This window comes from Girardinichthys multiradiatus, chromosome Y, assembly GCF_021462225.1.
Source record: "Girardinichthys multiradiatus isolate DD_20200921_A chromosome Y, DD_fGirMul_XY1, whole genome shotgun sequence".
NCBI classification, from domain to species: Eukaryota; Metazoa; Chordata; class Actinopteri; order Cyprinodontiformes; family Goodeidae; genus Girardinichthys; species Girardinichthys multiradiatus.
The window spans coordinates 21,225,312-21,369,490 of NC_061818.1; the positions used below are offsets into that span (position 1 = coordinate 21,225,312).

At 39.3% G+C, this 144,179-nt stretch overlaps 1 protein-coding gene across 1 annotated transcript; it reads left to right on the forward strand.

The window, feature by feature from the left end:
* Nucleotides 1-57,533: 57,533 nt before the first annotated feature.
* Nucleotides 57,534-109,564, forward strand: LOC124864373 (extracellular serine/threonine protein kinase FAM20C-like). The gene is made up of 10 exons (XM_047359144.1): nt 57,534-58,820; nt 59,179-59,363; nt 62,817-62,895; nt 99,843-99,935; nt 104,055-104,170; nt 106,002-106,182; nt 106,294-106,403; nt 106,514-106,595; nt 107,720-107,779; nt 108,363-109,564. Exons 1-10 carry the CDS (start codon nt 58,276-58,278, stop codon nt 108,619-108,621), a joined length of 1,710 nt encoding a protein of 569 aa, XP_047215100.1. The 5' UTR covers nt 57,534-58,275; the 3' UTR covers nt 108,622-109,564.
* Nucleotides 109,565-144,179: the final 34,615 nt, after the last annotated feature.

A 144,179-nucleotide genomic window follows, 5' to 3' on the forward strand; every position in this document is an offset into this window, starting at 1 on the left:
CAGAAAAGCCATGAATATATCAAACTGTGTGTAATGAACCTATGTACAATATAATTTCAGAGATACTTTCATATATTGAGATGCATCTGAAGGTCAGATTCCACATTGGACCATGAATGCCAGAGTGATGAAGGCCTACCTAAAAGGTTTAGAGAAATGTATGTGGACCTGTAAGACGAGATTGTGTGAAGGCCCAAATCTGTCCAAGGTTGTAAGGAAATCTCCGCTCCACTAAGACCATCCACAGCAGCTTTCATCAGTCGAAAATGAGGGAAAGTTAGACCACCAACAGATATCCCACATCTGTCCAACCAGAGGGGTTGGGAACAAAGGGGCTTGGTCATACAGGTAACCAAAAACCCAATGATCAGGATGAATGAGATCCAGTGTTCCTTTGTAGAGAAGCGATAACTTCACAGAAGGGCAACCATCAGCCCAGCTGTCAGATCAATTCAAAAGCCCCCAGAAAACGTCATTCCACACTAAAGAAAGAATGCATGGCAAGCTAGTCATTATGTGGGGATATTTGTAGTGAGCACTTGACAAGCATGCACTATAAGGCTAGATTAATGAACATGTCAGGCAATTCTATGTAAAAACCAGTTAGTCTTCAGGACCCTAGACTGGGAAAAAAGTTAACTGCTCAACAGCACTACTGTTAAAAGTATACACAGTTCACTCCAGATAGAAGGTGATTCAGGAAAAGTCTGGGAAGGCCCTGGGGATGTTGACTGTGTACCTGAACTTAGTAGTAGCAGTTGCTATATAAGGACAAAATACTTATGAGACTGTTATTTTCAGAACTGAAAGTACTGAACGCCTGTAAATATGGAAGATAACTTTTTTTTTATTAAAATAAATTTACCTGTGAAAAAGTGATGACATGAAAAATTGGCCAAGAGCCATTGTTTTCTCATCCAGGTAATATCTCAGAATGTTTTTATTTATTACCAAGTTAAATCAAGGATGAGCAGAGTTTAATAACTGAAAACACATTCAAGTCAATTTAAAATTTAATAGATTTGCTCATAAAAATGAACAGAATATTTTTATAAATATGCTACTAGAGTTGTAATTTAATACTACCACCTATAGTTTATTTATTTCTTTTATTTGTGTCTGAGCACAGGTCATATGTCCTGCATGGGAACTTGTCCCCTCACCATTTCATACTTTCCAGTTTTGGTCATTTTGCAGGAACTGGATCTATCTGCCATGGGACATACCATACTAATAATAATTAAATTCATGTTTTATTTCTGCTCTCACTAGAGACAATGCTTGGAGGTATTTTGGTTTAATTAGTGTACAGAATTTTATGAGTCTACTGGCCCAAACAAGAAACAGAATGACTGACCTAAATTGAAATAAGCTGTAATACAGTTTTTCTGTAAATGGCATACACTTAAAATAAATTATACAATAAATGTAAGCATTTTTATCAATATTTATCTGCATAATTCATTGAAATACTTGATGAACAAGCTAAATAAACTGATATGTAGCAGTTTTAGAACATGATTTAAAAGGGTTTGTTTATTTATTAAAGTGGATTTAGCCGGGAATGAAATGGCAATGCATAGGTGGGAAATGTGGGTATGAACTGGCAAGGTGCATAACTTACCAAGAGCATTAATTCCCATTGTAGCTTTTTGAAAGTAAATCAAAGCAAATAAATGACAGTTTTCCATATGTGTTTGTAAGCTAAACAAATTAAAGTCAACCCCCTACTATCAATAAGTCTTCATTGAAATGCTTTATACTGTACATGACATTAAGATCATAGAAGTATGAGAAATATCCCACACTTCAAGAGACAATTATTAGGGAATACATTGTTGGCACATTAGTTAATTCTAAAACATGCTGCCCTTGGCACTGTAGTGGCTGTAGTGGGGGATGGTCTTATCTGCAAGTGGTCTCCCTTAAGTTAGAAACAGTTAAGTTAGAAACAAAAGAGATCATTTTTGCACTCATGTGAAGTACCACTGAATAATATTATTTCAGTAAGCAAGCATTCAAACAGCAGCCAAAAAAAACAACAAATCTATCATTTTAAATTTTAAAAATGCTCTCTTTTTGTATTTTTTGTAAAAGATTCTCAGATGCCGTAAAAGAGAAAAGTGGGAACAGATGTGGATGTGTTGTGCTGAGCCCTACCCAGAGCCGGCTCTAGGCATTTTAATGCCCTAGGTGGCGGTATGGTTTGAAACCCACAACATTAATGAAAAACAGCTGTTTGCATTAAAACTTCAATTAGGTGAATAAGCTTTTCCAGCTTTAAAGTGTCATATAGAATATTTGAATAAATCTTTTTACCATGACAATAAGCATGTAAGACAGCTCTTAATAATAGATACTGTTATGTTCTTACATAAGGTTCCTTTTAAAAATTCTGAAATGCAACAAAACTGTATTTAAATGAAAATTGGAATGTGTCAAAGTTTTTTTTTTTATTTTTTGAAGCCTTTAACACTGCTGTTAAATAAACAAAATGGCTTTTTTCAGAAGCTGCAAATCTTTTAACATCAGTTTGTAATGTGAACAGAATCCACCCGAAAATATTGTTTAGCTAAACTCCCCTGCAGCAGTTGGTTTCTTGCCACGGTGGTTTATGCCAAGCGGTTCCAGCTCTTTATAAAACATTCCAGTCTCCAATGTTTTCCTATGCAACATCTCTGGTCAACCAGTCAACTAACTGGTTACAGCAAACCGTATTGCCTTTCAATTTTGCTTGTTCCCAGTCTCACCATAGCCAAAGCTGTGTCTTCGTAGGCAGTATAAAATAAATAATATCAACACAAGTCTTGCTCCTAGGAAGATAACTGCTGATCCAAACAGGCTTCCTATAAGAGAGCCTTGCTTCAGTGGTGGGACAGAAAAACTTGTTTTTCTGGTAAAATATTCTATATCATTCAGGGACTCCGATTACTATAACTTCAAATAAAACTTGTCCTGAATAGCAGTCTGGGAATCTGCTCCAAAATTTGGCCATATATAATTTATGAATAACCACAACATTAATCTCATGGCCCAGCTAAAACTGCAATGAGCCCAAAGCAAAATATTTGAAGCTCAGTCTGCCGTGCTGACAAGTGACTTGCTCCACTTCAAGGCAATGGATCACTCAAGAGCCCACTTTTGCATTCAGTAAGAGGAGTCACTGTTCCCTTAATTGTAAATCCTTCTTGCAAGGCTCTTAGTGCTGTATATCTGTGTGTGCATGTACTTCTATGTGTGTGTGTGTGTGTGTGTTGTTGTGTGTGCGCAGCTGGCAGGGCTTTTATTTTATCGTCCAGTGGAGCAGAAATATGGCAGCAGTTGGAGAGCAAAGCTGCTTGGAGACATTCGGGGTGTAGTGCAGGTTCCTCCTGGGGATAATAGGTACTGGGAAGCAGGTGATTGCCTGTATAGCCCTGAACTATTCTTTGTTTGTGCCCTAATGGCGCTTTCTACCTCACTGGCGGTACTTAAGCTAATTCTGGGTTATGTGGTCTTCCTATCGGCGAAAAAAGTACCCCCAAAAACATGTTTTTCTTTTTTCCTTCTTGCTGATGTTTCAAACATCTATTAAAGTGAAGATGGCAATATTTTCTGTCTGGTCCATGTGTTAGGATTTGGCCTTGGCTGGAAGCTTGTCCAGTGGCTGTGAGGGTGAGCAGCTGTGCTATTTTTTCATTCATCTGAAAAGGGACTTTGACAGTTCTTTTTTTAAGACATTGTTTCGTCTGTCAGTGTTAATACATACGTGGCTGACAGCTAAAGGGATGGCTGTCAGAATGATCGAGTGGATTATCACATCATAGGCAGGTGGCTTTGATTGAATTACTCAAAAATAAAATAAAACCTGTGATTTCAATATGTTTCAAAACGGGTTATTATATTCTGTTTGATGTCTAAGCATAGGTATTTTGTAAACATATTTGATATACTGAAAATATTTGTAAACAATAGCAAAAATATTTTAAAATTTTAAGAGAAATTCTATAAAATCAACCCTTTCTACTTTGTTTGTTTTTAGAATTACGTTACAAATTAAAAACTGCTTGCAGACAAGTTTCTTCTACATGATAAATTACCACAGCAATCACCACAACCCCTGGTTAAGATGTGTAAAAATCCTTACCCTAATAGATTTAACTTTGATTGCAGTTGCATATTTTCATGCTTACCAAAAAACAATTACTAAAAGTTTAAATCAAGTGGAAGTTTGACAGAAAAATTCAGATGCAGACCCTAAAAATGTTGCCAACTTTGTAACTACATTTAGCAAGTGTTCACACACGCCTCCCCCTATGATCACTTTTTTTTTTAAAGTGACTAGCGACAATTTTAGTGACTTTTTCTTTTGTCGCAGGAGAAATTTGGAGACTCCAATGTGAAAGCAAACATTGTTCATGGTCTTCTCATTGTGTAGCAGGTGCTACGCTGGGCCCATGCACCATGTCTCAAATCACTTGCAGGCAGGCCAGTTCTCACGCAGCGGCCTTTTCCAGCTGCAGTCAGAGCAGGAAATCTCTAGACTGCAAATAAACAGTGCTCGTGCAAAGCCACCGCTAGCTGTTCCCACCCAGGCTTACAGTCTCGTAAAATGTTCTTCCTTTACTTAGACTTTATTGACTGTCTTCAGTGAACCACTGAGTTAAGAAATAAAAACCAACAGAAGATAGTTCTGTTGCTGTTCTTAGCATATTAATGATTTGTTTTTACTCAATTTGTTTTTTCCATGACATTATTCTTCTCTTCTAAAGATTTCATTACAATCACATGCATGTTGCACTTTATGTAAATTAGAGGAGGATGTGGTGCACATAGGCCGGTTGCTGGGACACCGAGAGAAGATTTAACTTTTTCAGGCTACGGATAAAATGTTAAATTTAGGTGTGACGCTGTCAAAGAGCAGCCCTAGAATTGTATTTAGCAATGAGGAAAGTTATAAAGCAAGCAAAAGCAAGACCAGCAGCTCATATGGTTTCTGACAGAATCTATCAATATTTACATTATTACTTCAGGTTTCAAAGCCCTGTGTGATCCATGAGTGTAGATATGGCGAAGAAAATCCTGCCCGATGAGTGCCAAGAGTGAAGTAGAATCATAATGACCTTCATACTAAAATGAGGTTTACCATGTTTGCACCAGTCCAATGACATTTGTAATCCTATGGAGCTCTTGGAACCAGTAAACTGGTGTGAAGAGACCTAACGAGAGGGTGTCTGTTCTTTTATAGGCATTTTACTTTACTTCATTAAAATTCTGTTTCAGAAAATGCCAAGAATGATTCAGTATGAATAAGGAAAGAAAATACTTTTAAATCTCACAAAAAAAATCTTAGAGACGCAAGGTGGCTACAGAGAATTTCAACTTTGCTTTTAGGCTTTTACAAACTCTATTTCAAAAGTTTAGCATTACATTTGCAGCTACTACAGTGTGAACCCGCTTTAAGGCATTGACCACTCATATGATTGAACTAAGACTAAAACAAAACCAGTTGAGATTAACAGTATCTGGAAGAATGAAGTTTTATTTTCGGTTGAAAGCATAGTTGTTTCTTTTTAACGTGTCACAAGCCAATTCTCATTTTCTCTTCCTGAAAGCATTGGACAAAATTACATATTCAGCTGACCACAGCTGATCTGAATCCAACACAAATAGTGAACATATCAAAAGCACGCTGACATATCATGGCTTATTTAAGACAGCAATTTTATACTCCATTTTCGATAGACCAACACTTTGCCTTTTTACTGCTGTAATGGTGAGGGAACAAGATGTTTCTTTGGCAGTCAAATATTGAATCCTTCCAGTTTCCCCACATTTGTATCGTGGCAACATTTTTCTTATTGTTTGGAGTTTTACCTTTCAATTGAACTCCTCCCCCTTACTTTTTATGTAAAGAGACCCACACATGTCACACCGACACCCTGCTGGAAAGGTCCAAATCAAACATTATTTCAATAGTTTGAGAAGTGCTGTATAAAGAATATTAGAACATGCTTTATTTAGAATTGTCCTAACTTCAAACCTATCTGCGCCTTACGTCCATAACCTGTTCAGTCTTGGGTAACTTCAGCACAGCTTGTCCATTGTGTGTTATTGTTGCCAATTAAAAGGAGTCCTGGCATGCTTCAATGTTATTACAAGTAGATACCTTTAGCCTGTAGTAGAGCAGCCACCTGTTTCTCTGTGGAGCAAACATCTAGCTTGTTGAGGTCCTCTCCACCTCCAGCCGTTAGTGCTCAAAGGTATGACCAAAGATTCCTTGTCAAGCTCAAAACTGATCACGTTCTTCTTGCCAGTGCATTGTTCTAGTTCTGTGACACTGCTCCAAAATTACTTAATGAGATTTTCCTTCTCTGGGTTTTTAATTCAAAGCAACTTCACCAACTCCACAATGTCTATGATACTTTTATTCTGCAGTCTGACAGCAACAATGTCCTTAGTAAGTAAGTCAAGTATTTATGGTTAGTACTTATGGGTTGAGGCAGTGACTGAAGCAGCCTCAACCCATACCAGCTGTCAACTTCTTAGAGCTGACCTGAAAGAAACAACTACACCACCGCTTCCTCCTTTTAATGTTCAACCCTTGAATAAAAGAAGGAATAATTTACAACTTCAGCTACACTCGCAGCATGTTACCTGTAAGTGACTGCCATTTTTTCCATTTGTTCCATAGCAACCTCTGTGAATCCCGCTGGATGTGCTGGATATGGCAGCTAACTTTACTCTGTCCTCACAGACACAGACTATGATGTAAGGTATTTAGATGCTGATTCGAAACTCAATGGAGTACTAAAAGTAGTGGAAACTACCATCACCAGCACAACATCTGGTTACTGTGGAGACCCGATGCAGTCTTTTTGAGTAAGATTGCTGGCCAATGACTCCATTGATTTCTTAGACGAGCTTTCCCTGTGTTTCAATGTCAAAGAGTATGACAAGTGCTGCTCCCATCTCCGGTGCTGTTTGATCTTTGCCATCTAAGGAAAGAGGCTACTTACTGAAAACCTCTTCATGGGAGAAATGCAATTTCTTTTCATTATTTTTTTTAAACATATATGGAAACAAATATAAAGTCAGGGCAGTGAATGCACTTACGTTTGTTCTTTTAGTTTTTTACTTACGTCTTACAATATATGCTGCATTATTGTCAGCTAGTATTAATATAAACCACACAAAGGGTTACTCATTATGGAAGCTTTGCTGCATTTCACTCAAAATACGGAAAACAAACCATGTTCCATTTAATTTTACAGCTCATTTAGTAAGCTAAACAGATGGTCCTTTATTGGCTGGTGGCTGACGGGCAGCAGGAGACAGAAGACAATCCTGCTTGGATGGTATCAGAATTAGAACAGCTAAGTGTTTTACTCTTGAAAGATCATGAGCTGCTGGCAACTGAATTTTAGGTAATTTTGTGCAAATGAAATATGTTACCACACAGAGACAGAAGAGAAAGACAAGGTAATCTGGTAAAAATTGGCTACATATATTCTACACCGACAGCTGCACAACGGCAACCATTGAAAGTTATAGTCACCTGTTGGTCATTGTATTGTCATATGATCAAAACCAACACTGACATAAACTGCAATTTTAAATTGCAGGTATCCACTGACTTAATTACACACCAAAACACACACTTTGTCCTCAACAAGATTTTAAACAAGAGATTGAGAAGGTCCCATTGTTCTGTGGTTCACAGAGGCTCTTTGTTGTAATAACAAGGGGTTTGAATGTGTTGTCTGAACTCTGTGCCAGTGCTCTCTGTGGAAACCATTAGTCACCACCGCTGCTTTTGTATTTGTCTACCAGTGTGGTGACTTTTTACTCTGCGATCCTGCTGCCTCTGTCAGTGAGTTTCACACTTTTAAGCTTGATTTTCACATTGCAGACAAATGCTAGAGGTCAGGGACCAGTGATCAAGATTTGAAGAAACCTGTTTTTTACAATCTGCAGTCACCACTGGATACCGGAGGTCTGGATACGGACCTCCGGTATCCAGAGATAAATGGACACAAAAAAGTATTTGATCACATATCAAACATGAATGATACATTTAGAGAGAGGACAGATGTGAGAGAAATACAAGCAGTGGTCAGAAAATATATACTAAAAAATTGTATTGTTCTTCTCTATCTATGCTTTACTTCAGTATATATTCTTCTGCTTCTTTCTCCTGTTCTGCTTTTTATAATGAGTTACAGTAAATATCTTTCTGTAACCCACATTGTTTTTTTGGGGCTCCAGAAACCTTCAGGCACTTATCTCAAATAGCTGTTCTTCTACTTCTCACACCTCAAGATACCATTATGATAGTGTTTTTGTCTCATTTGGTGCTGTGCAAAGCGTTTCAGATGCTCATCTTGATTTTTTCTTAGCAGCTTGACAAATAAATACGTGCAACAATCCTGACTGTAGGGATTCTACTTGCAAATAGGGATGTTCCATTGTGGATTCAGTATAGTTGGATCCAATATTAGTCATATAAAGCTAAGTGAATAGAACAGTTGGCATTGTTAGCGTCAATATATATTACTGGATTGAACATCAGGTGACCTCATGACATGCATGAGACATTGCTATGCATTTCCTCAGGCTGGCTGCAGATGTTTGACTTGAATGAAACTGAGATATAATAGACATGAAATATAATTTGCAAAACATTCCACAAAAAAGTAAGTGATGTACACAGGTATGCCAGGAAAAGTAGCACAGTGTTTAAAATACTAAAACAAAACATTTTACCTGAGGGGAATTTATGAAGGCTACATAGAATCTGAATTCCTGGAAATTTAACATTAGGCTAAAATAGACTATACTTGCATTTTCACTCTTCCCCACTAGTGTTTATGTCTTACCAACTGTCTTGTGAACAAATATTAGTTTACAGCGCTCCATTTTACATCCTATGTGTGCGAGCATGTAACCTGAATGTTCAATCCAGTAATAGATATCAATGGTTAGCATCAACAACTTTAACAGACGTGTGATTTCTAGATTGTAAGTATTCCTACCTTGTGTGAAAGTTTCTAACAGGATACTAAAATATCCAAATCCTTTATGCTTCATAGCAGAGGTTAAAAGTACAATAAAACAACTTTCTTTATTCCGGTTTGCTTTCCTGTTTTGTGCTGAGCTCCTCTGTAGAGCTCAGTTTTTTTTCTTCAGATTTCAATACTTTTGCAATTTGGGGTAAAAAAATGTTTGTGTAATCCTAATAAATTAGCATATTATTGCTGTACTGTGTGTTGATGTAAGTGCAATTACTGTTTTAGCCACAGGGTGGCAGTCTACTAAACCTCAACAGTAGTGAACGCTGTTCTTTTTGACTTCTTTTGTTGTTCTTATGCTGAACCAGCACTGACGCTGCATTCCATATACCTTGGAACTGGGAAGTCAGAGTGATGTAATCTCTGAGGTGATAGCGTTCCAGTTTCCCGCTTGTCTGAAAGTCATAAAAACATGGAAACTCGTATACTTCATTGCTCGTACATTGCGACTGTTACAACAAAAACGATGACAATAACACTGTTCTACACTGTATTTCATGCAAATTAACACAGCTGAAATATCTCATCTTATAAACGCTGAAAAGTTGTACGTGTGCAACTGACTAACTGTTCCATAAATAGTAAAGAATTGCTACTAAAAAAAAAAAAGTCAAAGTAAGTAGGTTTTACTACACTTGATGCGAGTCGCAGCCATCTTGAATGCGGAAATCGGGTATAGTCGTGTTAACCCACACTTCCAACTTGTCATTCCAACTTTCAGGGTCCTACTCAGAAGTTAGTAATTTCAATTTACGATTACAAATGGAACGCACCATGAGAAAAGAGCAAAAACAGAAAGTAAAGTTTTTATTTAAATGTGTAATGTTTTTTTGGTTGACAGTTCTATATTGATGGGTGGGTCAATGGCCTCAGCCCAATAATCACTACAAGAATGATGTCAGTATCAGGTCCAATACCTAGCCGATTGAGCCCATCTCTAATTGCAAGTACATCTGTTTATGCCTGCCATTTGAATTATTAGTTGATGTTATGTTGCTGTTTTGCACTAAAGTCAATACGTTTCTGGTTTGATGCATCGTTGGCTCCTGTTACCTTATGGGTCACCAAGAAATGATTCTAAACATGCAATCAACAGGCCATCAGATCAAAAGTTGATTTTACAAATTCCCTTTTTTGTGCAAACAAAATTCTTGGTAAAGTCATACTAATATGCTAACTTTTATATTTTTATTAGCTTTTAAATATTTTGCTTATTTTAATTATTTTATAAAGTCTGAGTTGTCGTATAGCAAGAAGAAATTACATTTACAGATTGTACACAAGTTTCAGTCATTTGTGAAATGTATTCATTTTAAAGGGGGTAAAAAAGAAACTAAACCCCATCTCTGGTGGACGGGTACCACAGTAACTCACAATACCGCACAAGAGGGAGTATTTTGTTTATCTTTCTCACCAAGATGCTAGTCTTAGTCGCTCCATAAATGTGGTTAGACACTGTTCATCCTCCACAGATGGCCAAGTGTATACCCTCAGCATGTGACTTGCAGAAATGTCCTTTAGAATCTATTGTAATTATGCTAACCTCTTCATAAAACTAAAAATTTACAATTTTTCCACCAGTGTCTTCATTGGGCTGCATCAGCAGGTTGTTTTGCCTTTTGTGAGAGACCACTGAGATTATCTGGCTGGCTGTGGTTTATTCAATATTTTAATAGGCTGACCTTTTATTCGATATCCTTCTAAGACTCTTTTTATTGTGTATTTAAAAACATTTCTATATTCCAATTCTTTTATCCTTTAGTGTCAAACCATTTAATTTACAACTGTGAAGTACTTGGAAGTTATTATTCTCTGGGAAGGCATCTGTTTAAATTAACTACGCAACTACGTTGTATAGTAGGAATAAAGGTTTTTCACTTACCTAAAAAGTCCGATAAAACTCTGATATTATAAAACTCACCTGCTCCATGTGATACACAGACGGGTCAAAGAAATGAGATGATCTTTTGTTGGGATAGGGTAAAATACCTATCAAGGCAAAACTGTTTTAAAAAGGCAATTTTTTTCTTAATAACCTAATTATTTTAGATGATTAAATTTAATCAGGGGTCCAGTTTACATACTGAATGTGTTTTGGGTTTTTTGCATTATTTTCATAAAAAAATAACAGTCGAATGTTTAATTTCATGTCACCAGAATAACATTTTGCAGTTAGTTAGAGATCTAGTTCCAGGCAATTGTTTTACATTATTTCTGACTCTTACTTCATGAAATTAGTAGCTATAAGTAGTCTAAAATTAAATATATTTTACTGTATTGTAAATATCAAGAAAGCAACACAAAATTTCTCTCATCATGGATACAACTGAAAAAACTGTTTATAATGAAATATTACTAAAATATATACGTAGTCTCTACTGTAACTCTCTGTTAGAGTAAAGTTTTTGCTCTCTGTGACTGAATTCAAGCCTGCAGCTACATGTTCATCTTCATGGGCTTCTTTACCATTTTGTGTCTAGGAGTCTGCATGCAAATATGGACCTATTACAAGGAGTGTTTGGTCTCTGAAATAAGCCACCATGCTGAGATGAAGCTTCACAAGAAGTGTCCAAATATAACCTCATCACAGTAGCTGGATTCTCTGCGGCTTCTCATTATGCTGTTTCAGACCCATTGCATTATAGCTGCTTTATGTATGAAATGCCGCTTAATTGTAAACACCTAAAAATCTTAAGTTGAAAGCTAAATGTAAAAGGAAATAGTTTTCTGCTAAAAGGAAAAATAATATTTATTTTAGTTTAATCTGATTATTTTATGGGCACCTTTTGCACTTGCGCAGGATGCAAACTGCTATTTGGCCATTGGTACTGATCTTTTAGATCACTAAACCTCACAAATTAAATTTAACAATTGAAACATATCAAGCATAACTTACAAACATTTGTCACAATTCTTCAAATACGCATAAAGGAATAGAAAGACTGTGATTTTGTCAGGTAAAACAAAGGCCAGTGAGCCACTGAAAATGGGTCCAGTGCCCACTTTTAGGTCAGGACAACATTTCTCCTGACCTTCTTCTCACTGGATTTATAACCATGTAAATTTTTATTTTATAAACTCAAACTGGAGCTTAGCTATCAATACTTTTTTTTCTTGGGTAAACATTGCGTTATGCAATAAGGTCTGAGTTTGGTGCTTCAAACATATCTTTATCAATTTTGGCAACTTTCAGCATCTCCTAGAGCTTTTTGGGTTTTTTTGTTTTTTTTTACATGTTTCTCTACTACTGACAATGTCAGTTTTGGGTTCGCTGTTTTGTTTTTATGCTCTCTTGCCCTTCTCAACTCTGTGGTGTCACCTGCTCTGTGGATGGGGCTACATCTCCCAGGTCTTGCCATGCTTGTGAGCAGTCAGTCTCATTACATACCTGTTTAAAAGGAAAAAGCAGATGCTCATCCTCAGTCTGATGGTCGACTAGAGTAGTAATTAAAGCTTCCTAGGTTTATGTCTCGCTTTGTTTCTAGCTGCTTTGCTTCGTGTCTCATTATTTTACCAGAAATCATGTCTGCGTTTTACCTCATGAAAGCTGTTAAGAGCTTCTTACCCTGCAGGGCTATCTGACACACATCATTTCCAAAACCTACCTGGAGTGTCAGAGCTCACTGAAGCACCTGCCTCTTACCTCACTACATAGAGGTCATCTTACCACCTGCCATCCACCCACATCACAGTGAGTTCCATCTACACCATGGAGCACTCAAAACTTTAACCAAGTTAAAACAAGCATTAACTATTTCTCCCATCATCATCTGATCCATACTTACCTGAGTCCCCTTTCCCTACTCTGAGTGCTGCCTACAGTAGGACCAAACAGATACAAGAAAACATAAGATTAATTACTGTAAATGAAAACTTTAATCGCTTTAGCTGCATGTGGGTCACAACATTACCTATACCTAAGAACATTTAAACTAGTAAAAAATATGATATATGCCTGTTTAATCTTGACAAACTAAAACAATTTTCTCATTAATACTATTTTAGGAGCAGAGCTTCCTTTTCATGTAGATTCAGAATTAAATGAACATACAAATTCTAGTTTGTGCATATTTAGTACACTCAAAGAGCTTTGTAAATTTTCCCCTGTATGTCTAAACAATTTGAAATACCTTCTTTAACCTTTTGGGTTGCAGTACACATCTCTAGCCGTATCCCTCCTAGTTAACTGGCTCTCTCTTCACCTGCTCAGGAAGGAGAGGTGGCAAGTGTTGATAGTCTGGCAGATTTGATTTGTCAAGTCATTGCCCCAGGTATGTATTGTGGTGGCTTTGCCAAGTTATGTTACTCAATGAAATAAATGCACATTTCCCCCTGTATAGTCTCACAACATGCTCTCACTGTTCATTGCATTCGTCAATCGTGCACATTGCAAATTACAAATTACAGTTAGTCGAAAAGGCACATGGGAAAACTCTGTTCAAAATCTAGGGTAAGTGAGGAGTCATGGTGAGTAGGCATTTCCAGGAGCACAGAACACTTCAGCTGTGATAAAAGCTTTATTGTCTTCTGTAGGGTGGAAAAAGCGTGTGCATGTGCGGAAGTGTATGGATGGATAAGCAGAAAACACAGGTTAAGTTGAGCCATAAAAAGCAACAAACCAACCCGGATTATCACATTATGCCGACTCGGAAATTATTTTGCAATGGACCACTTAAATTTAGCTAATCAGTTCTGGGCAGTTTTGAACAACTTCAACCATAAAAGAGGCTACACTGGCACACATTCAGACAGGAAACTGCTCTAAACTGAGGACTAAGGGGTCTTTTTAACATGTCAGTGGTGACAGTAGAACCACAGCTGTGGTCTATTACACATGTTGGGGAACATGAATGTTTCAAGACATGTCCGGGTTTTTCCAAAGTTCATCTGAAGGCACACACCTAAAAACTTTCCATATGTCAAAGAGAAGCAATATAGTATGTTGTTTTTGTAACATTTTGCTCACGTGCATGTGAATTCCCGGTGCATGTGTATGTTTGTGGACCCATACGTCTGCATGTTTATCCTTTTACAAGGCTAAAATGAGGGCCTTGAGTCTCTGGGGTGGTGTGGGCTGCAGGTTGATGCTGTTTTTGTTGGCCTATATGTGAATTGCAGTCATAAGTCTATGTCGACTTGTTTGAGGTCAAGCTGTGGAATCCAGACATGTGGGTGTGTGTGGTCAGCTGTGGTAAACGTGGATTTCCCCGCTACGGTTCTTGCCAACCTGAGGTGTTCAAGAGTCACTCTAACCATTCTTGGAAGCTGCTCACCGTGAGGGGAAAAAAGACAAAGAAAAGGCTCATAGAGCTCAGGTACAGGTCAGTGTTTCCTTTATTTCCCAAAAGCAGCATTAAATATGAGACACCGACAAGATTATTACATTTGAAATAAAAACAACATCTCAGTTCTATTGTTTATGTTTTTTTTTTTTTTTTTTTTAATTGTTTTTCAAAATGTTTTCTAAACCCAAACTAGGTTTTTAATAATCTAGGATCAGTTTAGAATAAGTCATTACAGGTTTGTTCTCTTGATCTAGATCACATTCACCCAATCGTACTCACAAACGCACGCACATTCATATACTGATACGCACAACGGCATGCAACTTGGGGTTAAGTGCCTTGCCTATGGACACATCATCATCTTGCAGGAGGAAGCTGTAACTGAACCAACAACTTTCTGATTGTAAGACTCTACCCACTGAGCCACAGTTGTGGTAAACACTCATATTTTCTTACAGTACTCGCATTGTGCCCAATCCCTTTTGGCTGAGTGGAAAAACTAATAAGAAGTAAAAAAAAATTTTCAGGGTGCAACTTTTTTTATCGCTTGTGCCGTCCCTGGGCACAGTGGTGCCCTAAGCAAATAGAACATAATAATATACCAAATTTGTAGTGCTTTAAAAACATTGATACATACAATTACACAGTACATGGCCATGGTATCGATGCGTTCTAACTTATTAAAATATACCCATTTGGATTTGGCACATGGCCCAGCAGGGCTTGCCTTTTCATTGCTTTTGCATTACACTACTGTGCTACAGTCGAAGAAGAGCTCTGCTTTGCACTCTGCATTCAGCTTGCTGCCAGACAACAGTGTTGACTGATAAAGGAGAAGATACTGTGCCCGGGGAGGGGGGGATACATTTTTTTGTAAACAAATTTTTTATGGTCTACATTATAGATTACAGCAAATAGATGTTGGAGCCCTAAAGGTGGTTGGTATTTATCATGATGTATGTTCACATGTATTCACTAAAAAACCACTTAGGCCTCCAGTACTCAGCTTGGTCATATCTACTGTTCTAATGATGACAACCTCCTCATTATTTATAGAACTATTAACTATTCTTCAAACTTAGCAAATTTTCAAAGACAAAATAGTTTTAAAAACAGACATCTGAAGTGGGTGTTGAACGACTCAAACTGTTTGATAACACAGAAAATTGGTTTTAAATTACAAGATTTATTTTATTCTCAGAGAGGAATAACAAAGCCCAAAGATAAGTCCCTTTATGGTTTTGTATAAGCATATAAAATCACAAAAAGAGCATTTCTAATTTTATAGGTTATTGTTGTCTCCCCCACATAAAGAGAATATAAAGGGTAAGATTCTGACGTTCAACCTGGCTGATTGCTGGCATTTCCACCCTTCTTTCAAGTCTCCCTGGTTGGCTTTCACAGCTTGCCCCGGACCTGCACAACACGGAGGCCTAAATGTCACGACGCCTATTTCTCCATGGAGGTGAGACAGCGGGGGCACCATAAGTGCCAGTGTACCCACTCAGCATCCAGCATCTAATGCTTTTAGATGAGAGAATGGGTGGTGAAATTATATGAATAAAATAATTTAAAAAATGAGACTTTGACAGTGACATGGAGTATAAAAGCATTTTACCTAAACATGATGACTCTGAGGGTCACGTCAGCCCTTCTTGTATTTGATTATTCCAACTTATGGAGCAGCAAACTTCACCAAGGTTTTTTCATCTTTTGTAGTAAACTTTGATAAAATAAGTTCTTGATAAAAAGTGAAAAAAATCTTTTAATATAATAAAAAAATTTTTAAACTATTCAAAATGTATGTATTATATATTTTCTCATGTACTCTCAGTGTATATCGCAAATTAGATCAAAGAGCTGAAAGAATCCAAGTTTGATATTTTGCGTGGAAGAGAGTAAGAGAAAACCAATGAGCAGGTTAGAAGAAATAAAAAGCGGTCCAGACAGAAGAGACAGACGAAGCAGCAGAACAGAGCAGATGTTGGGCTAATAGTCCTCTGCTCTAATTACTTTTTCTTCCCTGACAATATTGTTTATGAAATTGATATTACAGTAGATATAATAGGCTCCATCTGCAATTTTCTCCTGCATAATTTTCTAGATTTTGCTTCTTCAAAGGCCAGAGGATGTGTTCACTGGCTAGAGGACAGAGCTCATTCTCGAGTCCAGACACAAAGCACACAGTTTTCAGCTCTGGTGTAATGTATATACAATCTAGAAAGCACTGAAAACCTTCATAAGGGGTAAAAGGCTAATTATTTCCTATTTGGACACAGCTTTCCAAGCTGTCAGCTACTATAAGGCATCACTTTCTCAATATTAATACTACTAAAATTATCTATTACGTATCATTGCCTACTGACAAAAAATAATTGACTCCAATTTACACATTTATGTGGCTCAGCAAATATTTCATAAGCTACATTTTATGTGTACTATTTTAATATGACATGAGATGTATGTTTGAAATTATTTTTTATTTTCACAAGAGTAAAGCTTTTTTACAGCCATTTTACTCTTACTTTCACATTTTTCTATTTAGAAACAATTAAAAATCCCTTTATTGATAAGTTAACTTTTTTTGGCGATCTCGAACTGGATTAGCTGTATAGCAGGCTGAAGGGCAGAAAAGCACATATGTTGCAAGACAGCTTTCTCATATTGCAATGAGGCTTGCTGTAATGGAATTAAGATGGTTTTTTTGATAGATTGATATTAAATTAAATTGTTTTTGTCTACTATGACCCCTGAGGTTGTATAGGGAATGAGAGGATAACAGTTAATAATGTCCACCAAACAGAACACAATGCAAATCACTTTTATTTATAAATTATGTAATAATTGAAAGCAAAATCCTGAAAAGCAAGATAGGGTTAGTTCCCCCTTCCGGTCTGGACCCCTGAATGCAGACGAAGCATAGGTGGTGAGTAAAAGATTTAATAAATAACTCACTTCAGCAGGTGGTGGCAGAAACAGGCATGAAAAGGCAGGCAAGACAGGCTTGGCATGAACAGAGTGACAACAGAGTGAAGTGATCCGTAATGTTTCCGCAAGGAATGAACAGAATGAAGGTGTCTAAACGGAGGATGGTACAGGTGAAAAAACAAAACTGATTAACATGATGCAGGTGGACCGAATGAAGCTAATTGCAAACAGACAGGAGAGAACAAAACGTGGCTGGAGCAAAATAGAAATTCAAGATACAAACTAATCGGGAAAACATAACGTACATAACATGAACTAGAAAACAATAAGAAACTAAAGCATGGCCAGGACAATAATAAACAGAAACAAGATCCAAAATGTAAACTGGAAATAAGAATAACTAGAACCCAAACAGAAACCCAAGCACCCTTAAATCATGACACTCTTGGCTACAAGAGCTACACAACTCTGTTTGTAGTATGAGTCTATATAACAGAAAATGCTTCTCAGAGCAGGCAAGCTAAAAGACAACAAAGAATTAACCACACACCCCACATGGTTCGCTGTACATTTTATATAGTACAAAATGGTCAGATGTTGATCCAAAAGTTTCAAATCATCATTACCTTGCTTCATTTTAATTTAAATGGACTGGACTGGTACTGACCACTCAAAGTGCTTTACACTATAGCCACATTCACCAGGTCACACTTGCTCATACAGATTAGTATACACGCAGATAGGCAGGCAACTTGGAGTTAAATCCCTTGCCCAGGGGCACATTGACATATGGCAAGAGGTAGCTGCAACTGAACTTATAACCTTCCTTTTGCAAGACAACTATTCTACCTACTGAGCCACAGTCGCCCCAATACAATTTATTGTATTATATCAAACTGCATAGCTGTGAATCATATTCTATCATATGTATTGATGTATTGAACCAGAATGCTGAATCCAATTGAATCATGATAAAGTGGCGAATAAAATCATACGCTTCAAATCAACCAGTATTTGCTGCCCTATGTGCTGCGCATGTGTTTTATTGTTGGCAATGTATTAAGAGACCCATATTATTGGACACAATGCAAAGAGTATCCCACCGTGTGTCAAATTATCTATGCTAGATAAACATCAAAAGAGTAAATGCGTGTGATTTGTAAAATACAGCTTAGACTTTAACTAAAACCCTGTCTTTTCATGAGACGAATATTAAGCTTTTAAGTAACATATAAGCTGGATTTGGCTCAAAACAAAAGAATAATATCTCAAAAAGCCCCTCATACCCATTAAAAAGTATGGCAGAGGATGCTTGATATTGTGGGTCTATATTTCTGTCAGACATAACTGAAAATGCGTCATCATTAGGGTCTCTTTGTAGGATGATGAACCAAAACATGAACAATTAAACATAGAAACGGATCACGGATCCTAAACTCAACCTTCTTCCGTGTTCATCTCAGACTTCAGACCTAAATCTTGTAGAAAATCTGAAGTGAACTGAAGAAAAGAGTGCATAAGAGAAGACCCAGCAGTCTGCATAATCAAGATTAATTGTACAACAATGAATTGAATGAACTTCTAATAATGATTATATAGAAATTATTAACTTTATCCATACTCAAAGAGGTTACAATTCATTTTAAGAGTTTCTGAGAATGTATTTGATTATTTTTTATCTTTGTTTAATCTTTGATTTTACAAGAAGAAATACAGAAAGATATTTCTATCCTATCCTTTGATCATTGTTTTAATTGGATTGTGAATATCTATGAAGGATCCACAATGGGTAGCTTTCTGAGTTGTGTACATGGGAAAGACAACCAGATTTCTCCCTTAATTAGTGAATAAAAGAATATGTTTAATACACAAGTGCAGTGTGTTTTTGAGGGAGGATGATGGCTTAGTGCGCTCTTTCATCAGCAGTTTGGTGTGACCAGAACAGCGCTTCAGGCCTAATTGGAATAATTTAACTGCTTACTTTGAAGTGTAAAATACATGTGTGAGAGAGGAGGCTCCTGAAAGGTCAGTGCCAGAGGCAGTACATGAGGATGGTGGAGCTGTTGAATAGGACTGTGAGATTATATGATTATTCTCTTGTCTGTTTCATTAATAATACAGGATTGTGGCAGAATCACCACTAATATTCAGATAAACATGCGTTTGCTTGCTTTATTTGCACATAATTGGTTAGAAAATATCGACATCAAACATTTATCTGCTAATGAAATGATTTATCTTGTTTCTGTGCAAAGCCCAAGATTTGCGGAAGGAATATAACATTTCTTAATGCATTCTTACATGTGCAAATGTGTTCTCAGAAATGTAAATGTTCATACAAGGTGCCAGTCTATGTCGGTCATTGATGCCCACTTGATTGAGAAATGTGCTGTAGATAGTAGTTCAGATTTGAGTGGACATTTCTGCTATGAAATATCTTTTTACAACTCTTTAAATATGAAACCCAGAGTAAGTTTAATGAAGCACAAATGCACAAATAGTTGCACCTGAAATGCAAATACAAAAAAATCTGATGGTTTAACTTTTTGTTTTGAATTTTTGTTTTGGTTTAGAGTCTTATTTTTTTTATTAGTCTGAGTACTATATTTTGTGTTTTTTCCTTGTAACTCTTGTCATCACCTCTTAGTGTCCTTAGTTGCCCTTATTGCTTCTGTTTCACCACTTGTTGCCTATTCTTAACTAGCTAACCTGTTGCCCTTCACCAATGACAACCCAAGCAGGTGCAGGATGGATGCCAGGGCATTTGTACATTTCCTTATGACCATTTAGTGGTCATACAAACAGACTCTTCATTAAATTAACGAAGTAGTGTGGTCAGGTACCCTTGCATGTAGACCACGCTGATGTAAAGGGTTTTGAATGGTCTGACACTTGGGTGCCTCTCACCTCTCCTAAATGTGCCTGGAGTTGAGTGGCATTTATCATCCGGTTCTGCAGGTCACTGTTCACAATGAAGTGGTCATCAGTGTGGGATGTGGCCAAAGTACCTCCACTTCTATGCCTTTCTGTGACTCTTCCAGTCTCTCTGTATCTCTGTTGCAATCTGCTGATGACGGTCTGTGACACTCTAAGCTCAGTGTCCACTTCCGTCTGAGAACATCCTGATTGAAGCCTCGCAATTCTGATTCAACTAGGAAATGTATTGGTCGATTCATGGATCAAACACCTGTTGTGAATTTTGCCATTAAGTACCTTGGTCTAGAACAGCAAGTTGTGCAAAAAGTACTGAAACATTGAACAGCTAGACATGTGCATTCAGAAGTTTAAAAAAGCTCACATTAAGTTCGCCGGTCATTGTACATTTTATGTTCATCCTGAATATTTACCCAAAAGTTGAATATCCCTAACTTTCTGTAAGTAATACATCTTTGACCCTGAGTCAGACCCAGAAGCAGAAGAAGTGGAGCCTCCTGAACAACCATCAAGGATGCAGCAAGCAGTTTCTGAATCGTAACTTCATATTGTCATGAATCAAAATGTTATTTATTACCATTTCAATTAGGGTTGCCACCCTTCCTATAACATATCAAATATTCGATATACATTTCTGTCACACCCTCAAAAATAAAATGAAGCCACGAATGTGACCTCATATTATGACCCCGCAATTACACAGCTTTTAAAAGTGTGCATTTTCCACCAAAAATAAAACACTTGTAGGCAGAAAATGGCAGAATGAGTTTTTTTTTTTTTTTTTTTTGCATTTGGACTGTTTGTTGAAGCATTAGAGAGACAAATGGAAGTATAAAAATGATTAAAAAGTAAATTTTGCATAATAGGTCCCATTTAACCTAAGATGCTATGAATAGGACATGGCTTAAAGTATATTTTTGAGATCAAGATATAGAACGTGTGTGAGTTGCACATATTTACAAATAATGTTTGACTATTGCTTAAATATAACTGGAAACATTTCCGTCACATCTTTCCTCAACAACTATACTGCAATATTAACTTACAATTGTGATTTTGGAAAAGTAATTTTAGAGCATAGTAAAAATAAACTGTAATTTAATGTTTCTGTGCCACCTATTTTTTTCACCTCAACGCAAATATAAATAAGTTTGGAATAAGAAATGCAAGTCAAAAATATACATATATATATTTTTTATTTATAATTAGAGCCTGTTAGTAAAAACTTACATCACTACCATATTTTGAAAAATTATTCTGCCAAATGAGAAAAACAATTGTTCTTAATCAAGGGTATGTTTGGAGAGTCCAAGAATCCAAAATGCTTTCCCTAAACTGTTTATTTTACGTTTGGAACATGCACAGAGCATGCCTGAGAGTTCTTGATTCAATATCATGGTGGAAGAATATTAGAATCATGAGTTCCTAGGTGAATATTGTGGCAGCATATTCATTATGTGCATTTTGCATATATGGGTTTGGCTTGGACCCAGAAAATGTGAATCAGCTGTCTACAGCCTTATCATGCCCCCACCCTGCTGGCCTCGCTTTGCTCTGTAGATTACATCCAAATGGATCTCACCAAGCAGCTGCAACAAACTATCCATGCTCTCTATACCGAACAATACAGTGAGTAGATTAGGCCACTTGCATAAAGATCAGTATGAGCTGAGCTCCATAGAATAGGGCTTCCAGCTGAGGAGTAATGCACACATCTACAAATTGGGCATACTGTCTGATTTGTTAGTTGCTGAGAAGTTGAAGGAAACTGGAAGTTTCATATCCTCTATAGTACACCTTATTTGTATGCTGAAATAAGGTTTTCTAAATTTTCAATGATCTAAATATACTTCATCTTGCCTGTAAGGTGCATTACCTTATCCTACTTTAGTTTCTTCTGGACTCCGTTTAACTGTCACCTTTGCCTGTGAACAACAACAATCTCTGAGAAGAAAAGACTTTCCTTTTCAAAACATTAAGCCTAGGAAACTCAGCAGCCCAACAGTCTAACAATGATACTATTGCAAGGTGTTTTTTTTAAGCTGCCATTTTATATTTCTACAGATCAATTTAAAATGTATAAACATTTTTGTTAAACGTCTGTTTAATGTTAACATATGAGCCAAGCAGAAGTCATTCTGTTCTTTTCCAATGCATAAACCTTGCCTGTTTTGATGGGTTTTTTTGTGGCAAAGGGAAAAGTTAAATAATAACCTTATAAGTAATTTCCAAAAAAGACATAAGCAAAGTCAATTGCAAAACAGTGTTTTTAAGTATTGCAAATGAAAATATTGCAAAAACTCTAAGGCTTCTAACTGAAGTGATGAAGATATTTTGAGAAACTCTTGCTCCATCTGAAAAAGTTATCCACATCTAGGCTCAGGTGTAGATTAGTGGAATATTTCAGAGGCAAGCTGTTTTTCTAGAAGTCAAGTTTATGTTTCTAACTACATAATGTATTGTTATGGGCTTTGTACTAAAAGCAAAGAATAACGTTATGTTATACAGTACACACCAAATGTTTGGACACACCTTCTCATTCAAAGAGTTGTCTTTATTTTCATGACTATGAATATTGTAGCTTCACACTGAAGGCATCAAAACTATGAATTAACACATGTGGAATTATATACTGAACAGAAAAGTGTGAAACAAATGAAAGTATGTCTTATATTCAAGGTTCTTCAAAGTAGCCGCCTTTTGCTTTGATTACTGCTCCACACACTCTTGGCATTCTGTTGATGAGCTTCAAGAGGTAGTCACCTGAAATGGTTTTCCAACAGTCTTGAAGGAGTTCCCAGAGATGCTTAGCACTTGTTGGCCCTTTTGCCTTCACTCTGCGGTCCAGCTCACCCCAAACCATCTCAATTGGGTTCAGGTCTGGTGACTGTGGAGGCCAGGTCATCTGGCGCAGCACCCCATCACTCTCCTTCTTGGTCAAATAACCCTTACACAGCCTGGAGGTGTGTTTGGGGTCATTGTCCTGTTGAAAAATAAATGATGGTCCAACTAAACGCAAACCGGATGGAATAGCATGCCGCTGCAAGATGCTGTGGTAGCCATGCTGGTTCAGTATGCCTTCAATTTTGAATAAATCCCCAACAGTGTCACCAGCAAAGCACCCCCACACCATCACACCTCCTCCTCCATGCTTCACGGTGGGAACCATCATGTAGAGTCCATCCGTTCACCTCTTCTGCGCCGCACAAAGACACGGTGGTTGGAACTAAAGATCTCAAACTTGGACTCATCAGACCAAAGCACACATTTCCACAGGTCTAATGTCCATTCCTTGTGGTCTTTAGCCCAAACACGTCTCTTCTGCTTGTTGCCTGTCCTCAGCAGTGGTTTCCTAGCAGCTATTTTACCATGAAGGCCTGATTCACACAGTCTCCTCTTAACAGTTGTTCTAGAGATGTGTCTGCTGCTAGAACTCTGTGTGGCATTGACCTGTTCTCTAATCTGAGCTGCTGTTAACCTGCGATTTCTGAGGCTGGTGACTCGGATGAACTTATCGTCCGCAGCAGAGGTGACTCTTGGTCTTCCTTTCCTGGGCGGTCCTCATGTGAGCCAGTTTCTTTGTAGCGCTTGATGGTTTTTGCGACTGCACTTGGGGACACTTTCAAAGTTTTCCCAATTGTTCGGACTGACTGACCTTCATTTCTTAAAGTAATGATGGCCACTCGTTTTTCTTTACTTAGCTGCTTTTTTCTTGCCATAATACAAATTGTAACAGTCTATTCAGTGGGACTATCAGCTGTGTACTGTATCCACCTCCTGCACAACACAACTGATGGTCCCAACCCCATTTATAAGGTTTGAAATCCCACTTATTAAACCTGACAGGGCACACCTGTGAAGTGAAAACCATTTCAGGTGACTACCTCTTGAAGCTCATCAACAGAATGCCAAGAGTATGCGGAGCAATAATCAAAGCAAAAGGTGGCTACTTTGAAGAACCTAGAATATAAGACATATTTTCAGTTGTTTCACACTTTTTTGTTCAGTATATAATTCCACATGTGTTAATTCATAGTTTTGATGCCTTCAGTGTGAAGCTACAATATTCATAGTCATGAAAATAAAGACAACTCTTTGAATGAGAAGGTGTGTCCAAACATTTGGTGTGTACTGTATATTGTAATGTTTCAATAAAATAGCATTTTAAATATGAATGACCAACAGTCACACAGTCACATTTTGTAGCACTGTTACCTTGCAGCAAGAAGGTTCGACTCCCAGCCTGGGGTCTTTTTGCATGGAGTTTGCATGTACTCTGGCTTCCTCCCACAGTCCAAAAACATGGCTGTTATGTTAATTGATCTCTCTAAAAATGCTCTTAGGTGTGAATGGGTGTGTGCATGGTCGTTTGTCCTGTGTGTGAGACCAGTCCAGGGTGTACCCGACTCTCACCCGTAGACCACTGAAGATAGGCACCAGATCCCCCGTGACTCTGCACGGAAGAAGCGGATATAGAAAATGGATGGATGTTACATGATGTTGCAAATCTCAATTTCTGCTTTTACAAAAAGCAATTCCGCTGTGGCCTTCAGAAAATTCTGAAATACAACAAATGACTCCCCGGAGATTTGCGGTGCTGCTGTGTAGCTGTGTCGCTGTGTAGCTGTAACACCATTAGAAAAGAGGTGTAACTTACATTTAATTCCATCTAAATGATGGTACTACATTCTGATACATTAGACCCTGAAATCAATTGACCATGGTCGAAATTTAACTTGCGACCTTGTAGGCTCTCCAGTTTACTCTTTTTGCAGCTTTTAGCACACATCGTATCTATATAATATTTAGTCATGAAAATTACTGCCATTATCAATTAAAGCTAAAGCCTAGGCTTGTTTTTGCTGTTTTTATTTTATAATACAACCCAGCATACAGCTGGGATAAAGTACAGCGGAAAACTCAGCAGGTGTTGTGACTCACTGAACTGACTAAAGCAACAAAGAAAATGTTTATAGGTCACAGTCTGCATAGATATTCAAAGATACTACACCACACAATTCTCATTACTTTAGTAGTAATTCCGGATGCTCTTCAAACAATGAAAAGAAGAGTTACATCTTTTGAATTGACCCCAGTTTCTCAAAAATTATCCTATTACTCTTAAATTATATCCAGGGTTCTTAAATAGAAGAATAAGTGATTTAAGGTTTCTTTTCAACAAGAAAAGATGTAAATATGCTTTATTTTAGTTCCTAATGTAATTGCAAACAACAAATCTTATAATATGAATTACATTCCATACTTTAGGTTTGACATTTTTCATTGTCCGATGAGCTAACCCCTCCCTCCTACTTCCCTATTTCTAAGAGGATTTCTCAATCCAGCATGCCATCCAACGGATCCGGACTTCCCTAAATCTGGAAGGTCTTACTAAGCAGGTTTAGTGGAAAATCTGTTTAAGCTGGTGTTGGGAAATGACACGCCTAACCTCTAACAGCCTGCATCCAAAAGTCTCGTCCTTCTTCAACTGGTGGTCTGGACGACCGAGTAGCCCACAGCAGTCATCCACTCCTCAACAGTCACTTCTGTTAACGGCTGCTCATCCCTATTTTACAACTTGTAATTGGTATATGGGTTAGGTTGATTTTAGTGGCTCGGCACGAGCCCCAAGGGGGCTGTTTTAACAAGTTTGGCTTAAGGCAACCTATAAAAATCTCCTAAAATCATTTTGAACCAGGCAACAAGACTTTTTACCACCAATGAAAAACCCAAAAATAAGTTAACTAAAATAATTGACTGTCCACTATAAATCTAGAATTGTATATGCTTTCTTTAATTAGTAGTGCTTTTGCAGGGGTCGGTAACAGCTTAAAAATCAGCAAAACGTAATAATTTGAAGAATAGAAATAAATCAATCAACTTAACCTATCTTTCCCTAATGCTGAAACTGGTAAGGCTGAAGAGGCTTTGGAGACGGAGGCTCACTATGGATCCGAAAGGAATGATTTCTTTAGTAGGCAAGAGTAATTTTCTTTTTGGGTGGGTTCAGTTCTCTTCCTCTAAGTGGACAGGCGCTGATGCTCAGGGTTTCGATGGTCAAGTTGAAAAAAAATTTTTAAACATTTTTTTAATTTTAAAATTTAAAAAACAGAAAATTTGTTGGCATATGTTTCAAAAGTCGATAGCTTCCAGAGGCTGAATAGTTGAAGGAAACCTTTGAGGTGTAATTGAGGTTGGTTCAGGACTTCCAGAAGCCTGAAACTTCAGTTGTTCACTGACCAAGTTCACTTCAGTTGTCCTGGTAAAAATGCAACTGATGAAATTCAGATTCTCAAATTTGAGTTGCAGCTCTTCTCAGGGCACACAGGTTGATCCTCTTTATAATGCAGAATTGTCAGCAGGGCTGCGTCTCCGGTCTTCTGATTCATCTGCAGCTTCTTTCTCCGTCCGATCTTGTTTCGCTGGTCTTCTGCGAGGAAACAACCCCGTTTCTTTCTTTGGCACAGTTTTTATATTGCAGATAGCCTCACTGCTCATCCCCTGTTGCCGGGCAAGCTTTCCCATTGAGTTACGTGGTCACCATGACTTTTCGGTGCTGTCTCCCAGCCTCCGTAGACAGAGTCGTAAACAGCCCGCAGCTGGCTCCTTTTGCCTATTTTTCGACCTTCACGACTCCCGCACCATCCTAGTGCCATGACTTTTGCCTGTTTTTCGAACTTCAGACTGACGAAAAACAGCGTGCACCTGGCTTCTCGTTTCTTGCTCCCGTGCTTGTTATGACTTGAGCTTGCTCGTTGACCTTCCATCCATGCCCAGTTTCCGTGAAGCTGGCTCTCCTCTGCCCCTCCCTTCCAGATGTTATGACTCTGCCACTCTGCAGACTTCATAGCTTTAAAATGTGAACATTTACTGCTGTAAATGTCATTGATCTAATTATGAAGGTTTAATTCATTTCTGCATGGATACATGGAAGGATCTCACCTCATTTTGACACATTATAACTGAACATGTTTTCTTTTCTGGAATCATGCAACCATGTAAATGAAAACAGATTTTGTATAAGGCATGTTAACAAGAGAAATATATCAGAAGAATCTGTTCATTCAGAGTGAAAGTTGTTTGAGTGACATTGCTGCAACCTTCTTTTAAGACATATATGTCTATCTATGAACATGTTTTATTTGTATTTCTATAAAGTGTTTCAAACCAACCCCTTGAGGTGCTTTGCAAACTTCATGAATAGAAACCATAAATTATTGATGGGAAAATATTCTTTCACAAAACACAATACATTAAAAAAGTATTGACACAAACTTTATAATAAATACATGTTGTAGAAAAGCCTGCTTGTTAATTCACACCAAGTCTTTGGAAGACTGCTGTTTTGATGTCATGAAAATAAATCAAGTGATGAGACTAAGGCAGTGTAAAGATAACCTTAGGTTGTGTTTCACAACAAAGATTGATGGTGTGGATAAAATACTGCTTCTGTTGACATCTAATTTAAAACAGGCAATTAAATGTTTAAAATGTGACTGAGTCTCTGGAAAGGTGATATAGCAGCAGGATATAACCAGACATCATAACATGCACATACATGTTATCCCACTGTTTAGTCTGATTCCAGCTGTCTGCCAGACAGCTCTTTGGATGAACTCCTTTATCTGTGTGACATTTGGAAATGACTTTTACCTGAAAATGTTCCCCACTGCTTTCATTGCTGACAAATAGCAACAGCTTTTTACTTGTATTAATTAATCAAAAAATGCTAAAACAGAAGTTTTAGTTTGATTCGATTAAATTAATTTAATTTATATAGCACCACTTCATAAAACATGTCGTCTCAAGGCACTTTACAAAGTCAGTTTAATCGAATCATACAGATTTCAGGTTGATTACAGACATTCCAATTGATCCTGTTTTCAAGTTTTCAAGACTAGAGTATAAGAGAGAGCACATACAATTAGTCACAGTAAAAGCTCAGCCAATCCGTCTAGGCAGAGACACGGTAAACACTAATAGGCAGGGCCAAATGTATCATCTGTAGAATGAGAAAATTACGTTTTTGGCAGCAGCCGCCACTTAGCCGATGTCCTCCTCCTGGAAGATGTCACATCTAAACACGGAGCTAGGCCAGGTATAGCTTCTAGGAAGAGAAAAAACAGAGAGAGAACATAAAGTTATATGATGAAACAACTGCAAATAATGCAAAATTGGGGAGTAGTAGGAGAATATAGCAGAATGAGGAAAGTGGTTATTATGTCATCCAGCATATAGCAGAGATAGAGATACAGAGATAGCTCAGGATAATCTAAGACACTATCTATAAGCTTTATCAAAAAGGAAAGTTTTAAGCTTAGCCTTAAAAGTAGACAGGGTGTCTGCCTCACGGACTAAAACTGATAGTAAAGAAAAACAATAGTCCAGCCTTAAAGTAACAAATGCATGGACTAGTTTTTCAATGTCAGTCCTGGACAGGCCTTTGGCAAGTTCAGAGGTTAAAAAAGGAAAACCTAGGAACCTGTTTAATCTGAAATTTCAATGACATGTCCTGGTCAAAAATAACACCAATGTTTTTTTATTTTATTACCGGAGGCCAGTTTAATGCCATCCACACTAATTGACTGACTAATCAGTTGTTATTTAAAAACTCCGGTCCAAAGACTAGAACCTTTGTCTTATCTAAATTTTACTTTATTAAAATTTAAAATGATCCAAATTTTTATGTCTTCAAGACATGCCTGTAGTCTATTTAACTGGTTGGGCTCATCAGGATATATGGATAAATTAAGCTGAGTATCATCAACATAACAGTGAAAATGAATCCCATGCAGCCTAATAATTATATCTGTTGGAACCATATATATAGTAAAGAGAATTGGCCCAAGTACTGGACCCTGTGGTACTCCACAATTATCCTATTAACCTATTCTTTTCCTGCTCTCGGTGGAGGTGGACGCTTTTTCTCTGTCTCCCGCACCCCTCCCATATCTGCCCTGCTTCAGCTCTGTGTCTTGTCTTTTTTGGAGCCTCTTTTTGCACATCTTCCAAATTCTTCCAAAATATGGATTTGGTCAGCTGGTTTCTCAATGCAATTGATCAAATTTTCTCGATGAGAAGACAGGGGTCGGGAGAGCCCACTTGCCGGATGGGACATTTTTCTCCAGATACACAATGGACTCCTGGCAGAAGTGGAGGATTGTGTGTCTGTCGATAATGTCAGTCGAGGATGTGGAAGATGTGTATATAATTGGATGTCTGATATCAGGATTTCTGCTTTTTGGAGTCAGTGGTTACCTGGCATATCGAGAAATTCGGAGAATGTCAGCAGCTGTTCTGGCCATTGTAAGGCTGCCTGGCATGTGTGATGGGATCTTCAGAGCGATCAACACTCAGACTGAGATGTTACGTGAGCTGAATCGCAGACTGGATGTGATCCTTACACAGGATCGCAGGCAGGTTGCGGTTCCTGGACTCAGGGGTGAAATGGGATAAATCTTGGAGAAAGTTGTTCGCTCGGATCTGGCAGAAAGACCAGGAATTTGGCTGTTTGGATTCGCCTTTGAGAAGCACCAGCGAGACTCTCAAGGCTGACGGAAAATTAAGAGTCAGCCTAACCCAAATAATTATTATTTTTCTGAATCTGGCTCCCCTGCACAGCCTTGATGGCTGGCTATCTTCAACTTCTCCTGGAAGTTATGTAAACATGACGCTCTGCTCCCTCTGCCCCCTCCCTTCCCTGAGGACATCTGTGATCTTTGTGGCCGGTTGATGTACATTCCAACGAACCATCAAGGACAATGGCCTCTGTGACAGTGCTTCATGGACTTACTTGCACACACTCACTTGCACACACACACATGCTCAAGATAAACATATGCACCCCTCACACCACCTTCACCGTTCCCGGCATGATGTTGTTTTGTAAACTTGTTGCTTCTTTGTGCTGAGGTTTTTTGCAATCTCAAACTGTATCCTGCTAAGGATAAAGTGTGAAATATGATTTTTTTTCCCTCTACTTACCTAATGTGGCCTCTTTTCTCATCTAGCAAGGGCAGCGCCTGTGAGTGGGCAGCAAAGCCTCGGTGACCCGTCCCCCCCTTGTCTTGTGTCATGATGTATGTTTGGATGGGTTGTACTGGAATTCTAATTTCCCCTCGGGGATCAATAAAGTATCTTTGAATTGAATTGAATTGAATTGAATTAACCCTGGAGTTTAAAGATGATTTATCATTTACATGAACAAACAGGAATCTGTCAGACAAATAAGATTTAAAACAGCCTAGTGCTGTTCCCCTGATCCCTACAGCATATTCCAGCATTTCTAAGAGAAACCATGACTGAAACTCTTCAAACTCTTCACATTGCTGTGTAAATGCTATCACACTTGATTAGCAACTATTTTCTCAAGAATTTTAGATATGAAGGAAAGACTGGATATAGGTCTGTAATTTAGTAAGTAATCATGATCAAGAGAAGGTTTCTTAAATAAAAGTTTAATGACAGCTACCTTAAAGGCCTGTGGTATCCATTACTAAGGATAGATGAATCATATCTAAAATGGGGCTGTTTTCAAAGGGAAAACTTCCTTAAATAATTTTGTTGGGATTGGGTCTAACATACAACTTAAAGGTTTAGATGAAGCTAATATTTTTGATAGTTCAGAAAGCTCCATTGGATCAAAACAGTCCAAACAGTCCAGATCAGTTTCTACAGTTGCCTCCGATGCTGTCTCACTTACTGAGGATAGGATGAAGTAATCATGTACACAAGGATGCCAACGATTTTATTTTTAATAGAATCAACTGTATTTATAAAGAATCCCATAAAGTCATGATTGCTGAGAGCTACAGGAATGGATGGCTCAACAGAGCTATGACTCTGTGTATGTTTAGCAACTGTACTAAAAAGAAACCTATTATTTCTTATTTTGCTCTATTAATTATGACAAATAAGCTGTTTTAACTTGGCGAAGTGTCTTTTTATACAACAGTAGACTATTCTTCTAAATTAAGTAGGACTCCTCTTGCTGTGTAGAGCGCCATTTTCTCTCCAATTTTCTAACATTGTGCTTGAAAATATGGAGCTCTGAATAAAATCAGCAAGCCAGCCTCCCATGAATAATTACCTTCTTTTTCAAGGGGGCTACATTGTTTAATGCACCACAAAGAAAGAGCTTCCCAAAAACTGTTGTTATTGCTGAGAATAGACTATATTTGTTTCATTTTTTTTATCAAACACAAAAGAATTTGCAAACTGAAAGCCTCTCTTTTAATAAAACAAAACTCATTTTATGTTTTGGATATACAACGATTTCCCTTTTCATTTTCTACATAACATCTGACTATTTGTTTAATTAAAATATTGCATCCTTTGTTTATTGTTCAGCAGGTAAAAAATTCAAAACATATATTTTGGGTAAACAAAGGGTTTGAACACCACTGAGGTAAAATGAATAAAAGAAATCACCCAATAGACATAAAACCACAATTCTCAAATGGTAGTTCATGTTCTACTGGTGGTATGTGGGTATCCTTTAACTGTACTCAGAAGAAAGTTTGGTATTAAACATTTACAAAATTATAAATAGACTTAAAGGACAAAAAGATGAGTTGTTCAAGCATATCGATATTCGCTTCAAGCAGGAACAACAAAATGAAGAGTGCAAGGAAGAATAAGCAAATAAATCACAGTATAGACTAAGGAGGACAGCAGTGAACCAAGAACAAGTACCAGTTGCTATTTATTTACCTCTGAAATCAGAACATGGGTCTCGGGATGACACCAAACCCAACTTAGCCCTGGTCCGGTTGCAAGTTTGTGGGATATGCTAACTGCTGTGCTTAGTGGCAAGCTGATTAGTATTAGCAATACTAATTTAGAAGTTTATTTGCATTTTTAGTTTTGAAACACTAAAGGAACCTGTTCTCTAGCAAGTATGAAACGTCTGATGAACTTATAGCTTCAACAGATAAGAGCAGCATCTTTTGTCTTAAAAAGAGACTTAAAACTTTTTTTTTTTATTCATATCATGTTGTGTTTTCATTTTGAAATGTTTGTGTCATTTTGACACCTGCAGTTAATGGTACAGCTTAGGTTTGAGAACCAATTGCTAAAAAACTCTCCATTTGCTGTTAAGGACACAAAGACAGGCAGGAGGTAGACAGAATCATGATGACATGATTTATTAAGGAAATTAAAGGAAGATTTACAACTGAAACATGGAGAAGAACACAGAAGTATCCATGACGGTGTAGCAACAAAAGAACCCAGCAAGGACTGAAGATCGAAGGATTAAATACTGAGGAGCAATGTTTGCTGGAGCAACTAACCGGTGTACAAACTCACCTGAATACACTGCAACTGTCAGGGAGGGCATGACTGGGGGAGTCGAAAGAAAATGACTAATGTACTGAATGAATACACAGGGTAACACTGAGATCAGGAACCTAATTAAAACAGGGGAAAACATAGTGAACATAACCAAAAGCCAAGGTTATCAACTAGCAATGAACAGAAATACAAGAATAACACAAAACTGAAAACCAAAACAACTTAACTCTAAGTCATAAGGATTATGACATAAAGTGAAACATACAGGTCCTTCTCAAAATATTAGCATATTGGGATAAAGTTAATTATTTTCCATAATGTCATGAAGAAAATTTAACATTCATACATTTTAGATTCATTGCACACTAACTGAAATATTTCAGGTCTTTTATTGTCTTAATACAGATGATTTTGGCATACAGCTCATGAAAACCCAAAATTCCTATCTCACAAAATTAGCATATTTCATCCGACCAATAAAAGAAAAGTGTTTTTAATACAAAAAACGTCAACCTTCAAATAATCATGTACAGTTATGCACTCAATACTTGGTCGGGAATCCTTTTGCAGAAATGACTGCTTCAATGCGGCGTGGCATGGAGGCAATCAGCCTGTGGCACGGCTGAGGTCTTATGGAGGCCCAGGATGCTTCGATAGCGGCCTTTAGCTCATCCAGAGTGTTGGGTCTTGAGTCTCTCAACGTTCTCTTCACAATATCCCACAGATTCTCTATGGGGTTCAGGTCAGGAGAGTTGGCAGGCCAATTGAGCACAGTGATACCATGGTCAGTAAACCATTAACCAGTGGTTTTGGCACTGTGAGCAGGTGCCAGGTCGTGCTGAAAAATGAAATCTTCATCTCCATAAAGCTTTTCAGCAGATGGAAGCATGAAGTGCTCCAAAATCTCCTGATAGCTAGCTGCATTGACCCTGCCCTTGATAGATAGGAATTTTGGGTTTTCATGAGCTGTATGCCAAAATCATCTGTATTAAGACAATAAAAGACCTGAAATATTTCAGTTAGTGTGCAATGAATCTAAAATATATGAATGTTAAATTTTCATCATGACATTATGGAAAATAATTAACTTTATCACAATATGCTAATATTTTGAGAAGGACCTGTAGACATGGGTGGAGAAGGAACCAGCGAGGAACAAACAAAAGCAGATAGCTTATGAACAGAGGGAAGTGGAGTACGGACCAATGAGAAACTGAGGCAGGTAATCAGATGAGATGGAATTCAGGTGTGGACCAGGTAGTAGAGAACTGAGGGAATGTGAATAGTTGCTAAGGTGACAAGGCTAGAAACAAAACGAAACACGAGGGAAGCTAGATAAGAACATAACCAAAAGAACCTGACTACAAAAAAAAAAAAACATAAATAACAAAGCTCAAGGAAACAGAACTAAGCAAAACTATGGATGAAGATAATAAACCAAAAAAGACATAAGAACCTAGAATAATCATTAACTAAAGTAAACCGAGAAACTAAAGGGAATAGAAGAAACATCAAAACCTAATAATTAACAAAGAACCCATAAAGAAACCCTGATCGTAAATAAAACCTAAACCACAGAAAGGGAACCAGGACGAGGTGGAACAGAGAAAATAAACTAGTAAACAAAGAGCGCAGGTGAACAAATATTTAAACATAAATAAACACAGATATACTAAAAAGGAAACTAAACTAGAAACTACAAGAAAGACAAGGGAACTAGAATACAACGAATATAATAATAGTCATAAGAAAACCATAACAAATAATAGAAAATAAATTACTAAAAGAACTTAGAGAAATTCTAAACTAATAGAAAACACAAGACCACAACAAATCCAAAGATGTCGCTTCAAGACAGATATAAGCATATGATTTTGCCTCTAAAGTATTGCATGGAATAATGTTTTGTACCCTGGCAAATAAGAAAACAGAGAACCAAATAACAATTTCAGCAATTTTGTCCACTCCTCCACTCCCGATCCAGCCATATTCGGTGTCAGTATTTTTTACTATCAAACTCCTCAACTACACTTATCGTTGACATTAGTCATTTTCACTATAACAATTTTTGTTCTCCCCTCCCTGTCTTTTACCCTCCCCTTCAGTTTCATCAGCCGGCCTGTCAGTCATGTATCTGTTCAATAATTCAGAACTATATTTTTCTTTCTTCATCTGATAAAGGCGAAATCACAGCCCATTGGTGCTCAACCCGGGACTGGGCCGTGAAATTGGAGTGCCAGGCAGGCATTAACCTGGCTGCCTATGTACATATTAATACGTTCATTATCTGGTGTACGGAGGAGGGACACATGGTTGGCGGCACCCCACTGACATTCAGAAAGGACACAAGGTAATGGCAACTGTTTGCACAGGGAAGTACAGCAGCCACACAATGACTGCATAGAAAAAGCTCTCTGTCCAGAGCCTGATACACATAAAGCAAATGCGACCCAGTTCAGATTCTAACACCCACACTTATTTTTGCCAGTTGCAGTTAATTCCCTCTTGTAGAAGGTGAAGGACAGTGTTATTAATCACTTCCAGCTCCTGACATAAAAAGGCAGCCAAACATCCCCAGGAAACAAACTGAGGCTTGTTTGTGCTAAAAATTAATTCTCTGTCATGCACATCTTGTTTAAGAATTAAAGAAATTAGCCTGGAGTGAGGACATAACCATGCTTCGTTTTGTTTGACCTTGTTCTCTGGTTATGCTGCAGGAGAGCAGAGTCCAAAAGAAATATGCAGCTTCTCTAAAGGACAGGAAACGATTGGACACAGGGGAGACATTTCCATGATTTTGTGCTGCTTATGTTTTTTGCAACGATTCTGCCTGAGGCGTTATGAGGGAAGGCCTGTTTTGCTGTTTGAGCTCATGTTAATGTGTCACACTTTATTAGTTTTTGTAGGTCACTTTAGCTGCCTATCTTATTAACTTTGCCACTAATGATTAACTAAGGTTTGTCCATATCTAACTTTAGCCTGCAGGGCATCTCAGAAAGAGATGTGTTTTCTAGCACAACTTCTTTTGTTGCAAAAGAAGGCAATAATACATGGGAATCTTAGAATTTTAGAAAAATACATAAGAGTAGGGAAATAGGATTTTTATAAAGAAATTTCATCCCACTGAAAAGTACGTTAATGTAAGGCACAGTATATCCACTCAACATTTGATCTAAGCTCATTTTGCATGAATTACAGCATTAGTGCTGTGTGACATGAAGATGATCAGCACGTGGATCTGCTGTGAAGATGATCTGCCCAGATAGCGTTAGTAGTGGCCTTCAGCAGATCTGCTGTGTTTCTTTTGGTGTCTCTCATCTTCCTCTTGACAGTTCATCATGGATTCTCAGTGAGGGTCAAGCATTGACTAGCAGGCACCTGCTCACACTTTTGGCAGTCTGAGTAGATACCAAGTCCTTGTGAAACATTAAACAAGCCCAATGTTTGTCAACAGAAAGAAGCAGCAAGTGCCCCCAAAATTTCACTAACTTTGGACTTGATAAAACACAGTGGACAAACACCAGCACAAGATATAGCTTCCCATATTACCACCAACCATAGGAACTTCACACTGGGCCTTGAGTAACTTGGAGCCTATGCCTCTACAATCTTCTTCCAGACTTGAGGACTTGGAAATACTACAATTACTTATACGTGACATGAGGTTTTTTGAGTATTCAAGTCCTCTTTTTCCTTAATTCTGACATCGTGTCTGGTTTAGCAATGACTTAACTCAAGAAATGCAACCACAGTATGTCCTTCACTCAACTTTCCACCAGTAAGGTTGCATACAGTACTCTGTGAAAATCCAGCTTCATTTGCAACAACCTTTTGTAGCTTACCTACTTTGTAGTGGATGTGTGATTGGAGTAAAAGACAAAGACATAATTTATGGACGCCTTTTCTGTCCGTTTTCAGGGCCGTTCACTGTTTAACATAAGAATTAAAATGGTTCAGGTGCACTTCAAGCGCATGTACATATAATAGCCAAAATATGGAGAATTTAATTGAGAACATGTAAATGCCATAATTGTCTGGCATGAATAAAATAGGCCCTTTAAAACTAACAAATTATTGCTAATTTGTTACTCTTTAAATGCAAGTACAAATAGAGAAGTTGAGGAAAATCAAAGCTACATAAGAAAACATGCAGAGGTGCTACTTTTAACTGTAACTCATAATGTTGCACAGAGGGCTCATCCAGAATCGGACAATTCACAATAACTTAAATTTTTAGGCCATTTTGGATCAAATTGCAATGCAAGGCCCCTGTGGAGAGAAGGCTAAATGCACAAAGCCAAGTCGAGAGAGAGATGTCAAGAAGCCATATTTATTTATTTATTTATTTTTTTGTGACAGGTTGGGTCTCAGACTGCTCCCTCTCCTAGATCAGCTTAGGCCCCCCTATCGTATGGGGGGCCTATTTCCTCCCCGCCACACTACCTGCCGGTGGTTGGATTCTCTGCCCGCTGGTGTACTTGGGGTTCTCGGTGTCCGGGGCTGGGTGCTTTGGTGTGTGCTGGCTCACTCCCGGTGGCTGCTTGCCGGGGCCTGGCCCCCTGGGCTCTGTCGGGCCTCTGCTTGGGGGGTGGTGTGTCCCGGGGTCTTGGGTCTCTGAGGTCCATGGCTGGATCTGCTCGGGCGTGGACGGCTGCCGGCAGGGCCTGTGGGCTCGTCGCTGCAGCTCCCTGGGGCTTCTGCACTGTCGCTGCTGTGTGATTCCCCTGGGACTCTCCACTGCTCTTCTCTGGGGGGGCTGCGGTAGTCCCCGCAGTGGTTCTCCTGGGGTTTCTGTGCTTTGGGGGGCCTTTGGATGTCTGTGGCTCGGATCTCCTCAGTGTCCGCCCGGGGACCACGGGGCAGGTCGGTGGGTCCTCAAACTCCCTGTTGCATATTTTTGTGGAGAAACCTTGTATACAAAAGCGCGTCCACACCCATACTCACAGGTGTTAAGCTTCAGGTGTTGACAGATACACAGATGTTCTATATTGGGCTGCACCTCTCACTAAGTACATTTTACAGTCATAAATACCGTGTGCTATTTTGTTAAACAAAAAACAAAAAAAAAACAGCGGTAGGTGTATATCAAGCAGGGTGTAATCTTTTATTCTCTTCATCCTTCTTTCTCTCCTCCACTCTTTCCTTCTTTTCTCCCCTTTTTCCCTTTCGCCCCGTCTCTCTCTTTTTCAAGCTTCTGTTTTCCTTTTCATTTCAGTCTCCGTGTCCATAACAATTGAACTATTCCCAAAGAAGTTTATAATAAAGTTTGTTTTATAAATATCAAGCAGAGCTTTAAAGCATTAGCTGTGATGCTCCGCCTGTGAAAGTAAATCTGTTGGGCAATTTCTTGGCAATCAGACAATTCTGAGCGATACTCTGCCGGACAGGACACGTTAAAAAAAAAAAGCCATATTTCTAATGTACCACTTTAGAGAAATAAAATATTTTCCTTAATTAGTAAATGAAAGGACACTAATAAAGGATAAACTTTGCCCATCCCTTTTATAAAAGTCTAGTTTGGCCACTGTGTAACTTAAGTTTAAGGTTAGTGTTAGCTATTACAGCATGAAAGCAAACTAACTACGAACCAGAGTAGGACTAACAGTGTTGATCCCAGGTCAGGCCTGGGATCAACACCTGCAGTCAGGCACTTCTGGAAGATGATGTTAAAAGCTAAATCCGTAAATACTAATTAGACTCACTGAAAACCCAACAATGGGCCTGCCAGTGCAGTTTAAAACAGGATGAGCTCCAAAAAACAAATCAAAGAAGTGGACAAGGCTGCCTTACTTTACTGGAAATCTTTTTTTTATCTCAATCTCCTTGTCTTCTCCTCTACATCAAGATAACATTACTTAGCAAAACGGTTATGGAATACTCTTGTGATTTTGTATGTTGTGTTTAAAGATTTTCTACTCTCACAGAGGACAAAGGCGCTTTTTTTCTGCTTGTGGCCTCACCCTTTGTCCATTCTATCAAATTTGCTCCCTGTAGACTAGATAAACATTAGCGCAACTCACTCAGGGTTTTTTTGGCTCGAGGCGACAGGATAGGAGTGATGGGACATGGATCATAGGAGCGGCAGACAGTGCTGGTGAATAAAAGGAACTTAGGGCTGCATTTGTGCTAGTAAACCTCAGGGTCAACTGTGTGCGGAGGGCATTTCACACTTTCTCAGTGAGTTGAAAGAAACTACTTTGTGCGATTTGACATTATACTACATTAGTGAATGTTGCACATGAAATATGCATGAAACACCCTAATGTAAGAAAGATTAAATATACATGCTATGAATAGCTTGTATACTGTGTATTATGTCAAAATAATATACAGTGGCATGTAAATATGTGGCCTGGAGCAGTGGTGACTAGAGTTACCTCACTGTAAGAAGGTTCAGGGTTTGGATGTGTTTTAATGTTCCATCTGCTGATTGTTTTTTTGGTTTTTTTTACCTTCCACAGTCCAAAGGCATGCGATCCTGGTTAATTGGTGACTTTGAATTAGCCTCAGGTGTGAGACAAGAGTGCATAGTTGTGCCTGTCCTTTAGTTTCAGCTCTGTGCATCATACCCGCCTCTCATACAATGTCTGATAAGAAACAGCACCCCTGGGCAGAAGGGTAATGACAAAGTTTGCTGAACCGCTGCCTCTGTGCTGCTGTCATAGATTGCCTTTTCTAACTACACAAAACAAGACTGTAACACATACACTGATAGAAAAACATCTATTGTTGTCTCAGTCCTCTTTTATAAATGTATGTCAATAAGGTTCCATCACAATCATGAGTGATATTAAAAAATAATCTTTTGCTGTTTGGATTTTTTTTATAACAGAAAGGAGATAAACTGAAAATTTAAATCTCTGTATATAATCTAAAACTTCCTTATCACCCTCTTTCTGTCATCCTAATTCTTCCCTCAATTAGCTTGAAAATAAGATTTTTTTTAGTACATCTTTTTAATGTATGTGTAATATTTCTGATTCCTTTGTTAAGAGTCTATGTGTAAACTTCGGTGAATAAGAATGAGTTCCTCCCCAGGCATGTTGCAAAGCTCCTGGAGTTTTTTATCTGCTTTGTTGCTCCCCATGTGATATTTTTATAACTTTTTTATAACTCTGTTTGCAAATAACCTTAGACCAAGGAAGCTGCATCTGGTTGTGGTTTTCATTATAACGAATGAACAGGTTCACAGTAAAAACCACCCATCTATTCACCTTCTTGCAGGACAAAGTGGGGACAATATTAAGTGGTCATTGGGTGAAAGGCTGTATTCAACCTGGACAGGTTGTCCATTACAGGCAACACAGAGACACAGGATACAGACAATGCTGCATGTACACTGGCACAATTTAGAGTGGTGAAATAATTTAATGTGCAAATGCATGCGCTGGAAGAACATGCCAACTCCAAACGGAAATAGAGGGATTACTGTGCAGCCCCATAATAACGGTTATGTTAAAAAATTGACGAAGTTGAGAAAATCAACTTTGTTGACCACTCTTTATATCTGTCTGTGATTTCATTAATAAATCTCTATTGAAAAGTGACAGTGTTTGACCAAACAGAAAAAATTTATATTTAGAAAAAAGATGTTTTTCTTTCCACTCATTTTTCAGTGAGAAAATACACAATTGCCTATATTATGAGGCAGTATTGTCTGCAACAGCAGCATTTATTACAGTGAAAGTTCACTTTGACCTTAGATAATCATTCTGTGTTGTTTGTTTTCAACATGTGCAAAAAAAATTTGAACATCTATTTGCCATTAAAGCATGGTTCTACCTGTTTTATATGAAATTCAAGACATTTATGTACGTGTTTGATTGTTTGCTTGTTTGTTTCTGCCTTACATCTCTAGTCAAACCAATTGGGACTTGGCACTGCTATATTTCCACATTTACCGCCAATCCCCTTGCTTCAATTTTAGCGAAGCCTGGATGTTTCATTTGTAAGAAATAGTTTCTCTTCTTCAGCGCTACATCTTAGTCCAGATATATGGAAAATGACTTTGCTTAAAGCTTGTTTATTAGTAAATGTAAAAAATATCTTGCCATAATACCTGAGCCTTATTTATTTTTTAGATATTTAGTGATTATGAAAACGTCTAAATACAGCTGCTAAAATGCCTGATTTTTGTGGTATGAAAATATATTTTAGAAATTTCTTTCCAACTCCTCCACTAAGACTTCTTGGTTCATAAGGCATTTTAAAAGTTGTGTTTAGACTTTTTTATATCCACCACACACCTCAAAATAGTCTCCAAGTGTAAAAACTGTACAGTAACATCAGAAAATAAAGCAGGAGTGAGATGGAAAAAAATGGAAATGACATGTATGTTAGCTGTCTGAATGAGGAAAGCTTGAAACTATGTTTTTCTCGTCATTCATTGTCACATTCATTACATGTGACACAAATCCTCTTGTGGTAAATTCATTAAAAAGGCATGGCCCATGTTACATAAATGCTTTCACAAATTTGAAATATCTGACATGATATGTCAAGTAATTACATTTTATTTGAGGACACAAATTATGCAAATGAGCCATCATAGAGTAATTCCTGGAGTTGGCAGTGCCATGGCTAAGCAGATTAGATTAAAATCCATCTCTGTCTGGTTGTGTTCCATGTTAATTTGATGATGGAAAGAATGCTTTGTATGATGACATTACAACACTTTAAGTAGTTATATCATCTGAAAGTGCTTTTAATACCTGTGATGAAAAGTACTAGAAAGATAATAATGAAGAGGTTAGAAAACAGAGACTGAAAGATTTGCTTGGAACACCACAGCAGCCAATGCTTTCTGAAAAACTATGTCAGACAGGATGTAATGGGCAAGTCTGTATTTTCTAGACTGCTTGTCACAGTCATGCACGCACACACATTGCACACATAAATGGCCCTGTAAACACACGCCCTTCTGTCGGCCACCCCGCAGCTTTCCCGTGACTAAAATCACTTGTTTATTCTGTGATCCCATGTTGGCTTCCAGACCACGGTGACCTGGGAGCGGGGCAACTCTTTGCAGCATGGTCTGCCCCGAAGCCACTGTCCCTGGCTGAAGATCAAAGCTGTCTGATTTGCTCAAAACACATCCACTGTGAGACTTGGACAGAAATACAGAGCAAGTGAACAAGGCAGGAAAACATGATGCTGTTGACAGCACTATAAACATAGGGCAAAACCTGATCTGTTACTGCAGTTCTGTCTGATGGCTTCTTAAAACTGTTTGTGCTGCAATTTCTTATGAACTACGAAGTAAAGCTGTTTGTTTATCACAGTGTTTTTCTCTGTGGCATGACTTTGTATTCACCCCCTTTTACTCTGATACCACAAAATAAATTGATTTGGACCCTATTTTTAGTAAACACATTCCCTTTGTGTGTTATTTAACCTCAGTATAAATCCAGATGTTTTGTGATGGCCTCAGAGGCTTGCTAGAGAACATAGGTGAACAAACAGCTTCATCATAACCATGAAACACAGCAGAAAAGTCAGGGAGAACGTTCTGGAGAACTTTAAAGAAGGGTTAGGTTACAAAACAATTTCCTAAACTGTAGCCATCTCATGGAGCACTGTTCAATCAAAGAGTATGGCACAACTGCAAACCTTTCAAGACATGGTCATCCCCCTAAGCTTACAGGCTGAGCAAGGAGAGCATAAATCGTAGAAGAAACCAAGAGAACCATGATAACTTTGAAGGGTCAGATCTGTCCAAAATGGAACTTGGTCTTGTTGGACTTTTGCTGCCAAAAGCTATGGGTATGGAAAAATAACACGACACATCACTCTGATCACCAAATCGACACCAGGATCCAAGGTGGTGGCAGCAGGATGTAGGAAACAAAACCTGTTAGAGGCTACAAAAGACTTGAGAAAGGGACGGATGTGTACTGTCCATCAGGAAAACAACCTTAAAAATATAAAAATTATTAAAAAAAACATTAGAATTTAGACAAAACATGAGAAAATCCCGGTGAAAGGAAAGAATTTTCACAGCACTGACTTTGCTCTAAGAAAGGTGCTGGAAGCTTAATTTATGGAAGACACAATGTCCAAAATGTGGTGCTGTTTTTAGAAAAAGATTAAAGATCGATGAAATCATAATACAGGAGAAACTGCCAAGCCAGCACTGACATCGTGAAATAACAACTGACCGGTGCACAAGGTGACCAAACAATTATCAGGAAATATCTTACTCATACACAAGTTTATGTCACTTGGCAGATTTTGAAAAATCTGTTAAAACCTAATCTGATTCAATCAATAATAAAAAGAGGAAACAGTTACACAGGAGCAACATTACCATACATCTGTAGATTAGGGGCAGAAATAGTCCCAAACACAAGGTGAGGTTGAGTAAATTCACCAACCTTCTGGTTATTGTGGCATGAACAAGTTTTACTCTTGACAGGTTGCAGCTTTATGATGAGCTACAGGCCTCACACCAGCCATCAATAAGCAATTATTCTAATGCAATTAAACATGACTTTTCCTCTCTTCTTACAATCAATACCGGTCATTTCCTATAATCACAGGAAATGTGTCACTGAGGTCTAGCAGGGGTGTCTCTCCTGTAATTAAGCCTCAGTGCTCCTCATTGTGAAACCACGGAGCAAAACAGGCCACTCACTCCCACTCCTTAACCTCATCCTTTCTTGGCAGAGACTGGTCCTGTCTAATTATGGGCTTCCAGGATAAAAAGTCGTGGCCAAACACAACAGGGGACATGCAATCACAAACACACACACACACACTGGCACTATAATGCAAAATAAAATGCCTATTGCTCACTATATTTGAGTGTCTGTCACATATTTTTATGTCTGAATCTTAGTGCCAAAGTGAATGCCCTCCAATGACCCGTGTGTCAACAAGCAAATGGGAGCCGAGCAGTAACAGGATGTGGCCCAAGACGGATTACTATAGAGTTACGCCAGACTCTTGAGCAACAAACTGCCTGTTAAAGCCACGTGGAGGAGGTGAGAGTCAGTGGCTACCCTGTTGTTCACATAATGAACTGTAAATACACAAATCAGCGTGGAGAATGCCACATCAGCATACAAGCTTGCTTTCTGGTCGACCATCAAAATGTCAGGATAACCCTGCACTGTAACAGGGTATTTCATCACAGTAAGAACCAGAGCACACTGTCTTTACCTTTAAAATGTCAGGAATTACAGAAATCATCTTAATAGTGTTGGTTGATCAAACTTCTTTGAACACTTTAGCCTAATGCCATTAATCCTCACCAGACTGTTGCCCAGAGATATTTTTAGCAAATAATTTAAAGTTTAGTAAAGTTCCTCTTCTTGCATTAGTTACAACAGTATGTCACATCCTTAAACGATGAATTGGTTTCTCGGATTTGTAATGTATATACATTATTGATGAAATCCATACCTGAGTCTAGTTGCACAGATAAACACTATAATGCATATTATTGGGTTGAAAACTTTTATTATTGCAGCATATCTTTAGGGATTTTTAAAGTAATTTTTTTTTTTGTGCATATTTGTTTTAACCAGATGCATCAATAGCATGCAGTTTCCAATTTCACAATGCCAAACACTTCAAGAGCCTCATATTTAAGCAAAAGTCTAGTTTTTGTTTTCTATAACTGCAGGACGGCAAGACTTTCCAACCTCAAACATAAAATGAGTTTCACCAATTTCTCATAAAATCAAATATTTAATGGTTCCTAAGCCAAGGAAAGTAGTACCATTCATGCATAAGGGCAAATGGCTTTAAAAAGAATTAAAGGAACAGATTTGAGAATCATTTTAAAAACAACAAATAAATCAAACAAGGAAGAGAATACATATAATCATCAATTAAAAATAAAGAAATTGTAAAATGTACATTTAAAAAGGGCTGCACGGTGGTGTAGTTGGTAGCACTGGTGCCTTGCAGCAAGAAGGTCCTGGGTTCAATTCCCAGCCGAGGGTCTTTCTGCATGGAGTTTGCATGTTCTCCGTGTGCATGCGTGGGTTCTCACCGGATACTCCGGCTTCCTCCCACAGTCCAAAGACATGCCTGTTAGGTTAATTGGTCACTCTAAAATTGGTGTATGAGTGTGTGTGTGTGTGTGTGTGTGGGTGGTTGTTTGTGTGTTGCCCTGCAATGTACTGGCGACCTCTCCAGGGTGTACCCTGCCTCTCGCCCATAAACTGCTGGAGCTAGGCACCAGCTTCCCTGCGACCCACTATGGAATAAGCAGTAGAAAATGACTGACTGACATTTAAAAAGTTAAGGCAGGATACATCTTTGGCCTTTATGGGTAACACTGTAAAGTTTTCAGTCTTGGCTTAATAAAGCCAACAGTTTTTGCATGTTTCAGGTTTACATGCATTTAGTTCCAGAGCTGAACTAACTCCCCAAATGTTGCCTCTTTTTAAAACAACTTGGAAAGGTGTACTAGATCTTTCCATTAAACATAAGGTTATAGTATGTGTTTTTCTGTGTGGAGAAGACATGGCCTCTCACAGTATGAAAACCTTAAGTAACATAGTAATACTTAACATACATACATAATACATAATTACACCAAAATTTAAAACAAAACTATATACCATAATCAAATTTTTTTGTTAAAAACAAGAAAGGAAACATTTATTTTTACTATGGCAAAATAATATAAAAGATTACTAGGGTTAGATTGTTATCTAAAACATTTATTTACTGCTATAAGCAAAGCAAACAGTAATTAGGTTTTTAAGTGTTTAGTGAGTAGCAGTGTTATATCTTTTGAGTATTCAACTCTTTATTATTATAGAATGATGCAAGGGTAACAAATCTCAGTTAGCAAGCTCAACGGGTTGCTCTACACACATGCTGCCCATAGCTTAGCCACTTCAGTTTAAAACATGTTTACCTCAATAAGAACAACTGATGGCGTTCCTTTAGTTTCAAGATTACAACTGTCTGTAATTTTGGTGACTGAAGATGTTCCTAAACTGCTGAAGTAGCTCTCTTTTGGCCAGCTGACTGGCAGTGTGCAGCAGCATTTGTGGGATGGGCAGTGCTGCTGTAATCTACACTCAGTACAGTCAAAAAGAACACCAGGCACTTTTGGATTTTCTATAGGATCTCATTAGATGGACTTTAACCCATTTAATGAGATTATGATAATGGTAATGATTTAAAACCTTGGCATACCTTGATAGTAGTAACTGGCCTGTACTATATGTGGATTTTCCGACTATTTCACATTTTAGAATAACAATAAAATGGCTTTGATACCAGTGGTTTGGGTCACCTTATGAGAGCAGTTTCACAAACAAACTAGAACAAAAAAGGGGGATTATCAGCCTTCAAGTGTCATTTGTGTAAAAAGTAAATAATTCTTTCCCAATAACCTGTTGAAAGTAGATGTTGTTAGAAGATGTTATTATCAGTGTATATTACACCAAACAAACATTAACTTTTGCAGTCACGCTCAACGGAGTCTTGGGTTTACATATACAGTATTCAATATATTACAATGTCACAAAGAAAACAAAGAAAATCACACCTCTTTTCAATGTCCCACCGATCTTGACCTCAGCTTGTTTGATACGGATTTTTAGAAGCTGAAAGGAAAAATATAGACAGCAGACATCCATCATCTGGTCTTTGATCGTGCTATGAATTGGGACCTTGAGTAACAATAAGGCGTCAGCTACAGTGTCAGCTGATGAGTGGATGACGGACAGAAAAGAGTTCAGCGCCTGAGCCCTCTGATGACAAACGGGTTAGTGGCTGCAGTAACTGTCATGTCTCTGGGAACACGCACCCAGTCTTAGTAAACACAACAACACTCGCTTCAAGGTCACTGCCTGCTGTCCCCTCATTTTCTTTATTGTACTTTGCTCTGTGCTTAAACTACACAAATCAGCACAGCAGGACCACCAGTCTTATTTTGTTTCCTGCTATGACTGGAAAATTATATAAACAGAACAAAAATAGAGCTCTTAAACTATATCAGTATATGCTTTAAAAGAAGAATGACCACATTACAACCACAAACGTCAATGTGTTTTATTGGGATTGTATGTGATAGACCAACACCAAGTCCTGCAAAACTGTGGTGTTAAAGGGAAAATGAAACATGGCGCCCAAATTATTTTTACAAATACAAATGTAAAACCTAGCAGCAATTTGTCCTGAGACAGCTTCAATCTGATACCCCAAATAAAATTCAGTGGAAGCATTTGCCTCTAGAGGTTATCTAATTGGCAGCCTGTGTACAATTTAATCTCAGTACAAATATAGCTGCTCTGTGAAGGCCTCAGAGCTATGTTAGAGAACATTAGAGAACAAATTCATCATGACGACCAAGGAACACACTCCAGATCAATCAGCAATTAGATCAAAATAAAAAATGCTTTGTCTACATGCAAAACCCTATCTGTAGATGAAAATTAATGCTGAAGATCAGAGAAAACATGCTGTCTCCATAGTGACATTATATTGGCAGCTTTATGCTGTAAAGATGTTTTCTCTCAGCAGGTGCAGGGAAGTGGGCCAAAGCTGATGAGAAGATGGTGGAGCCACATACATGGTGATCCTGGAATGAAAAGCTGTTTGAGGCTGCGATAGAGAGTCATCTTGTAGCAGCACTTGGTTTCAAAGAAATGGTTTAATAAAAGCATATTTCTGTGTTAGAGAGGCCTAGTCAAAGTTTCACATTTAAATCCAATTAAGAATGTATGGTAAAACTTGATAATTGACGCCCTCCTTCCAGTCTGACTGAGCTTGAGCTATTCCGAAGAGCAGAATGGATATCTGTAGATATAAAAAGTTGTTGCAGACATACCCCAAAAGATTTGAAAGGGAAGGTGTTTATACAAAGTTGTCATGGAGTGACATTTTGGACTTGTTGGTTTATTTTGTAATTTTGATTCTCCTTATGGCTCTTTGTTTATTTCTTAAGTTATTGTTTCTATGTTCCCCTCTAGTTTCTCTGTTTACTTTAGTTCATAGTTATTCTAGTTCTTTATTTCCACCTCTGATTTATTCTCTTGCTTAGTTTGTGTTTTCTGTTTTAGTCCTTTCACCCAACCTCAGCCTTTGTATTTGTTTCACCTGTTCCTTGTCACACCTGTTTTTATGTCTATGCTTTGTTCATGCTTCGTTTATGCTACGCTTTGGATACCTATGCTTCGTTTGGACTATGCTATGCCTTGCTATGAGTTCCTGCAGGTTTGCGCAAGTTTTGATCTAGTCCTTGTTTCATCCCTGCAGTGTGTTTTGTTACCTTTTGGACTTTTATGAATAAACAAGGAAGTAACTATGATGCGGCTACCGAGCTCTTGTCTGCGCTTTGGTCCGACCCACAGTCCTTCCCCGACATTAGGAACCAGCCAAAAAGAGGACCAAGCAGAACCAGAGATGATTACCTTGTTTGAGTATTTCCGACGTGCCGCGGAGAAGAGCGCACGTCAGGATCAGGAGGAGAGAGAGCAGCGGTCACCGTTTTGGGGCACAAGACTGGCTAGGCCTCTTCCGGGTACCGGTCCGCTGCATCACAGACCCTCTCCTCATCCCCGGAGTAAGTCACTAGCTCCAGTCTACTTTTCCTCCTCGTTTTTGGAGCCAGAGTTGCCTGCAGCGCACTCTCCCAGTTCGGAGCCTGCCCCATCTCGTCGGAGATGTCGCCGGCGCCGCAAGCAGTCCGCAGCAGCAGCAACGCCTGAGCTCGTCACGTCCGCAGCAGTAGCAGCAGCAGTGGCAGCACCTGAGCTCGTCATGCCCTCTGCTGGTCTCCGGTCATCGGTGCGACCTCCTGCTCCGCCATGGGTTCAGGCTGGGTTGCAGGAGATCAAGAAGGAACTTATGAAGTCACGTTGCCTAGAGTGTGTTCCTCACTTGATTAGCAATCCTCAGGATCTGGTTGACGTGCACACTATCTTACTAGATGAGTTTCTTGCAGAGGGATGGCTAGACGCTCCAGCTCCACTCTCCGCTGGAGGTCCCTTCGATCCTCTTCTCGTGGCCGTTAAGGCAGCCATGCCTCTGGACTCACAGCATGCAGCTAAGCCTACAGAGCCTCAGCCGGCCGCCGCCGGATCTACAGAGCCTCAGCCGGCCGCCGCCAGGTCTACAGAGCCTCAGCCGGCCGCCGCCGGGTCTACAGAGCCTCAGCCGGCCGCCGCCGGGTCTACAGAGCCTCAGCCGGCCGCCGCCGGGTCTACGGAGCCTCAGCGGCCGCCGCCGGGTCTACAGGGCCTCGTCATGACACGGAGGAGCCCGTGGGAGGGCTGCCTCCATTCCCACACCATGCTTCGGTGGAGCCCATGGATGGGCTGTCTCCAAGACCTGGTCCTGAGCACCTGCTCAGTTTCCTCTGGGGGTGTTACTGGAGATACGGACTGACTTTTTGACTTTGATTGACACACCAGAGCCTGACTCTTTGCCTGACTCTTTGCCTGACTCTGCCTGACTCTTTGCCTGACTCTTTGCCTGACTCTTTGCCCGACTCTTTGCCTGACTCTTTGCCTGACTCCGAACCGGACGCCAGGGCCAAGTCTTCAGGGTTTCTGCCTGGGTCCAAGTTGGACGCCAGGTCCAAGTCTTCAGGGTTTCTGCCTGGGTCCAAGTTGGACGCCAGGGCCAAGTCTCTGAGGATCTCGCCACGTCATACACTGCTTGACTCTTCGCTTCGTGGGTTTGCCTGGCATCTCCGCTGTCGGACTCCAGGCAGCCTGCATCCTCGCCGCAGACCTCCGAGACATCGGCTCCTTCATCGTTGGCTACTTCGTCACTGCCGGCCTCCGGATCATCAACCACTTCGATGGCTACTTCGTCGCAGGTCTCCTGGATTTTGTTATGCGCCCCTGGAGATTATGGACTTTGGTTTTGTTGTTTTGTTTATTGGGAGTTATTTTTGTTTTGGACTCTGGCCCTCCTCCCAAGGCCCCCCTCCGCCCACCCTGGTTTGGTGGTTTGTGTTTTGGACGCTTGCCCTCCTTCCGGGGCCCCCTCCGCCCGCCCTGGTCGGGTTGTTTTGAACTTTTGTTTTAGTCTCCAAGTGGTCGTCTGGAATCCGACCTTGAGGAGGGGGTTATGTCATGGAGTGACATTTTGGACTTGTTGGTTTATTTTGTAATTTTGATTCTCCTTATGGCTCTTTGTTTATTTCTTAAGTTATTGTTTCTATGTTCCCCTCTAGTTTCTCTGTTTACTTTAGTTCATAGTTATTCTAGTTCTTTATTTCCTCCTCTGATTTATTCTCTTGCTTAGTTTGTGTTTTCTGTTTTAGTCCTTTCACCCATCCTCAGCCTTTGTATTTGTTTCACCTGTTCCTTGTCACACCTGTTCCCTGTTTCTTTGATTACCTGCCTTTTGTTCCCCTCTCTGTGCTCTGTGTATATTAGTTGTTCTGTTTGTTTAGTTCCTCGCTGGTTCCTTGTTTCTATGTCGGTGATGTCTATGCTTTGTTCATGCTTCGTTTATGCTACGCTTTGGATACCTATGCTTCGTTTGGACTATGCTATGCCTTGCTATGAGTTCCTGCAGGTTTGCGCAAGTTTTGATCTAGTCCTTGTTTCGTCCCTGCAGTGTGTTTTGTTACCTTTTGGACTTTTATGAATAAACAAGGAAGTAACTATGATGCGGCTACCGAGCTCTTGTCTGCGCTTTGGTCCGACCCACAGTCCTTCCCCGACAAAAGTATTAACTCTGCAACTCTGGGGTGGGTTGAATCCAAATGCACACACCTTTTATATTTGTAAAAATGTTGAAAATCATGTGCTGTTATCCATCAACTTGACAATAAGACAGTACTTTGTGTGTGTCTTTAACATAAACCCCTTTAAAATATGTTATTGGTGGTTGTATTGTGGGGCAAAATATTAAACAATCCAACGCCTTTTACATTTTTCCCATTTACTGTAACACTGAATTATTTATTTTATGTTTGATCTCTATGACCTGAAACTAAAAGCTTGTGAACAGTTCCGCATTTAAAACAGCAATTAAAACCCCAACCAGAAGAAATAAAAAACAATTTCATTGATAACACTGATTTAAAGGTTTAGAAGATAACTTTTTTTTAGACCAAACCCTAGACATTACTGTCAATGATGGGCTCCTTTTACACAATGTTCCTCACATGTCCCCAAAGAAGTCCATTTCCAGCTTGTTCTCAGTCAAGTGAATAAATGTGTCACAGCTCAGCACCCACCCTCACACTCATTTCCTTTCTCTCCATTTCAGTCACCAGCTCAGTGTCCCTCAGCCAGTCTTTCCTTTCTTTCAGCAGCCTGTTATACCTAACAATAAGCCATTTCAGAACATTTCTATTGCTTTACTGCTTGAGATTAGTCCCCAATTATAATTTATATGCTTAGAAAATGTACACACCCATTATCTTTCATCTTGAATTGAACTGTTAACAAATCATCAGAGTCATATAACTGCCAGCCAGAGGTTGAACTGATGAAACTTTTATCCTTTTATGGAAGACAGTCATAAAAATGTTGGGGTTTTTTCACCATTGCTCCCTTAGGAGATGTCTGTATGCCTGATTCAGACCTGTGTTTTCCCTTCTTCTAGTGACAGAGTTATTGGTCTACATTATTTTATAACTTATAACTGGTCTTGTATCTTCATATGTGAGGTCTGGGAAATCAAGTTGAACTTTCAATGGTCTTGCTGCCTACCTCAGGAACAGACAAGCCCTCGGGTCAACGTTTCAGACACAGAGACAGACACAAACATATTTCTCTGCGAATTCCAACGGGCAAAAAAAGATCTGAATCCAGAGTGTCTCTGGACTTTCTTTTAATCCTTCGTTTCAGTTCATAATTTACTCCCCTGTTCTTTCCTTTTCAAATATTAAGAAGCTTAATTAAATCATGTGTAACTCAGATGTTTTTACTTAGAATCAGTTCACTAAAAATGTAATCTCACAGCACTTTATGAAACACAGAGATCCAATTTAATTACATAAATATCAAAGTAATCCAAGAAAAGATAGAGGAAATACTAAAGTAAATGGCAATAGTAAATGCATATAAAGGATAAATGGGGAGTAGTAGGAGAAAATCAAGGAATAGTGGTAAGCATGTCCTTCAGCAACATTACCCTATAGCTGTGCAACTACAGAGATTGCTCTGCATAACTCAAACCACTCTAACTAAACGGTTTATTATCACAAAGTAAAGTTTTAACCCTAGTCTTAAAAAGTAGACAGGGTGGCTGTCTTATGATCAAAAAGTGACAACTGATTCTGCAGGAGAGAAGCCTGAAAACTGAAACATCTGCCTTCCATCCTACTTATAGACAACCTTAGTAACCATCATAAAATCTGCAGACTGGGAGCAATGTAGCCTGTTCATGGAATAATCAAAACTGTTATACAGTAGTTGTGGGAAAAAAAATAGTACAACCCATTCAGTATTTAGTTATTTCAACAGAAACGTTTGCATTTTGATGTGTAATCTTTCAGACATCTTATTGATATCTTTTGAGAAGTACATAATTTAATTAGAGGTAAACAGTATAAAGACTCTGTTTTACTCATTAAACAAAAGATATCAACAAAATTGTATATTCTAACTTAGGAGAAAGTTAGGACACCCCTAATACATAGCTGGTGAGCTGTTTCTTTTAGCAATCTACCAGTTTTTGACATCAGTCTAAGGAAAGTTTGCGCCGCTCCTTCCTTTCAGGTAGGGCATTTTTTTAGGGGTTTCTTGCATGTACAGCCCATTTCAAGTCATTCCACAGCATCTCAAAGATTGCTGCAGACCTGAGCATTGATTCGGCTCACGACTTTCCATTTTGTAATTCTCAGCCATTGAATTTGCTGGTATGTTTTGGGTCATTGTCATGTTGCAGGATCCAATTTTGCTTCAGCTTTTTTAGAAGTTACATTAGTCATCCCATCTGAGTGTGACTTGAAAAGTCTGTTAAAGTGATTTGACACAGCCACTACAAACAGACAAATACTGAACCAGTAACCAGAAGCATCATACCTTGGCTAAGGAGAAAAAGAACTGGACTGTAACTCAGCGATCCAAAGTCCTCTTTTCACATTAAAGTGTCACAAAGGTGGTTCTTGGAATGGATCCAAAATGCAGACAGGCAGACAGGAGGTAGCAGATGCAGGCATGAACATGGACATGCTTGGCATTGCAGCAGTCGAGGACATGGACAGGCTTGGCATGGCATGGCATAGCATGGCTTTAGAAACAGTATTATTCAACAAGGAGCAAACAGAGCAGAACAGTAAATATACTGCAGAACACAGGTGTGACAGGGCGAGTAATAGGCAGGACGCAGGTGGGCTTAATAAAATTGATTACAAAATGGCTATGGCAAAGTAGAAACAAATAGCAAAAATAGTAGAATAGTAGAAACACGAAAGGAAAATCAAAAACTCAAAACCCTTCAAATCATGACATAATGTTTTAATTTTATTTAGAAATCAAGGTCCAAGGATTAAGGTCCCAGGTCATCAAGAAAGTGGAGAGGCAAAGAATACACATTGCTTGAAGTCCAGTGTGAAGTTGCCACGGTCAGTCAGGATTTGGAGTGCCATGTCATCTGCTTGTGTTGGTTCACTGTGTTTCCTGAAGTTCATAGTCAACACAGCCATCTAGCAGGACATTTAAGAGCTCTTCATGCTTCCTTTTGGTAATTTTAGAGTATGTTTCCTTATGCTGACATGCTTTATGGAGATGCTGATTTAATTTTTTAGTAGGAGTTCGCACTCTACCACATGGCCAAAGGTACCAAAAGCTGGTTCAATACTGTTTTTGTTTTTGACTGGCCCGCAAACTGGCCTAACCTGAACCCCACAGAGCATCTATGGAGTATTGTCAAGAGGAAGACGAGAGACAACAGACCCAACAAGGCTGATAACCTGAGGGTTGCTATTAAATGTGCAGTGGTCTGAAGCAAAACAGGACCACAAAGCCAGACCAAATGGAAAAAGATCTCTCCAGTGAGAGTTTGAAGAAGTGCCATGTTTCTGCACCAACAATAGAAGAAATATTTTTTATGTTTCCTTCAGCCTCAGATGCACCTTCTTGCCCCAAGAAATAAATATTAAGATCACCACATTCAAATAATTACCACATGATTGCAATAATAGTCAGCCCAGTCTGCATAATAAATATTTTTCTTTTCAGATGCAAGCCAATGATGAGAAGCTCATTCTGCCCAATAGTTAAGAACACAAACTGCATGAGCAAACATGTATTTTCTTAACAAATCTTCTGGGAGAAAAATGCATGTATGTTTTTAAAATAAGTTTTCTGTGTTGAGATAACAGAAAATTCAGTCTGAACCTGCCCTCCTGAAAGACACCACAGAAGTGGAAATTAGATGAATCTGTTCTCTCCTCACTGGCAACACATGTTGATATTGTGTGCCAAAAGCAACAGGTTTCCACTTGCAACTCCAAAGGATACAAAATCCCACATATGTTTTTCTTTTTTTTTTTCATCTTGTGCAGCTTTAAATTATATAATTCAAAGATAATATTTCTGGCATTCAGGCATGCCTATGCATATAATTTTAGTTTTTTGTGAGATATGTATTAGGATGCCAAGGTTGCAATAGGGAGATCTTTTATATTGGCTTGTTAACTTTCAGATCTTGCTTTATTTGGGAGAACAAATCTAGCCGTGGCTACGGACTGCAGCTCAACACCTTTGGGAGGAGAGGCAGAAGCCAAAAGAAACTCTTCCAGTTTGGCCCACACCGTGAATTGTGCAAAGCAAGCACAAACCAGCCAAGGAATTATGCATAATTTCCTTAGATTTCTGTACTTTGTGTGATTTGAGTGAGCTAAAAACAAAGAGTTTAAATAGACTTTTGTTATGTGTTTCTGGCAGGCAAAAGTTTGCATTTGGCAAAACTGAAACTTCAAGGCTTTAATGTACTGGTCATTTTTTCTGAGTTAGACAGAAATCTAGCCCAGCCCAGACCCAAGTGTCAAATGCAGTAATTGCTTTGAATGTGTTGCATTCCCATAGTTCACATAAAAACAGGTTCCACTTTATCAGGAAATAGACTAAATAACCTGTGCCACAGCAGGTGGGTGTATTTTGTCTACAAAATGTATGACTACAAAACTGTGGAATACTATGCGAGGAATGTAATTAACTGATTAGAAAGCACTTGATTAAAATTACATTCATTATTCTAGTGTCTGACCAGGGTTTCTGCTTGATATAGTTGAAATGAAATGAATAAGCCAAAAACATTCCTTGCTTTTTGGGTTTTCTCCTTTCTTCAATGTGAAAATATTTTTACCTTTCAAAAAAACCAAAGTTCCAGCCAAAGCTTAATATTCCCTCACAGAAGATGAAAAAGTTGTTGAATCTGATGTCTGCCAAAGCACTCCACCAGGTTTGATAAAGTAGCTCAGGAGTCAAAGTAATCTGGGCCGAGCCAGGTCATATAAAGACATTATAACAAAGATGAAGCATTTCAGTCAGAAATATGTTACTTATGTCTAAGCAATAAAACCTCATCATGACACGTCCCGCCCTTGTAAACGAAGAACTTGTAGGTTTTCTGAGATAGTACAAAAGAAAATCCTTAATTTTGCAGAAGCAGCAGCAAAGAACTTTTTTTTTTTTTTTTTAATGCCATTAAATATTGTATTAAACATACTAGTTTTGTGGAGAAAGACTGAAATAATAAAATAAAACAAAAACTGAATTGCCACTTGTTCCTGAGGTACGCAAGCTGGTTTAGAGAACTCATTGACCCCTTACAGCAAATGACACTAGTGGCCTTTATTGACAGTAACCAGACAGAAAATGGGCAGAGAGGGAAGGAGGGAAGACATGCAGCAAGGGTGTTAAGGTTGGGAATCAAACCCAGGACGGCTGCGACAAAGACTATGTGTTTTGTATATTGGGCACCCGCTCCACCGCTACACCTCACAATGCCCCTTACAGATTTTTTTCCAGGGATTTATCACTATATTGCCTTATTTCATAAGTGTAAATGCCAACAAAATTTTTACAATGTTGTGAAAGAAGAAAGAAATAAAAAATAACAAAATAAACCCTGGACCTTCACTTGTTCCAGTTACACACCTGTGTTGCTGTTACTGTTTGCACTGCAGTAGTGCTGGTTGCTATAGGAAGTTAGAAAAGTAGCACTTTAAAACTCCCCATAGCCTTTGCTCAAAAAGCCGTTGTATTTTTAGTGAATGTGTTCAGTAGTTTTCAATGTTGGTGTTGCTTAGGATGTTACTTTTATACAAAGTTATTATGCACGGGATAAAATATCCAGATACAATTAGTCTGATCCTGCCATTGTAGCTAAATTTGGCTCCTTTCTCCCTTACTGTCACATCTTAGAATGATTCCAGTAGATGTGCTGTTTTCCAGTTTCATACATCACCATTGTCTTCTGTTCACAATTAACTACATTGACAAGTTGCAATGTGAAGATCTTGTGAATTATTTTTAATATGTTAGTTGACAATTGAGCATTGGGATGTGATTAATAACTATGACAAAGCAAAAGAACAAGATAATTTCACCCTCACCATCATGACCAGCCTGTAGAGGCTCCTCTGCTTTAAACGGCTCACCTGATATCACAATTGGTGAGTCAATAGTTGGTCAATGGTTTATCTCTAGAACTAGAAGTTTTTGCTGCTGAAAGATGCACTGTAGCCAAAAAGCTCTTCCATGGTTCTACCAGTGAGATTAACTTTCTTAAATTTTTCCAGCAGTGGACAACAAACAGCAAATTTGGCTCTTAGCTTAAGGAATCATAACTTACAAATATCTTTGTTGGAAGTCAGGTGTGACCGCTGAAGTCACCTTCTGGATCCACCTGCACCTACACTCATAGGTCCACAACAGGCTCACACGCTCCAGTTTGCTCTGATACATGCACACATCCGCTAGTGTTACTTGTTGTTAAGGAACAGTGAGTGTAACATTTTTGGTAAATGAACCAAGCTGGCCAGCGGCCCTGGACTGGAGGCCTGTTCTAGACTTCACCAGAATCAACAGATTGCTAATCCACCTCTGGTGTTATTGTCATGCCAACATTGATTAGGAGTTATGCGAAATCAAAAGCCCATTCTGTTCTACCACAACAAACATAAACATGTGGAGCTTTCTTAATTCTAACGGGACTTTAAATGGAAGCATCTTCTTTGGTCAGATGAGACTAAGATTACGCCTTTCAGTAATAAATACTCCTGAATCAGAATCAGCTTTATTGCCAAGCAAGGAATTTGACTCTGGTACACATTGCTCTCAATAATAAACCCACGGCACTAAACCCAACTCCAATTGGGTTTAGTGTGAAAAATAGGATGATTATACATGGAAAAGCACCTCATGTCTACTGTTAAGTATGGTTGAGGTTCTGTGATGCTGTGGCCCAGTTTCACTTCCAAAGGCCCTGGGAATCTTATTAGAGTGCATGGCATCATGAAAATCTTGAAATACCAGGAGATTTTAAACAAAGAGCTGGTGATTGCTACTAGTAAATTAAAAACTGGTCATCATTTGGTCTTTTACAGTAGAATTACCTGAAGGATATGGCCAAATCAACACAGTAATGATTCACTAGCCACGGCATAAAGCTTCTTCCATGCCTATATCAGTCGCCAAACCTGTACCCTATACAAGAAAACAAGAGAGGATCCAGTACTATGGATGATAGACAGTGTAAAGAGGAACAGCCAATGAATGTGGTATTGATGATTTTGCTAAAAACAGTTTAATTTTAATATTGGATATTTTTCAGTTTGATATGCTACTCCAGCAAAAGATTAATTTATTTTAAAGCTTTATGCAACTTTTAGTGATGTGGAAGCAATATAATGGTAATCATTTTACATGAGACCCTTTGAGTCATAAATATGTACCATTTGGGGTCTACAGAGCTGTCTGAGAACCAGTATATTAAACTTGTAGGAACACCTACACTGTGCCGTCAATGGTGCAGGCATTTGGATATCCGGAAGTTCAAGGTTGCGTCAGCGCCCTCTGGCTGCACACCAGAGAGTTGCAGCCTCTTAGCTCCCAGAGCGTCTCATCCCCAAAGCTCGCCTTTCATGTCCCAGTGGTGCTGCTTGTATGTGCATGGACGCAGCCAATCTCTTCCTCATGACGCCACCGAGGCTGGGCTCAGATGTCTTAAGATTTAACAGACCCACCCTGGATGAACACTTGGGGGGAGAAAAGGCGGTACTGAGAGGACAAAATCACGACCTGGATCGCAACACCTGCCAGGCAGCGTCTGATTTTACTTAAGAGACGCTCGCAGTCAAAAAAGAAGTGGAGCAGCATCCGAGCACCTCGCCGATAACCTGTTCTTTTCACGGATTGTTTTCTCAATTTATGGTCTTATAAATTAATTTCAGATATCATTGGGACGCTTGATTCCAGCGGACTACGTGAAATCTACCTCTGTGGTGACATTATATTTTAACAGAAAGCAATTATGACTCGTTTGATGTCTCACTCCGCGCTGGGAAGCAGGTTAAAGGAAGAGCATCGATGCGCTTAACGGGACCCCGGTCCCCTTTGTTACATCTCCTGAAACATTTATTCACACTGACGTCCCCCTGACATCACATCTAGCTCATCAAGAGCACTTTTAAATGCAAGTCCACCTGTCAAGACATGAAGATTTTGGACAATTATGAATTGAACAAGACTCTTGAATATGATGGGAATTTTAGCGCTTATTATGAGTAAAATGGTAATAGAAGATCGACATAGTTATATTGCTGCTTTCTCATATCATACTACTGTTGGATCTTAAAAAGCTTGCTCTATTTAAGGGAAAATATCGCATAAATAACCATGATATTGTTTCGTAAATTCAGAGTGTTGATCCTAATGGTGTTTTTAATTGCGTGCACCCTGCACATCATGATAGACTTGCTGCCAAAGCTGGAGAAGAGAGCTGCCGGAGCGGACGGCGAGGAGGGCGGTTGCCAGTGCGCACAGCACCCGGGCAGGGAGTCGCAGGGCTGGGGGAAGCAACGCGCCAGATCGGCCGCTGAGGCGGGCTGGCCTAACAAGCACACCCTGAGGATCTTGCAGGACTTCAGCAACGAGCCCAGCTCCAACCTGACGTCCCACTCGCTGGAAAAGAACGCGGCCAGTGGGGACAGAGCCAGGGACTCCCGCGGGCGGACGGGACCGTCGGCGAAGGAGCACAAGCCGCTGATCGGGGACGCGAGCGGGGGGCGCACCGTCTCCACCCAGGCGCTCTCCCAGTTGTCGGCTTTGTTTGAGCATTCCTTGTACAAGGTTGACCTTCCTCCCCTCACGGATGATGATACTCTGTTTAACGTAAACAATGACTTCAGGTTTTATCCAAGAGACACAGGGAACCAGGGATGGTAAGCTGATTAGATTTTAGGGTACGGTGGGGAAGTTCTTTATGTGTCTGTTAATGTGAAGAAGATGACTGTGAAGGACAAAATACTATTCTTAATCTATCTATCTATCTATCTATCTATCTATCTATCTATCTATCTATCTATCTATCTATCTATCTATCTATCTATCTATCTATCTATCTATCGTAATTCTTGCACAGAACCTTTAAAAGTTAATCTAATTTTCTGTTAAATGAGAAACTTTTCTACCTTCTGTTAGTTACCTTCTCTAGTCTTTAGATTTCACTCTACAGATTCCTTACATCAGTAAGCCTATACCTCTCCCACCTGTGATTTTTATTTATTTATTATCCCCCAGGCATAATGAGGAGGGAAACGAGGATGAAGATGAGTTTTCTCCAACTTCAGAGGTGACAGCAGAATCCTACCCCAACTGGCTGCGTTTCCACATCGGGATCAACCGATATGAACTGTACCCCAGGCACAGCACTGTGCTGGATGCCCTGCTGAAAGACCTTGTCTCTCAGAGGATCACCAGCGTGGGTGAGTCAGTCAGGAAGAGTCGTGTCATAAGAGATGGTGAGACACAGTCAGGTTCGTCTGAGGCGGTGAACATAAATAGATAGTTTTATATACATGTAAATATTTGGAGTGTTCCTATGCAGTCTGGAAAATTATGGAATTTTTTCCAACTCTACATAGTATGGAAAAAGAAAACAGTGTGGAAAAATATTTGGTTTCCCAGACTTTATTTTCTGTCATAGTTTTTTTTTTTACCCTATTTCTAGCTTCATCCTTCTACAATTCAACTCTGACCAGTTTCCCTCTCCCTCCTAAAGAAATCCATTCTAGATCCTAATGCTGCCACCTCCATGTTTTAACATGGGCGTGGTGTATTTAGGATGATGTGCTTGGAATGTTATTTGTCCATCCATGCATCCATGCGGTCTGTGCTTTCTGGATGTCCCATATATAAAGCCTGACCGCTGTAGAAATATCTGAGATAAATTTGTTTTTTAACTTTCATATTTATGAGCTATCTTATGATAACTTATTATATAGAGAGGAGCAATGTTGAAGCAGTTTTTAACCCAGAGAAGCTGTTTTATCTAGCTTTCAATGTCCTCCTATAAAAAAATTATAAAAATGCTAATTGCAGCTATTTTCTTGTGCTTTCATGCAATTTTTGCATACAATTTTCACAACAGAATGACAAAAACAGTAGAATGATTTTCTTCATCTTTTGTATAGTTTTTGTTATTATTGTCTGTCCATGGACTACACTCTTTTTTTTCCCCCTAAATTTTATCTGCTATACTATTTTGGAAGGGTCATGTAAGTTTTGTTGCTGTACAAAGTTTTTATTTAGTCGGAATCCAGGCAAAATGGCTCGGTTGTAAGAATATTGTAAAGGTTTTGTAGAAGTAATGTTCTACCTCAATACTTTAATAGTGAAGTATTCTTGCCCTTTATGAACAAAAGTCAAAATCTATACAGAGGTTTGCATTTTTGTTGTATTTGCAGTTGAAATTGTTATAGATAGACCAAAAACAGGTGTTTTACATTCAAATTAAGTATTAAATGTTTTTAGCTACAAATCTATGCCAAATTCATACTGAATTGAGCTACAACTGTTTTCTAGTTTACAGTTTTACAACACTTTTTTGGATGATTATTTAGCAATTGTGTTATTTTCATTCATACCCAAGCCTTTTAAGCTATCTCCATGTTGTTTGTGCCTCCATCTCTTTTGTCTGCAATAAAACCCAGCATAATCTGTGTGTCTTCAGGAGCACATTCAGCAGTGACCCATTAATGCACACATTCTTCATACTCATATCTGCTATGCAGAAATTACAAAATATGTATGAGCTATATGGCATTAGAAAGGTTCCCTCATCAGCCATTTTTTACAGATCATGCTTGTTTTTTGTTCCTCCTTTGTGTCTGTCTCTGCTGGGAAGCGTTTGTGGCCTTTTGTTCGGAATTCAGCTTAACTCATAAATTATGCTCATGGAAGCACAGGTGAAGGCACAACGGATTTATCATCACGGCACCGGGGGGAGGCATTTTTAAATGCTGCTGGGGGAGGACTGTAGAACAAAACTATGCAATTTAATGTTATTGTGATTGCATGTCAGCGGATGAAAACTAAAGAGAAACAGTCACTTAAGCTATGCTTGGGCTTTTTGCAAGAGGAATACCATTTCAAATTTAAATCATAGCAACTCTTGAGACTAAGGTCATAGCTTTTAATTTCACAATCGCTTTAGATTTGAACAATTAGTGATTACTCTGCTGTCCACCTATGCTTGATTGAGTAAATGTGTTACATATAGAGATGCATCAGAGTTTCGAGGCTGATTTCCAGTCTCCAATTTTTGTTTTTGTTTTCCTGTCATAAGGGCTTAGTAACTGTTTCTCTTAGACAGAGATGTGATGTCTCACAGAGCTATTCCTGTAAAGCAAGGTGCTAAGATTTTTTTAGTTTTTAGTTTTTGAAAACAAAGACAAAATAATTACGAAGTTGATATTTAAAACTGACTTAGCATCTGATAAAAGCGATTAGCATGGTTAGAGCAGCTAACATGATAAAAACTGTAGTTTCGGTTTTTAATGTAGAATGTAGATCCGTACCATAATTCTAAGATTTCCCAAATCCAGCATGTTTTATGACAAACACAGGTAAAAAGCTCAAAAAAACGAAACACGGCAGCTTTGTTGTACTCCATTCCCTCTTCCTGTCACCTGCTGAAAGTCTTGCTCTCTCATGCTTTTTCGCAGCCTGAACGACAGACATTTCTTGACATGTAATATAACAGCTTCCGTTTTAAACAGTGTTCTCTACTTGTTTTAGATGAAAATACATCTAAGTAAAGTCTTTATGGTCAATGAATACAAATTGGTATATATTTGCCTGAAAAGTGAAATTTCCTTCGATTTTTGTCATCAGGTGCGTCTTTAACTTAGTCAACACTGTGTTCTTTGGCTTTAATCCCAGTCTGTTTTTTTAAGAATTAAAAAGGTGTTGCACCTGAGGTTATGTACTGCTGTGTGCAACAGTGTATAAAAAAATCCAGAAGCCTTTGGAAATGACTCACAGTAAAAGGAAAAGGCTTGCTGGCGCTGAATAGGATGAATTGAGACAGACAGAGCATAACAGAGAGGATGTGAATACGACAATGACATATACAAACAGAAAAAGAGAAGAGGGAAGAAAATAGAGAAACAAAATGTGGGAGCTCTTGAGACAACCGCACTAAGAGTCAGTAAACACAGAATACATCCAACATGCTCATTCAACAATCTGGTGCATGGCAGGGAACTTACACTGATATTGGGGCTGGGCAGCAGCACAGTGTTTTGTAATGTTCTCAAGTTAATATGCCATAATAAATGTGCAAATACCTTCAAAATCTAGTCCATTGTGACAAATACACAAGGTATTTTTGGACAATCTTGGCCTGGTGGCCCTTTTGTTTGAGTCAGAGGAAAGTAGGAAGCTCACTCTCAGGATCCATCACCCTGAGGGAGACACTGCGGATATGACTGATAGTCAGAGACATAAGCTTCCAGCATGCAGGAGGTCACCGTGTCTGAGTGACAAAGGAAGTGGCTAATGTGCACAAGATGTCATGAGTGATCTGTGCAATCAATGGAGGTTTGCAGAGAAATGTTGAGTCATTGATTCAAAAAAAAAAAAGACTCATGTCTCTGTGTTTAATTTAGATATTTCTTTAATTGCAAGTTGTCACTTTTGTATTCAATTGCACATAGCTCCAAACCCTCATCATTTCACTTTCATTACATGGTGTCTGGTAAGTTGTTTAACAGATAAGCAAATCTATTATGATTTCATGCAAAATGGCACTATTGGCAAATGCAGAGATGTCTGTGCAAATGTGATGGTGTTCCACGTTAGCATGTGTGCGTGCCTTTGTTCACGCCTTCCACAGTGAGGCTTGCAATCTATCATCTCTCTTGTTTTTCTCCCAGCCATGAAATCCGGAGGCACCCAGCTGAAGTTGATCATGACTTTCCAGAACTATGGACAAGCACTGTTCAAGCCTATGAAGTAAGTAGCACTGGAATGGCTTATGTGATTTGATAGTTATGTTGCAGTTGTCTGGATTTTTATAAACATTTCTACAATCTGAAAGGTGTTTTAGGCGGCTACAGGGTCTTGCAAAGGTTTTCATACACTTTAATATTTTTTTTCATTTTGTCACGATTTTATGGAATAAAAATCTAAAAAGTGCTGGTCATGGGAGGATGTATAGAGCTATTGTAAACACATTGCAACCCTAAGATAAAAACCTCGTAAGAGGATGATAAAGACTTGACAGTTGGGCATTTCAAAGCTGTGAAAAGTTTTTTAGGCATTTACACTTTACAATCATGCACTTCTTTGTGTTGGTCTATCACATAGAATCCAATGATAATACACTGAAATGTGTAGTTGTAACTTGACAAAATGTGGAAAATTTTGAGGAGTATGAATACCTGCGCCATGCTATACTGTAATGGTAGAAGGGCTGAACAAGGTAATAAGTGCTGAGTACTAACACTGTCTCTGTTCATATACACATCTCTCCCCTCTTAGTGAGTTTTTGTTCTGATAGGGGAATCGTCTGTCTCCTTTTTAATTAACATCAACAGGCTTATGTGTTAATTAAAACGAGCATTGAGCCATCCCATAGTCGTCTTTGGGGAGGCCCAACATGCCAGCAGAGGCACATTGCTCTTGCAAAAGAAATACCTTTTAACTCTCAACTGTCTTGAGTTTTTCCCCATGAATTCTCATGTTGACACGGATAAATAGAGTCCAGGCCAACTGTGAGGCGATCAGAAGTAATTGCTCACAAGCCCGTTTTGATTGCTATGAAATGCAAAAAGGTTTTCTGCATGAGAGCCCCTGTGGAGAACATTAGATATAGGAAGAGAGGGATAAGAAAAGAGGTAAAGCAATGAAGACATCCACAAATATGTGTGTATATTTGTGTGTTCTTGTGTACGTATCGCTCTGCTTGAGAAATTATGATGAGTAAAGCTCTAGAAGGTTCGTAATAACCTAACCTAATAAAATGGACTTCGAATCGGTTTTGATGTTCTTTAACAATTTAACCAGAGAAGAGAAATGTGATTGAACCAGCCAGAGCTGGCCCAATGCTTTGGGCCCCCAGTTCAACAGGCAGTGTCCCCTAGAGAATCTCACACGGTCTCACAACTTGTTTTGTAGTTGTTTGTAGTCAAGTTTTCAATGACTGGGACACCTTTTAAATCTGCTCCATTGTAGCACATCGAAAAAAAGTGAAAATTTTTAATCAATTTAAACAAATTAATATTAACATTTCAATTAAATCAATACTTTAGAGAATTTACAGTACCTATTGCTAATAGGTATTGGCCGGTAACTGCATCAGAATAGACCAACGGTTTTATAGGCTTATAATTTCAAAACTGCTTAAATTTTCCAATATGCTATTCCTATGTTTTAAAGTCTTTATATCCATGCCAGAGTAGTTGTCAGAGAGAGATGGGTTTTCTCCAGCTGTGTGGAGCATACAGTAGTGCAGCCTCCACCTGTTGCTGCACACTGCTTGCAAAATGGCTGAAAGAAAGCAGCTACTTTTCTCCCTAGTTTGAAAGAAAGACGAAGTTGGCCGTTTAGAAAAAAATATACTTAGACGGTTGTGGTATGGGAACTACAGGAGTGCAACCCATCACTCTATTTAAGGTAATGCTGTTTGGAAAAATGACCAGAAAGAGTCAGATACAGTGTGTCATTTTAATACTATCTTGAGAATAAATACTTTGGGAAACACTGTTAGAGAATGTTTGGTGTTTATTCTGAGTGGTGGTTCCAGAGTAGGCAGAACTCATACATTTTAAGAAACCATGGCTCCAGAATATTGATCAGACTGTGATAACGAACATTACAACAGTAGATGCTGTACTATAATGTCCATAAATGCAAATCTCTTTATAACCAACAACACCAGCAGGCATCATCAGCGTAGTCACATCTGACAAGAACAATAATCACCCTAGGTTTGTGCATGTCTGTGTGGGTGATTCACAGACAATCTGGCGATACATGTATGAGTTGTAGATGAATGTAACTTTGGTGGTAGGCTGGGTGGGAAAAAAAACAGAATTGCAGGCCATGGTGAAGTCCTTGGGTGGTGCTCAGTGCAGAGGTTGGGATTAAATATGTCAAGAGACAGTCATACATTATTAATGGTCATGTAATGTCTTCTTGTTTATGCATCTGTTCAGTTTTGTCAAACAGAAAGTATCTGATTCTCTTCGATATACACATCATTATTTACATAAAATCTACCAAAATAAAATTGCAACACTGAAATATAATTGGTTCTCAAGACAAAATCACAACTTCAATCAGAATAAGAATCTAGAGGTTAAATGATTGAATGCACTAAAAGTTATCGCAAAACTCTAATTACCAGAGGACTGTTGAATGAAAAATTATGCAGTTAAATTGGAAATGACAAGCTATGGTTTCTTACTTTAGACATTACCGAAACTGTCTTTTTCAGATTCTGCTGGAAACCGTTTTGACAGTAATTACATGTCAGTTTCTGAACCACGAGCTACAAATTCCTGCAGCTCTTTGTTTGGCCTGTCATATTTTATTCAGGCTTCTTGCTTTGACTGTCACAGTCATCTGTCTGCAGTGTGTACAGATATTATACAAAACTCCTTGGAGCGGAATTGCTGAATAAAGACCTTCCTGAGAAACAAAACTTCTGTTGTTAAAGAACACTGAGCTTTTGTTGTTTCTGTCATACTGATCCATTCGTATTTAATTTTAAGAATTGTGTTGCATTCTAATAAAAGTGGTTCAGAGCATCCTTGTAATGCAATGTTTGTGTTGACCCATCCTGCTGCACAGCATCAAGTGTTGCTTCAGAGAGAGTTTGATGTTTCGGGCCTCCTTTGAGGTGGATGCAAATCTCTACAAAGCCATAAGCCTGGAGTCTACACAATTTGACTGCGTGCCAGCCAACTCCACAAGATGTCTTCCCTGTGGAAAACTCTGAAAGTATTTAAAGTTTTGTTTTATCTGTCTAACTTTTTGATTGAATGTTTGAGCTCAGTTTAAGAATGATAATTAAGATTTAGACATTAGATCTTCACCAACAAAAAACAGTCTCTCCATTTGAACAAATCTTTGCCCCAGAATTATAATATAATCGTTTATGCATAAAATGTCACTCCCAAAGCTGTGAAATGAGGACATTACACAGTTCATGTTATGGCGATGACATAGTGAGCAGATTGAGCATCAAGGTGACAGTAGGTGTTGTTTGTGAGCATAAAGTTTGTTAGGCAAGAAAATGTGTTTTTTACGTTTATATGTCCTCTGTCAAAACAAATGATCTCCTGATAATAAATGAATAATGCTCTCTACCCCTGCATATTTACCAAGTATATTTAACTACAACAGTAGCTTGTGTTTGAGCCAAATAAATAACAGATTGTATATCGGTATTTTATGGTCTCTGTTAAATAACACAGAGACCATAAAATAAAATATTAGACTTCGGGCCAAACAACATTTTTGGTGCGAAAACGTACAGGAGTTTTCCTTAAAATGATCTATTGATTGCTATACTGCTGTGTGGTGGTTAGACCATGACAAGGGTAATATGGACTAATGTTAAATAGAAAAGAAAGACTTTCACTGACTTCCATACACGAGGTTCTCTAGTGAGACACACTGTGTGCATCAGCATAGCAATGCCGTCTAAACCTGAGAATTACTGGTAGATCAGGCTTGCCCCAGTGTGCTTTTAAATCCCTAGGTAGGATGCCAGTTTGTTTCATCTCCGTTTTTTTTTCCTCACCGCCCAAATCGCCATATAAATCATTGCCACTTCAAGCTCAAACACAAAATCTGTAAAAATTATGATAAATACCCATTATTAATTTAAATTTAATTTGCACATATAACAATTTTTTAATTGAAACTTCTAATGTCTTAACTGAAGCTGAGAATATAAGATGACTGTATCTCCAGATAATCAGAGGCTGTCAAAGGCTGGGGAAGAAGTGGCATCTGAACAGAGAAGAAACAGATTTAGGAAGACATTTGAGAAGCAGTTATACCCCAGAGGGCTGTAGCACTGCCAGCCTGTCAGGGAAATAGAGCCAGGTCACAGACCAAGCAAGGCCCTCTCCCATGCCAGATCGTTGTGTCTGTCTGGCTCATGTTTCTTTTGCCTATCCTTCACTGCCAAAATCCTGGTTTTGGTGTGTATATGCAGGACCTTAATGTTCATGTTCACTCTAAATGGATTTGTCAGATGGCAGAAGGAGAGTTTGAGGGAGGAGGTGTAAGCCTCTGTTATATAAATTACATGCTTGTTTTCACTCCCCCTCTGATTTTCAAAATTTTCTTATTTTTTGAAATAGTTCCCTTTCAAGAATCATTCAAAGGGAACAGATTGCTGTACTTATGCTCCATTTCTAACATGAGCTGTTAAATTAATGCTTATAACAGACTTCATTAAGTGTAAACACGTGACATACTGTAGAGTTATATAGGACACACATGGCAAACCTTTAGCACCACAGGGAATCTAAATACGTCATCTAGAGGAACTGAATCAGTTTTGACATGGTTGAGCTCTTTGTGTTTGCAGATGCAACAAAGAGACAACTTTATTGACATATTCAGACAGCTTGTGAAAAGGCAAGTTCAATGTAGCGCGTTGTTATATGAGGCTTTGTGACCCCCTAGTTCAATCACTGTATCTTTCGTATATGTATTCATGGAGTAATAAGTAATTAAATCATGAGAAATTAATTCCTCCTCTGAAATAAAGCTCAGTGATTGTATTGTGAATTTTTATGCCACGTTGTGAAAGCTAGAGATGTTATATATTGAGAGTACAGCAAATATTTCCATGATGTAAACACTTTCGTCACACAGATTTGAAACCCCTATAAAATGACTTAAATAACAAGCAAGGCTGGGCCAAAAACATTAAAAACTGTGCTGTGGTTAAACAACAAAAAAGAAAGATATTGTAAGGGTCTACTTTTCCATTAATTACTGTGTCAACTAGAGTTGTCACAATACTAAAATGTTATACTTGATACTGATATTAAGAAAAATACTCAATATCATTGTTGATGACAACCCTTTTGAAGTGACAGGATTTTTTCTGGTTAACAGAAAAACTTATAAGTTGCAAAATGACAATATTTTAGCTTAGTATGGAACAATTTAGCCATTTAGAAAAAAAAGTGGTATTTAAGTGCCACTTCCCTGTTTGGCAAATCAGTAAACAAGTTAACACTTTGTACAAGTGTTAAAATCTTTCATGTAAGTGTGTACCTGTGATTCAGTCGTTTTATTTTATGATACAGCTAATCTTTAAAGTGCCACCGTATGCTTCCTATTCCCTGTCAATTTGATGTTAAAAAAAAGAAATGTGTCTACTGAGGGTCAAATAAAGGATCAATCTATGGTAAAATAAATTGGGTTTCCAAAAAAAACTGGCATCTGGACAGGCGACCTGTCCAGGGTGTACCCGGACTCTCAACCGTAGACCGCGGGAGATAGGTACCAGCTCCCCCGCGACCCTGTACGGATGGATGTATGGATGGATGGATGGATGGATGATGGATGGATGGATGGATGGATGGATGATGGATGGATGGATGGATGGATGGATGGATGGATGGATGGATGGATGGATGGATGATGGATGGATGGATGGATGTATGGATGGATGGATGGATGGATGGATGATGGATGGATGGATGGATGGATGGATGGATGATGGATGGATGGATGGATGGATGGATGGATGGATGATGGATGGATGGATGGATGTATGGATGGATGGATGGATGGATGGATGATGGATGGATGGATGGATGGATGGATGGATGATGGATGGATGGATGGATGGATGGATGGATGATGGATGGATGGATGGATGGATGGATGGATGATGGATGGATGGATGGATGGATGGATGGATGGATGGATGGATGGATGGATGGATTTCTGTACATTTCTGTACATTATTTATTTTTTCACTGATAATGTTATTAAAAATAAATGTGATGCATGTGTGAAGTGAAAAATGCTCTCGACATCTTACCATTTCAAACTTTTTCTCTGCTGCTCTATTCTTTAGGGCTCCACACAAGGGCCATTGCAGTGCTGCTGGCTATCATGAGTTAGACACAGTTCTAGGAGCTGCTGTCTGAACTCATCTTTAAATGCATGCACAATCACAGATGATTCATATTACTATAGGCAGCTGTTCACGCAGCTGCTATGCACACACATGTATGAATACACACAAAAGTTGCAATGAGGAATCCTCTCTGAGGGTTATGGAGTTTGTGCACCCTCTGTCACTACTTGTGCCGGGAAATGTGCGAACAGCGAGCCAAGTTGCAGCTGTAGCAGCTCACTCAGAGTACTTGCTGTGGTTATAAGGTGATGACTGCAAGCCCACACCTTGGAAACAACCACAAAGACAAGACCAGCTTGTTCGCTCCAAATCACACGCACGATTTAACCATGATCATTTTCCTGTGATAAGTCAAAAATCCTTTTTGAGCTTTAAATCATTTTATATTAACAATCTAATCCAAGACAGTTTTCCACCTGCATATTGTGCAAAAAGCCCTAGCTGAACTGTCACATCCATCTTTCCCCAAACTTGCTGCCTACGTAAACCTTTACTCTTGGATATTTTTTGTAGCTCAATCAGCCTCTCAATCTGAAAGGTGCCTGGCAGGGAGAGAGTCTTCAGCTTGTCTGCAGCCTCTGCTTTTGCTGCCTTGACTGCCAGGGGGACAGAGCAGCACCTCCGGATGCCAGGCAATTTCTCTGACCTGGCGGATCCAATCAATGGCAATCTGTAGAGAGCAGGTGTGGCTTATTCATGAGTGGGAAGAGATGAAGGAGGCAATAAATTTCAAGTGAAGGGTGTTTGTTTGTGTGCATGCTTGTAACATGTTAGTTTTACTGCCTTAGATGGGAAACATCTACGTTCATATTTGTGTGTCTGCAGATAATATTATGGCCAGATTATCTTAGTTTCTAAAAATGATGTGTTTATTCATAAATAATAAGGCTATAATAAGGGTAATATACAAAATTTGTTCAATTTGTGAACCAATCTGATTTGCGGTTAAATGGAGCCTTGCGGAGCCGTAAAACATTTCTTAATGAATCAATTGGACAGTTTGATTGTGCTGTTATTATACTGTGAACTGTAGAATTACTGTTTATTTGTTAGCAGACATGACAAAACTGAAGCTGATTCTGATAAATAGTGAGGTAGAGCAGGGTAAGGTTGTGTAGTGTGTAAGTAAAATGTTACAGCACAGCTCAATGCTCATATATTGCCTTATCTGTTGCTTTGATCAGACTTTCTTAACAAACATACCATCATTTAAACACATGGAAAACACTTCATATAGATTATTGTTTCTCAACCCTGGTCCTCAGGGCCCACTGTGCTGCATGTTTTAAGATGAGAAAAACTGATAGAGTTGATAGTTTTCATCAAAGTAGCCACCTGCGTAGATTGTGATGCACCATTAGGTAAGTAGAGCCAGCCTAGGGCAAAAGAAACTAAGCAGCTGCTTAGATCATGATACATAACATGCATTTAGTTTGAGAACTTGTGCCCTGTAATTTTTAAATGTAAAATAAAGTGCTATCATTGTAAACATCAATATGAAGTAATTAATGAGATGTAAGCAACCCAGATTTGGTTCTACGCTGAAAATTTATTTGAGCTTTGGGCCATTTTAATTGATTCCAATTTCTCTCAAAAACCTTATAGGAAAAGTTAGGAAAAACACTCAAAATATCAAACATTAAGTCATTATTACAGCTTTTTCTGTAAAACTAGGGTTTATTCTAATTTCAGAACAAGTAGGAAAACATGATGATTGAAGAGGTGAAATTTTACACTGGCTTTAGCATCTTAATTTAGCAATTAGGGCAGTTAGCACTATTACTACAATTAGCACCCTCCATGTGTATTTTATAGAGCAAGGGTCTAAAACTTCAGCCCTCGAGGGCTGGTATACTGTAACATTTAGATGCATCTTTGCCTCAACACAGGTCATTAGCAGGACTATGGAGAACTTGACTGATGAGGAGGTAATTCATCCATTTGAAACAGATGTGATGAACCATGCCCACAGTTAAAAGCTGCAGGACACCAGCCTTCAAGGACCAGAGTTTGATACCCCTGCTCTACAGGTTTTTGATCCTTACATTAATTCTGAGATTTCCTGAGTGCTGCCAAGATTTTGAAATCCAGCTTGTTCCATAACGGACAGAGCTTCGAAGCTCAAAAGGATAAAACAGAGCAACTTTGCTGTAATGTTTTAAACCTTCCTGTTATCTGCTTAGATTTTCACTCTCTCATGCACCCTTAATGGATCACATAGATGTCTTTTAAATAGTTTTTATAATAATAGATTTATAATGCAGAAACATTCAACCATGGATTATATTAAGGTGATATTACTTGAGCTGTAGTGAGAGACAATAGTTATAAGCTCCATAATTTAAATTCTTGCTAGGGTTTCATACAAGCTTGGAAATGCTCTGCAAGCAGACAAAAACTCAGAAGGCAGGTATAGCATCTGCTACCAAACTGTCAGCGTTGTGGGTTTGGTGGCAGGACCAAAATGCAGATCATGGCGAGGAGGCCGCATGGTGAGTAGAAGACGTTTTTAATATTGAAGCAAAGACTTACAGGCAAGTAGTCCAGGCATGTCAGGAGATAAACAAACCATAAGGAGAAACTCGGGAATACAACAAGGGTTGTCAACGTAAGGAACCAGCGGAGAACAATGAAAACTGGAGAGCTTATAAGCTGAGGGAAGTGGAGTATGGACCAATGAGACAGGGAGGCAGGTAATCAGAGGAAACATGAAACAGGTGTGGACCAAGCTGCAGGGAACTGAGGAAATATGTTACTATGGAAACGGGAACTACACAACACAGAGACAGGAGGGGAAAACTAAACTAAACTAAAGACAGCTCTAGGGAACATAAATAGTAATTATAGGAAGGACTAAACAGGGGCATGGGGAAAAGCTAAACTAATAGAAAACAGACCTAAGGAACCCTATATAATATAAACCCTAACATAAAAGACAAGGCTAAATCTGGAAGAAACACTAACTAGACATAGCAGGGACATGAAGAACTATACTAAAGAGCTAGGCTGGGAAAGAACAACTAATCTTAAGGGGAACAAGCAACTAGGTAAATAACAACAAAAAGGGGTCTTAGCCCAAAGGGAAAAGAGGAACTAATAAACTAGAAGAATGCAGCATTAACAAATAACCTAACAGTAAACAAGCACAGAAACACTAAGCGAGAAACTAAATTAGAAAACCCAAAGAAGCAAAGAGAACTGTTCTAATAATAATAATAATAATAATAAGAGGAGAAAACCATTCTAAGTAATAAATAAATGAGAAAGCAACCACCAAGGGAACTATAGGTGAGGGGAGAAATAACTACTAAAACTAGGGGACAGGAGAGAGAACAAAACTAACATCACGGTAACAGAAGGAATAAACAAGCATAACTGCTAAACCCAAAGGAATAGAAACACCTAACTGAAAAGTAAACAAAACACAAAACCAAAACAAAGTCCAAAATGGCAGATCCTGACACAAACAATGTTTTGTTCTTTTCTCCTCTATCTTGTACTTTTTCTCTGTCGTTCACATGCTCAGGCACACGTATATTGTATTCTAGTCTCAGGCATCCTCAACATCTGCTTCTCCTGCAGCTTTGTACTTGGATTCAGGGTGCCAGAGAGAGCCAGCCCCAGAAGCTCATCTTCAGGCTCAGAGCACTGCTGACTCCCTCCTTAGGTCTTTAAGATTAATGTGGGTTTTAAACTGCTCTAATGTGGATGAGTCTTGCTCATCTCACAGCGCCTCCTTCTCCCCCACCCTCTCTCCGTTCTCCTCTTTCATCCCTTCTTCTCCCCACTCTCTTTTATTTGTTCCATCAAAGACTTTTGTGTAGTGCCGCCTGAGGCTGATACCATTGTAAAGTCGGCATTTTCAACACAGCTTTCTGCCATGAAGTTGGTTTCCAATATTTTTCCTTTACCTCCCCTTGTCCTTTGCTTTATATTTTTCTATTTAAGGCAACCATGTAGACAAAATCTTTTAATGAAATTCTCATTCTTGCGGATACAGTTTATGATGTTGCTTGTGTGTGTTTAGCTGTGTGCATATGTGTGTTTGTTCAGTGCAATCCAAGTGTGTGGCGTCCTGACCTCTTGTTGGCTCTTGTCAGATGGGCCAGTTAATTAGTGATCAGTTAACAGTCATGAAACCAGCTGCATTTAGTGGTTTCATCATCTCTCTCTCTCTCTCTCACACACACACACACACAGACACACACACACACACACACACACACGCACACACACACACACACACACACACACACACACACCACACACACACACACACACACACAGTTTCAGTTGATAATTTGAGGTGTCGCATGGCAGCATGAGATATTTTAATTGAAGTGACAGTTATTTTTCTGTGTTCTCCATGTTATCTTATTATGTCTCGTGTGTGCATTTGAGGAGTTGCAAAACTTCTGAGTCAACAGCAATTAATCATTTTATATCAGTCACATGAGTAATGATTATGACTGCTGTTTGTTTTACCATCCCATTGCTCTTTTCTTAGTCTTTCTCATTTTAGCATCTATTCTTGAGCCAGGTCGACAGAGCAGTATCTGGTGCTGAATGTACCTGTTTGTCATCTTAAATCTCAAATAACTTTTGTTTTTTGACAGCTGCACTCAGACATGCTGAGGGCTGTTGTATTTTAGACTCTCCTCTCATCCACCTGGCTCACAAACTTGTCTCCTGATGTTTTACTAGATCAACTCCTGAGGATGAGTTGTTTTTTTATCGCCATCCCCACTTTTCTCCACCTTTGCCGTCCATTCTCCTCTCTATCTCTACCTTCCTTCCATGCTTCCTTTCGGGTGCTTTTGTTTGATTCACCGAGGCGACGCTAATCCCTGCTTGTCACTCTCTTCCTCGGTATTTTTAGATCCTCGTTCTTTTCTCTCTTGATTTAACAAAGTGTTTATGCACTCACGGCGTAATATTAATATGACACAGCTGGGAGTAGCCTTAGCGTAAAGTGATTAAACGACAGTAGAAGATACCATGAGTGCTGGGAATAATGGCTCATGACACAGCAATATGACCACCATGATAACATCTCTGTCATTTATACTATCATCAAGAGTATAATTATATACATTTTATGCACAACTCATTCATAAGAAGGCAAACGTACATCAATGTGATCTTTAAAAACTTTACCTATAATTCTAAACTTTTATGCGTCAGGACATCATATAAATTATGTGGTCGTCGACAGGTTTAAAAAATACTAAAACGTAATTTCAAGCGTACACATTTTTTTAGTTATCTGATCTGAAACATGCAGCTGTGTGGTAACAGCATCAAGGATGAAAGACAGCAGCAATGATCTTTGAGAAATAATTGTTGCTTCTCATTAAGCCGAGAAGGGTTATTAGGTCATTTCCAAACATATCTATTACTCTACAGAGGGAAAAACTGTTAATTATAAGGAAGCAGTAAGGCTTACTGTTGCCTGGTTTCTCAGAAAAGGACATTCTAGTAGATTTAATCTCCAAGGTCCAACCATGCAGTGTTAGGAGAAATTGCAAAACCTAAAGGTTTTAACGAAGACTCTAGAGATCTCAGTTATCATATTAAGTGTTACAGCTCCTGGCGGGATTATTAGGAAAAGGATGGCACAAACATAGCTTCTTGAAAAAAGTTAAAGGAAAAAGCTTCTTCTTTAAGTAAAGATCCTAAGAGGATCACCGAGAACTGCGAAGCTGTTTCCAAATAAACCACAGTACCTCTGAAACAATGTCTTTTGAAGTGATGAAGTCTGAATACATTTTTTAAAAAAGAATGAAGGTATTGCATTGGCCTAGTCAAAGTTCCTACCGCAAGTATCTTCACCGTGTTTTAGCCTGTTATTGTTGCTTCACCTGCTTTGTAAAAAAAATGTCTGGTCATTTCCTCCCGGTATTAAATTTTGTTACCTTTGTCCGGGAGCATCTGACTGCAGACTGCAAGGAATATATTCTCCGGAAACCATCATTTATCTAAAACTCAAGAGGATTAAATCTCATTGCCTCGTTTTCCAACCCCTCCCGTCTGTCCTCATGACTAAAATTACATCTTATTGTGCTACCTTTTTACCCTTAAAACTGAACAACCCTTAAAGTGAACAACCTTTCCTAGTTAGATCTGTCACAGCCCTGCTGAATGTTTTAGTCTCCTATTTGTTTTTTTCATAGAGCTTTTTGATTTTGGCTTTATCTTTTTAAATAAATGGTGAAATATTGGAATCTGTTTAGATTGAAATCTTTTTAGAATCTGGAAAAGCATTGACTGTTGTTTTTTATGTCTGGATATGTAAACCCCAGAACTGACTGAGTAGTGTATGTTGTTTGCTTTTATTGTGCCCATGTTGCAGTTGTGCATGTGAAAATCATGTAAAATACCTATTAAGTGTGATTAAATGTGAACATTTTAGAAAGACTTCAACAATTTAAAGCAGTTTAACATTTAGCTGAGAAATATGAAAACATGATTCAATTTTATTTAGACTTGTATAAACTGATGGCAAGATCACTTGATAAATTAACATGCTTTGATCAAATACTACAACACATTCTCACAGAACTTTGTAGGATAGTCTGCATCCTTTATCTTCTTCTCTTTCAATGGTCAACCTTAGGACGCTTGACTGTTATTCATTCCTCATTTGACCTTTTACACCCACTCTAGTTTTGAAATTCACTTGAATTAGTAAGCGTTTCCATTCAGTTTTACTCTTTTCAGTCGGCTTTAGGCCTCCTGCTAGGTCTAGGTTTTGAAAAGCATTGGTTTTGGATGAGAAGAACATCATGGTTTAACTCCAAAAGCATTTACACTGAACAATACTCCCTTTTCTGATAAACTACTTTTGTAGTTGATCACATCAGCAAATATAAAATAGTTCTTAAGACACAAAATTAACTTCTTGTAATCAAACAAGTTTATTTAGAGGCCATGCTGGTCATTCATACATGTTTAATTTTGATATTTTGTATATCAAAATAGCTTTATGGTTTTTCGTCTGTGGTTTGGAACTTCACATACATGCTTCACCCAATCAACATCTGTCATATTTTTGCATTTGTGCAAGCTTTTTTTGGCTGCTGAAACTGCACCGGGGAGGGCTTTCTTCTATATCATTTCTTCTATATCATATCATTATGGTTTAAGATCCTAAATGGGAATTTCTAAACATCCCACTCCAAGTTCCAAATTAGCAAGAATGCTGAAATTTCACTATAGGCATATTGAATGAATGAACGCGTTTAGTCCCAGGATAAAAATATTTAATTTCAGAAAGTATAGCTACCAAAACGATGAAAGATTTCCCTGTAAAGGTATATTAAATAAGCATGAAGAAGGTTGATATCTATCCTCCTAAATGGTCTGATTATTCCATATCTGTGATTAGGGGGTTGCATTTTTGCAGTTTGCCTTAGAAAGTAGGACATGTTATTATGGTGCTCCAAATTATTGAGTCTTTCCGAAAAGAAAAAGTCTATCTTTATTTAAACAGAGACAAACATGGGACAATTATCCAGTCATTGCAGCTGTCTGAAGATGATTGGTCACACCTGCTTTATTCCCTCTTCACTACGAAGTCTCAACAAAAAGACCGCATGCACTGCGTAACCCTTAAAACTCAACACCGTCATTAGCAAACAACCTTTCCCAGATAGATCTGTCACAGCCCTGCAAAATGTCTGTCCAAGGTGCATGAATGAAACAACAGTTCTCCGACAGAAGAAAAGAGAGACAGCATTGTATCTCTGTAACTCTGGCTCTTTATAATAGCTATGTAGAGGTTAATACATCCATTGTGAGCCAGGCCTGTGCCCTTTTAAGCCAGTCCCGTGCAAGGTGGCGATTAGGATGTGTGTGACTCCCCTTACCCCCCTTGACAGAGTCCAGCTGAAGGGGAGGAAAATGCAATAATTGTTTACCAATTAAACCAGAGGAGAAGAGTGGTGTTAGCTTTAGCTTTACCCATTGTCAGAGTAGGATGTGGGAGGGTCTGTGTTGGCCAGGTCTGGTATCACCAGGATGGGGAAGCAGGAACTTGATCCAGGGGTTTCCCTGGGTTGCCCCTCCTCTTCCTGCCCTTTTTTTGGTAGCTGTAGGCAGTAATGATGCAAACAGAGGATTCTCTGTCCTGGTGCAGAGACTCTCAGTTTTACCATGGATATAAGGATATAAGGATTTTTCATAATGGAGGAGAGAAGAGCTAAAAAGAATGAGCTGAAATCTTGGATATGTATGTAATGTTATACTGATGTGGGGAATGTGTTGTCAAAGGGTGGGAACCTCGGGAACCACTTCAGGCCCAAGAGCTCAATCCACCTGGCCTGTGAAGTGCCTTAGTCAGAGGGCTTCTGTGTTCAGCACTGTTCAATCCATCATCCGAAAATAATCAGGTTTTCGCGTGATAAGAAAACCTACCAAAACATGGCTGTCCACCTAAAATGACAAGCCGAACATTAATCAGAAAAGGAACCAAGAGGCCCTTGGTAATTCTGGAGGAGCTGCAGAGATCCACTGCTCAGGTGGAAGACTGTTTTGATGTGCAAATGCTTGTTTATATTTAGTTAAACTAACTTTTGAGGTACAAATATTCTAGAACCTAAAATATACCTCAAATATATAAACAATCTCTGTAGTTAATCAGTTATTTTATTTTTCTCTATAGCTTTCTTGTTTCATGGTTTTGGATCCAGAACATAATTTCTACTTACATGTGTATGCGGGCCCCATATCGGTTTGGTGCAGGCTGGATGGACACTTACTGGATCTTGGCCCTTACACTGGGCTTATTGTATGGGACCCACATGAGATGACTAAATACAACCGGTTTTAGCAAAACCAGTTGGGTTTTAAATCTTTATAGAATTTTTTTAAATGACGCTTTTATGTAACTCAATGACAATCCCAACTGGGGCCCATAATTCAACTCATTTCCCATTTATTTGGGTGCCATATGTAAATGTTCAGGTAGTACAGTTGCTCGTTTTTTCAGTGTTATGGTTGTATTTTATTGTTTTTTTTTGGTACACTATTTAATTGTAGTGCAAGGGGGGGCCCATGTTTAAATGTTCTTTTTATACAATATATACACAAGGATGAAACAACTTAATTCCACCAGCATTATGATGCGCTCTCACCCACTACTCAGTGGAGAATCCAGTTCCTTGATCCTGACAAGGAATAAGGATTATAATATTTTCTAATGTAATCACAGATCTTTGTCATAATTCATACAGTTGTGTTAATGTTTGAGGAAGGGGTATTTGGAAAAGTCTTGTTAAAATTACAGCCTTTTAAAATATATCCAAAGTTTTACTAGCTTCCTTCTATTTAGAGCATCTATGTTGAGCAAGAATCTTTGGGTAGCTGCTTAACATCTTGAGATTAGTCAGAAATTAATTGTGGTTTTGGTGGGAAGTCTCCTTAGTCCTTGCACATATACATTAACTCTATTTTTTCCCAGGTGCGTTGGACGCATCTCATCCCACTTAGCTCTTACACAAGCATAAATGCAACCCTTGAAACTCTTTTTCCGACCTTTCGCCACTTCCCCCTTTGCCACCGTCACCCACTCATGACCACAATGACATCTCTCAGCCACCACTTAGCCTCTGATAGATGGTTTCTATTTAGGAATGGCATCTGACCTCGAACCACGGAGCACAACAAGCCTGTTGACAGATCTAAATAGAAAGGTTCAGCTGTGGAGGAAACAAAGCTCAATTTCGGACCCTCGCACACAATATATCTTTCCAGAAGGGCTCTTTCGATTGCTTTCTTGGTAAAAATATCAAAGCTCTGAGTTTTATGTAGTTGGGTTTCATGTTGTTTTGTTCAATCCATTTTGAAGACAAAAAAGCAATTCCAAGAATAACTGACAACCTAGTAAACCTGAACTTTTCACTCTCTGAGCTACTGCCTGCTGGAGCATGTACATTTTAACAACGAGCATAGGTTGTTGCAACTCATGAAAGGTTTTCAGGAAATTCCCTAATACTTTGCAGTTTGCTCACTGTTCCTCAACAATTACCTTGAAATAAGCTGGGAGAATAAAGCATTTCTGCACTCTTAAAAGAAAGTCTTCAGCAATGATTGGGTTGCTTTTGCATGCATGTTTATTTTTGGTTGTGAATGCAATCATGTTTGTACCTAATGGTCTCGGTGGTGAGTTTAGAAAGGAAATCAGGAGGAGGATGAATGGAAAGTAAGAAGGAAAAGGAAATGGGTGCAGGCCGATGGGTTGGTGTTGTGGATACAGGACTGTCAAGCATATATTTTGAGGGATAATTCTTTATTTAGCCAAATGTACTAAGTGTAAAACTAACACATATTTATGGTATTTTGACCTTGTCTAGGGTTCAAACAACAAAGTCACATCTAAGAACGTTTTGTAAGACAAATCCTTCATCATGGAAACACAGATGCTGTGTGAATTACATTTAAACTTTACAAAAGACTTTGGCTTCCCTCTGTTAGACTAAAAGAAGCTTTCAACTAAAACTAAAAATAAAAATAAATCAAACACTTCCTTAATCACCATCTGACAAAGAGATGGCACTGGACATTATCTCTGACAGTCTTCAAAAAGAGTACGTTTTGTGCTGTTAATATTTAAAGCAGTTAATATAAAGTAACACATCATCTACCCACATTGGCATAGAAATTATAAAATTGTAGAAAGTTGACGTTAAAATAGAATTAATATTTTTCCTAAAACAAGTATTACATATAATGTACTAATAATCCATCAATGCTACATGAAAAAAAAATCCTTGTTTTGACAGCTTCCACTAATTCCATTTTTTTATAAATTGCTTGTCACAAATCCGTGCTACAGGTCTTTAGTTTACATTTTCTACACCATGGATATATGAAGTGAAAAGAAGTGTATCTGAATATGTATGTGTACATCAAATTAACTGGGCAAAGCAATTTATTTTCAATAAAACGTAATTTCCTAAACCTTCGCAGTGTTCTATGTTCTAGTTATTATGTGGAAACTTAAATGGAACATTGTGCTACTTTAAGACTTATTAGATAGGATGATTAGAAAGGAATTTAAATTAAATGCAAACAAACTGACCAAAACAAGTCCTAAGTTTTATATTTTCATGACTTCCCACCACGTCTTTCTTACTTCCAGCAAGATATTGAATTCACACTGCAAGTTGGTTGTTTTTGCCGAAGTCAAAAGACTTTCACATAAACTTTGTATTTTGTCATAATGATGTATGTAGCCCCTTACAGATGTCTTCTGTTTTTGTTTCTTTGTCACACTTAAATGTTGCAGATCATCAAATAAATGTTCATTTCAGACAAAGACAACCAGAGTAAATAGAAAATGCCATTTTAAAATAATTTTCATTAATTTTGTTCAGGGGTTTTCAGATGTGTGCAGCCTATTTAGGGTCATGTCACAGCACCTCGATCTGATTTAAATCTGGACTTTGACTATTCCACTCCAAAACCGTCATTTTGGGTTTTTTATTAGCCATTCAGAGGTGAAGTTTCTGGTGTTCTTTGGAACAATCCCCTGGTCCCAAATTAACCTTTACTCTTAATCTTAGGTAATAAAAGAACAGTTTTCAAATTGGGATTTTATTTATCAAGGTATAGCAAATATAACTGCAACCCCCTACTTCAATCATGAATTTACTGTTATTACCCACATTTAAGTTTCAGTTTCCCTAACCCCATCCTTGTGCTAGACCTGTATAATCAAGTTTTTACTTAAAAGGTAAACTGAAAGATCTCAAAAAGTAACACATCATGCCCCAATCTCAAGAAATTCAAGAAAAGACAAAAACAAAGTCACTGATATCTATCAGTCATTTCCAAGGCTTTGAGACTAGAGAGAACCACAAGTAAGTAATACAAGTAATACATTATTTTAGTAAAAGAACACCATATCAGCAGTCAAACATAGTGGTGGTAGTGTGATGGTCTGGGTCTGCTTTCCTGCTCCAGGACTTGCATGTCTTCCCATAAGTGCAACCATGAATTCTGCTCTCTACCAGAACATTTGGCCTGGCGAATATTCAGCCATCAGTATGTGAACCTAAGCTCAAAGGTTATTGTGTTGTGCAGCAGGACAGTGATCCAGACCCAAACACAAAGGTGTGTTGGAGTTGCCTAGTCAAAGTTTGGACTTAAATCTGATTGAGATGCTGCGCCTTTTAGTTAAACAGGTTGTTCATACTCGAAAACCATTCAACAAACAGAAGAGTGTGTCAAGCTGTTCAGTTATCACAAACACCCGATGGCTTTCAAATGTTTAAAAGATGACTAGGTGTTTAAACTACTCTCCCCAAAGAAGCACTACTCATTGTTCTATCTATAACTGCTTAATTTCTTTATAGCTGACCAAAGGTTCAGGCTGTGTTTTTAATTTAGGATTAAAACAAAGAACATTTGGATATAAGTAAAACTCTGCAGGAGCAGCAGGTGATATAAAATTGGGAAAAAGAAACATTTAATATGTCTGTGTCTGCACATTTGTTATCTTTGTGTTGGGATAATAGGATTGTTTTCAATGGACATCTTGAGATACTCACTACACCGATGGGCAAAGATAAGGGAGGTCCAAAAAGCTTTCACAATCCAATTAACTCTTCTGGGCACAAGCCACACACACGCTGCATGAATTGGCTACTAGTAGCTGTTTTGTATACTATAATACACATGTTTTAACAGGGTTAAATTGAATGTTTTCTCATATCTAGTACAATTTAAATTATAAACGGTCTTGTTTGCTTCCTGAGCTTCCTAAAGACAACTCTCCAAAACACAGAGGATAGTTTCAGAAGAAATACATTGTAGCATCCTTACGATCCTCCCCTGGCAGAGAATAAAGAAAAGACTACTTATTGCTAACCCTGCAAATTCTCAACCTTACTGACACGCTGGAGCTGGGATTTTTCTTCTTTTCCCATTGGTAGCAGCTTACAAGTTGAGCATGCTTCCTGCTAGCTTCTTACTCAGCCTCTGTGAAATGAAGGCCGGTGCTAATGCTCAGCTTGGATAGTAGTTATAAACAAAACCTTTTTACACACATGAAGGACAGAAAGCTCTTTAAATCACCATGGATCCCTGCAGGGTGAGAGATTTTCAATTTGTTTTCCATTATTGAAGTAAAGTAGGCATTCTTGACAAAGTATGCTGATCTTTTGTCTGCCCTTTAAGGGCCCAAATGTGTCAAGGTGGAGCCATCTTATACCTTTTCCCACATCATTAGGTTCAAATATGAGACTTTGGCTCTTTGAAACTTTATTCCTTTTCTTGTTCTCATCCCCCTCTCCCATTATGAATTCTAGTCAAGTGTTTGAGACTGTCTGTGGGGAATGTAGTCCGCAAAGCAATAATCACTATGAGTGTTCTTTCTTTTAGCAGGGACTTTTAGTTTCTCTTGGTTTATGATATGTATTGAATAAAATATATATTTTTTATATTTATTTTATTGTTCAGCATTCAATGATATCCAGTTAAATAAACAGTTCTCCTCAGAAGTTTAATTTAGGTATTTTATACATACATTTCAGTCTTTTGTTTTGAGTTTTACGTTTTACCAATCATTAATAGGGTTGAGTGTAGGGTCACTCCAGAAGCTTATTTAGTCTGGTTTATCTATTCCAAAACCAGATTTGAGGAGTGTGTGGACCATTCTATTGTTTAAACCACCCAGGAACCACCGAGGCTCAAGACTATTTTGTTAAAAAATGCTAACTGCTGGAACACCAGTATCACATAAGCATAGACTGAGAGTGTGGAGACGAAGAAAGAAGCACCTGCTCCAGTATCAACACTTTCATGCTTAACCAAAATTCGCAGCTACCCAAATGCCTTCTGAAAACAAGTTTTTTGGTCAAACAAGATCAAACTTGTGCTTTTTGCCCGTACTGACAAGAAATGTGTTCAAAGGAGTTAAAATTAGGCTTTTTAAACCTTAGAATACTGCACAAACTTTCAAGCATAGTGATGGCAGCATCATGTTAAGGGTCTGTTTTTGTCTCAAATCAACAGCTAACCGGTTGAAACATGGACACAATTGGGTGTCAGCAGGGCATTGATCCCAAACACACCTCAAGAATGGTTTAAATGAATAAAACTTTCACTCCCTTGAAAATTTGAAATGTCTACTTAATCAAATAACTGAAGTGAGCTGTAAATGACAAAAAACAATATTATGTAAAGGATCTTACTGATGGCAAAGAAAGGCATCTGCTTTCTCTGCAATTTAACTTGTTAATTGGTAGGTTAGAAATTTGGCCTCTGTTTAATTTCGCAGTAAATTTAGACTTGGGCACCAAACTCTTCACATCATTAACTTATATATTGTATTATTAGTACACCCCTAAAAAAGAGCATTTCAAACACATCTTTAAAGGGCCACAATTAATATGACAATCATGCCAATGGTGATTGTATGTAAACTTCTTATCGGTACTGTATTCAGTTCAGTGGACGCCCGTTCTACAACAGACATGTATAAAACCAAAAAAACAAGAAAATCTTCATATGCTCTGACCTCTCAGTCACATTTTAGAGCTTATTGTTATAAATATTCTCATGCTTGTGCTTTCTAACATCAAATCACTGTTGACCCAAGAATACCCTTGAGGTTTTGTGTGCTCTGCATAATTCAGAGTTCAGATTCTGTGCTAAGCCTGCCATGAATCTCACACTCTGTGAAGGATTGGCTCAGACTATTGAAAACAGTTAATCCACTCTGTGCATGTGGATATGTAAATATAACAGTGTGGCTCTGCATTGCTGGATCACTTCCGATTGTTGGGAATAAAAACGATGTGCATTTGTTGGGGGTGATGGTGTGGGAGAGAAAGAGAAAATAAGTAACTGCAAAAATTAAGACTTGCCTCATTCTTTGAGTATATAATCCCTTTCAGTGAATACACTCAACATATATTTACTGCATACATTATTCCAGTATATGATCCTACAGTGTGCACATCACTGTCATACTGCATCATCAAATCCTATGCTTTTTAACTCATGCCATGCATATATAGGAGCTCTGCAAAAATGAGTCTCCTTCAATCTATTTTTATGCATGTTAAATAGCTAAAATATTCCTTGAAGGTGTGTCTAAAGAGCAGCAGATAGTAAAACAACTACATATCTTTGCAATGTTTTCTATACTATATACTCACTTAAGACATAAAGATGAGCTTTAATACTTGATGTTGAACTATTACATTACAAAACCTGAACCAAAGTATCTTCATTCCTCGTTCGTTCGTCGTCTTCCGCTTATCCGGGACCGGGTCGCGGGGGCAGCAGACTCAACAGAGACGCCCAGACGTCCCTCTCTCCAGACACCTCCTCCAGTTCCTCCAGGGGGAGCCCAAGGCGTTCCCAGGCCAGCCGAGAGACATAGTCCCTCCAGCGTGTCCTGGGCCGTCCCCTGGGCCTCCTCCCGGTGGGACGTGCCTGGAACACCTCCCGAGGAAGGCGTCCAGGAGGCATCCGGTATAGATGCCCGAGCCACCTCAACTGGCTCCTCTCGATGTGGAGGAGCAGCGGCTCTACTCCGAGCTCCTCCCGGATGGCCGAGCTCCTCACCCTATCTCTAAGGGAGTGCCCGGCCACCCTACGGAGGAAGCTCATTTCAGCCGCTTGTATCCGGGATCTCGTTCTTTCGGTCATGACCCATAGTTCATGGCCATAGGTGAGGGTAGGAACGTAGACCGACCAGTAAATTGAGAGCTTTGCTTTTCGGCTCAGCTCTCTCTTCACCACAACGGACCGGCACAGCGCCCCCATTACTGTGGCAGCCGCACCGATCCGTCTGTCGATCTCCCGCTCCATTCTTCCCTCACTCGTGAACAAGACCCCGAGATACTTAAACTCCTCCACTTGAGGCAGGAACTCCCCTCCAACCTGAAGAGGACAAGCCACCCTTTTCCGGTCGAGTACCATGGCCTCGGACTTGGAGGAGCTGATCCTCATCCCAGCCGCTTCACACTCGGCTGCGAACCGCCAAAGCACATGCTGTAGGTCTTGGCTAGAGGGAGCCAGCAGGACCACGTCATCCGCAAAAAGAAGAGACGAAATCCACTGGTCCCCAAACCAGACCCCCTCCGGCCCTTGGCTGCGTCTAGAAATCCTGTCCATAAAAGTTATGAACAGGACCGGTGACAAAGGGCAGCCCTGCCGGAGTCCAACATGCACTGGGAACAGGTCCGACTTAGTGCCGGCAATGCAGACCAAACTCCTGCTCTGCTCGTACATTCATTCTGAATGAAAATGCATGCAGTTTAGTCATCAAACCTTTTCTCTATTCATACAAGAAACCGCCCATTAGAGCACACGTCAAAGCAAACCACAGGAAAATAGTAGTGAATACATTTTTAGTAACAACTCAACACGCTTATTTCAACATGAGGATGCATTACCAAAATTGGGCTTTGTGGGTTTGAATATAGCACCGCAGCACTAATGAGATTTCCTGTTTTCACATACATATTCACAACTGTGACTTAGTCCTGCACAGTGACAACAGGTTTTAAACATTATGCACCGTTGAGGCATTAGCAAACCGGGTAGTTCATCCTACTCAAATAGGGCTAATTATAAAGTTTCAGCAATGCTAGAAATAGTTCAAAACATTTCTGAGAAGGATCCAAAACTTTCCCGAAGAAAGGGACACCTAGCAGTCTCCCATGCTGTGTTTTGGGAAATTAGTTAAGCCCAGTCTTAAAAAGTATTGGTTTTGGAAAAAGTACATCAAATGTACAGGTATAGTTTTCAATATATTTACAGATTATCAAATTATATAATTGTACAAAGATCTGACAAGTGTGGCCTGCATTTGCTCCTGGCCCACACACATCAAAGACAGAAAGCTTGTCTACTTCTTAGCTGAAGCTCAGGCAAATTGAATTGGGACCATCAAGTATTGCTACAAATACTAAATTGGATTTATGGCTTGATGTTTGTGTGCAATTTTAACACAAATATGCAACAACGAATATGCTTTCAAACAAATCATATGATTCTAGCTCTAGCTGTACGTTTACAGTCATTGTCCTGCTATAAGGCGAACCTCCGCCCCAGTGTCAAGTCTTTAGAAGCATAAAGTTTAGTTTACATCACACCTTTTAGGCCTAAAACAGTGAAAAGCTTTGGTAACTGTGTATCATTGTCCCTCCTATTTACACTTGTATACTACTTTGTGTTGATATATTCCTTAAAATTCCAGTGAAATACAATGAAGTGTCTTTTTTATGTGACAAAGTGTTAAAAAGTTGACAAAGTATAAATATGTTCGCAAGGCAATGTGCAAAAAGAACTGACAAATACTACAATAAAACTGGACCTAAATCAAATTTAATTTAACCAATGCAACCAAGTAAACTATCTCTCCTGTGGCCTGTAAAGTGACATTTGTTGGCCTCTACATAAAGAGAATAGGCTGGATCTTTAAATTTTGAAGGATCTGTGATCTATTACAGTCTAAATCACAGTATCTCACAGGGTCACATTTATTTGTTTAGGCTCATATTTGCAATGTCATTTTTAATCTTACTCAAGGTTTGATAACATATCTTTTTACTATAAAATTGTGTACCAAGGTTTTACACCACCTCTCGGTTATTTATATTTTCTTCCATTCACTCAAACTTTCTTTTCTTTTTACTTCTTTGCTTTCAAGGAGCCAGTAATCTTGTGATAAAAGTGGTCTTGAATAATAGTTCAGTAGTCTTTCTGAAGGTCTCTAAATGTTTTCTTTGGACTTTTAAGTCTATTCACTGGACAGAGCATGCCTCTGTGTTAATAAAATAGATCAATTCCGAAGGGGTAGTGTGAAAATGTATTATTTTCATGGTGTACTGTGCTGTTAATGGGCTTTAATTGTCATGATTCAGCTGTGTTTGAGTTTTGAGTTTTTTCTCTGCTTCTCTGCCCTTCCCTTTTTATGTTTAGTTGCTGTTATTTTAGCTAATTCATTGTAGATTAGGTTATTGGTTCATTCCAGTGTTTTGTTATAGATTTCTTCCATTATCTGTGTTCCTTCCTGTCTGCTCTTGCCATGTTCTCCTCTCCCTCAGCTTTATCTCCCTTCATTGGTCTCAGCAGTGTCTCATCTCCTCCTGATTGATTCCACCTGTTGAGCCCTGCCTTTCTCCACTCTTCCCCATGTATTGAAACTCACTGGTTTTCATTGCTCGCCACTGGATCCTACTGTTGGTTACTTGCTCCATGTCAGTTGTCTCCATGACACTGTTTATCATGTCAAGCCTGTCCACAACTGCTGAATACCTACTCCATGTCCCTGTCTGCTGCCTCTTCCATGCTTCCTTCTCTGCCCACGTTTACCTGCTCATATCATTAAACAATTCAACTCACCATGCAGCTCCCATGCTTGCACGTTAGTTCTACAAAACCCAGACCTAATACGACATTAATTCCCTTTGTTCCATGGTCCGTATCCTCCTCAGGACAAAGGAATGTGCCTTTTAATCACTTACGGTCAAATTCTGTTAAGAGCTTTTATTTTGATACATTTTCATATTAAATCCCTAAGCTTTTAGGGGTAATACAATAATTTGTAGATTTTATTTTTAGTCTTACATCCAGTCTCACCGCCTTGTTCCACAGCATGTATACAGTGTAGTTAGAGAACGGCAGGGATTTGCAGCCCTATAAGCCACAGCTTGATCCCTGACACATACAGACAGAGATTTGCAGCCATCTGGCCAGATGAGACAGTTGTATTGGCACATCCTCTTTGACTGTCAGACAGGACTCCACCTCAGGCGAGAGGGAACACACACAGACAGAGAAAAACAATTTCCAATGGTTCTAAGGGCTTCTGCCATTTACCTGAAGAGTTGCCAGGGAGTTCTGGTGGTTACAGATAGTGACCTAGCCCACAGGACTGCCTCTGTGCTTAGAGATGTCTGTTTAGATTCCATACCCAAGCTCATAGATTTTGATCACAGTTTGTGTTGTGGACAGAAGGTCAAATAAACCTAAACTTAAACCAAAGTGTTATAATATAAGCATCAAGACATCTTATCTGATTTGACAATAATTGACTCGTTTTGACAGCTCATCCACACTATCCTGGAAATGTATTAAATGTATATTTTGAACCCAGTTACCCATATATACAACTGGGATTTGGATATACAAAGGCAATTTGGAAATAAGTCAATCCAGACAAGAACACTGAAATTCCAAGAATGCCAAACTCACTAATGGTAGGGGTAATGACATCAAAATACAACATTATGTGTAGTTTGATGTCAGAAGACTGACGATTGACTGTAGGGATTTAATCTCAGGCCTTGCCACTCTAAGTCCTTCTCTGGTTTATCCATTTACCAAATTATTCAGACTGACACTCGCTAAACCTATAAGCATAACCCTGATTTAAACCCTCTGGGGTTCCTTAATTTTGTGTTCCATTTGCACCCCTTATATTATGTATCAATATATTTTATGTCGTTTTTTTATGATTACCTTTACTAACATTATTTGTCATACATTCAGTCATTCATTCATTGATAGTTAACAGTTGGTCTAAACTTAAAATCAAACTTTACCTGAAAGTTTAGATTTAGTATTTTTTGGGGGATACTTAAATTTGATCCCACCATTTATCTTACATGCTATAGTTAAATATACAGAGAGGAAAACGTTATGTGTCATTTTAACAGTGTATGTAAATCCAGTGTCTGGTTTCAACTGTTATCACCAAAATATAGTTTGTGGGATCAGAAGGAATTCTTGAAGAGTTTTCCACCTACTTTGTGTATGAGCAGCTGACCTGAAGTAGCTGCATTGTTTGTTACACTCAGCAGCACAAACCCAATAATACACATTGGGGCCATGAGAGCAGGGGCTCCATTTGCTTTGAAAAGACATTACATTTACTGTTTAATGTGTTACTTTAATTATGGTGTTAAATGTTTCATACGGACTGCTGCGGTTTTAATTAGTCACATGGTTTTAATTGCAGATCATTAATGAAGCAAAATAACTGCCCAGTACTCTCTTCTATTAAAGCTCAATCAAAAGACGTTTCCACCTCCAAACCAGTACTTGGTGCAGCCGCAGGAAATCACTGATGGTCTTTTTATGCTCTTATTAATTCCACTCTATCTCCCCTCCATATGAGCGTCTAATAACTTTGAAATTGCAGCACTGACTTCAGCCTTCATCCATCTTCTTCATGTCAAGTCTGTTCCTTTCACATTCCTGTGATGATATCACCAGCACTGCATCCCACACATGTAGATGACTTGCCTTTCCCTTGTGGCGCCATCTCACCCCATGTGTTGAAAATAGCTGAGGCTAGAACACAACTTGTGCAACGCTGATTTGAAATTCAATCTCGACAGCTACCTTGGGGCCGTAGGCTGACTCTTAGATATTTCTCCGGTGCCGGCGTCGGAGGGGGGAATAAAGGAAAATGAGCTGACAGAGAGTGATGAATGCACCACAAAAAATGCATATCACCCACTCAATAAGTTGCTGTTTGCAGATGTAAACACACGTATGGAGATGCGGTGTACATCTCTGATAGTACCATGCTGGATAATGCCTGTAGAGCAGCGCACTTGGACAAAAATCACCTTGCTGAAAACCATTTTTTTTATTTATCTCCTCTATTCCTGTACTTGTCAGCCTCCTGAAGGTGATGTGGGTTCTTAACAAGATGTCATTTATCCAAAGGCAATCCGTATAAATCACACTTATCACTTGTATTTCTCATCAGAAGACCTTTGGGTTTTACATCCCTGAAAGAAACACACTACAATTGAGCTTTTTTAAATAAATGGATTTAATTTCAAGCGCAAGGAAAGGTGCCTCTGATATCATCAACTGCAGTGCCTTGCAAAAGTCTTTTTCAACATTTTTCATGTTACAACCGCAGACATCAATGTTTTTTGTTTTAGTTTTATGTGATAGACCAATCTATCAACCAATCTATCAACATTGGCCTATCTCATAGACCAATATTGCATGGTTTTAGAATAGAGCGACTAATTCAGAAGTCTCCTAATTCGCAATTAGAATCCAACTAGGGCAGCACAATATCAGGAAAACCTGATTTCCAATAACATTGGTGAATGCTGTGATAACTTAATGACTTGCAATAACTAAATACTTAATAGTGTTCATGTCTTTCTGCTTTGGTTTGATTGCAAACATACGAAAATGTAGCTTTAGTTTCTTAATGACTTTGTGACATTACTTTTACTTTACCTTCAAAAACATTTTTATGCTTTATTGAACACCAAACATCATCAAGTATTTTACTAGCCAAGCGAGCCTTGATGTACGGTCTTAGTAAAAATCCATCTGTTCAGGGTAGACCTCAAAGGTTTGTTGAGCAACAACATCAAGAAGACCAAGAAAAACAGCAAATGGGTCAAGGTAAAATTAATAGGAAAAAGTTCAGCGGGACCTGTTTAAAGTTTACCAAATGCCAAGAAGAGGACTTGTGGAAGGTCAGATCAGAATCAGAATCAGAATCAGAATCAGAAAAGCTTTATTGCCAAGTACGTTTTTGGACATACAAGGAATTTGTTTTGGCGTAGTCGGTGCAATACAGTACAAGTTAAACAGTACAAACATATCTACAATATAATATAAATATAAGTGCACAGTTTTAAGTGAGTGAGAGTAAGACCAGAATTTGAACTTTTTGGCTTACATGCAAAAAAAAAACTCTGACCCCTCACACATTGACCCCACTGTGAAATATGGTGGTGGAAGCATCATGGTGTGGGGATGCTTTTCATCAGCAGGGACAGAGATGTTGGTGAAAGTAGATAAATGGACTCAACCAAGGGTAATATTGATAGAAAAATCTATTGGAGCTTCCAAAATGTTTATGACTGAGTTGGAGGTTCTCCAGCAGTAGGACAATGATCCTAAACATGCCACCAGGGCTACAATTTATTGTTTTCGGCTATGTTTACACTGAGATCCGATTGTTTTCCTTTTACCTTTAGTTGTTTACATTATGAGTTGCATGGTGACATAGTCGCTGGCACTGTTTGCTTGTAGCAAGAAGGGTCTAGGATCTTTCTGTGTCTGGTTTGCAAGTTCTTCCCTGTACATGCGTAGGTTCTCGCCAGGTACTAAAATTCAATTCAATTCAGTTTATTTATATAGCGCCAATTCTCAACACACGTCGTCTCAAGGCACTTCACAAAAGTCAGGTACATACATTCCAATTAATCCTAACCATTGAACAGTGCAGTCAGAGTTGGTTATTTATTCAAATTGGATAAAAAGTTTTTCTATCTAAGGAAACCCAGCAGATTGCATCCAGTCAGAGACTTGCAGCATTCCCTCCTCCCGGATGAGCATGTAGAGACAGTGGACAGTCACTGGCGTTGACTTTGCAGCAATCCCTCATACTGAGCATGCATGTAGCGACAGTGGAGAGGAAAAACTCCCTTTTAACAGGAAGAAACCTCCAGCAGAACCAGGCTCAGTGTGAGCGGCCATCTGCCACGACTGACTGGGGGTTAGAGAGAACAGAGCAGAGACACAAAAAGAACAAAGAAGCACTGATCCAGGAGTACTTTCTATGGGAAGGAAAAGTAAATGTTAATGGATGTAGCTCCTTTAGTCATTTCACCTAGAAAGAAAGAACACATAAACTCTGACCCAGTTTTCAAGGTTAGAGTCTGAAAGAGAGCACATATAATTAGTTACAGTTAAGCTTAGCCAATCGCCATGTCTAGGAGAGAGAAAGGGTTAAACACTGAAAGACAGGGCTATGTGGATCATCGGTAGAGGGTGAGCATTAAGTTGTTGCCAACAGAAGCTTGGACGATTCCCCTCTCCAGAAAGGTGTCACAGGTAGACACAGAGTCAGGCCAGGTGTAGCTTCTAGAAAGAGAAAAGAGAGAGAACATAAAGTTAAAAGCTGAAGTAACACCAAATAATGCAAAGTTGGAGAGTAGTGTGAGAATGTAGCGAAGAGGGTGAAAGTGGTCATTATGTCCTCCAGCAGCCTAAGCCTATAGCAGCATAACTACAGAGATAGTTTCAGTTTCAGTTTATCTATTTATATAGCGCTTATTTACAACAATGTCGTCTCAAGGAACCCCACAAAGGGTCCAGAACGGCGCGGGGCCACCAAGGAGGCCAAACCAAACCATCGAGTGCCAGAGCCTGGCCACCCCAGAACGGACCACGTGTAGGGGCACTAAGTAAAATAATAAACTGATAAAGTTTGTCCATCTAGAGCTCACTGATGGTACTTCAGCTTTCACCCACAGTTCAAATATTAAGTTAATTGTTCTTTCTAAATTGGGCTTAGGAGTGGGTGCATACATCTATGTTTGTTTGTCCTGTGCAGTTATTTCACAATTTTTGGTTGACATATAATTCTGTATATGTTTGCTTCATAGTTTTTATGTCCTTACTGTGTATCTACAATGCAGAAAGTAATAATAAGGAAAAGCAATTGAATTACAAAGATGTGTCAAAACTTTAGGCTGGTAGTGTAAGTTGCATTGCTTTGTATCAAAAATGTAAAAAGAGACAATTCTCATACCCACAACTCCAAACAACAGTATGGGCGTGCAATTAATCTATAGAGTAGAAGCCACAAGCATGTCATGCTTGTTGAATTCATTGTTTAAATTTCACTTCCCACCTCTTCCAGTGCAAAATGCGAGGTCTGTCACATGCAATTAAATAAAAGTCCCATGAAATGCAATGAGTGTTTCTACAAGATCACTTTGAAAATCGTCGGATACGTATTTCAATTTAGGACTACATATGAAAGGGAGCGAGGTCCTACATGAAATCAGTCCAATACATTAGCTAAGACGGTCAATAAAGAATCTGATACATGTCACATATGGGCAAAACAGTCAGGTTTGGACCACCTTTGCCGTTAGTGTGAAACATAGTCTTTGAGTGGCCCTGTATAAATTCAGACCTACACTAAATCCAACTGAAAATCTGTGGCACAGTTTTGAAAATTGTTGTTCATAGAGGCTCTCCCTACATTGTGAAATAATTATTGGCAAAAAAGTATCTATGTCCAAAATTGGTTTCATGCCCCAAATGAGAAGTACTCTATAGGAGACAAATTCATGCGCACATCTCACATATAAATTTCTTACTTGTAAAAAATGTTTTAAATCCATGTATTATTTTATAATGGTCTACTAAATAAAATCCCAATACAATATATGGGAGTTTCTGGTTGTAATGCAACATATGTGAAAAGGTTTGATGGGTAAGGAAACATTCCAAGACACTGTAATCTTCCGAGATGTCATCCGGTTGTGCAGGCTAAAATTAGGAGTGAAAATGTTGCAACAGTGGGAGAAAAACAAAGACTGGATTAGACAGACAAGATACAACTCTAAAAACAGGCACAGAAGAAAAGACAAAGGAAAGAATATTTGAGTTTTGAGAAGAGAGGCTTATGAATGCTTGATAATTGGTGTTAAGGAGGGTCGGATTTGACCACATTGTAACTGAACAACTATTAACTTGTTGCAGGTAAGAGGACACTAAATCAATTTTCTGCACTGTGTCTTCTGAGTATGAGAGTAGAAGATCAAAGCCATTTAAGCTACATGAAGTGAGTTTTCACACTATTCTGTCATATTACCTTTGTAGGAAAATGATCCATCAGAGTTTTTCCAAGTCTGATACTCAGACTTCAATTCAAAACTTGCCAACCTGTGTGTCTATTTAAATCTCTTTGTCCAATTACATTAGCAGCACGCCACCCATGTCCTCATAGCCTTTTAGCCTCAAACCACGTACGATTCAGGGCCAGACAGCGACACAGAAGCCCACCAGTGGGGTGCTCAGATCTTCTGTGGATTACCAGCAGAAACAGATTTATCATGTACCCTCCCGCTGTCTCTATGTTGGATCCGTATTAAAGTGTCTTTACAGGCCTAAATCAGATTAATTTAAGGATTACGTTTCTTCATCGTTCATCCCCTTTGACTTTCCTAACTTTCCAGAGAAAAGTTGATAAACTCTCATTGTCATTAGAAACAGTTTTAAGATATTACATTGAAGTTTCATTCTAACTAGAACACATTCACCTCATTAGATGTTTAGGTTACATTTACAGTAATGAAATTCTTTGATATTAGCTTGAAACAAATATTTAGACAAATAGTTTGCATTTTTGTTTTAACTGAGGCTCTGTGAGGTAGTTATGGGTAGTCAGCAATTTGCCTGCAGTAGATTTTCATGGCCTCAGTTTGGAGAATTCGGTAAACATTGAGGAAGTCAAACTGAGGGCTAGTCTTTTTAGTTGTTGTTTTTTTTATGTTTTAGTCAACAGTGGTTCTCACCTTTTATTTTCACAGAGAGCCAGTTAAACATTTGTTTGATGATGTGAAACATTAAGGCTTGACTAAAAAGCAAAAACAGAAGAAATATAAGGGGCCAAATACATTTTCTCTTCTATGAGAAGTTATTTCTAATTCTACATATTCAAACTGCTTGGATTGATGTCTATGGCAGATCAGATACTTCCTACTTGATAGAGCCCAACTTGAGTTAATCCAAAGTAGATCTTTAATATAACATTTGTGTTATTCAGATTATAGCTTTAGTTTTTTTCTACAAATTTTCCAATAAATTACCTTTCTAAATATTGACTGATTTCTGATATCCTCATCAAGAAACACCAGCGCCAAACGGCTGGAAAAATATAAGTAAGGTTTACCTTTATCTCCATGCACATTTGAAAAGAGTTGCTTATTTGCTCTCCTCACTTTTATCTGAAGGACAAGATGGAGGTGGCTCACACAATGATTTTCTTCCATTGGTTTTGCGTGTACTGCCCTTTTTCTGTCATCAACACATGTCATAAGTCTGGCAATTTGTGAGAGAAAGAAAGCAGAGACGGGATTGTGTGAATGTGGATTCAAGGCGGCAGCTGTTTGGTAAAACCCCCCTTGATATTCTTCTAATATCCACTGTGCAGGTTTTAGCTCATCAAAGAACATACAAACTGCATAGTCAGCACAAAGGTGGTCCGTGTTGGCAAGTAGTTCAGCTTCATCCCTTTAAACACTCACTCAGATTCTGCTTAACTACATACAGAACCTCTGCAGCAGCCTTTGCGCACTCTGTTTCAGATAAAGGCCCCGTCTTATTATCAAGGACACTCACATGAGTGCATTACTGCAAGGCAAAATACGTTTGTGACTTCACAAATTGTTTTTAGATCTGTTGCATTTTAATAGGTTTTCACATCACATCCGTGCTTTTCCCGTGGGACCATGGAAACCAGATCTGCAGTGACCATCAGATGGCTTTACGTGACAAATCACAGGAAGACTACATGCTAAGAAACTTACAATAACCCGTATTATTATTATTATTGGAAAAAGGTTTCAGACATAATGAGGTGATTTTATAGTTTTTATTAAGCTGATTTTAGCACTATTGAACACAGTATCCTTGTACAACCATATTTATATATGGTTAGAATTTAAAGAATGGTTTTGAGTTGGTTTAGGTAACAATTATTGGATATATTGCAGTTTTGACAAGTACCTAATGAGCTTTTGTTTATGTATGGTGTTGCACAAGGGTTGTGGATTTGTACCTGTTCTGTTTACTCTGCATTTATTCATTTTTCCTTAGAACTATTATTTTAAAATATGAAATACAGTTTCATCGGTATGCTGTTAATTCCCAACTCTATTTATTTACAAGCCCCGGAGAAACAAATCAGCTACATAAATTGCAAGCTTGGCTTGAAGGAATTAATACTGGGTGTCATGCAACTTTTTACATTTGAACCCAGGTAAAACCAGGTTAACTATTTCACTGCCGTGGCAAATCAAAAAGATTTAGAAGAACATTCTTTTTTTCAACCATGTAAAGTTGACGTTTTTTGAAATAGGAATTTTCTCTCCAAAAGCAACATAAAGTCTCAGGCAAAGCAATTTTTTTATTATCTGAATATAGCCAAAATCAGGAAGATTCTTACTAAGGCTGATGCTAAAGAATTGCTGCGTTGCAGTTTTAGTTGGATATCTAAATTACAAAAACTTTTGTTAATCCAAAATGCTTCAGACATAGCTTTGACAGCATCCTCCCAGAGAGATCATTTAACTTCAGTGCTAGCGTAACATTTAGTAGAGTGGTTCACATTTATAGCTGAAGCACCTTGAAAAAGTAAAAATACTTGTTTAACGTTTTAACATTTAGTCAGCCTAAAACCAGAAACCTTAATGTGTTTTATTGAATTGAGTGGGAGAGGCCAACACAAACCTATGAATCTTGTCAAATTGTCAAGTTGGAAGAGAAATGGTGCCTGGTTGCCACAGCTTTTTAACCAGCCATGCTGTCCATAGTAATTGCAATATTGGTAATATCGATACTGCAGTGACAATTGTACTTCGATAGATTGTGCAGCTGTATTATGAGCTTCCTAGTCTCTGCTAAAGGAAATAACAACACAATCCTATCACCGCCATGTGTCATGGTACATGGTGTTCAGAGTATTCTTAAACTCATTTCATTTTGCATGTACTTCACAAAGTTAAATTTTGGTCTCTTGTAACCAAAGCACCTTCTTCCACATGCTGCTGTGTCCATTATGAGGCTTTTGGCAAATGACAAGACTTTTTTCCTGCCTTTCTTCTGTAGATGCCCAGTATTTGTTGTGTGCATGACTAATAGTTGTCCTGTAAACACTTTCCCACAGCAGAGCTGTGGATTGATCCTGTTCTTTCAGAGTTACTTTGGGTCTCAGCTGAAAACATCAAACATCAAAGCATCCCCACATCTTGATGTTTCCACCACATGTTTTATTGTGGGGATGGTGTGTTTAGAGTAATGACAACCATTGGTTTTCCAGCACACATAGCATATTGCATGCAGCCATATTTATGAACTGATCTTAAAAGTTGTGTTACTGTTTAATCTCTTATGCATGTTCATAGATTTTCTTTTCTGTCTTGAAATGCACTTTGAAATGTCTAATCACTTGAATGGTGCTATATAAATAAAGCTCAGTTGATAAACTCACCTTTTAAAACTTGATTATTTAGCTTCCTTTCCGTTCATGCAGTGTTTACCCTGAAAATAAAAACATCATTAATCCCCCAGTTACTCTGGGCGGCACAGAAATAATCTCAAAGGCAAGAGTTGATTTATGGGTAAATGGCTGCTTCGATGACAAGTAAAGTAATGGGAGGACAGGTCTTTTGTTCTCGCTGGCGGCATTTTACCTTTGGAGTGCAAAATAAACATAAGGAGTAAAGAAGGAGGAAAAATAATGCTTAACTTAACCATAGAGTTTTCATATTAAGACAGAGAATAATCGATGCAAAGATTGGCAGGTGTGTGTACATATGTACAGCCATGATAAATATGGCAATATTTGTAACTTCCTTAATTAGGGCATAACCAATTACTATGGGACATATTTAGAAAAATATATATTTTAGATGTCTCTTTCCTGTTTGGCAAAACAATCGACAAGATATTATCCTTTATGTAAGTTTGTACCTTTGATTCAGTCGTGCAATCATTTAATTTTATTATAATTGTTTATCTTTAGTGTGTCATCGTGTGCTTCTATTTGCCTGTCAATTAGCTGTTAATACAAATAAATCTTACTACTGAAGGACAAATAAAGGATCATTCTATACTAAAATAAATTGTGTAACAGGTATCTGGTGCATACAAAGTCTTTTTTTTTTACAGTGTAAACAAGGATCTGGTCCCTTCAAATATATTCAGTAGCTGCCTTGTACAGTTTGTGTTTCTGGTAATTGTGCATAATATTTTTTGTTTGTGGTCAACTACAGCAGCAGGATAGATGGCTACGGTTTCTTATTTTTTTCTGGTAAAATCTTCAGCATCAATCTGACTCCACTATAACCTGTGTTGTTATTAGCCACATTTGCCTCCATTGCCTTTACAACTAAATGGAGGAGTAATGGGGCTCAAGGATGGTGATCTTTTTCCCTGGAAGCGGTCCTTGGTGCTACAGCACCTCACCTTCTTCCCAGTGCAGAGCACCAGCTCGTGGTGGAGGATGCCGGAGTCGCCAGATTGCAGACAGGTTCCAAGCCCGATGTGCACCTCTGTCGTGAGGGTCAGTGTGCTCCTGGGGGAGCGAGCTCTAAGCACCTCTCTCCAGTCTCTTAGGGACTGACCAACATCTCAGAATGCGCCGATGCCCCTGTCACATTCACCCCGTCTCCAGGGGCTGGGATGCCACTTGGTGGAAAACAGTCCTTCCTTTCCAGACGTGGACTCCAGTCTGGCCGACGCCTCCACTGTTTCAAGTTTCCTCAAGGGAGCAGAGCCAGCTTCACGCAAGCTGAAGGTCCAGAGCCCACCTCAGGCTACTTCAGAACCCCAGATCCTACTCCTCACTGCCTCAGAGCCCACTAGCTCCACACTGCCTCCTAGCACGAGAGCCCACTTCACCTTACCTCCGAGCTCCAGAGCCTGCTCCTTGCCTCAACCTGCTGCTACCACCTTCTGCTCCAGTCCCCAAGGTCTCTGATGCGGGTGTCTAGATGGACCCTCCTCCTGCTCCGGTTCTCGAGTTCATCCAGGTCGCCCACCTAAGTTTTTTACTCATTTTCGTGCCCACCTTGCGAAGCACCCTCTGCCCGCCCAGTTCAGGTTGTTTTTTGTTTTTTTAATGGAATCTTTGTGGGCATCTGATATCTGCCCTTGAGGGGGATTTTGTCATGATCCACAGCTGTTTTGTGTTCTGTTGATTTTACTCACATGGTTTTCATGTCACTGAATCCATCCCACCTGTATTTAAGTTCCTGGTTTCTGTTTTCTCAATGTCAGATTCTCTGTTCAACATTGTTCATGTCCCGGTTCCCGTGTTCATATTCCTGGTGTCTTTGTAAGTTCATTGAAGAATTAATTTACCTTATGTATCTGCCAATGTCCTGTTGCCACTTTGGTCCTCAGCCTTCCCAAAACATGACAGCTGGTTGTTCTGGTCCGGTGAGCGGCTGCAGGGCAGGGAGAAGCTGAGTGTCTCCATTATTTCAGTGCCATTACCAGAAGAAGTGTGACAGTTTGGGCAAATATGAATGGGTCAGTTTGTATTGATTTTGACTCAAATGAGTATCATTGAATAATAATTTTTTTTTGTATGGATTATATCAAAATGTTGATTATTTTGACAACCCTACTCTGCTGTCAGACAGCCGAGGTGAGCGGACAGGCAAAAGGGAAAGACAAGAAAGTCAGACACAAAAAGGCTTCTAACATTTTCTGACTCAGATCCATGGCTTGGTTGGCAGAGCTCCATATCTCCTGAATGAAAGTGCAAAGGGGTTTGTGTGTGTGTGTGTGTGTGTGTGTGTGTGTGTGTGTGTGTGTGTGTGTGTGTGTGTGTTCCTGTCTTGGCATCACAGTGAGAACCATTTTCCCGATTTCACCATCAAATTGAGGACCGTTTGTACCAAAGTGAGGACATTTTGCTGGTCCTCACGACCTATTTTGCTAACGGTTAGGTTTAGGACTAAGGTGTGAATTGAGTTTAGGTTAAGGTTAGGGTTAGGCATGCACTGGTAATGGTTAGGTTTAGGGTTATTGTCAGGGTTAGGGCATAGAAAGGGTTGAAAATGACTGAAAATCAATGGAAATCAATGGGAGTCAACAGATGGTCCTCACTACATATAGCAAAACAAGAGTGTGTGTGTGTGTGTGTGTGTGTGCAATATGGGAAGGATAAATTGTAATGTATGCTTTTTAGATGTAAGCTCAACTAATTTAATTGACTCAATAACAAAAATCCCTTATTGTTTTCCAGGCAGACCAGGGAGCAGGAAACGCCTCCAGATTTCTTCTACTTCTCCGACTTTGAGAGACACAATGCTGAGATTGCTGCTTTTCACCTGGACAGGTGAGCCCTACAATGTTTCCTCTCCTCTGAAACTCGTGTTCAAATCACCTTTGTTCGATCCACACAAATAATGTAAAAGTGGTGGATTTGTCCTGCAACAGTTTTCACAGGATTAAATATGAGGGATTAAATAATGCTTCTGGAGAAGGGATCATCCTCTCTGTTTGCCATTGAATATATTGATTTTAGTGTGATCCTTTGACTCCAAGGACTTAGGGGGACACAAACAAAGCACTAAGCCAAATATTAAAGAGTGGCTGGATGATGATGGGAGCATGCTAATTATTTTACACATGCTTACAAAGTCAATGTCTCATTCTCTTTTAAATTTGGTCTCTCTTGCTAGTGTTTTTGCGGGCAAGAAGAGCCAAACAGAAATATCACAGGCATGTCATTTCTACCAGAACATGGGTTTAGCTCTGCAGGGTGGCACCTAAGTTACCCCTAAAGAGCAGTTTTCCTGCACAATGCAGGGTTGCCTTTGAATTTAGAGGTCTTGCACAACTATTAAAGCCCAGGATACCAGTCTGAGCTGTTGCTATCTTCCTAAATCAAGCTGGATCATTACCAGAAGAATGGACCACTGATCACTGCTTTTTGCTTATTTGTTTTTCTTTTGTTCCTGCTGAGAACGCCAAACTCCTAAGTGTGTTTTCAGTGTAAACACACAAACACAAACGTATTTACCGATTTCTTCTGTTTTGCATTTCTGTCACACCCAAATGTTTCAGATCATGAGATACATTCTAATATCAGGCAAGGATATCCTGAGTTAATACAAAATACAGTTTTCAAATGGGAAATTCATTAATGAAGGGGAAAAGACTATCCAAACCAACCTGGCCCTATGAAGAAAAGTTGTCACCCTTCTTGCTCGATCATGAATCAGCTGTGATTACAAAGAAAATGCCTGACAACATGAAGTAGGCTAAAATATCTGGTGTGAAACTTAGTCATGTACCACTCCCTGTCTAGAATAGGTTGCAATGTAATTTATTATGCTTAGGAATTCCAGTGAAGCACAGTGAGATCCATCACCCACAAATGAAGAAAACGTGGAACAGCAGTCTTATGTTTGCCTTAAAAGCATTTGGATGATCCTAGAAATATTCTTTGGACTGAATGTAAAAAAGGGGATCCTTTTGGAAGAATAAGCATGACGCATCAGGCTCCTGTGAATGGATAAAAAAATAAATAAATATTGTTGAGGGGTCTTGTGAAAGTCTAGACTTTAACGTTGCCTGAGATGCTGTGACATGACCAACTGTGTTAAAGAACTTCTTCTATCGCTAGTTAAGCGTGTCCTGACATACGGATGCACAGTGGTCACCAGCTGCACTACAGCTGAAAAGAAACAGCTGCAGCGGGTCTTCAAGACAGCACAATGGATCACCGGCTGCCTAATTAAACGCCTGGATGAGTCGATTTCTTTGATGGGCCAAAATTATCCAAAAATGACTCCAGTCACCCAGGACACTCTCTATTCACAACCCTCCCTTCCAGTAGACCGAGAGTAATACAAGCCTGCACCAACAGACTTAAATACACTTTCCTTGCCAGAGCTGTGAGAAGATCCCTGTAGCACCCAGAAGCCTCCCCAGTCCTTCCCCATCCTCTCCCACACATACCAATCTGCATGAATAACACACGTGCAGTCAGCGATCTGGTCTGCTGGGATAATGTCACTTTTGCATCTTAATACCTTATAGTACGTATAAATTTTTAATATGCATTATATTTGTTTTTTAGACATTGTAGCTGCTCCTGGAATTGTCACAAGCAACCTTTCATTGTACCACAGAATACAAAAAAAGATTCTTCTTTACAAATGTTATCTTTGGATGACAGTAAGAAGTGTTTAACGATTTGGACCATTTAAGTGTGACAAAAATAAAGAAACACAGAAGACATCTTAAAGGGTGTAAATACGTAGCACAGTATTATACTGTATGTGTTTGTTTGCCCTGAAAGCACACTTAAGAGTCGAGCTCTCTGCGGCAAATAAAATGCAAAATACATAGATTTTGTACATTCTACTCCTTTGGTCATTTAGACCTTAAAATAAATTATTTTGGTATCACAGTAGCATAATCTCACAATGGAAATTTTAGGAAATCTTAATTTTGAGTACATTTATTCAATAAGGACATAGAGAACTCAATGGTTCAATTCATTAAGAATAAATATAAAATAAGTATTTTTCTATTTATGCTTTACTTTTTTAGATAATTAGAGCTTCTGTGAACCTCTAATTAGTAATTCATGACTTTGAAGTATAAATATGAGATGACACAGAGGCTCATTACTGGCCACACGACTAGAGAAGCATCCATTTTATCTTATCATCATGAATACTAAGCAGGATTGTCAGGGAAGTAAAGTTTCAAAGCTGCTAAAGAACTGGAGCAAAAAGTGTCAAGTCTTTATAACAGAAGTTAGAAGAGATCTACATACCAAGCCATTGTTTGGTAGGAATACTGAGGAACAAAACGTTTTCTGACATACTATCACAAGCATGTTCCCTGTTTTGACTAAACTAGTCTAATAATTTATCTAGAACTGTGTGCTTTGGTCAAATGAGACTAAGGTTGAGATTTTTTGAATAAACACTCCAGGTGTATTTTGTATGAAACCAAGTGGAAAAGCACCTCATGCCCATTGTTAAGCACATTGGAGGACGTGTGATGCTGTGGGTCTGTTTCCCTTTCAAAGGACCTGGAAATCTTGTTAGAGTGCATGGCATCTGGAACATAAATCTAGCGGACTCCACCAAAAAAGTTGAGATTGACCAGTCATTGGGTCTTTCAACATGATAATGATATAAAACCTTTTCCCAAATCAACACAGAAATGGTTTATTAGACACATTAACCCTACCGCATGGACATCTCAGTCCCCAGACCTCCAGAAAACCTGTGGGGTGAGCTGAATGAAAACGAACATAACAGGACTCTGGAAGATCTAAAGAGATTGTGTAATGAGAAATGATTAGAGAGCTGTCTTGCTGCACACTCCCGGATGTGAAATGTTATAGAAGAAATGCTGTCCTAATGACAAAAAGAGGTTGTACAAAACATTGACACCAAAAAATGTGTCAGTGCTAATTTGGTTAAAAGAATTATTTCTTGAGAGGATTTTTTTACCGGTGAATAAATGTACTCAAAACTAAAGGTTGTTCTTTTTGACTAAATTTCTCTGTGAGAATAAGCTGCTGCAATAAAATATTTAATTACTTTAAGGTTTTTTTCACATCTTTACCTTGAGTACCAATACATGTTGCCAATAGACACTCATGCATGCATGCATACACACAGGTGCTCCTTTGTCACTTGGACCCAACATGACTGTGCAGTTTGCAGGCCCTGAATGTTATCTTCTGTAGGGTAAAGTTTCACACACTCAGCCGGGCTGTTTGTGTGTCCGCCTGCTCCCAGGAGGCTCACTTTTGGTCTCAAATGGTTTCAGGGTCATCGGGGCAGCAAACATACAGTGAGGCAGGCTAAACTGGAGCTGAATAGGTATAGTGTTCAGATATAGAAGCATAAAAAGATAAAACAAAAGAGAACAAGAACAAAAAATCTGCACTTTGTCAAGTGTAAATGGAACCTGACAAAAATAAGGAGGACGAAATGAAAATGTCTGCTTTAGAAGGACTTTGCTTAAATGTGTCTCTTTGAGACACATTAAAAATAGGCAATAATATCCTCCAAGTCTTTCTGGGTTTTGGTGAGCTAAAACAAAACTGCTCAAATCATGTACTGGCAAGTTCATCCTGGTTCCCTCCTGTTACTGTTGGCCATCTTTATTTAGATTTTCATAGATTGCTCTGTCAGGTTATAATCCATCCCATTTAAGAAGTAAATGGCTGAAAAGTTTATCTTTTAATTTAACAGTTAATCTTTACTATTATCTAACAGAACTCATGTACATCCTTTAAAACTGAAGTAAGTATGCATTTTGCTGAATATGTATCAGAGCAGATAAATAATGAAAAACAACTCATAAAAAACTGATCCAGCTGGGTATGTCATTGCAACCAAATATTCCCTGTCAAATCAGAGATTGTCATCAAACTCTAAACGATCTCTAAAGGTTTGTTTCTCCAACTTTGTCATTTTAGGATCCTTGACTTTCGCAGAGTGCCGCCAGTGGCAGGGCGACTGGTCAACATGACAAGCGAGATCAGAGATGTGACACGTGACAAGAAGCTGTGGAGGACCTTCTTCATCTCGCCAGGTAGATACTCTGACTTTAGCTGCACTTGGCAAAATGATGTAGTGAGATGAAACGAACAGAGGTGCTGCAGTTAACAGTTTTCCTTCTGCTGCAAGCAAACTGATCTGTCTGCAGAGGAGGTTTGCACAAGCAATTTTTCCAGTCAGGAGGACAAACTGCTGGTGTCCTCTTCAAAGCAGTGCTGAAGGCCTGAGTGTACTCAGAGCAGGACATGACAAAAACTGTCCATGTGGTGGCACTGTATGTCAACACATTGTCAGTAAATCTCTAAGCAAGAAGTATAACCATGCTCTAACTAGGTAACATAAATAAATTCATATAGAACAAAATGAAGTTGAAAAATAGATCAATATTGAAAACACTTAGAGTAAAATACCTTCATGATAGGTCATTTTAAGTCGGAGGCGAAGACAAATCACAACACAAAAGTGGCTAATTAATATTTGCCAAATATGTTTTCCACAAAATGTCAAAAATAAAACAGTTGATTCTGTTTGGGTTTCTTAAATTAATTATTTTAAGCATTATTACTTAGGATCAAAATAAATAACGTAACAATGTAATTGTACTTAACCCTTTACTGCCTGAACATATTTACAATAATATAGAAAAAGGTTTGTCTTTTTGCTGTCAAGCAAACTCTAAAAGTGTTCATTTTAATATAGCAAATACCTTATATTTAATTCAATTAAGGTTTTTTTTGCAACAATTCACAGCAAATGTCTCCAGGCACTTTATAAAACATTTAGTTGATATACATAAATATATAGTCCATTCAGCCCAATCATAGAGAGATTCAAAGTCAATAAGGGTCATTCCAATTCGATTCCTAGATGTAAAACAATCCAGCTATATAAAGTTTGGTATTTATTTTACAAATGAGGGAAATTAGGCACGAGTGGGTGTAACTCCAACCACTAGATGGCGGTATGATTACCTTTCTGTATGAGTTACATTTTTAATTTTTGTTATTTCTCTCAAGTAGGCAGACAGGAAGTGGGTTGACAAGAGCGGTAAGACATGCAGCATAGGTCTCCGGGGTCGCGACTCAAAGCCAGGACAGCTGTGTCAAGGAGTGTGGACTCCGTTTATGGGTCGCGACCCCTACCACTACACAACGTGCTGCGCCCTATGTATTACATTATTAAACTTAAACTTAAACTTAAATACATTCATTGGTGTGGAAAATATCCCTATTTTTTAGTTTTAATGTTTAGTCCTAATTCACTGCAATCTCATTTCAGGCTACAGATAGACCACAAGTTGAATAATCTCTATTATTATTTATATTTATTACAGCAAAGATTGTCCTTTTTTTTACTCTCATTGGGCTGAAAATATGTTCTTTAGTTCTGAACCTTCTCATGTGCAAATTGCATTTAGTTAGGGTGAAGTTTAACTATAGAGTTTGAAGTTTACAATCCAGTAACTGGAACACTGATAAGGAGTTACTTTTTCATTTCCTCCTTTTTTAACTTTTCACATTAATTTGCTTTAGTTACTCTGTTGTATGAAAACATAATTTTAACATTATATTAATATAAAAGTGAAAACAGTGTGAAACTGAAGTTGAATTTACTGTAATACTGATATTTCCATAAAATAGATTTAGGTCTTAACAACTTTAAAGATAAACAATTACCAGCTTCGCTTTAAATGAGCTAGGATCAATGTTGTTTTTTACTCTCCCTCCTCTTTGCCATTTCCATCTGCCTTCACATTTCCATCCTCAGTCATATTATATACACATAGTTATAATCTTTACATGAACACTTCCTCTATACTTCTCTCTTAAGAATTTCTAAATCTGTCTCCACTTTTTCCTCTTTAGCCAACAACGTCTGCTTCTACGGTGAATGCTCCTACTACTGCTCCACTGAGCATGCTCTGTGTGGTAAACCAGACCAGATCGAAGGCTCGTTAGCTGCATTCCTACCAGACCTGAATCTGGCTAAACGCAAGACCTGGAGGAACCCCTGGAGACGCTCCTATCACAAGCGCAAGAAAGCAGAGTGAGCATGTTTACTTATGGCCAAACACATAATCAGGCTTTAATTCAGGAATTGTTTTATATTGTGTGTTGAAATTCATCAACACTTTTTCCCCACTTCACGTGTTTTTAGGTGGGAAGTGGATCCAGATTATTGTGACGAGGTGAAACAGACGCCCCCTTATGACCGTGGGACCAGATTGCTGGACATCATGGACATGACCATCTTTGATTTCTTAATGGGTAAGGCTGACAAATTATTTATTTTAAACTTATAGACGAAGTAAAAAAAACGTATTTCACTAATGATTTGTGATTATAAGAGATCACCTTAACGCTTTCCTATTGTACAGGCAACATGGATCGCCATCATTATGAAACTTTTGAGAAGTTTGGAAATGACACTTTTATCATTCACCTTGATAATGGAAGGGGGTAAATACATTTTATCTATTTTAGTTTTTCTGTTTTGACTTGGATTGTGTGTTGCACCTGTATCTGTCTCTGTGTATGGTTGCGTGTAGTATAGAGTAATTAAAGTATTCTGCAAAAGTGTTTATACCCCTTTAACTTTTCAACTATATTTTTCATGTTTCAACCAGAAACGTCAATGTATTAATGTGGAATTTTATGTAACAGACCAACATAAAAGTGCAATAAGTGAAAGTAAAATTGATGTTTCTGAATTATTTGCAAATAATCTAAAATATGTGGCATGTATCTTTATTCAGCCCTCTATATTTTGATACACCTAAATTAAATCAAGAGCAACAATTTGCCTTCAGAAATCACCTAATTACTAAAGCCTTAATCTCGGTATGAATACAGCTGTTTTGTAAAGACCTCAGAGGTTTGTTAGAGAACATTAGCGAATCAACTGAGTAATGACATGCCAAGTTAGGAAAGCATTAATCAGAGAAGCAGCCAAGAGGCAAGAACTCCGGTGGGAAAATCAGTTGACAGGACAATTATTAGCTGTGCATTCCATCATTCTGACCTTAATGGAAGAGTGACAAGAAGAAAGCCATTGTTAGAAAGTTCCAAAAAGGTTTTGCAGTTTGTCCCAAGCAATAAAGAAGAAGCAGCCGACATGTGGAAAAATGTGCCCTGTTCAGATGAGACCAAACTTGAACCTCTTGGTTGACATGGAAGACACTATGATGCACTATTCCTCCTAGAGAAACATGGTGGTGGCATTATAATGTTGTGGGAATGATTTTCCCCAGCAGAAACAAGTAAACTGGTTAGAGATGATAGAAAGTTAGTTGGTGTTAAATAAAAGACCATGCTAGCAGATTAGTTTTTCTTTTTGAAAACCACATATCATTTTCCTTCTAATTCATAATTGTCCACTACTTTGTGTTGGTCTATTACGTGAAATCCCAATAAAACACATTAAAGTTTGTTGTAACATGACAAATTTCATAAAGTTCAAGGTGCATGAGCACTTTCCCATTACTTAACCTGTCTGTTTACTGCTTAAGGCCGCACAAATAATAAAGAGCTTGTTGAACACATTTGTGATTAATTATATATTTATATTTTCTCTTTACTTGTAGATTTGGAAAACACTCACACGATGAGCTGTCGATCCTTGTACCTCTAATCCAGTGCTGCAGGTCAGATTGTTGATTCATTCACTGATTCTATAAGAGTTAATAATTTATTTCTATTTTAAAGTGTCAGTCTGATTTTTAGGCACAGTCTAAATATGATTAATACATTTCATTTAAGCACTTTGGCAGGGTTGTTGTAAAAATAATTTGCAATCTGCAATCTCATCGGAGTTGTCAACTACAGACTATAATGAAACTTGAACCGCAGCCTCACAGCCCATGACCTTCTAAATCATGTCTGACTGCAGCCAGTGACACTAATTTTCCAGGAGTCCTCTTTTAATATCGGAGTTGTTCCGGTTTATCCAAACCTATTTTTTTCTGTATTAAGCAAAGCTTAATATTTTCCTGTTGTGAAAGCTGTCCATAAAAACCCTGCCCATGCATTCACTGCGTGGCTGCAGCCAATTATGACCACATAGGAAGTTTAGGAGGTGTAGACCTGTTGGATGTCCCTTTTAGATTTTTAATTAGTTCTTAATTTTTGAGTTATGGATCTAATTAGATTAAATTGGGTTAAAGTAGAGGAAAAATACTTATTTTTAAAAGCTGGATGCAGAAGAAATTTTTTTTTTTTTACTTTAAGGATCAAGAAGTCCACTTACCTGCGTCTCCAGCTGCTGGCCAAAGAGGAGTACCAGCTGAGTTCCCTGATGGAGGAGTCATTGCTGCGAGACCGGCTGTCTCTGATCCTCATCCAGCCTCACCTGCTCGCCATGGACCGTAGGCTGCGGCTGGTTCTGCAGGGCCTGGCGGGCTGCATAGAGAAAGAAGGCTATAACAACGTTGTGGAGGAGGACCTATCTGGTGACACAGCCACTCACAGGGGCCCAGGCCACAGGTAGTGAGGTCGAGAGTCCTCCAGGCTGACAACACTGACACATAGCCCTAATGGACCACACGCAGTGTTGGCTGTTTACCTATTGGGATTGGACCAAAAATCCCTCCTCTGAAATCAAGCTGAATTCAATGAATTCCAAGACTGCTGTCATTGCCTCTATAGAAACTTCTTTTAGATGTGTTTATAGAAACAATAAAAAAAGAAACATGCTCACATGGAGGCTTTATACTTGTCATATTTTATCTGTTTGAGACATAGAGGAACTTCTTCTTGTGTTTTGATTTTTGTCCTTTTATGATTTATGTGTTTTTATAACTGCATAACCAAATGCAACACACACTGACTGACTGAAGGGCATATAGTCAGACAATATAAGCTTTATTATTTACACAATGTATCAGAAGACTTTCTGATAAACAAAGCAAGATTAATTGTTTTAGTGAATGTTCCAAAACCTATGAAATGTCTGGAAACTAACATCTTATAACCAGGTGTGTCCAAAAAGTGTGTTTGTAAGCTTTATTTCCCTTGGCACAGACTTACAGAAGAACAAGATGGATTTTACCACCTACTTCTAAAAAGTATAAATCAGAGATTAAGTATGTATTTTACACTGCATTACAGTAAGAATTCTGACTTTGCCATAGTTCTGTTTTATTTAGTTTTTCCATTTTTTTAATCATTTGGTTTATCTTGCACTACATGCAATAAAGCTAACATTAAAAATAAATAAATAAACTTAGCAAACCCAAACAAAAAAAACTAAACATCTTTGGAATTCAACCAATGTCTTTTAATTGATAAAAACAGGTCTGAAGTTTGTTTGTTTAACCAGCTTAGCTATAATATCAACCTCTTTGCAATACAAAGTTTTTTCCTCTATATTCATATTATGATTTGATGGCTAAAAATTCTTCTTTATGCATTTGGCGCACCAAAAATGTATACCCTGCTGTCAGTCAGTCATTTTCTAAACCTTTTCTTGGTGGGTCACAGGGGAGCTGGTGCCTATCTCCAGCAGTCTATGGGCAAGAGGCAGGGTACACCCTGGACAGATTGCCAGTCCATTGCAGGGCAACACACAAACAACCAAGCACACACTCATTCATACACCTGAGGGCAATTTATAGTGACCAATTATCCTAACAGACATGTCTTTGGACTGTGGGAGGAAGCCAGAGCACCTGGTGAAAACCCACACATGCACAGGGAGAACATGCAAACTCCATGCAGAAAGACCCCTGGTTGGGAATTGAACCCAGGACCTTCTTGCTGCAAGGCAACAGTGCTACCAACTGCACCACCGTGCAGCCCTACCCTGCTGTCATTACCTATATATTCTACTTTTGCTTTAGATCCTGCAAAATACAGTATTCATTATAAATACTTTAGGTAGAACTACATCATAATACATAAAATAAAGTTTCCCAGAACTTAGATGTTGCTTTTTGGAACTCTTCTGGATCTTTCTGAATCTTTCAGGGAACTTTCCCGTTACTTATTCTCATTAGACTTTCATTGACCTTCCTAGATACTTGAAAGAACTATCATGCAACTTTCAAGAAACAAACCATGTACTATTAGGAACATGCCATTGTACTTTCTGAAACTTTCATGCAGCTCACTGTGTACTTTTAGGAACCAGGCTTTGTTGTGTTGTGACTTGTTACAAAACTTTTATTGGGTATACATTTACCTCTACCAGAACCTCCCAGGTGCTTTCCAGAAATTTCATAAAACTTTCCAGTTATTGTCTAACTGTTACCTGGTTCCATGAAAGTTTTGCAAAGTAAATGTTACATTTTAGGAAAGAACCAAGTTACAAGTCAACTCATAATACAGCCTGCCTCCTGAACATATGAAGCCACTAGTTCTGGGAGAGTTTATTGTAAGTTCTGGAATTCCTGGTAAGTTCCAGAAAGGTTCCTAAAATGTTCCCTGTAAGTTCAGTAAAGGAAAGGCTGTATCATGTATTTCCACCATACTTTGTAATTGTTTACTATCGAGCCTGACATTCCCTTGGATCACACTTTTCTGTCCAGATGATACCAAACTACAAAGATGTTTAATTTCACAGATTAAATTGTGCAAGTGTTGCCACTGCAATTGTATGTGTTTATGTTTTTTTTTTCCTCCTAAGAGTCGTGTGTATTGGCAAACCTGGTACTTGTGCAATGCCAGAACTACAGTACTTGAATGTGTTTGGGTTAGCAGTATTAACGGGATTCCCAGGGCTTCAAACAGTGTGAAGTCGATGTAGAAGAAGTGGTTTTGGGTGAAAATGGGAACCTAAACGCATCATCCAGAGACAGGGACAACCATTGGGCACTGTTTCAAGTTTTCAATATTTTCTGTGTAAATACCTATAAATATTTTGAAGAGGTATTGAGCTGCACTGCACATTGGTTTGCTTCTGTTTTCTGTTCTTGTATTGTTACTGTGAATTTTACAACATGATTAAAGTGTGCAATAAAACAAAAAGGGGCCACAGTTGTTTTTATATGTGGATATGGTTTGAGATGTGTGAGGTTTAATGCTTGAGGCGTATCAAAAGTCTGTTAGAGACGAAAGGAGGACACGTGATGCTGTCCATGGTGCTGACGAAACACAGTGACTACTCTGTCCATGGTGCCGGGGTACCATATCACCACCACCAAGATTCAGTAATACAACCCCTGGCAAAAATTATGGAATCACCAGTCTTGGAAGATGTACTTTCAGTTGTTTAATTTTGTCGAAAAAAAGCAGATCACAGACATGACACAAAACTACAGTTATTCTAAGCGGCAACTTTGTGGCTTTAAGAAACACTAAAAGAAATCAAGAAAAAACATTGTGGTAGTCAATAACAGTCACTTTTATAGCTCAACCAAAGGGAACAATTATGGAGTCAGGAAAACAGTATGCAATCATGAAAAAAGAAACAAACGAACACTTCAACACACCACTAGTACAGTACAGTGCAGGCTCTAAGGCATAGATTTCATGAATGACAAACAGTAGTCTTCATCAATCTGGCTCCAACCTTCTCTGATTGCTTTTGCCAGATCAGCTTTGCAGATTGGAGCCTTGTCATGAACCATTTTCTTCAACTTCCACCACAGATTTTCAATTGGATTAAGTTCCAGACTATTTGCAGGCCATGACATTGACCTTTTTTGTCTTTCTTTATGGGATGTTTTTTACAGTTTTTGCTCTATGGCTAGTAGCATTATCATCTTGAAAAATGATTTCATCATCCCCAAACATCCCTTCAATTGATGGGATAAGAAAAGTGTCCAAAATGTCAACATAAACTTGTGCCTTTAATTGAAGATGTAATGACAACCATCCCCCCAGTGCCTTTACCTGACATGCAGCCCTATATCATCAATGACTGTGGAAATTTTTATGTTTTCTTCAGGCAGTCATCTTCATAAATCTCATTGGAACGGCACCAAACAAAGGTTCCAGCATCATCACCTTGCCTAATGCAGATTCGCGATTCATTACTGAATATGACCTTCCTCCAGTCATCCACAGTCTACAACTGCTTTTCCTTAGCCCACTGTAACCTTGTTTTCTTCTGTTTGGGTGTTAAAAATGGCTTACATTTAGCTTTTCCGTATGTAAATCCCATTTCCTTTAGGTGGTTTCTAACAGTTTGGTCACACGTCCAGTTTCCTCCCATTTGTTCCTCATCGGTTGTCCATTATCTGTTGATCGTACTCGTCGTCTTCCGCTTCACACCCAGATTTCCCTCTCCTCAGACTCCTCCTCCACCTCCTTCGGGGGGAGCCCAAGGCGATCCCAGGCCAGCCGAGAGACATAGTCCTTCCAGCGTGTCCTGGGCCGTTCCCTGGGCCTCCTCCCGGTGGGACGTGCCTGGAACATTACAGGGCATTTTCTGTTTTCAAGACATATTGCTTTAAGTTTTCTGTCTTGACATTTTGAATTCTTCCTTGGTCTACCAGTATGCTTGCCTTCAACAACCTTCCCATGTTGTTTGTATTTGGTCCAGATTTTGGACACAGCTCACTGTGAACAACCAACACCTTTTGCAACATTGCGTGGTGATTTACCTTCTTTAAGACGTTTGGTAATCCTCTCCTATGTTTCAATTGACATCTCTCGTGTTGGTGACTTGATTCATGTCAGTCAACTTGGTGCAACAGCTCTCCAAGGTGTGATCATTCCTTTTTAACTGCAGACTAATGAGCCGATATATTCTGATGCAGGTGTTAATTTTGGGAATGAAAATTTCCAGGGTGATTCCATACTTTTTTTCTCTGAATTGAGTGTTTCCATAATTTTTCCCTCTGCTTGAGCTAAAAAGGTGACTGTTACTGACTACCACAATAATGTTTCTTGATTTCTTTCAGTGTTTTCTATAAGCCAGGAAGTTGCCACTACTGTAATTTTGTGTCATGTCTGTGATCTGCTTTCTTTCGACAAAACAAAACAACTGAATGAACATCCTCTGAGACTGGTGACTCCATAATTTTTGCCAGGGGTTGTAGTAACACACACCAGCACATTATCTGTCCTCTTGGTGCAATCAAAACAGAATGATACAGACCCTTATAGATTGTCTTCAATAATTATGTGACCCATCGGCACTGCCAGTATAGGAAGATGTGAATTACATAAAGGTGAGATTTATTTAGGAATATGCATTATTAGCTGTTTATTAGTTGATCCAATTTTTTGCATTATAACACCTATCCTTTTAGAGCACAAACTAAAACTAAAATGTATATTTAGGTACATTTACAATTTTCTATTCAGTGTGAACAAAATTATACAATTTGTCTGTCAGTAGAGGGAGCCAGTGTTCTGTTTTTCCGATTAAAATGGTAGAACGGCCAAAGTCCACTAGATGGGGGTAAAGCTTCGCTGAAATGGCTACCTTGTTTACAACTGTGACGTGTTGTGTTGGCCTGAAATGACATCATAGCTGTAGAATTACTTTTGCGTTTCACAGTAAGTATTGTTTTGTGACTTTTATTTAACCTCAAGGACACACTTAAGCTGAGTTTCCATCGAATTATGTAATAAGACAACACTGCCACCAAAGCTTCATCATGTTAGTAAACAGACACCTGTAGACCAAGATTAAATGTGAATATTAAAAATAGGTAGTGATGCCCGCGATAAAATAACCATGAGTTGTTTTTTTTATTCACAAAAAATTTAAGCTGTTAAATAACAGATATAATTACAGAAATAAGTAATTAACTTTTGTTGTTGTTCCCTTTTATAATTTTAATATGGTAACATTTTTAAGTTAACAAATTTGGAAGACAAAGAGAGACTTTTCTTCCCCTTCAAGCAGTCAGGATTATCAAGACCATTCTGAATCACTCCCACTGGTTTTGATGTTGATTACCCACCACAGCACACAGGCCCACATCCCCTCACCTCATTCAGGAGCAGCTTATCCTGCATAGTAACAGCATCAAACGCCACTGTCCTGCCTCTATGGCAACAGAGCCACCCCTTCCTGCCCTGCTTCCAATTGATCCAAAGTAGGTGTGATCCTCAAGCAACCTGGTTTCGCCTCCCTCCTGCTCCACCACCAGCTAACCTGACTGGATGTTTCTTGGAAACTTTAAAACCAGTGAAGGACGGAAAATTATACAAACAAAATAATATAGCTATCATAGTTCATTGTAGAAATACTTCAACATTGTGGGGGATAATAGTTATTTAATGGTGGTGCAGGAAGTGTAAGGTACTGCTAAAAAGGTACTCAAAAATACTCTGTTATGCTAACTGAAAATGCCTATAATTCAGTCAAAACAAAGTTACAGGCAGAAAAAGCAGTGAGACATCCCTGGGTTGGCTAAATTGGGTACGGAGATCTCTCCTTATGTACATTCCGAGCGGTACTTCCTTCTCTTTGTTCTTCTCCCAACCCTAACCTTCTGGGGTTACTGACATGGCAAACAACATTTAGCATGCTCCGAATAGTAGAAAATTCGCATTCATAGCAAAGTAAGCACAGAAAACATCATCACACCAAACATCATAGTTAGGACAGATTTACATACATGCATACAGCACATGCGTAGCAAATTCAGTTTTTTTCAGTTTGAAAGGAAAAATAATCTACAGTTAAATAGGCAGGTTTACAAGCTACCCCACCATGAAATGTGTTTAGGAGGTGGTTGCAACAACAAAAACACTTCAAGATTTTTAATTGGGAGTGACCAAACTGAGCAGGATTATAAATACTAGGTTTGGACTTGCAGAAGAGTGATTGTTGATATACTGGACAAAGGAGGTTGATATGGAGCTGCCGAAGGAAGTAAAGGAGGACCAAATTGACACTTAAAGGACACAGTGAAAGAGGATGTGCAAAGGCCAGACGATCTGAAAATCTCTAGTATACAGAAACACATATCTAAACATATCCGTGGCCCTCTTTGGCAAAGTTGTCTTCTTAGGAAGCTCAACACTCCTTTACCTTCACCTTGCTTCTCCAGATGCCTTTAGTGTAGCCAAATTTAAGCCTTTTGTTTTATACCTGGTTGTATTTTGATGAAAATAACCTAATAAATAAACAGGCTGAATGCAGTTCTATGTGCTGAAAGCTTCATACTAGCACACCTGTGTGTGTGTGTGTGTGTGTGTGTGTGTGTGTGTGTGTGTGTGTGTGTGTGTGTGTGGCTTGTGAACCGAGATTAGATGTGCTTTCAAATGCTTCGTGTTTAACCCCTGTCCTTCTCTATTGATGGCAGCGCTGTAGGCAAAATCACGCCTAGCTCAGATTCGCATTGATCAAAACAAATGCATCCCGTGGAGGATAAGCGCACCAAAATGATTCATGCACATGAGCTCGAGCACGTTCTGCATCTATACGCATTGCTGGGCTCCGTTAGTTTGTTGTTATTGAGCTCCATGCTGCACAATACTCTTCAGAGCATTAACTTTAAATTAGACTAATGTGATTTGATGCTTTAAGGGCTGACTGCATCAAGAGAAGAAAGTGGAGGAGGCCCATGACAAGGCAGACATTCACACAGGCCACAACACTTTTTTTTCTCCTCAAGGAAATTGGTTAGCCTGATTGGTTTTAGAGTAGCATCAATGAGAAAGTAGAGTCTCTGTTTTTGAGTCAACATTGCAATTCATCTCGATGTGTGAGTAATAAAAGAGGGGCACTTTACAGCAGCTAAAATTAGGAATATCCTCCTCACTTGCTATAATTACAAAATACATGGATACATTTCCATCAGTCTAACAGAGATTCATGTTGCTCTGTGTTTGTGTCTGTGGCGACAGAGGCAAACCTTTTCCAGTCTGCTGTCAAGGTCAGACTGAGGCACATCCTTTTGCGTCAAGAGTGCCGGAGGAGCAATTAAACACTGAATCTATCGCCCTTGAACAGCGCAAGTTGGTTCACGAGGTTGTGAGTAGAACTCTCTCCGTCACGTGCATGAGTGCCAGAAGCATTCACGAGTCATTGCCTCAATTGCATGCAACTGCCATTTATAGGGGGTTGCTCCAGTGACTTAGCGTGGGATATTCAAGATGTATGCTCTCTTTGCTTGAAGAAGGAAACTGAAACAACAAATGAGAGAGGTGGTGAGGTTAATCATTGATGCACCATTCACCCGTCATCTGCCACTCAGGACGCAGAAGAGACCGGGGAAGACTATGGGAGACATGCAAGGTGCTACATAAAAAAATCCCTCCTTGATTGATTTAATCTATTGTTAGTGTAATGTATAACCCATGCTTCTCTGTTAATGTGTATATATTTAGAACCCCCAGAGTCTTGGGGTGTCAAGACAAAAATACTTACTTAAAATACATTTTTAAACTACGTTGGGACATAACTTTGCACAGGCATATGCACAAACCCTTAGCCTCTCTCCCCATCTGCAGCAGCTGAACTGATGACTGTCAAAACCATGAGCTTCTGCTGGAAGTTTACATCATTTGTAACATGCTAAGTTTGCCGTTAAAGAGATTTTGTGACCCTCTCTAGTCAAATGAATTTTTCAATGATTTCATTGATTATTGTTTATTGATTCATATATTTATCAAGTTGTGGCAATTTTGGCACTCAACAGAAGACGAATGGGAGGAGAGTCTCACTCCCTCCCCTCCTCTCCTCTTTGCTCCCTCTCCATTCCTTCTTATTTTCATTCATGGCACAATCAGTGACACGCACATATCTCCCTCATGCAGTGCCCGGCTCAGTCCCCATACATCAAAAGACAGACGCACAATTTTTGACACAGAAACAAACACACTCTCTATCCTGTTTTTTTTTCTTTTTGTTATCTAATTTTATCCTAAACGCTGAAAAAAACACTGCCAGTTCTCACTCATCTTTTTCCTATCACCATCTCTCACAGTGGGATTATGGTCATCTCTTAATATATATGAGTAAACAGATTTGAGCAAGTTCCTTTTTTCCACCCATAGACAAACACGTTCAAGTTAACATACAGCCACAAAAACAGCGAACAGAACCAAAATAGGCATGCAGCCTCCTCGTCACACCCACACACAAACACAGCAGGAAGAGGAGGATGAGGGAGAAAAACCGGAGATGGAGAAGGCTTTGAAGCAGCCACCCCCCTCCAAACAGCACATCAGCAATCTCTCCATCTCTCTCCAGCCCTGACACACACACCCGCACACACACTCAGGCAGGACGATTGCAATCACTCCACACACATCCTCCCATCTGCTCTCTCCCACTTTTGCAATCGGTGGCTGCTAGACTTCCCAGCAGAGGCTGCAAGACTAGGCACCCTAACACCTCCCTCTCTTCACCTCCCCTGACCTCCAACCTACACACACACACTCACACACACGTTTAGAGCTAATTCCATTATATATTCCTGACTGGAAGGAAGAGGGGCTGTCTTCTAATTGCTTCTTATCCCCTGAGTCCCCCTCACTGTTTCCTCCTTTCCCTTCTCCCTCTCTCTCCTCCTTCTTCCCTCCTTTCAGCCCGCCCCTCACCCTATGTGCACTCAACATGGCAGCAGACAAGCAGAGGAGGGAGGCAAGCTAGAGAGCAAGATAGAAAGAGAGAGAGGTGGAGCGAGAGAGAGGCAGGCAGCCTGCTGCTGTCAGGGAATATTGGTGCCATTTTCAGCATCGCAAGGTGAAAGGATTGAGCCTTGCCGCTGTACGCTTGGCTCGGCTCGCCTCGCCTCTGCTTGGCTCACCTCTGCTCAGACCAGCTGAACAAGCGGGGGATAGGAGGAAAATCTTCAAAAAGGAGGAGAGAACGGCTTACCCCCCCTAACACAGGTACTGAGCTTTCACCTGTCATTTGTTTTCAAATGTTGTGGGAAGGGCAAAGTGTTGCAGATGGAAGTGAGGGCAGTGAATGCAAAAAGGGGCCGTGTGTCTGTCTTACTGTCTGTCTGTGTGTTCATCTGCAAGCCTAATAGAGGACAGCAGGCTCTCTTGTGGGACTGCATTCTATTTTCATTTTGCTGGGGCAGAGCATTTTCCTCCCACATAAACACACACACACACACACACACACACACACACACACTTAAAAACATACACTCCCCGACACCTGCCTCGACCTTGTTTTCCTCCAGCATCTGTTCAAACAACCAGCATGGAAAAGCAGCTCTATAAACACATGAATGTGGGAAGGATGATAGCTTTCGAGCCTCCACTCTTCCCTTGCAGCAATCAGCTTCTCAAGCCTGTGAATGTGTTATGTAGTCTCATAACACGGCACTGTAAGTCAGAGCAGGGATGTGTCATAGCATGCTGTTTACTCTGACCATTGCATAAGCAAGGATCTGACATACACCCACATGCATGTGCATCCTGCCTAACAAGGGATGAATATGTTTGTTTATGGGATGGAAATCCATATCCAGCATTTTTCCTGCTTGCATTTGAGGATTGTCTGTGGCTTGCATGCTACTTTTAGTACAGAATGGTTTTATATATTCTGGCCCTTCACATATGATTTGACTCATACATTTTTTTTGCAAAAGCTCACTTCGGATGATGCTTTTATTACTAGCATGTCATTAAAAATCTACACTGACACTGCAGTGTCATTACTGACTGAAACTGATGCTACCCCACGTCCTGAATGACCGTGAGGAGATTGGAAAAGAGAGGATGCAGGAGGGGAAGAGACAGATAGAAAGGAAGAGGTGTGACAGAGAGGGAGAGTAAATAAAGCAAATAAAGCTGGGAGGTAGGTGGAGAACATGTGAGAGCGTGTGGGTGCGCAGCGCAACAGGGAGGAGGGGAGGGTGACGGCCGAGATAACGCAGAGAGAGGATGCAGAGAAAAGTGTCTGGGAGAGAAAACGGGGTGATCTAGTGATCTTTTTGTGTATGCGTGTGTGTGTGTCCTGGAAAGATGGTAACATTGTGTGCATAAGAGGAGGAGTTAGGGAATGACAGAAGAGAAGGGGTGGGGAAATGAGGAGAAAGGTGGATGTACAGATGCATCTCAATAAATTATTATATATATTTGTCTTACAATTAATAAAAACATCAGATTCTGAGTAAATTTGAGTACTGCATAAGAGCAATATAAAATGAATTTTAATACTGAAATGTTATGTCATGGTCTGCACAATCATGGCGAACACTGCTGACAGTAACTGTCCAACAGGCAGTCACTGACACCCTCCACAAGGAAGGTAGGACACAAAAGGTCATTGCTAACGAAGCTTACTCCTCCCAAAGTACTGTATATGGTATTAATAAGAAGCTTAGTGAAGGGAAAAACTGTGGTTTACAAATCACAAAGAAACATTTAGAAATCGAGATCCCAGAGGTTGGAGGAAGGGTAAGGAGGTACAGGAACCAAAGTTGGAGCTGTCAGTGATGATAAAAGGGAGCCATACCACCGGATGGTGATGAAATTTTAAAGCACTTTATGTCTTTTTCTGCTTAAAATTTTATGTCGATCCTGATTTCCAGCATGACTTGGCACCTGCTCACACTGCCAAAACTACATATAACTGGTTTAATGACCATGGTATAACTATGCTTGATGAGCCAGCAAACTCCCCTGACATAAACCTCATACAGAATCTCATTGTCAAGAGGAAGATGAAAGACAGCAGATGGAACAATGCAGATGAGCTAAAAGGGAGTAAATACAGCAAGCTGGGCTTCCTAATACCTCAGCAGAGCCACAGGCGTATAGCCTTAAATGCCTGTATTGATGCAGAAATTAATTCAAGAGGAGTATCAAGTATTGAGTGCAAATGCTGTTCGTTGCAGGAACATACTTTTCAGTAGAGCGACATTCTGTAATAAAAATCCTATTTTTCAAATTTTCAGAGAAATTAAATGTATAGTTTAAATAAGCTGTAAGTCATAATCACCCAAATTACCTGAAAAAACATATATATCTATAGAGCATATGAGTTTCATTTGCTGAATTGTATTACTGGGATAAATTAACTTTTCAACAGTATTCTGATTGACCGAGATTCACCTGTATGAATGAAACTCAGCACTGTATGCTTTTTTGTGAAATAAAGCGCGATAGCAACAATAAATATCCCTGTTTTTCAGGTGTTTTACGTGCTTCCGATGGTGGGGGGAGTGTGTTTCTTAGAGATACGTGGAGCAATATTTGTGGCTTCAAAAGACACAGATAAGACAGGGCACAAGATACACAATCACTGATACAGATCATATTAACAAAAGGCAGAGAAGCGCCCGACTTCATCTTCCTCCTGTGTGATGCAACACAATGAAAGGAAGCCGATCATCACTGAGATCGGGAGGAGAGTTGGAAAAGCAGAGAGCGGGTGTCTGTCTGTGTCTCAGGTGGTCAGTAAAGGTCATGCTGAAATTGGAAACATGCTGCTGGGGTGAAATGAAAAGCAAAGTCTGCCCTCTGTGCTTCTCTCCACTTCAGTCTATCCTCTTTCCCGCTCCTCTGTTTTGGATCAAAACAAATATATAAGGAGGTAGAAACTGTTTCATTTCTTTAAGACCCCAACACCAAGTGGTGGTCTCTCCTACTTACCCATAATCTCCCTGTCTTTCTATTTATCTGCACCAATATTTATGACTGCTTGCTCTGTTGCTTTTGCATTCATTTTAACCTAGTTTCTAAGGTGTCTGTGTGTTTCCAAGCAACACACTATAAACCCCCAAGTGGCCATGTAATTGCCCAGAAGGCTTATGGTCAATTTTTTGGGCTTGTTATTAGGCAAACAGGGAGACGGAGGGGGCAAAAAAATGTTTGTTCCTCATTAGACAAAAGTGCCACAAACAAAAACATGGCTTCAGGGAGCAATGAATCCATGTATGACTCACAGCATTTCATTTTATTCATGGATGCTGACAATTTGTGTTTCCTTTTATAAATGGGTTCCCTTAAATCATCGCTCTTTAGGTGGTTGGAAATGATCTCCACTGATTTTGTCATGAAAGTGAAACTGAGCTGCTCCCTTTCAGTTTAGCAGTGCAAAGGAGATGTGTGAACTTTCTGATCAATGCTGGGGGTGAAAAACACTGTGTGCAAACTTCGCCCAGAGACCAGCAGCCTCAATTTATTAAACTTTGTGAAGCATTTGCTGCGCAGCAAAACCTGGTAAATGACCCTATTTGATAATCCAGGCTTCTGCATGATGCAGTGGGTTTGTGCTTTGAATTTCTGTCCAGAGAGCAGCACAAAAAAGCCTCATAGTTTCCACAAACAGAAGAAAGGTGATATGAAATAAATCAATATGAAGCAGCGATAGCTACAAAGCAGCAATTTGTCATGATGCACAGCGTTGTTTTTCATTCACATTTTGTCACTTTTCTATAAAAAAAACAAAAAAGCGTATATTTGTGAAGTGGAACGGCAACTATAGATCTAAAAAGTGTGGCGTGCATTTCTAGTCAGCCTCTCCTCTTGTTCTGACACCCCTAAATAAAATCCAATTTTGCCAATTGCCTGCAGAAGTTACATGCTAGTAAATAGAGTCCACTTGTGCGTAATCTAATATCTGGATGAATATAGTGGTTCTGTGAAGGCCTTAGAGTTTTGTTAGAGAAGATTACGGGCCTTACAGCATCATGAGCAAGGAACACAGACAACAAGTCAGGGTTAAAGTTGTGGAGATTTTTAAAGAAGGGAAACAACCAAGACACCAATAGTAACCCTAGAGAAGCTGTAAATACCCACTGCTCAGGTGGGAAAAACAATTGTTCCCCCGGCTTCTCAAACTTGGCTTTATGGAGGAGTGGCAAGAGGACAAAGTTTACTTTGCAGTTTGCCACAGGCGATGCATGGGACACAGACAGCATGTGCTCTAGTAAAATATTGCTTCACTTCACCCAAAACAAATCATCCCAAAGTGAAACATGGTGTGGCAGCATCATGCTGTGGGGATGCTTTTCTTCAGCAGAGATAGAGAGTTTTCATGAGAAAAAGGTTGTAGGTACATTTGACTGAATTAAAACCTGACCAATTTAAAGATGGGGTGAGCGGATATAAACAGTTGCTATTTTATGTAATCTGGAATGAAAGTTAGCTGGTAAGTGTAGATCATTTTAGGAAATACTGAATGTTGTCCACTCTGAGTTGCCGTGATTTATACAAATGATATTTTTATAATTGTCATGTTATACACGGTACAAAGGCACACCACACTTTTCTGAGTTTGCCCAAAAATTTGAAAACTATATCATTATTTCCACTTCATAGTCATATATAACTAACTATTGGTCTAGTACAAAAAAATCTCAGTAAAATACAATAAAATTTCTTTTTGTAATGTTAGTTTTACAAGGCACTGGGGCTTCGATAATCACAGCTTATGTGTTTATGACAAACAATGGAGCACTTGAAAGTGTGTTTTTGTCACTTTATTGTGAATTACAAGCAAAAGTGTAAACACATGGTGTTGGCAACATGATGTCGCACCCGAACCCAAACACAAGGACAAACCGAAAGAGATCCTAGTCTCTCGTCATCTCCAGCACTTATCCTCCATCTTTTTGGGCATCCTGAGGACACACAGTTTATATCCAGGACCTCAGATCGGATGCAGCATGACAGGGCAGGTACAGGCTGTTCCAGTGAAAAGAATACAAATGTCGCTGCTAACCTAGATCTGATTACACACAGTTGCTGCTTCGCACACATACACGGCTGTGTTTGTGTGTGCATCTGGCCCACACTTGGGCCTTAATGCAGTTTGCAGGTAATATGTTTTTATTGGACTATCCCAGGCAGTGTCAGCGCAGTGTGTTTGTTGAGTGATGGCCGATGTGCTCCCCTCTGCAAGAGGGGAGGAAGGGGGAGAGGAAGAGCAAGAGGTTACTGCAGGGGAGAGAAGGAGGCAGAGGAGGAGGAGGGGAGAGGAAAGGCTCATCTGTATGCTGGTTACTGTGAGCTGCTTGTTTGATCTCGAGGGAGTACTTAGTGCTGGATGGTGGGATGCTGCAGAGTACGGAAGACAAAAATAAGCTTCCAGCATCAGTGTGTATGGGCCTGTGTGTGTGTGTGCAATTAGGTGTGAGGTGTTGGGTGCAGCACTTTTCTCATTAAAAGCATCTGGCTGGTGTCCAGCTCTGTGTAGTTCATCAACTGTCCTTCATGTCCCTCAGCGTCTTCCTCCTCTTTCCTCTCCTCTGAGACCATTTCTCCCTCTTCATCATCTCATCCCAAACTCACGGCAATAAAGCAACGCTTTACACCACCGCTGCTGCTGATAGACACAATTAAGTGGAGGCTGGGGGGAGGAGGGGTGTTGAGGGGTTGGTGGTGGGCCATCTCTCATCGCTGATGAGTATTTGATCACATGTCTCATTAGAGGGGAATAAATAGTGCTTGTAAAAGATCAGTAATCAACACATTTTGTGTGTATCCATGCTAAAAAGTGGTGGTGCGAGGCCTTAAAGGCGCCTCACATGACTGTGGGCAGTGCATTTTGCAAAACAATGTTTCTATGAGAATGACGGTTCGTTAGCAGAACACAGGATTTCTAAATTGCACATTTTTCGAATGGAAAAGTCATATATATCACACACCTCTCGTGAAAAACAACACATACAGGTGTGTGTTAATGGCTCAATGCTGTGCGTGTGTGGGGTGTGTGTGTGTGTGTGTGTGTGCACTCCTGTGAGGAAATGCGTAATCATAGCAAAAATGAGGGGAGATGACGCACCTGAAGGCAGTGACGTCACTCACACCTTCCGTTCCACTACAGTTTGCAGAATTATATCGACATTTTCTGAAGGTTTTTGGCCAAATTTTGCAAATGTAGGACACATCTAGTTGGCTGTACAGCTGTCAGCACTGAGCGGGGCTGCAATTATAGTAATCTAGTAATTTTAGAGTGTGTTTCGAGGTACTTAAGTGCAAACTCGTATATGTGTGGGAGTGTGCCGAGAAATGAGAGTTGCAGCTGGTTAGCTTTCTTAAAGAGAAAACGCAATAAAACAGAGAGCAGGTAATTCAGAGACACAAAAGACATTTAAATGTGAAGATGCACCGATCAGATTTTTTTTCCTCGCCTATGCCAATTTTCTTTGAGGTCTGACCTGCTGATTCCAATTTTGACTGCTGCTGATTTTACATAATGCATAAAAGAGAATGCAGTATATTCAAAATGGGCTGGAGGTTTGTTGATACAGGGAGCAGTTTAAAATTTAAAGAAATGAAGGAATTACAGAATTATTCCCATTTATGTATGAAAACTTTTTTTTCACACAAACGTTTTAACAAAGTAAATGCTGCAGGTTAATGTGCCTATAGACTGTAGATGGTGGGGTCTCTCAATTTTAATTGATCCAATTGATAATTACATCATATATCAGATTATAGGCATATAAACGTTAATGTCTTTGATTGATTGATTGATTGATTGATTGATTGATTGATTGATTGATTGATTGATTGATTGATTGATCGATTGACTGACTGAAAATTGGTCAAGTCCAATCTTTTACACATTGATTGGTCCTTTTACCCTTATTTTACCTTACCCTTTTTTATGTTTTTTGTGTATGGATGTTTTAGTTTTTCAGCTGTTCCTACATGAGGTAAACCTGCAGTTAGACTGGAATGAGTATGTACTAATATACCCCAGTCTTTCTATTTTTAAGAGGAATGTATAGAGCCATTCCTGTTTTGGAGCTTTCACCTTGTGGCCGTTAGTTGTATTGCACCTTCCCATGGTTTCCTGTCAACAGCTTGACAGGAAACCACATACATTATGAGGCAGTCATCAGACGTGCAGATTTTCACACGTTTGTTGAAAACAAAAAAAGTCCTCTATAAACATGTGGGTTCACATGGAGAATGTGTAATGGGACTAGCGTTTGTTTTGGAAGCAGACACTGTCACTTTCTTCTCCCCTGTGTTTTGATCAACTGCAGCACTTTGAAAACTTTTCACACACACACCCCACCACCCGGTTACATAACACAGCAATAAGGATAAGTCAGAGGAAAGATAAAAGGAGCAACGAGGTAAAAACGTTGAAGAACATGACACACTAAAAAGACACATCCTCTCTCACACATCCATCACCAGATCATTGTAGTCTGGATCAGAGACTGCAAGATGTGAAAAGACAGTTTTTCTTTGTCTCGTCTTTAGCAGTGATTACTACAATTTTATCATTGCTAAATTTAGGACAACTGTAAATAAAGAAAAATGATGAGATTTGAAGAATGCACAGCATCTGAGCTTTCTTTGATTTAAAAGTTTAAGAATAGAAGGTCTGTCCAGATGCTGTGAGTGCATTTATCATTTACAAATGCAAATATTTCTGCATGTCTATATGCATAGCATGAACACATTGATACATTAAAAAAACACTGCTCATCACCCTGAAAATCCCCAAGGTAAAACATTGGTGCTGGCAGCATTATGCTGTGGGGATGCATTTCTTCAATCGGGACAGTATAGCCAGTCAAAGTTAAGTTGTGTTTCATCTGTTTTAATGTCCGAGTCAAAGTCCAGACCTTAATCCAACTGAGAAGTACAGATGCACACCTAAAAGCTATTCATTTCCATCTACGTCACTCTTATGAATTGCTTTGTGTTGTTCTTGTACGTAAAAGAAGTACAGTGCACTGATATTTGTGGTTGTAACTAGGGTTGTCAAGATAGTCGATTCAATATAATCAATACTAGAAAAAATAAATATTCAAAGATACTGATTTGCGTCATCATAGATATGAACTGATCCATTCTCATTTGGCCAAATTATGGCACTTGTTCCGGCAGCGACAATCAGCCCCTCCCCTCCCTACAGATATTTTCCTGCCAAAAATCAATGAGCTGCTGCTGGAAGTTTTAAACTGTGCTAACATTTGGACTACATTGAAAGAAAAACTTTAGCTGACAAAGCAAATAGAAACGCTGTTCTCTCTGTTTCCTTAGGAGGCAAACAGACAGCAAAAAAAAAAAAAAAAGAAATACCACACGCTAGCTGCGCTATGATGACAGCAAATTAAAAAGGTCAGTAAAGTTCCTGTATGTGCAACAGTGAAGTAAATCTTAGGGACGAGATGAGCAAACTTTATCTGATTAAATATTAGCTTCGTAGACAACCCAATGACGGAGCTCTATCTGTCCGAGCTGTGCCGTCGAGATGCGCTTCCCAGGTGCGCAGTTCCGAACCATGCAACGCTCCGTTTTACTGCGGTACCAATCAACGCAGGAAAACGTTAAACAGCTAAAGGCTCAGTCGGCTACTAACTAGTGAAGCAACGAAACAAACCAGTACCCCCTCCCTCCATTACTCCCCCTTTTATTTGAAAAGCAATTGGAGGTTAATGCGGCTAATAATAACTGGTTGAAGCCAGACTGAAGACAATTAGAGCAGAAAAAAGTAGGAACCCGTGGCAATCTACGCTGCTGCCGTAGTTGATCACTAAAGAAAACATCTGAAAATTACCAAAAACACAGAAATCTTACAGGGCTGCTGCTGCTGCTGCTGCATGCATTTGCATGGACCAGATCCTTGTTTACACTGTAAAACATGCCAGATCCACGTTTGTTTTCAAAATCAATTTATTTTAGTATAAAACAATCCTTCATTTGTCCCTCAGTGCATTTATTACAGCAAATTGACAGGCAAATGAAAGCACACAGTGGCACACTAAAGATAAGCAATTGAAATAAAATAATATAATTGCATGACTGAATCAAAGGTGCAAAACTTCCATTAAGGATATTAACACTTATTCTAAGCGTTATCTTGTTGGTTTGCCAAACAGGACAGTGACACATTTAATTTAGTTCAATATAATATAACTTTTGAAATCAAAACACATTTCACTTTTTTATGTCCATCCATTAAGCAATTATAGTATTTCCCAAATGTCTTTATTTTCCACATTATGAAAAAGATGCAAAGACTTTGCAACTAAAGTTTTATTAAGTAAAACATGTTAACAGTTTAATTTAAATAGCAATAAAGTTGTAAATACACTATTTTGTCAATATAGTCATATGCCATGCACATATTTTGTTATATTTTGCCTCTGTGGAGTTTAACTTTTCATGTAATCACTCAACCTTAAAAGAAATATTTAAAAAAAACATTTACAAAGCCTGAAAAACTGTTCCTCAAAATCTTTTTCCTGATTAGCTAATACTTTAAAAATACCAAAATAATTTGTTGTTTGGACGGAAAAAATGTATCTCTTTTAAAGCTCTGTATTGAATGCAGGGGTTGGTAGCAGAGCCGGCCCAAGGAATAGGCAATCTAATCAGTTGCTTAAGACCCAAAAAAACAACAGAGGTGGCCAGTAAAATCATAACACAAATAAGATTTACAAATGTAATTATTTGCATGAGTGATAAATTAGTGGTAATCATGCCAAACAAAACTTGTGATGCTTGTTATTCAAAATACTTGATATTCAATAATGGCTATAAATAATGCATAAACATTCGAACCTGTTTTTTCTAAAATTAATATTAGTTATGTTTTAAGCATTCTTGAGTGACTGCCAGTTATCAAATTCGGTTTCAGGTCATCTCTGTTGGGTAGCATGTGACAATTTCCTTTAGTCCTTGTGTACATGACAGCACCTTGTGTGATTTGCTTGTCTCTGCGCTACGTGAGATTTCTGCCTGTGAATTAGCATCCATAGCAACCAGTGGCACACAGCAAGCCAACCAGGTGGTGAAACCAATGAACGCTGCTCTGCATGTGGGATCTGAAAGTAAGCAACGACCTGATGCCAGATCTGCATATAGCAGCCGTGCTGGCATGCTGATAGGGTTTGACAATACGGTGTTGCTGTGGCGACAGAAGGGAAGCTGGATTGAAATTCGGGCAGCGGACAATGTAAATAAACAGCTGCCAGTTTGATAATGGGGTCTTTCTCTGTCTGACACTCCTTCGGCTTGTTTTGCCACATTTTCTTGCCCTCCATTGCCATTGTAGTTCATTTTTCTTTACAGTGCTGTAAGAATCTTTTTTCCCTGCAGATTTGTTCTGTTCTTGCTAATTTAAAGATATCAGATAATTAACAAATTTCAACATTGGACAAAGTAAATACAGTAAAAACATTTTCTAATCATGATTTAATTTGTTAAGATAACAAAAGCTGGCCCTAGATGAAAAAGTAATCGCCCTCTAAACCTAACAACTGCTTCAGCCAGTCTTGACAGCAGCAACTTCCAATAACAGTCAATGAGTCTTTTTCCCCTCTGTGAAGGAATTTAGGACCCCTCTTCTTTGCTTCATTGTTTTAATTTAGCCACTTTGAAAGGTTTTTGAGCATGAACAGCTTGTTTAAGGTAATGCCAATGTCATCTCAGTCGGATTTAAATTCAGAGTTTAACTGTCCTACTCCAAAACCTTCAGTGTGGTTTATTGTTTGTTTGTTTGTTTTTGTATTTTCCTTTGTTTTGTTTTGTTTTTTACTACTGTTTCAACCATATATGCCTCTTTGCCATTGACGGTTCGCACGGGTCTACTCCGCACGGAGCCTGATGATGGTCGCTATTACTGGTCACTTTAAAGTAATTTTGAAGCGTTTGTGAGCGCTCCACAATGATTTCTAAATAGTAAAACTATACTTTGGTTTGACCCGACTGCCTTGTGGTTGTTAATATTAATGTAGTCGCTGTTATGCTGTTCAAGAATCCTTCATGAGGACTAATATATCGAGGCACGTGACGTCGCCCGGTATGGCGGAGCTGGGGTCCCACCCTGGAGCCAGGCCTGGGGTCGGGACTCGCCGGAGAGAGCCTGGTGGCCGGGTTGCTCCTCGCGGGAGCCCGAACGAGAGACGCGAGGCCATCCCCCAGTGGGCACACCACCTGCAGGAGGAACCATGAGGGACCGGTGCAAAGAGGATTGGGTGGCGGACGAAGGTGGAGACCTCAGCGGCCCGATCCCCGGATGCTTAGGCTGGCTCTAGGGACATGGAATGTCACCTCGCTGGGGGGGAAGGAGCCTGAGCTGTTGCGGGGGTTCGAGAGATATCGACTAGAAATAGTCGGGCTCACCTCCACGCACAGCGTGGGCTCTGGAACCAATCTCCTTGAGAGGGGTTGGATTATCTTTTACTCTGGAGTGGCCCACGGGGAGAGGTGGTGGGCTGGTGTGGGTTTGCTTGTTGCCCCCCAGGTCAGCCGTCTCGTGTTGGGGCTTACCCCAGTGGATGAGAGGGTCGCATCCCTGCGCCTTCGGGTTGGGGATAGGTCTCTGCCTGTCGTCTCGGCCTACGGGCCGAGCAGTAGTGCGGAGTACCCGGCCTTCTTGGTGTCCCTGTCGGGGGTGCTGGATAGCGCCCCTCCCAGGGACTCCATTATTCGGCTGGGGGACTTCAACCCCCACGTCGGAAACGACAGTGACACCTGGAGAGGCGCGATCGGGAAGAAATGGCCTCCCCGATCTGAATCCGAGTGGTGTTTTGTTATTGGACTTCTGTGCTAGTCACGGATTGTCCATAATGAACACCATGTTCAAACATAAGGGTGTCCATCAGTGCACTTGGCACCAGGACACCCTAGGCAATCCGGGGGATGTTGGAGACATAGAGTGCGAGTGGACCATGTTCTCCGCATCTATTGTCGATGCTGCTGCCCGTAGCTGCGGCCGTAAGGTCTGCGTTGCCTGTCGCGGCGGTTCGCAGCCGAGTGTGAAGCGGCTGGGATGAAGATCACCTCCTCCAACTCAGAGGCCATGGTACTCGGCCGGAAAAGGGCGGCTTGTCTTCTTCAGGTTGGAGGGGAGTTCCTGTCTCAAGTGGAGAAGTTCAAGTATCTCGGGGTCTTGTTCAAGAGTGGGGGAAGAATGGAGCGGGAGATCGACAGACAGATCGGTGCGGCTGCCGCAGTAATGGGGGCACTGTGCCGGTCCGTTGTGGTAAAGAGAGAGCTGAGCCGAAAAGCGAAGCTCTCGATTTACCGGTCGGTCTACGTTCCTACCCTCACCTATGGCCATGAACTTTGGGTCATGACCGAAAGAACGAGATCCCGGATACAAGCGGTTGAAATGAGCTTCCTCCGTAGGGTGGCCGGGCCCTCCCTTAGAGATAGGGTGAGGAGCTTGGCCATCCAGGAGGGACTCGGAGTAGAGCCGCTGCTCCTCCACATCGAGAGGAGCCATCTATACCGGATGCCTCCTGGACGCCTTCCTCGGGAGGTGTTCCAGGCACGTCCCACCGGGAGGAGGCCCAGGGGACGGCCCAGGACACGCTGGAGGGACTATGTCTCTCGGCTGGCCTGGGAACGCCTTGGGCTCTCCCCGGAGGAGCTGGAGGAGGTGTCTGGAGAGAGGGACGTCTGGGTGTCTCTGCTGAATCTACTGCCCCCGCGACCCGGTCCCAGATAAGCGGAAGGCGACGAGTACGAGTACGAGTCGGTGTTACGTTTTTTTTTTTTTTTGCTTTTCCCTGCATTTCTTCTGTGAAAAACTTGTCGTTTGTCTTCCTCCCCTAGCAATTTTGGCCCCACTCAGCCCCATAGTACCTGCTTCTGAGTAGGGACCAAGAAAGCCAGTACTGGGCTGGTAAATCCAGGAATGGAAACACTCGCAAACACTCAATGGAATGGAGCCAGCCCAAGTAGAGCCCATAGAAAACGGGCGTTAATGGCGCACTTGTTGGTGTGCTTAAGATCATTGTCCTGCTGCATAATTCAAGTGCACTTGGGATTATCTGGCTCAGGTTAGTTTATGAATACACAAGGTAGATTTGCTTTACAGTAAAATAAGAATGACAGCCGTTTTACACACACAAACACAATGACAAATTTAATGGTCTGACTTTGGGCCTGTGCTTAATGACCATATGTTTTGGTTTGGTTTTCCTGTGTTTAGCTGGAGGTAAGACTTCCACAGCAATGAAAGAAGTCATCAATCATTGGGGTCATGGCTGCTTTCGTTCTCACGAAGCAGATGGACAACAACAGTATCATCAGCATACTTTATAATAAATCTGTTGTCATGTCTGCTTTGACACAAATTTGTGTAAAGAATAAAAAGTGATGACAACATGACGCAACCTTGGGGTGACCCAGTTGATGTGTGTCTTGGGCCTGTGAAGATACCATTTACTCTCTATGTACTGCTACTTAAACTAGCAGATCGTTGCCTAAATGAAACTGTTCCAGGAGCTGCTTGATTAAAAGGTAAGGTTAGATCAACACACTACCACCACCATGTTTGACTGTCGGTATGATCTTCTTTTCTGAAATTCGGGTTAGTTGTCAACCAGATATTACTGGAAGCTAACCTTCTAAAAAGTTCAACTTTTGTCTCATCAGACCACATAATGTTTTCTCAAGTTCGGGGGGATCATCAAGATTTCTCTTTGTCAAATGTTAGACAGACCTTTGTGTTCAGTGGTTTTGGCCTTGAACACTTCCATTGATGGCTTACCCGGGAACCATGAAAACTGATGTTAACAGATGAGTGAGTTCTGCAATGCTTTACATGTGTTTTTTGTGTGACTTCCTGGATAAGTCATCAATCCGCTCTTGGAGTAATTTTTGTAGACTGCCCTCTCCGGGGAAGGTTCACCTCTGTTCAATGTGTTCTCTTATTTGTGGACAGTAGCTCTCACTGTGTTTTGGTGCATTTTCCAAGCCTGAAATATGGCTTTATAACCCCTTCTAGATGGACAGATGTCAATTATATTGTTCCTCTTGAAGTTGTTTAGATTAGGGCATACTGTGTTGATTTGTTTTTTTAAGGAGTCAAATAATTTTTCACAGCTCTGTATCTGTTTAAAACCTTGTCCTTAAAGCATTTTTCTTTCCCCTCTGTTTGCCTTACTCATCTATTCTCTTTATGACTCTCTGAGGAAAAGGCTGCAACACTGCGGAGGTAGATGGAGAGCGAGGGCTGAGGAGTTTTACATTTGTTTGATTTTTATTTTTTAGTTAGAAAGTTAATATAAGGGCTGCCTCTTTACCTTGGATCTACAATAATCACCCTTACATATACACTCACTTTTGATGTCAAACACAAAGAACAGAAAGTCTCTCATAAACTGGACCTAGCATTGAATAAATCACGTAATGAGCTGCTTTGACTCAGTAAAACATTCCCTGATGAGGAACAAAGTGAAATATGAAAAAATACATAAACAAAGCAATCACGCCACACATGTCAGAGACGGACCTGTATTCGCATCCCCAGGAGGGATGTTTGGTCACCTAGATGGAGGAGGGAGCGGAGTATATTTGGGATCTGGCTAATTGCTGATGTTCTCATGCAGAGAAAACATGAGAGAGATGCTAATAACCTCGTCCTTTTCGCCTCACATGTCCATCAACTGGCCGAGCTGTAGTCATGGTAGCCAGGAGGAGATTATACACACACACACACAAACCACCTGAGGCTTAAACAAATGATAAGCCTGAGCCAAATTTTAAAATTTAATTAGAATTTTGATATTATCAATTATCCGACTTCTTACAATATATTTCCACCTCACTAAGCAAAACATAATGAATGCCTATCTTTTTGTGGGCATGAGAAAGCAGAGGCATAGGTAGGAGGAGAAAAAACTGCACAATAAACGTGTCTGTGTTAGCCTTTGCTCACATGTTTGTGCAAGCAAACAGAATCAAGACAAAGTCCCAAATCATGATGGAAAAAGTCACTCTTAAGCCCTAATTTCCATGTATGCAGGCTCCCGCATTCCTCCTCTTACATTCACCCTTGAGCTCAAGCAGAAGCAGTGACTCTCACCTACACAGGCCACATAGCAATGCATACTAAAAAGACCAGAGGAGAAATAAGCAAGAGGGAAATGGAGTGAAGGATAGATGGATGAAGAGGCAAGCGACAGGTTTGGTAGAGCTGGAGAAATCTGTAATGAGATTTCTGTGAGTCTGACAGGATGTAGCATGCATATCCTGCACGGATAAGAGACAGACAGCAAAGAATGCATTAGAATACATTAGACTAGCTGGCTAATAACAAAATCTGCATCGATCTCATTAAAATGAGGTAACATCTAACACCCTGGCACTCATCAATCTCACTAAAAACACGAGAACAGTAATCGGGATGGTGGGATTACTTTGGGGCTGGCAATACTTTGCAGCTACCTAAGCAGTTTTCCCCGTCAGCGATAAATTAGAAGAGGTGAGCACTGGCCCGTAGTTGCTTTTAGCGCGTTAGCTTATATTAGAGAGTGAGTCACGAGCTTCGCTGGGAGAAGCCGCGCCACAAATTTAAACATCAGAGCAGTCAACAAACCCTGGGCTATCTCTGTGGCCATATTTATTCATATGGTTCAACATCCACACACACACAAACACACACACACCCGCAGAAACACCAACTTAAAAGGCACATACTAAGTGTATATAAAAACTGAAGAGCAGAAAAGCAGGTGTATGGGATGTATATATTCTGTCCAGGACTGAAAAAGATATTAAGTTATATATAAGTTTTTTCATACATCATGTCATTAACCATCAGAGAATTTAAGCAGATGAATGTGCCCCATAGACCTGAAATTACAGCTGATATTTTCCCCTCAATCTCAGTCTATACATTTTTTTTAACTCCCGTTTTCCAGTGCTGCTGCCCTATTGGTGAAAGATCAGCTGATCTGTATTGTGAAGCGTTCACAAACATCTCTTGGTGATAAAACAGTGTTAATATCTAAGGATGGCAATATTAAAGCATCTGTTTGCAGTAATATTGAGATAAATAATGTGGTTTGTGTACAAACAGCATCTATACACTTTTATCCTCCATATAAAATCTGAATAAAACAGAGGTAGCATCAAACCTTTACTAAATGAGATGTTGAGAGTGACTCCAAGTTGGGTCTTGAGAAAAAAACAAACCCGTTCTTTCATCAATCCATTTAAAAACACCAGCTCTGGTTGAGAACTAGAACCGGATTGGAGGAAAATTGTTATAAGTGATGGCAAGTGGCAAGGAAGAAATGTATTTCTTAAAATAGTTGTTCACTCGAGGGACAGAAGGAGTAGAAGAGCTCACCTTAAATCAGGATGTCTGTGTTCTAGTTACATTGCTGCATTTGCTACTAGTGCACCTATTGTGAGATGTAGTCATGGGTCAGTTACCAACATCAAGGCATATCAAGATTTACAAAAGTTATGACCACCAGAATTTTCCATGGTATCCCTTCTCACGGTTAAAAGTCACTTCAATAAAATTGAAGTGAAAAAAGTGGGCTGAAAGAGGGCTAACATACTTTTATTTTATTTTACAGCTGTTATACCTTATATTATGGTTTTCATTTTTGCTACTGTACTCACAATGTCATATGAACTCTGTTTTTAACAGTGTTATGTTGACCGCTGTTTCTACCTTATCAGCTTCAAACTAAAATCACTGCTCAGCACAACATCTGCTTCAAATAGATGTCAGTGTTATTGGAGATCCGTTGGTTTGCTTTCTGAAGCTCAGGAAACAAGTTTCATTTTTATTTCCTCACCTGGCACCCTCTAGGCTCTGTGGATCTGTAAGAAGTAGACTTTCCTTGCTCACTGTTTAAAAGGAGGGAGTAAGGTAGGTTGTAAAGTCTCACCTTGGAGACAAATAGGACTCCTTCTGACTGTTCCTCATGTAACCGTCTTTCCTGCACCTCTCCCTTTCTGCATTTTCTCTTTCCACGCTGTAACAGATCCATCTTTCCTTGTGGCAATCTGCTTCCACCTTTCTGACTTATTCCTTTCTCTTTTTTGAGTCATCTGCATTTCACTTCCTTTATAACCTTCACTGTTCCCGACAACTTCAGTAAGTGTTTACATCCTTGCTGTTATTTGCACAGTTTTTCTGTTTCTTGTAGTCTGGTGTTTTTTATGCAACAATATACATGTCCCTATTGTACATTTTTAAATCACCTTACTCAGTTGTACATTTGTCTTAATCAGAGTATTTTATTTGTAATGACTGTACAGTATTCTTTTTTGTTTTGTTCTAAATTTCTCCCTTACTGTACCGTCTCTATTTTTTTGGATATATTTTTACTTGTGTGTATCTTCATTCTTCCATTTGCCTTTCACTTTGCTGCTGGTTCACCTGAATTAACCCACTGTGGGACAATAAACGATATTTCTAATCAATTTTATCTTCTCCTTTAGAGCTTCAATCGTCCATTGTTTCTCTCTGCCTCTTCCATGGTCCAATGTTTTCTCCCCAGCTCCCTTATTTTTAACCTTTTATGCTCTCCTCTGCTCTCCTGGTGTGCACAGATGCCTCTGTTTCTCGCAGTGTGTCTCTGTTTCGCTCCAACAACATCTTACACCACACCTCCTCCCATCCGTTCCTTCCCCTTCTGCCACTTCCTCACTGTTTTACCCCCTCCTGCTTTTTTCTATCTTCAGCTTGCATCTGCTGTTCTAACACCAATCTTCTCCCCTTTTTAACATGCTCACCTTCAGAATATCACGCCTCGTTATTGGGTCTGCTCTTTTTCATTCTCCATCATACTCTGCTCATATCACTCTAGCACAATCCACAATTACCCGTTCCCATCTTAGTGAAATTTACAAGTCCACATTCCCCTTCTCCTTCTAAATATACTTATTTTGCATAACGTCATTGTCACGGTTAACAGTTAAGGTGCGTTGGTTAGAGGATCCAGGGCATTTGGGGAATGTAGTAAATAGAGATAAAGCAATCAGAATTGTGTGGCTGATTTCTCAGTTTTTTGGAAATGTTTGTCCTAGCAATACCAACTATAGGCAATATTCATCATTAGTTTTGTTTTGTTTTTTTAGATTAAGAGCCGGGGTGACATCACACTGTGTGAGAGGCATTGCTGAAAAACAGGGTTTTACTTTTATTTTACAGCGTAAACATTTTAATTTGCTTTTAGCATCTTAAATTAGCAATTATTGAATGCCTACTTTAACTCTGCCAAAGGACAAGCCAACATTTTTAAGATAAAGTTAGTTACGGGTTGAAAGCTCAAAAGGATAAAGAACACCTTTGTTTACTCTGTTTAGCCTTCCTGTTATCCTCACTCTCTCACAGCCTAAATGAATAGAGACATGTCGTAGAGATCGCAATTTCCTTTTAAATAGTTCGTAATTTTTCTATTCTTTCTCTGACCCCATTTTAAAGATCTCACTGACACTCAAAACAGATAACATTTCTACCTGCAGCAACCACATCCACACCAAAGGGTGTTGCTGTTAGCACGATCTGGTAGCACGTACACAGGGTGCATTTGGCTTGTAGTTTTTATTTTCTGACCAGCTGGTTGTCCCTCAGGCTTTTCAAGCTGAAAATCGACAGTTTCTGGTTGATTTCTCTGTGTATCTCTCAGAGGAAATATATTTTGATGTGATCACATTAGAAATACAAGGTTTCCTGAAAAATTGTTTCTTCGCTTTCGAAGGGTGAGAAACATCTAATGACCTTCTACATTCATATATTTTTTAAATCTTCTAATCATCTTGGCATAAATGTTTGGAACAGCAGAAATCTGAATTTCCTGCTGTTTTACCCATCTGCCTCTTATCTGTGTCTCGTCATTAATGTTCATTAATAATACAAAGCTACCGTTGTCTCATTGACATTTCATTGACATGCATGGCTGTAGCATCCCTGTGTTTGTCTGTGTGTGCATGAGCGTACATGTCCAGTACAGTGGGCAACCAGATGCTGAATGCATACAAGAGAATAAGAACTGTTCCTCATCTCTTGCGTTGATGAGAAACCTCTCTCTCTCTCTTCCCCCTCTATTTTTATCATCTTTGCACCCCGCGCTACCTCCATCACCCTCACTACTTCAGTCTGTCTCACTCTCTCGGTGTCTATGTCCTTCGATGTCTGCAGCCAGCTGTGTCTTCGGGCTGTTAGAGCCGCCCACCCCAACTCCTCCCCTACCACCCTTTCTCCCCTCGCCTCCATCCATTTTCCCCATCACTGATTCCCCCAGCAGACTTCACTCCCTACCCCCATCTCACTCTGAATCCTCCACCATCCATCGCACTCCTCTGTCCCTTTGACCACCGGGGCTCCATTGTCACAGCAGCTGCTGATTACAGCCTCTCTTTCAGTCCAGCTTTCGCCACTGCACCAAATCAAACCTCTGGGTGTGAATTTAGAAAGAGATTAAAGAAAACGCATCACCAATGCACCAGCAAACAAAGATGCAATTGTTTTGGTCCTAACACAGCATCTCAACATTGTGCTCTTGCAAGCTTCACACACCTCCATAAACCACCAAATTCACATAGTCAGCATCCTCCCCGTTATGTTTTTGTAAACATCTCATTGTGCTGCTCTCCTCTTGCAGCTGCCTTTCCGTTATGAAAAGTTATTGCACTGCATAATGTAGCACCATTTACTTTTCTGCGCAGCCACCCAAACGCACTCATCATAATAAAACCGTGATTGATCCACTTCCTCGGTGGCTTACTGATGCTTAGATAATCTTGGGCTTTCAGACACAGCCGAGCAGAGTAAAGGCTGCCTTTCAGAAAATAGGCTGTTGCATATCCAGTGAATCTGTGTGGTCAGTAAGAGAGAGTCAAAGGCAATCAGAAAAAAATATGTTTAATAACATAATGACATGCAATTTTGGTTCTTTAATGTTTGACAATTCAAGAGAATGATATTAATGTGCAGAAGTTTTAAACCACCATTCTGTTTTGTTTATGATCCTCTTTTAAGGAGTTAGACTTTCTTGCAATTTTCCAAGGGTTCCTCTGGCTTTCTGAAGGTTTTTTTCACAGCTTTCCTTGGATTTGCTTTCTCACATATCTTCTCCCCTCTCCTTGTAGCCTATTGTGACAGCTCATTGTCCAGCCTTTGCTTCAAAAATAAGAATATTGGACTAGTGGGACAAATTCAGCACAGACCTCACCCAGGTCCTGGGGTAATCCTTCAGCTGATCGTGCATGCCACATTTTTAGCCAGGACCTCTTTGATGGATTTTTCCACTAAACACAGAGCAATGCTAAACTGATGCTAGTGCTTGCTGAGCAAAATTTGTTTCTGCTTTCGCCACTAAAAGCATTAACTCAGGCCCCAAAACGCTGGTGCTAACTTATCACTAATTGTGTGTTAAAAGCAGGCTCATGGAGATCAACAACCAACTAAAAGAGCCATACTTAAAACTCCCGAGACAGTTTTGCTTTTAATCCGCCATATTTAGGACCAAATCACTAACATGCACTCGCTGTGTCTCATTTTGAAATAGCCCAAGTTATGTGTGCATGCATGGAGCTTAACTAAATCTGTTCATAAGTGCTAACTATGTTTAACATCACTGTTCGCTGTTAAGAATTCCTGCTCGTGTGTGAAGCCCGTTTGCAGTGCTGCTGCCACTGTAATCCTGTACAAAAAGTCAAAATAAAATAGAGCGAGGATCAAACAACAGATCATTTTGCTGGTCCTGTTGCTGTGGAAAACCAGCGAAGAACTGCCTCTTAAAGTTGTACTGGTTTAGCAGGAAAACCCACTTTGAAACCCACCGTGTTGGTGCTAAAACCATATTGTTGTTGGTATTTTTAAAGATTCAACAAAGTAAATTCAAATTGTGCGTTTGTGACACGCTGCTTGGAAAAAATTGCACAAAAGTCCAATTTAAAATAGCTTAAATTGCAATCTGTTTAAAGGTTTGACATTTTGAAAGCAAATTATTAATTAAAGTTAAGCCCAAAATGTATATACAGATGCTTCGACATAGAAATATAACCTTACACAGCACTCGTTATGTTGATTTAAATATCTGTTGATTTGTTTGCATTTTGTCTACTTTTGTCATCTATAACCCACAAGGGGGCGCAGCAGCACCCATTGCACCCCTTAGATTTCCTATATCTACACAACAGGTAATAGAAGAGCTACATTTTTCCTACAGCAAAATAAGAGTTTTAAACATAGATATCAAGCGTAAGGCATCTTTATATGGGGCTTGAGCAGAAGCAGTGACGGCTTCAACAGTAAAATGTGTGGCCATTTCTGAAGCCACACATACATGAACACAAACACGCAAACTATCATGAGCCATTTCTGGCTGTTTTTGCGTCCCTGGAGGGAAATGGATTGTCTGAAAAAGGGAGGACACACATACAGATTTAAATTCATACACCAAATGCTGCTCTATTGCATCATCTGCACTCCGCATCCCCGTCAGCTGACACTCCCCTCTTCCTCTCACCCACGTCTCCCTCATCTTCATTCTCCTCTGTCTGTCCTTCCTTGCATCCATCCATTAAGTCCACCCTATCGATTAGGTCATTCAATCACTGTAATTCAACCACACTCCTGCTCTTGAATATGTAAATGAGCACATGGGGGTTGCCGCTGTTGCTGTTCTCATGAAAACCTCTCACCCATCACTGAGACACACTCTAACATTGGCCTCTTTTGGGCTGAGGAAGGAGAGTCAAGGTGAACTGTGTGTATGCATAGATAAGTGTTGTGCTCATGTTAAACCGAAAGTAAACCGGAGCTAAAATGACCTCACTGCTGCCTTGGGTGAGTGTTAACATTCGGGTGAGTGCGTCTGAAAAACAGAGGCAGAAATGCTGTACGTGTCAGCCGCCTGGCCGCATGCTCTTTGAAGACTCCCTCCCTCAAATCCCCCGCTTCGGTTGAAAGTCTTTCCCCGTCTCTCCGCTGCTTTCTATCCCTCCCTCTGGTCTCTCCATCTCTGCTCTGTCAGTGCAGCCGTCTAATCACACTGACAGGAGAGCAGCACTCTGTGTGGCTTCTGCCACCGCACAAGCTCAGCAAGGTACACGGACATAACCACTTGCAGAATTAATATATTCTCCATGCTCTCTTATTCTCAAGCTTGCACGTTAGTGGACTGCAAGACACGAACAAACAAGGCAAGAAGCTTCCTCTCAAATCTGCTCATTCAGTTGTAATGCCTGTCTTCTTATCTGTCTCCATGTGTTGGTTTTTAGGACAGTTTTAGGTCAAGGGGATGTAGGTGTGGGGCTAAAAGAGATTGGTCCAAATAACGGTGTAATGTAATAGTAAAAAAATTTTAAATACATTTGTAAAAATGGCCACTTAAACTCAGAAATGCAACCACAATTAACCCCATTACTACACAACATATTGGGCCTAAGTGATGATTATGAACATAATGATATACAGTATTTGTTGTATTTGCTTCAAGTTAATCCTTGAAATCAACCATGTCATTTACTCATTAAAATTTTTTTGTGTGCATTATAGATATTTTGCAGTTCAATGTCCTCATTTGATCTTGAGTATTATATTGAAATGTAATGTCGGCAAGAGCCAACAAGAAAATACAGCGTTTTCTCCTATCCTTCTCTTCTAAATGTAATGCTAAAAGCCTGAAAAGTGTAGATTAGTTTGCCAATTAGCCAGGTAATTAGCAAATCTGGAGTGGGCTGTTTCTTGTACCGACAGACACAATAATTCTCGTAGCGTTTAGCAAACGTTTTTCTGTGGTACGTAGAGAAGTGATGAGTGGCATTTTTTCTGAAACCATCACTGTGTTTTTCACTATCAGATAAATTTCCAAACATCAACTTCATCTTTTTTAAGGAGGGGAAACGTTTGAAGGAATTCCCTTTCTACAGCCATTATGCTCAGCTGACTGACGTCAAGCAGCAACAGGGGGAAGGGGTGAGCTACTATGTACAGTCTATATAACTTTTTTAATTGGTCACATAACTTACAACTAGAAATCAGCCAATGCCTATATGGATATACCTCCATTTGCTATGTTCTTTGTGAAGTGAAAAAGACAGTAATCAGACACTAACCCATGTCTTCATACAATCAAAACTGTTAGAAGTGATTATATGGAGACATGGTTTTGTCAAACCCAACAGTTAGATTTCTAAAACAACTATGCTTAAATATACCATTTATTGCCTGATTGTGGGATCATGCTGTCAGGGGCAATGATCTAAAATATTGTATTTAACAAATTGAAGGTAATAATTTAAAAACCTTATTAATTACTGTCTCAAAGGCAATTATATCAGCAGTTAACTAACTTTCACTCCTTACAAGAACAGCAGAGCACAGGCCTGTACAATATTAGAACAACATGCAATTGTTATAATATCCCTAGAAATTATAATTACAACACAAATTATAATGGCATGCAGAGTGATATTATTGTACACATTGGTATTGTGATGATGACTACGATTAAGGATATTGTGCCGATCTAGTGCAGTTCATTACCTTTAGCATAAATGAGGAAATAGATGTTACTAAAAACATTAAATATCAGTCCAAAAGGGGGGACATAAAACAAAAAAAGAGTGGCTCCACAACAGAACCATGTGGGACTCCATGTAACAGGCTAATACAGGTCCTTCTCAAAATATTAGCATATTGTGATAAAGTTAATTATTTTCCATAATGTCATGATGAAAATTTAACATTCATATATTTTAGATTCATTGCACAATAACTGAAATATTTCAGGTCTTTTATTGTCTTAATACAGATGATTTTGGCATACAGCTCATGAAAACCCAAAATTCCTATCTCACAAAATTAGCATATCATTAAAAGGGTCTCTAAACGAGCTATGAACCTAATCATCTGAATCTACGAGTTAACTCTAAACACCTGCAAAAGATTACTGAGGCCTTTAAAACTCCCAGCCTGGTTCATCATTCAAAACCCCAATCATGGGTAAGACTGCCGACCTGACTGCTGTCCAGAAGGCCACTATTGACACCCTCAAGCAAGAGGGTAAGACACAGAAAGAAATTTCTGAACAAATAGGCTGTTCCCAGAGTGCTGTATCAAGGCACCTCAGTGGGAAGTCTGTGGGAAGGAAAAAGTGTGGCAGAAAACGCTGCACAACGAGAAGAGGTGACCGGACACTGAGGAAGATTGTGGAGAAGGGCCGATTCCAGACCTTGGGGGACCTGCGGAAGCAGTGGACTGAGTCTGGAGTAGAAACATCCAGAGCCACCGTGCACAGGCGTGTGCAGGAAATGGGCTACAGGTGCCGCATTCCCCAGGTCAAGCCACTTTTGAACCAGAAACAGCGGCAGAAGCGCCTGACCTGGGCTACAGAGAAGCAGCACTGGACTGTTGCTCAGTGGTCCAAAGTACTTTTTTCGGATGAAAGCAAATTCTGCATGTCATTCGGAAATCAAGGTGCCAGAGTCTGGAGGAAGACTGGGGAGAAGGAAATGCCAAAATGCCAGAAGTCCAGTGTCAAGTACCCACAGTCAGTGATGGTCTGGGGTGCCGTGTCAGCTGCTGGTGTTGGTCCACTGTGTTTTATCAAGGGCAGGGTCAATGCAGCTAGCTATCAGGAGATTTTGGAGCACTTCATGCTTCCATCTGCTGAAAAGCTTTATGGAGATGAAGATTTCATTTTTCAGCACGACCTGGCACCTGCTCACAGTGCCAAAACCACTGGTAAATGGTTTACTGACCATGGTATCACTGTGCTCAATTGGCCTGCCAACTCTCCTGACCTGAACCCCATAGAGAATCTGTGGGATATTGTGAAGAGAACGTCGAGAGACTCAAGACCCAACACTCTGGATGAGCTAAAGGCCGCTATCGAAGCATCCTGGGCCTCCATAAGACCTCAGCAGTGCCACAGGCTGATTGCCTCCATGCCACGCCGCATTGAAGCAGTCATTTCTGCCAAAGGATTCCCGACCAAGTATTGAGTGCATAACTGTACATGATTATTGGAAGGTTGACGTTTTTTGTATTAAAAACACTTTTCTTTTATTGGTCGGATGAAATATGCTAATTTTGTGAGATAGGAATTTTGGGTTTTCATGAGCTGTATGCCAAAATCATCCGTATTAAGACAATAAAAGACCTGAAATATTTCAGTTAGTGTGCAATGAATCTAAAATATATGAATGTTAAATTTTCATCATGACATTATGGAAAATAATGAACTTTATCACAATATGCTAATATTTTGAGAAGGACCTGTAGTGTTGCGCATTGTCTGGTTTATACAGACAATGAAACTTCTGTTGAAAAGGTAAAATATAAACTGAAACCACCAACAACCAATGTAACTTATTTTTTCAGGGTGTAGTAGCCAAAAGTATCAAAGACTGAGGTAAGATCTAACAAAACGAGATATAACGCAGAATTTGTTTTTTCTTTGCTCTATCCTACTTTTGTTGACTCTTGATTTTTATGGTGCAGATTGTTCACTTTTGATTATTTCAGCTGTAAAATTTTATTTAATCAGACACTGGCAGAAAAACCTTTTTGAACTTATCAACACAAGCGTAATAAGTTTTGTTGTTTGATCAATGCAAAGGTTCACTTGCCATCTACACTGGATAAATGTTTAATGCAACTTGTATAAGCAATCTGAGCCATAATAAGTAATATTTGATTATCCAGTTGGGGTTAAGGTATTCATCTGGTTGTGAAGTGCTGGAAAAAAAATAAAACTTCAATTTGGCCATAAAAAAGGAGGAAGCACTGTTTCTCAATTGCACAAAAAAATCCAACAAATGTCTCCCACAGTGGTTCTATTTGAAGTCAATTTTGGGAGAAAGTGGAAAGCCTGGAGGGCATAAGTGAGCGCACGCTTGCTCGTGCAAGTGAGCATGCATGTGTGTACACAGTGCTAGGCAAATAAGCTTGTCAGTATGCAGCACAGGCCTCTCTCTGGTGGCAGGCAGATGACAGTGCAGTGATTGGGCTGATTTCACCGAGGACGTGAGGGGAAATCTGAAGGCCGCCTGAGGGCTCAGGTGCTTATCATCTCCACACACAGGTTCCTGCACAGATTTGGATGTATGTTCGTACACACCCAAATATAAATGCATATACATATGCAAAACTCATTGTTAATGCAAACAGGTGCACAGACACACACATTAAATTACAGACAGCAATTTACTGTATCAGCATGCATAACACATTTATTTTATCAATGTGACAGTTCGAGCAGTGACCACCCAAAGCAAACCACACACATATACGCAGGAATGTGCGTTTTATAATTCAAGGTAAGAGACTGTTAGCATTAACCTAATGCCCTTTCTATCCATCTATTTAGGTGCTTCTTTGTTTCTAGATTCTATAATATTTTCCAAAATGTTCAATATATCTCCAAACAATAGATTCATAAAGATATTATATAAATGTTTACCAGTATAAAGTGGACATCTTTTTTACAGAAGTTCCTCGTCCTTTGAGCAAAGTTAAGGCCACTTTAAGTCCTCTCTGGATGTCCTACA

What these genes read in the sequence shown, in the direction of transcription:
- LOC124864373 (XM_047359144.1), top strand. Translation starts at nt 58,276, where the DNA reads ATGATATTGTTTCGTAAATTCAGAGTGTTGATCCTAATGGTGTTTTTA. An exon ending in GACACAGGGAACCAGGGATG is followed by an intron (nt 58,821 to 59,178) that starts GTAAGCTGATTA and finishes ATTATCCCCCAG; the next exon opens with GCATAATGAGGAGGGAAACG. An exon ending in TCAGAGGATCACCAGCGTGG is followed by an intron (nt 59,364 to 62,816) that starts GTGAGTCAGTCA and finishes TTTTTCTCCCAG; the next exon opens with CCATGAAATCCGGAGGCACC.